Source organism: Oncorhynchus gorbuscha, linkage group LG17 (genome assembly GCF_021184085.1).
Source record: "Oncorhynchus gorbuscha isolate QuinsamMale2020 ecotype Even-year linkage group LG17, OgorEven_v1.0, whole genome shotgun sequence".
NCBI classification, from domain to species: domain Eukaryota; kingdom Metazoa; phylum Chordata; class Actinopteri; order Salmoniformes; family Salmonidae; genus Oncorhynchus; species Oncorhynchus gorbuscha.
In genome coordinates, this window is record NC_060189.1 from 11,266,835 (window position 1) to 11,398,251 (window position 131,417).

Sequence of the window (131,417 nt, forward strand, 5' to 3'; positions counted from 1 at the left end):
TCCTACTAAAGTTCTTGTGTTTTTTTATGGGAAATGTTCTTCATGTTCTGAGAACGGAATTTAAAAATACTAAGGGTCTGTTCTGGGAGGACCATGTAGAACCAGTATAGAGCTCTAGGTGCCATTGGATAAGGTTCAGTCACCACAGGTCTGCCCAGCAAGAACAAGTCAAATAAATCTTCAAACAGGTTTATTCAGATAATGTGGTTCACCACACCAATCTCCTTGTACTGACTGCTCAAAAAGAAAGTATGAGTGTAAAAGTGGTTCTATGGAAAGATAAGGAAATAACCATGAGTAACAGCTTACATACAATATACAGGCCCAGTGTACTGTGGAGATATATCTGATAGTATCTAGAATACACATAATGACATACATCGAGTTCCCAAATCATTAAGAACACCTTTGTAATATTGAGTTAAGCAAACCAGACGGCACTGTTTTCTTGCTTTTTTTCATTACTTATGGATAGCTAAGGGCACACTCCAACAGTCAGATATAATTTACAAATGATGTGTCTGTGTTTAGTGAGTCCACCAAATCAGAGGCAGGAGGAAGGACCAGGGATGTTCTCTTGATAAGTATGTGAATTTTTCCATTTTCGTACCCTGTTAAGAATTCAAAATATAATGAGTACTTTGGGGTGTCAGGGAAAATGTACGGAGTACAAAGTACATTATTTTCTTTATGGCTGTAGTGAAGTAAAAGTTGACAAAAATATAAATGGCGAAGTACATATACCCATAAACACGACTTAAGCATAACTGTAAATAAGAATATATTCATAACTGACTTGCCTAGTTAAATAAATAAAAGTATTACTTTAAAGTAATTTTACTTCTATACTTTACGCCACTGTCTGCAAGGTGTTGAGAGCGTTCCATAGGGACGCTGGCCCATGTTGACTCCAATGCTTCCCACGTTTTGTTTTCTCCCCCACCTTATTTAACCAGGTAGGCCAGTTGAGAACAAGTTCTCATTTACAACTGCGACCTGGCCAAGATAAAGCAAAGAAGTGCGACAAAAACAACAACAGAGTTACACATAAACAAACGTACAGTCAATAACACAATAGAAAAATCTATGTACAGTGTGTGCAAATGTAGAAGAGTAGGGAGGTAGGCAGTCAATAGACCATAGAGGTGAAATAATTACAATTTAGCATTAACACTGGAGTGATAAATGTGCAGATGATGATCTGCAAGTAGAGATACTGGGGTGCAAAAGAACAAAAGGGTAAGTAATAATATGGAGATGAGGTAGTTGGGTGTGCTATTTACAGTTTGGCTGTGTACAGGTTCAGTGATCGGTAAGCTGCTCTGACAGCTGATGCTTAAAGTTAGAGTGATGCACCGGTTGTGTCAAGTTGGCTGGATGTCCTTTGGGTGGTGGACCATTATTGACACAGACAGGAAACTGTTGAGCATAAAAACCCAGCAGCGCCGCAGTTCTTGGCACAAACCGGTACACCTACTACAATACCCCGTTCAAAGGCACTTAAATCTTTTGTCTTGCCCAGTCACCCTCTGAATGGCACACATACACAATCCATGTCTCAAGGCTTAAACATCCTTCTTTAACCTGTCCCCTCAACTTAATCTACCATTACTGAAGGGGATTTAACAAGTGACATCAATAAGGGATCATAGCTTTCCCCTGGATAGTCTGTCATGGAAAGAGCAGGTGTGCATGCTAGCATCTAGAATACACATAATGACAAGTACAAATACTTGTTTTAAAAGGGTTAGGAGAAGGGTTAGCTAACATGTTAAGTAAACTCAACAACAACAAAAAAATTCATTTTCAACTGCATTTATTTTCAGCAAACTTAACAGGTGTAAATATTTGTATGAACATAACAAGATTCAACAACTGAGACAAACTGAACAAGCTCCACAGACATGTGACTAACATAAATTGAATAATGTGTCCTCGAACAAAGAGGGGGTCAAAATCAAAAGTAACAGCCAGTATCTGGTGTGGCCACCAGCTGCATTAAGTACTGCAGTGAATCTCCTCCTCATGGACGGCACCAGGTTTGCCAGTTCTTTCTGTGAGATGTTACCCCACTCTTCCACCAAGGCACCTGCAAGTTCCCAGACATTTCTGGAGGGAATGGCCCTAGCCCTCACTATCCGATCCAACAGGTCCCAGACGTGCTCAATGGGATTGCGATCCTGGCTCTTCGCTGGCCATGGCAGAACACTGACATTCCTGTCTTGCAGGAAATCATGCACAGAATGAGCAGTATGACTGGTGGCATTGTCAAGCTGTAGGGTCATGTCAGGAGGAGCCTGCAGAAAGGGTACCACATGAGGGAGGAGGATGTCTTCCCTGTAAAGCACAGAGTTGAGATTGACTGCAATCACAACAAGTTCAGTCCGATGATAGTTTGACACACCGCCCCAGACCATGACGGACCCTCCATCTCCAAATCGATCCCGCTCCAGAGTATAGGCCTCGTTGTAACGCTCATTCCTTCAACGATAAACACAATCTGACCATCACCCATAGTGAGACAAAACCGCAACTCGTCAGTGAAGAGCACTTTTTGCCAGTCCTGTCTGGTCCAGCTACGGTGGGTTTTGTCCAATAGGCGACGTTGTTTCCAGTGATGTCTGGTGAGGACCTGCCTTACAACAAGCCTACAAGCCCTCAGTCCAGCCTCTCTCAGCCTATTGCGGACCGTCTGAGCACTGATGGAAAGATTGTGTGTTCCTGGTGTAACTCAAGCAGTTGTTGCCATCCTGTACCCGTCCCGCAGATGTGATGTTCGGATGTACCGATCCTGTGCAGGTGTTGTTACATGTGGTCTGCCACTGCGAGGATGATCATCTGTCCGTGCTGCCTCCCTGTAGCGCTGTCTTAGGCGTCTCACAGTACGGACATTGCAATTTATTGCTATGGCCACATCTACAGTCCTCATGCCTCATTGCAGCATGCCTAAGGCACATTCACGCAGATGAGCAGGGACCCTGGGCATTTTTCATTTGGTGTTTTTCAGAGTCAGTAGAAAGGCCTCTAGTTTCTTAATGTTTCATAACTGTGACCTTAATTGCCTACCGTCTGCAAGGTGTTAGTGTCTAAACAATCGTTCCACAGGTGCATGTTCATTAATTGTTTGTGGTTCATTGAACACACATGGGAAACGGTGTTTAAACCCTTTACAATGAAGATCTGTGAAGTTATTTAGATTTTTACAAATTATCTTTGAAAGACAGGGTCCTGAAAAAGGGACGTTTCTATTTTTTTGCTGAGTTTAGTCACAAAGTAGCTAAAAAGTTGCTGATTAGCAAACATGCTAAAGTGATCTGTGATGAGACTTAAAAAATGTAGTGTCCTTCCATATGGTTATTTTCTGTCCCTGAGGTAGTACAGGTTGTCACGAATACCAAGACCTTCACTACATCATGTGTTGCTAACAGCAGGCGCCCATCTCACTCACATGTAGCCGTGCTGTCAGCACACAAGGCAATTTACTGAAGCAATCTCATCCCCATTTATCTAAAATATTTTCTTTATATTCACGTTTGTTTTATATTGACTGGACTGGAGGTCTGGCATGATGAGAGAGATGGGAATTTCAGCAAATTGATGTAAATTATGTCCTGTTAAGTTTGTCTCTCTGTTTGGAATGGAGATATTCCCGTTAGGGGTCGTTGGAATCGTGACTTCTCATCATTGGCATTGTGAACTCTAGACTCGTCCTTATTATACGTATGCACATTGCTGTTTATTGTCCTTATTTCTCAATGGGATGGAATGGCTCAGCTATAGGCCCGATATTCACAACATCAACAGATCTGTTCAGTAGCTCTATGCCACAACCACTTAAGAGCTGAAGTGCAGTGAAGGGTCATTTTTAAAATAAAAGGAAATCTACTGGGGGGGGGGGGGTCTACTGTAACAGTAAGAGAAATCCAACACTGCTTGTAGTTTTTGATACAAAGCAGTCGTCTGTCTGTGAAAATATTTGTCCTCAATGGGAATTTTCCAGTTGGTAGAAATGGGTTGTTCTTGAATTGCGGTGGCATCTGAGCATGGCATTTTGGGATCTTTTTTTTCTTTTTTTTTTCTTTATTAAAATGTATTTGGGTAAATCTTCCCATTTTACATCAACTAATATAGCATCTTAATGACTAATGTTTACCATTATAATAACATTGTGCCAACAGTAGGTGTAACACGAATGATGCAACACCTGAGAAATGTTTGGTTGAGTTTTTTTTAAAATGATGCTGAAATCACAAACCCTTTAAAAATAATTTACTGAATTGATATGATGACTAATTTTGCTCACAATGTAATTTCTGTTCATTTAAATGGACTAACACCAAGTTACACCAAATTGTCAATGGAATACTCAAATGTATGCCATGTTAAAAGGGTGTAATAAGGCTAATACTTTTCTTTAATACAGACTCCTTCCCCCTATTGTCTCCACCCCCCTCCAGGTGTCGCCCATCTTCCCAATCCTCCCCTGTGTATTTATACCAGCATTTTTGTGTCTCAGCTCCTGCTTTCCCCAGTCTCTCTCTTTTCTCACCCTCGTGTACGTTTGCCCCAACTCTGGATTATTGACCTCTACCTACCCTGAGCCTGCCTGCCGTCCAGTTTCGTTGCTCCACCTCTAGTTACTGACCCCTGCCTGCCTTTACCTGTCTATTGCCTGCCCCTGTTGAATTATTAAACCATTGTTCATTTGATGTTGTCTGCATCTGGGTCTTACCTTCATACCTGATCAAATCTGTAAATGGAATTAAAAAATATATAAATATTAGGATGAGCAATGTTGGAATGGCATTGACTAAAATACAGTATTTACATATGAAATGAGTAAAGCAGTATGTAAACATTAATAATGGAACACTAGTCACTTCAGTAAAGTGACCAGTGATTCTATGTTTATGTACATAGGGCAGCAGCCTCTAAGGTGCAGGTTTGAGTAACCGGGTGGTAGCCGGCTAGTGATGGCTATTTAAGTCTGTTGGCCTTGAGATGGAAGCTGTTTCTCGGTTTCAGTTTTGATGCACCTGTACTGACCTCACCTTCTGGAAGAACAGGTATTGGCTCGGGTGGTTTTTGGCCTTCCTGTGACATCGGGTGCTGAAGATGTCCTGGATGGAAGGCAGTGTGCCCCCAATGATGCGTTGGGCAGACAGCACTACCCTCTGGAAAGCCCTGCAGTTGCGGGCGGTGCAGTTGCCATACCAGGCGGTGAAACAGCCTGACATGACGCTTTAAATTGTGCATCTGTAAAAGTTTGTGAGGGTCTTAGGGGCCAAGCCAAATTTCTTCAGCCTCCTGAGGTTGAAGAGATGCTGTTGCACCTTCTCACTGCACTGTATGTGTGGGTGGACCATTTCAGATTGTCAGTGATGTGTACACCGAGGACTTGAAACTTTTCACCATCTCCACTGCGGGCCCGTCAATGTGGATAGGACCATGCTCCCTCTGCTGTCTCCTAAAGTCCACGATCAGCTCCTTCGTTTTATTGATGTTGAGTGAGAGTTTATTTTCCTGTTTGTGGATGTTTTTTGGATTATCACTGAAGGATTATCACCCCCCACCACCCGCCAACCCCTCTTTTACGCTACTGCTACTCTGTTTATCATATATGCATAGTCACTTTAACCATACCTACATGTACATACTACCTCAATTAGACCGACTAACCGGTGTCTGTATATAGCCTTGCTACTGTTATTTTCCACTGTCTTTTTACTGTTTTTTTTGTTTTTTTTAATAGCTTTATCTATTGTTCACCTAATACCTATTTGTTTTCCTTAAAAATTGCACTGTTGGTTAAGGCCTGTAAGTAAGCATTTCACTGTACGGTCTACTACACCTGTTGTATTCGACGCACTTGACAAACTTTGATTTGATTTCCTGCAATGCATATTTTCATTTTTCGTTCACTACCTGTACAGTAGGTGGCGGCAATACACCAATAGTTGTAGTCTATCATAAAACCTTGAAGATAAACTTTCATTATAACGTTGGGGAAGATACGTCCCTTACAAAGTCCTACAGGAGTAATGCACTAAAAATCATGCAGGAATCCTGCAGAATATACAGTACCAGTCAAAAGTTTGGACACACCTACTCATTCAAGGGTTTTTCTTTTTACTATTTTCTACATTGTAGAATAATAGTGAAGACACCAAAACTGACATAACACACATGGAATCATGTAGTAACCCAAAAAAGTGAAACATATCAAAATATATTTTATATTTCAGATTCTTCAATGTAGCCACCCTTTGAGAAGCTCCTGGGTAACAGGTGCTATCACAAAGGAGAAGTGGTAGAAAATGGTCATGGGTTCACTAGAGTGTATCCGCTTGAGTGAGCCAGAGCCACACACAGACAATAAACACCTGCAGAGGGGTTGCCTTGGTGATCGCATGAGCCAGAACCACACACAGACACTAAACACCGCAGAGATTGCCTTTGTGGTAGAGTCAGGGAACATCATACATGGCGTTGGGGGCCCTTCTCCTTTAATGTTCCCTACGGTTTTCAACATGATTGCAGGGTTTGCTATTGATTACATGCAGGGCACCTTACTTGGCATGTGTCGGTAAATGACTACACTGTGGTTTGAGTCCAAATATCACCCTGAGTCCTGGTACATTGGAAGAGAAATAGAGCACATAAACAAAAGACTGCTTGCCACAGAGTTCCGACACTCCCTGCTATTCTATAGCTTCACCTGTTTAAATGGGATTTTTCCCAGGCAGAACTTCCACCATTTTCTGCTACAGGGCACCTATTGTCTACTGAAAGACACAGTTACATCTCATGACATTGGGATGTTCTTTCCAGAATTTGTTATTAGGTTTGAACATTTGTATGGGAAATATAGCTGACATGACAATGTCCGCATGCACATACATCTGTCTGAAACTGGGGACCTTTGTGGGCTCAGTGCATTAATCTTTGAAAGTTGTAATGGGAGACTTGGTAAACTCTTCCATGGCACTCAAGGTGTACGAGGACAAATAGTGGAAATGTTCACCATCTACCAACACATCCAGAGACTACTCACTATTACATTCAACACAGAATCAAACCAAGCTAGCAAAAGGTTTGTTGAAGAAATGTTAAGGGGCTACAAACTCGGCCAAACAAATGTGAAAAAAGTTATGTATTTTTACTAGAGTATCCTGTTGCACGGAACCTCGAGGGAGGCTTTTCTCCTTGGAGAGTCAGACGTTACTTACGAAGAACCATGTCAATTTCACCATAGAGTGATCGTTAATGGGAATCGCATTCATTCCAAAACAGGAAGTACCTTAGGGAAACGAGTAAACCATGTCGTGGTCACCCAACATAGGTCAGTGGGGGTGGTCAAGTATTTTGTTGACGTTGGCAGGGAAGAGGGCTACGCTTTTATAGACCCAGTGATGACAAGATGCACAATAAAAGGCCTAGGGAGAGGAGGCACTGCCTCTGGGATTCTTAAAGAGATTGGCATTTCAAATGAGGTTCAATTAATCAAATGCAGACATCCGTACCACCTGTGGTTAGCTGAAAGACATCCCAGGTGTACAAGGGAACTACATCTGTTTACAGTCCAACAAATGGGAGGTAGACTGAGAAAGGGTTGAACCACTTAACTGTACACAACTTTATTTTACACAATTTATTCACAGTATGTGTGTGAATGAAGGTGTTTCTTAAACTGGCAGCATGATATATAAATGCATTATTAAATTGACTGAAGTATGGGCCTACTGCAACCATTATAAATTGTGTTGGTATCTATCAAATAAAAATAGCATACACTATTTATTGCATGTGGAGATGGTCATTTATAACATTTCTCCTCTGCTGAGTTGAAATGTCTATTGCACTATATTTCAAAAGTATTCTCTGTTGTCACAACATAATGTATCTCAAATCCTGTAGTTAACTTGAAATTGCCCTATCCTGCAGGAATATCACAATCCTGCAGGTTTTGGTCCTGCAGGATACGACCTGGAACTTACTTGGTCCTGCAGGAATTGCCATATCTTGCAAGAATTTCAAAATCCTGCAGGGTTCGTTCCTGCCGGATTCCTGCAGGACTTTTCTGTAAGGGGTGTTAGGAACGTGTTCGCTGAACGCAAATGCTACTACTTTGATTGGCTAGAGTTATGCTTACCCATTTGCAATCCCTTTAGGGTTGCTTGCTGGCTAGCTACACTGGTTATAGCTGGCTAGTTATCTACTGTTGTGTATTTAGCCTATTCCACTGTTTGTAGAATGCATACTGGCATTTTAATATAGCGTAGTAAATCGGAATCCGGACACACTGTGGACACATTTAAATGTAGATGCATGACACGTTCTGAATGCCATTATCCAAACTCTGATCAGAATACTACATCTGCATGAACTGTCAAGTCTAGACACTCCCGTACATTTAAATATGTCTACCATGTCCAGTGTGTCCAGATTCCCTTTTCCCAAGCTATATTCAAATTCCAGTATGCATTCACCAAATGGTGGAATAGGCTAAATATGATAACAGAACAACTGATGACAGTAGCTAACTACAGTAGCTAACTAGCCAGCTAACCTATGTAGCTAGCCAGCAACGCTAAAGGGATTGCAAACAGGATCATCAAATTCATTTATAAAGCCCTTTTTACAACAGCAGATGTCACAAAGTGTGATACAGAAACCCAGCCTAAAACCCCAAACAGCAAGCAATGCCGATGTAGAAGCATAGTGGCTAGTTAAAACTCCCTAGAAAAGATGGAACCTAGGAAGAAACCTAGAGAGGAACCAGGCTCTGAGGGGTGGCCAGTCCTCTTCTGGCTGTGCTGGGTGGAGATAAGAGACATAGCCATTAAAGCCATTGTTCTTCAAGATGTTCAAACGTTCATAGATGACCAGCAGGGTCAAATAATAATCACAGGGGTTGTAGAGGGTGCAACTGGTCAGTACTTCAGGAATAAATGTCAGCTGGCTTTTCATAGCCGAGCATTCAGAAGTTGAGACAGCAGGTGTGGTAGAGAGAGCGAGTCGAAAACAGCAGGTCTGGGACAAGGTAGCACGTCCGGTGAACAGGTCAAATCAAAATCAAATGTTAATTACACATACACATGGTTATCAGATGTTAATGCGAGTGTAGCAAAATGCTTGTGCTTCTAGTTCCGACAATGCAGTAATAACCAACGAGTAATCTAACCTAACAATTTCACAACTACCTTATTCACACAAGTGTAAAGGGGGTTCCAGTCACAAGCATAACAGTTGAAACTGGAGCAGCAGCACAACCAGGTGGACTGGGGACAGCCAAGAGTCATCAGGCCAGCTAGTCCTGAGTCATGGTCCTAGGGCTCAGGTCCTCCAGAAGGGGAGAGGGAGAAAGAATTAGAGGAAACATACAGGACACCAGAAAAGACAGGAGAATTACTCCATATATAACATCCAGCTATAAGGGCAAGGCGAGACCCAGATACAAACACGGGAGGCAGATGGTCTTTAATATTTATTAATCAACCCAAAAGTGGTAGGCAGGAGAATGGTTGTTGACAGGCAAAAGGTCAAAACCAGTTCAGAGTCCAGGCGGCACAGTGTGGCAGGCAGCCTTGAGGTCAGGGCAGGCAGAATGGTTAGGCAGGTGGTACAGAATCCATAAAAACAGGAAAAGGTCAAACCCAGGAGGACACGCAAAAGAGAATAGAAAAGGAATGCACATGTGAAAACCACACTGGTTGACTTGGAACATACAAGACGAACTGGCAAAGAGAGACAGGTAACAAGCAACACCTGGAGATAACAAGCAACACCTGGAGGGGGTGGAGACAATAACAAGGACAGGTGGAACTGATCAGGGTGTGACACCAGCTTCTTCACCTGCAGGATTGTCTGAGACCAGCCACCTGGACAGCCACCTGGACAGCTGATGAAACAGAGTATTTCTATCTGTAATAAAGCCCTTTTGTGGGGGAAAACTCATTCTGATTGGCTGGGCCTGGCTCCCCAGTGGGTGGGCCTATGCCCTCCCATAGCTGTGCCACTGCCCAAACAAGTGAAATCCATAGATCAGGCAGAGCTGCCAACTCATGGCACACCTCTTGTATCTCACTCATAGAAAAGTACTGCTTTTATTTTCTAATTAGTCCGTGTGGTAACTTTCCAACTGTGCTCCAAATCGTTTTGAAATCAGAGCATTTACGCCTGAAATTTAACCTCTACGGGACGGTTGTTGCTAACATGCGCTAACGTGACCAGAATAACGTTATATACAAACAGCCAACATTCAGGGACATAGACATGTCTTATATGGGCAGAAAGCTTAAATTATTGTTAATCTAACTGCAGTGTCCAATTAACTGTAGCTATTACAGTGAGAAAATACTATGCTATTGTTTGAGGACAGTGCATAACAACAAACAATATATAACGGCAACTGGTTTGATACATTCACCTCTGAAGGTAAATAATGGACTTACATTCAGCAATCTTGCTCTGATTTGTCATCCTGAGCATCCCAGAGATAAAATGTTTTGTTTGATCAAATCCATTTTTATGTTCAAATGTAGGAACTGGTGTCTACAGTTTGACACAACTGCTGTCTCTGGCTCCACACTCATCTGGCCCGGCCATCAAGATGTGGGAAAGTTAGTGTATACGCTAATGATCCATCATGTATAACATTCCTGGGAGTGTGCAAACTTATTTGTTATTACCATAGCATTGTATGTTCTCTATAGTTATGTACTTGAAAATGTATCAATTGACCAATTCTGCACTTTTGGGCAAATTCCTGGCAGACTTGATACAAAATATTCTGAAACTTTGCACACACACTGCTTCTATCTGGTGGCCAAAATCTAAATTACACCTAGAATCCTTTCTGAAAGTGTGGCATTTCTATAGCATTTAAAAAAAATTAAAGTGATTTTTTGTTTGTTTTCTCTTTTACCAGATCTAATGTGTTATATTATCCTACAGAAATTTCACATTTCCACAAACCTCAAAGTGTTTCCTTTCAAATGGCATCAAGAATATGTATATCCTTGCTTCAGGTCCTGAGCCCCAGACAGTTAAATTTGGGTATGTCATTTTAGGCGAAAATTGGAAAAAAGGGTATGATCCTTAACATCACGAGCTGAACCTCTATCATTGTCCTGTGTAAGGGATCAAGGGGATTGGATGAATGTTTTAAAGAAACGCCCCTCAAGATTAGAGTGGCGGTGAATGGAGAGAGTGAACGTTCTTGCTGAGTTTAAAAAACTCCAAAAGAATAGCACAGTAGCGCTGTTTTATGTACAACATTGTCAACAAAATTAGGTTGCTGTTACTCCCTATTGCAGAATGCATTCTTTTGACAGCATGTACTAGTCGACATAATACACACTTGCACCAGTCCACTCGTTTGGTGATAAGCATTTAGGCTGTGACAACGAAAAGTCAGCAGACAGACCTACACTAAAGTATGTTTTAGCAGGGAATTTTGGTAGGGTAATTTATTAGTAACTATTAAAATAATTTGGTCAAACAGATTGTGAAACAAAAGTGGATGTTTTTTTTCTAGAGGGGGGACAATAGAAAAATTATTTGGTCAGGGTGTAGGGACAGATATGTCATCTTGTCTTCAGGAGATTGTTATTATTTATTTACTGTCACATCTGCTCCTGCATTGCCCTCTACTACTCATCCTGCGTCTCCCTGAATTGCCACCACTCCCCCAGTACTCTCTCTGTGTGATTGTGTGGGCGGAGACAGGTGTGCTGGATTCAGAGCAGATCCCCACCAGCTGCAACCTGTTCCATAATCACAATCTCTACAAATATTCAGCCCTGCCACACGGCCAGATCGTAATCACCGGTCGGCTGGTACATACGTACTATTAGACACTGGTTTCCTCTCCACTGCAGTTCCGCCTCTGGTCCCTGTCTCCAGGTCATCCTGCTACTCTGTCCTGGATTCTCCACTCTACTACTCCCTTGGATTTTTCCAGCATAATCACATATTTGAAATCTATGGCGGTCTTTTGAAACTTAATTATGAGGCAATGAATTTGTTATACCAATAAGCATTGGATATTAAATGCTGCAGGAATCTAATATAATTGTCGTATTGTGCACATGTTCGGCAGAGATGGAAGGTGTACTCACAAATCATAAATGCGGCATATGTTTGTATGGTAAAATGAAGGCAAGGATCTTCAACTAGTAGGAATTAACCACATGAATATTGATATTCATTCGATTTTGAGAAATGAATTGTTACAACAATGACATTTCCAAAAACCCAGCCCTTAAGAGGCCAAACCTCCTGTAGAGCAAGTAGAATTTTCTTCCAGCCCTATTTTAAAGAGAGAGGTGTTACAAAAATACAAAATGTTTGTGTCCTTACCTTGAACGTGGTCTATGGACAAGGAGAACGCAATCTATGATTTGGTTACCCACTGCCTCAACCATCAATATTACAATTTTACTTTCAATTTCATCACCCCCAAATTGCAAAGTTGTCTAATTTTGAATGGTTTGTTTAATGTTAAAAGTATTGTATATACACTTGACCTGTGCTTTTAATTGTTCTATTTTCCACACTGGTCATACGTTTAAACCATGTTAAAGATGTAGAATTTCAGTAACTGTAAAATTTTCCATTCTAGGGGTTGTGCCAGGGGGCAATGAAATTCACATAGCAAATCTCACCCCAAGCTTTCATCAAAAGTTGGCAGCCCTGGATTAGGGCCTAATGCATTTGTCAATTGACTGATTTCCTTATATGATCTGTAACTTTGTAAAATCGTTGAAATCGTATATTTTTGTTCAGTATATTTCCTGCTCCTTGGTGCAGGAGACCTGCTGTACCGCCCGTTTGCACACAGGCTTACTAATAACATTTTGGACTGTGTTCTCTCTAGTGGCGTGTGTAGGTAAGGCAAGTTGACCCGGATATGATTTCATCAACAAACACGTGTGAAAGAATCTAGCAAACTAGTTAGCCAAGCTGAAATACGAACAGCACGGTTTTGTGGAAAATATTATCGACAGGGCGAGTTTAATACGGTGTTATGACAACAGAAAGGTCTTGCAATCATTCTTAACTAAGGTACGTTAAACTAGTTTTGAAAAGTGTTATTTCTCGCGTAGATTGAGATTTTGATTAGAAGACGGTTTCTGTCTCAGTAACTGCCGTAGCTAGCTAATAACTAGCTAGTTGTTTATATCAAGTCAAAAACCTAACATATGGCAATTTTGACAATTAAGTCAGAAAATATGCCAATGGTGTTGTAAATTGCTTGTAAACATAAAGCAGCATGCGGACAAATTAATCCATGCAATAGCAACTATTTTGCAAAACCCATTATATTATTCCAATAGGTATCACCTAGCACCACCATGGGGAAATCCAAACAGATCGGAAACCACAACAGTACCAGGAAGAAGAGTATTGGCAAGACATGGAAGACAAAGAATTATACGAAGCACTTGGACCAAATCCATGCAGACATGAAGCCCTCAGCTGCAGCCAAGTTGCTCAAACAGGAGGTGGACTATGATGTCACTGGTAGTGCCCAGCACTACTGTTTACATTGCGCGTAAGCACTTTTATGCTCTTTCTTGCATCTATCCAAGAGGTTCACAGAAAAAAAATGGCAACTGGAAAGCCGTAATTTAATGTGCATGTGTTTTGTTTACAGACGATATTTTGTTGACGTGCAAGCCCTGAAGGAGCACTTTAAAACCAAAGTGCACAAGAAACGGTAAGATCCCCACTTTTCTTTTGAAGCAGACAACTGTTCTTTGAATAAATGTGGATACAGTTCCTGTGACACCTTCCCTCCCCCCAGCACCCTAACTTTGTAGCTGGGCATGTTGATGTTTTGATTATTGAGCAGCTACATTTCTTCACTTTCCAACACTCTGTTCAGGATTAAGCGGTTGAAGGATGAACCCTACACTCAGGCAGAAGCAGATAGAGCTGCAGGTATGGGTTCTTATATACCTCACAAAACCGTAGAGGTGAAAACACAAGATGTGGAAGAGAAGATGGACTGAATGTGGACTGCCATTCTTTAAGAACCCCTTTCTTTTTGGTGACTTTGAACTATGGACATTGCTTTACATAAATGCATTACCCATATATATTTATATGTACATGCACCTGTCAATATGTAATGTCTGTAGCGCAAAATGTGAATTTGTTGACAGAAACAATAATAAACTAAAAGGAAATTGAAATTCTATTTGAAATTTTTCTTTTGTGTTATTGACTATGTTTTTATGTGTAACTCTTGTTGTTTTTGTCACACTGCTTTGCTTTATCTTGGCCAAGTCACAATTGTAAATGAGAACTTGTTCTCAACTGGCCTATCTGGTTAAATAAAGGTGAAATAAAATACATTTAAAAAAAATAATAATTTGTCATTCTGGCAGCAGGCCTGAGACAATCTAGTGAAAAATGCAAAATATTTATACAGTCTGTATTCAATTCCTGTGCAGCACGTAAAACATTAAATATAGCTCTGAGTTTAGAATGAACTATTTAGACCAACTCAATAAATGGGTTGAGATTGTAACTTGAGCTGAAATGCTACTATAATGCAGTTTGTGCTCTATAATTTACTGTTACCCTTAAATCCAATTATAGTACCATTCCATCAGTGTTTAGGATTATTTAATTTTTTTACACTTTCATGGATTTTTTTACACTATGTTGTCATGCATCTTTCAATTTATTGAGCAGTTGCGTTCTGTTTATTATTGGCACCAATGTCAGAAATCTATATTTGTAGCAGCAAGAAGCCACAGATGTTTTGGGACAAGCACATCCAATATGGAAAGCTGTTTTAACATAAATCCATACAATTATTGATATAAAATATGAATTCTGTTTTATATACATTTAGTTGATTTAAATGAATTCTCTATACACCACCTTTCAAAAGTTTGGGGTCACTTAATGTTTTTAAAAGACAAAATCACTTTTTTGTCCATTAAAATAACATTAAATTGATCCGAAATAGTGTAGACATTGCTAATGTTGTAAAGGACTTGTAGCTGGAAAGGGCAGATTTTTTTAATGGATTATCTACGTAGGTGTACAGAGGCCCATTATCAGCAACTATCACTCCTGTGTTCCAATGGCACGTTGTGTTAGCTAATCCAAGTTAATCATTTTGAAAAGCTAATTGATCATTAGAAAAGCCTTTGAAATTATCTTAACACAGCTGAAAACAGTTGTTCTGATGAAAGAAGCAATAAAACTGCCATTCTTTAGACTAGTTGAGTATCTGGAGCATTTGTGGGTTTGATTACAGGCTCAAAATGGCCAGAAACAAGTACCGTTCTTCTGAAACTCATGTCTATTCTTGTTCTGGGAAATGAAGGCTATTCCATGCGAGAAACTGAAGATTTAGTACCACGCTGTGTACTACTCCCTTCACAGAACAGCATAAACTGTCTAACCAGAATAGAAAGAGTGAGAGGCCCCGGTGCACAACTGAGTAAGAGGACAAGTACATTAGAGTGTCTAGTTTGAGAAACAGATTCCTCAACTGGCAGCTTCATTAAATAATACCTGCAAAACACCAGTCTCAACAGTGAAGAGGAAGGCCGGGATGCTGGCCTTCCAGGCAGAGTTGCTTTGTCCAGTGTCTGTTCTTTTGCCCATCTTTATCAGTCTGAGATATGGCTTTTTCTTTGCAACTCTGCCTAGAAGGCCAGCGTCCCAGAGTCACCTCTTCATTGTTGATGTTGAGACTGATGTAAAAAGCTCTGCATGGTCAATATGGACTCTGCATTGGCCTTACAACATTTACTGCGATGCAGCTTCTGCAGAAGGCAGAGCTTTCATGCTTCACGGAGCAGAGCAGAAATTTTGTGACAGAAGTGGTCAAGGAAGTGAGTTTGTGTTTATACAGGACCTCCGGCCCCCAACTACCGTCAACCAATCATGTCAGTGAGGTGCTATATGGAGGCCTCCGCATTGTTAAAACATTTGGGAGGTGCAAAGCGATGCGTACAGAGCTCGACTTGGCCTCTGCAAGCCTCCAGAGGCTCCGCAATTGTGTCAAAACCTCTGCCTAGCCTCCAGATCGCATTGCCAGAGCAAGCATAAATAGGCTTTAATGCATTAACAGTTTACATACTGTCAAAAAAGGGAAAAAAAAGTTACTGATGTTATGAAACAGACTCGTAATTATTGATTTCGTGCCAGAGAATACAACTTTAGCTACATTGTTATAATGACCGTCACATATGCATTATTGGACTCTGGAGGAGCAGCAATAGATCGTTTTTAAGGGGGGGGGGGGTTTGTCTGCAGGGGGACTCGTACTCACCGCATCTAAAAAAAGTTAGTAGCACAGTGCATTAGCGGCTTCGACCACATGCGAGTCTGGATGGAACTTTATGTAAAAAGTGGTGAATCGAAGCTGATTGATTTTCACTGTTAATTAAGTTGTATATATGCTAATATATTTGGAATCCAGAAATTATTAATATAATGAATTATTAATAGAATTTGATATTCAAATTTTTTTTATATCAATAATTCGTTTTTATATATCTTAATCCAATTTTTGATGGCGGTAATTGAATTATTTCTCCATTGAATCCCATGGGGAATTATTGATATCCAGACTGTATCACAATCGGCGGTAATTGGGAGTCCCTTAGTGCGGCGCACAATTGGCCCAGCGTCGTCCGAGTTTGGCCGGTACGCCGCCCTATAGGCCGTCATTGTAAATAATAATTTGTTCTTAACTGACTTGCCTTGCTAAATAAAGGTTATATATATATATATATATATATAAAATCGAATTACTGATATTGATAAAATCATTTCTTGATATACATTTTTGAATGATTGATATCAAAACATACAATTATAGATTAAAAACATTATATAAATATATGTTTTAACGGCTTTCCATTCATCCAATGTTCTCTGGCAAATCCGACATATTATTATGGTTATAATGAACCAAGCAGATATTCCAACGAATAACAAAATAGCACACTGGCCCTTTAATGCTGTCTTGCCCCTCAGGGAATGTATTCGTTGAATGGAGAAGAGATGAGAATATCAAGAAATTAATGTCGTTACATATATAGCTAGCTGTTGGTTGCAACAGAGTAGCGGATAGTTCTACCGAGTAGAGTACATTTTAACCGTAATTGGTAGCTGTATTTCCAATAGATAAGGGTACTTTGCGCCGATTTTCTTTCGAGAGCACGCCTGCGTTTGTGTAGGGGCGAGAGCAAGGAATGGCCGCGGACGTGGATAAAAGAATCCCGGAGGACAAGAAAGCTTGTTTGGGGGAGGATGAGCGTCTGGACAAATATCAAGGCGGTGAACGACTGGCGCCTGGCAGGTCCAAGCGATCTTGGATCATTGGAGCAATGTCAACATTGCTTATGTTCATTATTGTTCCCCTTCTTGCCTTTGGTTACACATATTATCAGGACTCACAGCTACTTAAACGTCATGTAAGTTCAACATCTGTATCCATGTTTTACGCATCTTGTTCAGCAGATGTCTTTAGTTCTGCATCTGAATTGACTGTAGTGGTGTAAAGTATTTAAGTAAAAATATTTTAAAGTACTACTAAAGTCGTTTTTTTGGGTATCTCTACTTAACTATTTATATTTTTGCAAACTTGTACTTTTACTTCACTACATTCTTAATAAAAAAAAATGCACTTTTAACTCCATACATTTTCCCTGACACCCAAAACTACTCGTTACATTTTGACAGGAAAATGGTCTAATTCACAGTTATTTATCAAGAGAACGTCTCTGGTCATCCTTACAGCCTCTGATCTGGCGGACTCACTAAACACAAATGCTTTGTTTGTAGATGGTGTTGGAGTTTGCCCCTGGCTATCCGTAAAAAAATATATTAAAAAATGAATTGTTTATACTTTTACGTTTTGATACTTAATTAAGTACAATTTAGCAATTCCATTTACTTTTGATACGTAAGTACATTTAAAACCAAATACTTTTTCTGAAGTAGTATTTTACTGGGTAACTTTCACTTTTATTTGAGTCATTTTCTATTAAGGTATCATTACTTTTACTCAAGTATGAACATTGTACTTTTCCCATAACTGATTGTTGTGGAAAAAAACATGATAAAACATGGAAACATAATACATGAATTACCTTTTGAAATTATCGCAAAGATTGCATTTTCTCTGCCAAGTCTTGTGCTGATGGCAGTTATTTTTCTTAACTGTTAAAAGTTAATCGTAATATTTGAAAACATGTGGCTTATTTTACATTTTTGGGAAGGTTTTAGAAGTTGAACACATACCTTTTGTCATTGTGGGATCAAACACTTTTATACCCCATAGTGTTTTATAAACTTTAAAAAAAAAATCGTTTTATTAGGGGGTTGGATGTCTGCCACAGCTGGTCCCACAATTAACACCCCACTTACAGAAATAGTTGTCTGGCTCACAAGTTGTTCTCTTATTCCATCCATTGAGCTAACATAAGAGGGCACGCAGTCAGTGCATTTTTGTGTAGAAGGGCCTCAAGGTTACAACATTCTTTTGGGAAACTAATCCCCTCACTTCCTTGGCATGTTTAATTTCAAGTACACTCATTTGATAAACTGATATATTTGTAGCTGCTTTCTTTATCCAAAACAATGTTTTCAAAATTGTAGTGTGCTTAGAAGTTAGAGTTAAAAAGGTTCACTCTGATCGGTCCCAGACATTGTTCAGGAATGTCACTGGAGTGTGAGAACTGACACGGTAAGACGCAATAAGGAGCCCTTATTGTGTGTTCCTCCAACAGGAAGTGGCCTTGAAAGCACTGGGCACCGAGGGCCTCTTTCTCTTCTCCTCCTTGGACACAAACCATGACCTGTACCTTAGTCCTGAGGAGTTCAAACTCGTCGCAGAGAAACTCACAGGTTCACCAGCAGCCTTCTTATGCACCCTAACACATTCAAATCCAAAATACTCCATCCCCACAAACCCAACACGAATACACAGTCATTGTTTTGTATCCTTTTGCCTGCCTCCCTGCAGGGATCTCACCTCCAACAGATTTTGAGGAGGAAGTGACCCATGACCCCAATGGAGAGACCCTAACCCTGGAGGCCAAGATGCAGCCTCTGCAGCTTGACACAATGACGAAGAGCAAGGACGGCTTCCTCGGGGTAATAAGAGTAGACCAGCCCAACACTCACTGTGAATTGCACTGAATTATAAACTGGGTGGTTCAAATGGAGAATAGATAACACACTACATTGTAAACATTATACTGCTTTCGAAGCTGTGTCTCTGAGTGGATTCAAAAGATGACCTACCAGTAAGTTGCTTTTATAAAAGGACTTATGGTGATAAATTACAGAAAAGGGAGAAAAAGGTTCAAATAGACAGTCCAAGGTTTAGCAGAGAAAGCCTCAGATATCACAATTAAGTCTGCCTCTCCAGGTTACTCATAGTTCCCTGAGTGGGCTGCGTTCCTGGCAGAGTCCTGCTGTGCCCTCCATGTCCTTCTCTGCCAGCCAGTTCAGGGCCTTCCTGCCCCCCAAAAACAAAGGGGAAGTGGGGGACACCTGGTGGGTCATTCAGAGTGAGCTCAACATCTTCACTGGGTACCTGCCAAACAATCGCTACCACCCTCCTGCAACACGAGGAAAAGAGGTACGGTTTTAGGAAGTGACTGTATCTGATATTTTATATTGAGTTTGATTTTAACTGTCTACTACACTTGATCATCACTCAAACTCTTGGCGATGATTGTATATACATTGGTGAAAACCAAGTGCTACTTTGACTATGAGATGATATTACAGCATAGTCTGTCATGGTATCAGTAGAAAATGTAAAATGTCACAACTTGGTTGAAGAAAATATATGAACCTAGCAGTGACTGTATTTGTTTCCCCACAGGTTCTCATTCACTCCCTGCTAAGTATGTTCCATCCACGGCCCTTCATCAAGTCTCGTTTTGCCCCTCAGGGAACAGTGGCCTGCATCCGAGCCGCTAGTGACTTTTATCTAGACATTGTCTTCAGGTGAGGGAACTCTGAGATTCCTCATCAAGCCTAGTCCATTGCGTTTACAATTAGTTACCATGTTATTACCCCTGTACCTCCACAGGATCCATGCAGAGTTTCAGCTCAATGATGTCCCAGACTTCCCCTTCTGGTTCACCCCGGGCCAGTTCACTGGCAACATCATCCTCTCCCGGGACTCCTCCCACGTCCGACAGTTCACCCTCTACGTCCCCAACGACAGGTGAGTGAATAACACGGTTGACTGTTATCGATAACCAGAATTACCTCTGTAGTCTAGACTTTGTGTCTTATCCATTCAGAGTAGACCTTTAGGATGATAGTAATGCTACTGATATATCTGTAAGTGAATGTATGATGGCAGACACTGACTTCTCCTGGTCTCACAGGACTCTGAATGTGGACATGGAGTGGCTCTATGGAGCCACTGAGAACAGTAATATGGAGGTGGACATTGGATACCTGCCACAGGTAGGCTACTGTGCCTTGTCATGCTGTGTAATGTGACATAGTAGGATGTGTTGTATTTGTTATGGGATCTCTGTGGGTGTTCTGTCAATATGCCTACTACCGTGTTCCGAGCACGCAAATTGGTGCACGGGACTGTCAGAGTATGAGTCCAAATCAAAGCACGGAGGGCACCTCTCAGATGCATACTCTATTTGTACATATTTTGAAGCATGCATCGACGCAAGCTTCAACGGAAAGTATGCACAGAAATATGACACAACCATGTAAAAAACGACTCAAAATATCTTAATCAATGGAAGATAATATTTTAGCTGAAGCAAGAGAAAATAAACTCAGACTTCGGAATAAAATGGTGCCCATTCACATATTGCATGACAACAATATTTTGTCTTGATACATTAATAAATACTGTGTTAATTGTGGCATGTGCATCGATCAAGCCCATAGTACGTAAATATGGCTAACAGGCTAGCTAGCTACCCACAAAAAAATGGACAGCTAGTCATCTACCTTGCATAACAACGTTGTAGGTCTTTGCCTGTTAAACTACCTAGCTGATAATTATGAAGTAAAACGTTGGCTTTGTGGAAATCTTGTTTTTCGTTTCTATTGCCAATGTCCTGGCTGGAGGGAAGTTCAGGGAATGGGGAGGTGCAGTGTGAGGTTATACAGTCAGGGGAGTGAGAGTGCTTCTCAAATGGAATGTTTTATGCGTTCTCCACACTCTCGTACTCAAGATAACGTCCTCGGAGAATGCACTCGTAGCATGAGAGTGGAGCACGGTAGTATTCATATTAAGAAACACTGTGTGTTGTCAGATGGAGCTGCAGGCCGCTGGTCCATCCACTCCCTCCTTCATCCAGGATGAGGAGGGGAATATTATCGATAGCCGAGGTGGAGGCAGCGACCCTATCCAGTTTGTCTTCGAGGACATACACTGGACGTCTGAGATCAGCCGCGAGGAGGCTGCTCGCCGCCTCGAGGTCACCTTCTACCCCTTCAAGAAGGTACAATCTCAATACGCCTGCTCAGTTTTGTCCCATCTATTTAGGGGATTGTTCTAGTCACCTTTGAACTTCGGTCACAACTTGGTAGTCCCCAAGCTCTCTCAAAAATAACTTGATAGACTCCGCACCATTGTCCATAGGTGTCATACCTGCCCTTCTCGGAGGCCTTTCAGCGAGCGCAGGAAGAGAGCAAGCTGGTGCACTCCATCCTCCTCTGGGGGGCACTAGATGACCAATCCTGCTGAGGTGAGACTGTTCACCTGTGACACTGGTCTATGAAGATAATAATGATTATATTCCACCTTAGTGCTCACTTAGGGCCATTTTAAGTGATGAACTTACAAAATATAAAGTATATCCTGGACCTGGGGGTAAAGGGGTGTCATCTTGGGGGGGGTTGAAGTGAGTGACTAAGGGAAAGACATCCAGTTAAAGCAGCATAGCTTTACCCTTTTGTGCACTGAATATTACAATGTCTTTAGCTTTGCATCTGACCTTTTTTGCTTCCTCCAAACACGTTGTCACAGGTTCGGGGCGGACTCTCCGGGAGACAGTCCTGGAAAGTTCGCCCGTCCTGGCCCTGCTCAACCAGAGCTTCGTCAGCAGCTGGTCCCTGGTCAAAGAGCTGGAGGACATGCAGGTGAGTGAGCGGCCCATATTGCTCAGCCCAGCCCAGCTGGTAGCCAGTTTAATCGAATGACAGGCTCATTGTAATGGAATGGATGGAAAGGTGTTAAACATGGAAACTTTGTATTTGTTCCATTCCAGATATTACAATGAGCCCATCCTTCGATTTAAAGTGACACCAGCTGGCACCACTGGCTCATCCTCAAGGTTCAACCAGAAAATAATGATACCACTTTTAATGGATAGTGTTCATTACTAAATCAAAGTTTGTCTCAAGTGACCTCAAGTTGAACATATTCCACTCCATCTGTTGTCGAGGTCCTGCTGTCTGTTTTGATTGATGTGGTGGTAATGTATCCTAATAATCTTAATCTCAGGCTAACAAGCAGAACCCGGTTGAGAGTCAGAGGGCCCGCCTACACCTGGAGAATTACAACTTTCCAGTAGAAATGATGGTGGCGCTGCCCAACGGCACTATTGTAAGTCCTTACAGTTACATCATGTTTCCATCTCAACATCCCAGTTGTTTATCAACAACCTTTAAGTGGATACTTCACTTTGTTGATTCTGGGCGTTGCTAAATAGCCAGCTAACACATTTAAAAAAGGGTTTGGAGGAAATGACAACAGCTTACAGAGGGTTGAAAATAACTTGAATTTCTAATGACTTAAATACTCTAGGTTCACCACATCAATGCTAACTACTTCCTGGACCAGACGTCCATGAAGCCGGAGGAGGAAGCTGCCACATTTAGCTTCTCTGGGGGGTTCGAGGACCCATCCACTGCTACGTACATCAACTTCCTCAAAGAGGGTCTGGAGAAAGCAAAGGAGCACCTGGCACAGTAAAGACGAACGGTGGTCAAAAGTGTGTGTGTGTAAAAACCAGAGTAATTCCTCTGTGAAGGATAATGATCAAAGAAAAAGCTAACTTGTGTGTAGGGATCAGATTCCTAAAGTGCTGGCTTGGCAGCTGTTAACTTTTCAGGTTGTTTTACTAGCATCCAATATGATCAGTATTACAACAACCTCTTCAAACGACAGTGGCCACTATACCAGTTGAGCCCTCCCGAAGACAACTTTTTTTTTTTTCATAACTAAACTCAATACTCAGTTACTAGATGTTCTTTCAAGTTAACATGCTTCTAATCCCATTCCATATAATCGCTAATGTTGCTGTTACTTACCAACTATTTTAAAGTACAATGTTCAGAACAGTGGCCAGGCTCCGAACATTGCTTTGACCTCACCTACTAGTGGCTAATTAATTTGACTTATTTATGCCTTCTGTTATCATGTCATAACAGTGAGTGAGATTTGCTCAAACTTTTAACTACATTTTCATATCAAAACAGACCGCACCATAATGCATTGTTCTGTTTTATTTGTTATATCTCTCAATATGCAAAGAACCACACGTTTTATTTCTGTTGGGGGGGCAGGGCAGGTCAAGTCGTTCCCTCTAGAGTTTCAGCAGTTTGTGACGGCCTTGCCTGAAAGTCCAAAGTTGGCTGGGTAGGGCCTGATGTCATTGCTTAAGCTTCTGCAGGCAACACCCCCGCTCTGTTCCCCTTGAGGTTGCCAACAGCTGTCATGGAAACCTGGAAACAAAGCTGTATGGTGGCACAATGTGTAATGTAATAATTGTTTGTTTTGTTAATATTTTTTTATGAAAGCCAACAGTTATGTTGACTGACTAGTTACTTAACACCTTGACCATGAGATCTGAACTTAAGGGGTGACTACACCAAAGATTATATAACAAAATGAACTTAGAGGCAAAGAAGTTAATCATTGTGGATTCTATCACGTGTACATGTGATAAACTTTGAAATGGGTCATCTTAGGAAAGGTTTCTCCATCAGCCTCTTGTTAAGCGCTGCAATGTAGGCAGCACATTTAGCCATTGCAGAGGTGAGTCATCCCCTTGAAATAGGCTTGACTGATAGTGGCAAATTGTCTGCAAAAAATAAAAATGGATCTTTACTAAAAAGTAGTCTTGAGTGAGCTTGCGCTGAACACTGGATGAAACCGACATGTCCCAGAAGTATCAGATAAAGACATTATAACATTCATAACGTCTATTTGTGTTGTACTGTGTGAACATTGATCAGAAATTAGATCTGAGTAAATTTCAGGTTGTATGTGGGTAACATGAAACATTTCTAAAGGTACTAAGTTTAGACCCCCCCCCCCCCCCCAGTTCATATGCAACAAGGAGTAGTGATTTCAGTTCCTCCAATTCATTAATTTGAAACTATGGTGCCAGAATAAGAGTGCGAGTTGTGCTGGGGTGGAAATGCAGGCAGGCATGGCCTTTAGATGGGGAGATCCATTGTTTGAAGGAAATGTGAATTCCACCATAGAATAACAGTATCCACAAGGCCGAGTCACCTGAAAGTGAGGACCATACCAATCTGCGGAAGGAGTGGGGGGGCTGCAACAGGACAAGTCTTCCAATGCAGCGAGGGTACAATCTCCAAACCACCAATACCCCTCCACATAACAGTTTGGTCCACATTCAGTAGTAGGGTTCAGAATATTTACAGTTTGAGTTTCCAGCCCAAAACCACACATTTAAGTCAAAAGTCAAGTACATCCAACTTATTGTACTAGAATATGTGATTTCTAGAGTCCTGTTTAATGCAGTGATTGGACAGCATGTGTTGCTAGGTGAGTTGAGTTCATGTCTTCACCAGAATGTCCACACCTCCAGCTCCATGACGTGGAAGTCGTCTCTTTCCGAAAGGCAGCAGTTGTTGAAGGTGTAACAGGGGCTACTCCTGCCCAGGTACAGCATCTCATCCAGCCACAAGCCAAAGTGACCACTGGGGAAGAGAGAGCGAGAGAAACTTGCTTTAGAATAGAGTAAAGTGATGTTTTCCTAAACATTTACGCACACTACAGTGGGGCAAAAAAGTATTTAGTCTGCCACCAATTGTGCAGGTTCTCCCACTTAAAGATGAGGCCTGTAATTTTCATCATCACTTCAACTATGACAGACAAAATGAGAAAGAAAAAAATCCAGAAAATCACATTGTAGGATTTTTAATGAATTTATTTGCAAATTATGGTGGAAAATAAGAATTGTCAAAAACAAAAGTTTATCTCAATACTTCGTTATATACCCTGTGTTGGCAATGACAGAGGTCAAATGTTTTCTGTAAGTCTTCACAAGTTTTTCACACACTTGCTGGTATTTTGGCCCATTCCTCCATGCATATCTCCTCTAGAGCAGTGATGTTTTGGGGCTGTTGCTGGGCAACACGGACCTTCAACTCCCTCCAAAGATTTTCTATGGGGTTGAGATCTGGAGACTGGCTAGGCCACTCCAGGACCTTAATGCTTCTTACGAAGCCACTCCTTCGTTGCCCGGGCGGTGTGTTTGGGATCATTGTCATGCTGAAAGACCCAGCCACGTTTCATCTTCAATGCCCTTGCTGATGGAAGGAGGTTTTCACTCAAAATCTCACGATACATGGCCCTATTCATTCTTTCCTTTACACGGATCAGTCGTCCTGGTCCCTTTGCAGCAAAACAGCCCCAAAGCATGATGTTTCCACCACATTTACATTTAAGTCATTTAGCAGACGCTCTTATCCAGAGCGACTTACAAACCACCATGCTTCACAGTAGGTGTGGTGTTCTTTGGATGCAACTCGGCATTCTTTGTCCTCCAAACACAACGAGTTGAGTTTTTACCAAAAAGTTATATTTTGGTTTCATCTGACCATATGACATTCTCCCAATCTTCATCTGGATCATCCAAATGCTCTCCAGCAAACTTCAGACGGGCCTGGACATGTACTGGCTTAAGCAGGGGGACACGTCTGGCACTGCAGGATTTGAGTCCCTGGCGGCGTAGTGTGTTACTGATGGTAGGTTTTGTTACTTTGGTCCCAGCTCTCTGCAGGTCATTCACTAGGTTCCCCCGTGTGGTTCTGGGATTTTTGCTCACCGTTGTTGTGATCATTTTGACCCCATGGGGTGAGGTCTTGCATGGATTCCCAGATCGAGGGAGATTATCAGTGGTCTTGTATGTCTTCCATTTCCTAATAATTGCTCCCACAGTTGATTTCTTCAAACCAAGCTGCTTACCTATTGCAGATTCAGTCTTCCCAGCCTGGTGCATGTCTACAATGTTGTTTCTGGTGTCCTTTGACAGCTCTTTGGTCTTGGCCATAGTGGAGTTTGGAGTGTGACTGTTTGAGGATGTGGACAGGTGTCTTTTATACTGATAACAAGTTCAAACAGGTGCCATTAATACAGGTAACGAGTGGAGGACAGAGGAGCCTCTTAAAGAAGAAGTTACAGGTCTGTGAGAGCCAGAAATCTTGCTTGTTTGTAGGTGACCAAATACTTATTTTCCACCATAATTTGCAAATACATTCATGATAAATCCTACAATGTGATTTTCTGGATTTTTTTTCTAATTTTGTCTGTCATAGTTGAAGTGTACCTATGATGAAAATTACAGGCCTCTCTCATCTTTAAGTGGGAGAACATGCACAATTGGTGGCTGACTAAATACTTTTTTGCCCCACTGTATATACACACACAAAAGTATGTGGACACCCCTTCAAATGAGTGGATTGAACTATTTCAGCCACATCCGCTGACAGGTGTATAAAATAGAGTTCACAGTCATGAAATCTCCATTGACAAACATTGGCAGTAAAATGGCCTTACTGAAGAGCTCAGTGACTTTGAACGTGGCACCGTCATGTGATGCCACCTTTCAGGTTGTCAAATTTCTGCCCTGCAAGAGCTGGCCGTGTCAACTGCAAGTGCTATTATTGTGAAGTGGAAATGGTAGGCCACACAAGTTCACAGTTGCAACACTCACGACAGAGTTCCAAACTGCCTCCGCAAGCAACATCAGCAAAATAACTGTTCATCGGGAGCTTCATAAATGGGTTACCATGGCTGAGCAGCCGCACACAAGCCTAATGCCTCGTTCACGTCGACAGCGTCATTGCATTTATTTCCAATAGAACGCTGCGTTTGCGTTGCAGTTGCAGTGCGTTCTGTGTGGTGTATACGTTGGATTTATCGAACGTACAGTTTAAGTCGGTTGGAGTCATTAAAACTGTTTTTTCAACCGCTCCACAAATTCCTTGTTAAACTATAGTTTTGGCAAATCGGTTAGGACATCTACTTTGTGCATGACAAGTAGTTTTTCCATCCGTTGTTACCAGACAGATTATTTCACTGTATCACAATTCCAGCGGGTCAGAAGTTTACATACACTAAGTTGACTGTGCCTTTCAACAGCTTGGAAAATTCCAGAAAATAACATCATGGCTGTATAAGCTTCTGATGTGTTAATTGACATCATTTGAGTCAATTGGAAGTGTACCTGTGGATGTATTTCAAGGCCTACCTAAACTCAGTGCCTATTTGCTTGACATGGGAAAATCCAAAGAAATCAGCCAAGACCTCAGAAAACAATTTGTAGACCACCACAAGTCTGGTTCGTCCTTGGGAGTAATTTCCAAACACCTGAAGGTACTACGTTCATCTGTACGAACAATAGTACGCAAGAATAAACACCATGGGACCATGCAACCGTCATACCGCTCAGAAAGGAGACACATTCTGTCTCCTAGAGATGAACGTACTTTGGTGCGAAAAGTGCCAATCAATCCCAGAACAACAGCAAAGGACCTTGTGAAGATGCTGGAGGAAACAGGTACCAAAGTATCTATATCCACAGTAAAACAAGTCCTATATCGATATAACCTGAAAGGCAGCTCAGCAAGGAAAAGCCACTGGTTTGCAACTGCGCATGGGGCCAAAGATCGTACTTTTTGAAGAAATGTCCTCTGGTCTGATGAAACTGTTTGGCCATAATGACCATCATTATGTTTGGAGGAAAAAGGGGGAGTCTTGCAAGCCGAAGAACACTGTCCCAACTGTGAAGCATGGGGGTGGCAGCATCATGTTGTGGGGGTGCTTTGCTGCAGGAGGAACTGATGCACTTCACAAAATAGATGGCGTCATGAGGGAGGAAAATTATGTGGATATATTGAAGCAACATCTCAAGACATCAGTCAGGAAGGTAAAGCTTTAACGCAAATGGGTCTTCCAAATGGACAATGACCCCAAGCATACTTCCAACGTTGTGGCAAAATGGCTTAAGGACAAGTCAAGTTATTGGAGTGGCCATCACAAAGCCTTGACCTCAATCCTATAGAACATTTGTGTACAGAACTAAAAAAGCGTGTGTGAGCAAGGAGGCCTACAAACCTGACTCAGTTACACCAGCTCTGTCAGGAGGAATGGGCCAAAATTCACCCAACTCATTGTGGGAAGCTTGTGGAAGGCTACCCGAAACGTTTGACCCAAGTTTAAATTGTTTAAGGCAATGCAACCAAATACTAATTGAGCGTATGTAAACTTCTGACCCACTGGGAATGTGATGAAAGCAATAAAAGCTGAAATAAATAATTCTCTCTACTATTATTTTGACATTTCACATTCTTAAAATAAAGTGGTGATCCCAACTGACTTAAAACAGCAAATTTTTACGCGGATTAAATGTCAGGAGTTGTGAAAACTGAGTTTAAATGTATTTGGCTTAAGTGTATGTAAAATGTATGCATCAAACTGTATGCGTAGATGGCTTGACAGAAATGGTAGCAGAAGGTGAATGTTTAACTTTTGTTGCACACATATCCAGCTGATGCTGCATACCATTTTGCACAAAAACACTGTCAGTGTGATCAATGCGTAAGATCACCATGCGCAACGCCAAACGTCGGCTGGAGTGGTGCAAAGCTCGCCACCATTGGACTCTGGAGCAGTGGAGTGATGAATCACGCTTCACCATCTGGCAGTCCGATGGACAAATCTGGGTTTGGCGAATGCCAGTAGAAAGCTAGTTGCCCCAATGCATAGTGCCATCTGTAAAGTTTGGTGGAGGAATAATGTTCTGGGGCAGTTCTTCATGGTTTTAGGCTAAGCCCCTTAGTTCCAGTGAAGGGAATACTTAAAGCTACAGCATACAATGACATTCTAGACGATTTTGTGCTTTCAACTTTGTGGCAACAGTTTGGGAAGGCCCTTTCCTGTTTCAGCATGGAAATGCCCCCATGCACAACGCGAGGTTCATACAGAAATGGTTTGTTGAGATCAGTGTGGAAGAACTTGACTGGCCTGCACAGAGCCCTGACCTCAACCCCATCGAACACCTTTGGGGTGAATTGGAACACCGACTGCAAGCCAGGCCTAATTGCCCAACATCAGTGCCAGACCTCACTAATGCTTTTCTTGCTGAATGGAAGCAAGTCCCTGCAGCAATGTTCCAACATCTAGTGGGATTGCCTTCCCAGAAGAGTGGAGGCTGTTATTGCAGCAAAGGACCAACTCCATTTTAAACCCCCATGATTTTGGAATGAGATTTTTGACGAGGAGGTGTCCACATACTTTTGGTCATGTAGTGTAGCATCAACATGCAGTAAGTGTCAAGCAAACAGAAATAACATCAGCATCAAGAAAACCATAACCTAAGACATATTGGTATGACTCCGAGTGACCCCACCTTCCTCCTCCGATAGCAAAAGAGTCCAGGTCTCCCTTTATGAAGAAGGAGTTTTCTCCGGTCCACTTGAAACACTGTGGGATGTGACAAGGACAGAGTCAGTATAGGATACCAACACAGGAATACCCCTCTGTGCTTATGGATGACCTTGCCTTTCTGTAATGCTATGCACATACAGTACACTATTGATAGCAATGAGTTCCTACACGTTGTTTGTGCATAAAAATGCAGAAAGGGACCTTTTTCTTAATCCACATTCACGCACGAATCAATTATGTGACGTTGGTAGAGACCTTGCTGTGAATAGTAATTTGGTTGCTATGGAAACTCCTGCAATATTATGTCAGCAAGATTTACAACGAACAGTATCGTCTTTTCAGTTAGTTTGGCAAAATAACAATTCTGCACCTATACCTTAAAAAGCCACATTTCAGATTAGAACATGTGGGAGAGAATTGTATGGCATTGTATGCGTCATAGTGTGTGTGTGTCATAGTGAGTGTGTGTCATAAGGTGTGTGAGTGTGTGTCATAAGGTGTGTGTGGGTGAGCCATATTGTGTGTGTGTGTGTGTGTGTGTCTTCGCTAACCTTGAAGCGAGGAAGCAGCATGAAGAGGAATGTCTCTCCTGTGCCGTAGAAGGTCTCGCTTGGCCTCAGAGGGTGAGAGAGGAAGCTCCCAAACACCTGGGGCACAGAGAAACAAACCTACCATTAACCAAAATACAACTCTTTAGTAACCAAACGAGACAGACTTCATAAAATGGAGGACTTCATAGGTGACCACAACAAACTCTGTCTGTGGCTCCTGGAAAATCGGTATGTTATTCAAACTAACCCCACAGTAGTCTTGACATGTGGGTGTCCAAGTTAATAGTGCAAATGAAATGAAAAGCAGGAAGTCTATGGCACACATTCTGTGTAATCTCTAACATCTAAGTCAGATAGATATTCGAAATATGGTGCGTGGAACATTAGGGGTGTCGTTTGTAACGTGAAAATAACAAATACGAGTACATAAAAAGGACACCTGATTAAGTGAGTCCTTGATGACCATGAGTATAGGCGAGTCGCTGCCTTTCAGCCTCCGGTAGAGGGACTTGAGGCTGAAGCCGTGACGAGACGTGCTGTAAGCCAGCTGCCACGTGTGGCCCACTGTCCTGGGTGGCAGTTCCACTGAGAGCTGGAGAAAGATGGACGGATGGAGAAGGAGAAAGAGTGGCGGGTGAGTGAGAGAGAGACGGAAGGGGCAAAAAGATAGGAGAATATACACTTATTACAAGTTTAAAATGAGTGGAAAAGAAAGTGAGAGAGGGAGATAGTTGGTATCTAAGTGAATGGGACTGGAAACCATAAGCCACTTGCAGAGCTGAACTGCAGTGTCATGTTTTGTCATTTATTATCATGTCTTGTCCCTGTGCTCCCCATTCTATTCGTTTCCCTCTGCTGGTCTTATTAGGTTCTTTCCCTCTTTCTATCCCTCTCTCTCCCCCTCCCTCTCTCACTCTCTCGCTCTCTCTTCTCTCTATCGTTCCGTTCCTGCTCCCAGCTGTTCCTATTCCCCTAATCATCATTTAGCCTTCCCACACCTGTTCCCGATCCTTTTCCCTGATTAGAGTCCCTATTTCTCTCCTTGTTATTCGTTTCTGCCCCGTCGGTTCCTTGTCTAGAATTCACCGTGCTGTGTTTGTGTATCGCCGTGTCGTGTTTTCCTCAGATGCTGCGTGGTGAGCAGGTGTCTGAGTCTGTTTGGTTCAAGTGCCTTCCCGAGGCAACCTGCTGTTCACCTGCTGTTCAAGATCGAGTCTCCAGTTTGTCCTCGTCATTTCGAGTGAAAGTTGTGTTTTTTGATTGTATTTACTTTACTGGATTAAAGACTCTGTTTTCGCCAAGTCGCTTTTGGGTCCTCTTTCACCAGCATGACAGAAGGAACCGACCAAGGAATGGACCCAGCGACTTCAGACGCTCGTTACACTGCCGTCGAGATCCAAGGAGCCATGCTCGGCAGACACGAGCAGGAATTGTCTGCTGCTCGCCATGCCGTGGAGAACCTGGCCGCTCAGGTTTCTGACCTCTCTGGACAGTTCCAGAGTCTACGTCTCGTGCCACCTGTTACTTCCTGGCCTGCCGAGCCTCCAGAACCTAGGGTTAATAACCCACCTTGCTACTCCGGGCAGCCCACTGAGTGCCGCTCCTTTCTCACGCAGTGTGAGATTGTGTTCTCTCTCCAACCCAACACATACTCTAGAGAGAGAGCTCGGGTTGCTTACGTCATTTCACTCCTTACTGGCCGGGCTCGAGAATGGGGCACAGCTATCTGGGAGGCAAGGGCTGATTGCTCTAACAAGTTCCAGAACTTTAAAGAGGAGATGATTCGGGTTTTTGACCGTTCAGTTTTTGGTAGGGAGGCTTCTAGGGCCCTGGCTTCCTTATGCCAAGGTGAACGGTCCATAACGGATTATTCTATTGAGTTTCGCACTCTTGCTGCCTCTAGTGAGTGGAACGAGCCGGAGCTGCTCGCTCGTTTTCTGGAGGGACTCCACGCAGTGGTTAAGGATGAGATTCTCTCCCGGGAGGTTCCTTCAGATGTGGACTCTTTGATTGCTCTCGCCATCCGCATAGAACGACGGGTAGATCTTCGTCACCGGGCTCGTGGAAGAGAGCTCGCATCAACGGTGTTTCCCTGCTCCGCATCGCAACCATCTCCCTCCTCTGGCTCAGAGACTGAGCCCATGCAGCTGGGAGGGATTCGCATCTCGACTAAGGAGAGGGAACGGAGGATCACCAACCGCCTGTGCCTCTATTGCGGAGTTGCTGGACATTTTGTTAATTCATGTCCAGTAAAGCCAGAGCTCATCTGTAAGCGGAGGGCTACAGGTGAGCGCAACTACTCAAGTCTCTCCATCAAAATCCTGTACTACTTTGTCGGTCCATCTACGCTGGACCGGTTCGGGTGCTACATGTAGTGCCTTGATAGACTCTGGGGCTGAGGGTTGTTTCATGGACGAAGCATGGGTTCGGAAACATGTCATTCCTTTCAGAGAGTTAGAGAAGCCTACGCCCATGTTCGCCTTAGATGGTAGTCATCTTCCCAGTATCAGATTTGAGACACTACCTTTAACCCTCACAGTATCTGGTAACCACAGTGAGACTATTTCTTTTTTGATTTTCCGTTCACCGTTTACACCTGTTGTTTTGGGTCATCCCTGGCTAGTATGTCATAATCCTTCTATTAATTGGTCTAGTAATTCTATCCTATCCTGGAACGTTTCTTGTCATGTGAAGTGTTTAATGTCTGCCATCCCTCCCGTTTCTTCTGTCCCTACTTCTCAGGAGGAACCTGGCGATTTGACAGGAGTGCCGGAGGAATATCATGATCTGCGCACGGTCTTCAGTCGGTCCCGAGCCAACTCCCTTCCTCCTCACCGGTCGTATGATTGTAGTATTGATCTCCTTCCGGGGACCACTCCTCCTCGGGGTAGACTATACTCTCTGTCGGCTCCCGAACGTAAGGCTCTCGAGGATTATTTGTCTGTGTCTCTTGACGCCGGTACCATAGTGCCTTCTTCCTCTCCGGCCGGGGCGGGGTTCTTTTTGTTAAGAAGAAGGACGGTACTCTGCGCCCCTGCGTGGATTATCGAGGGCTGAATGACATAACGGTTAAGAATCGTTATCCGCTTCCCCTTATGTCATCAGCCTTCGAGATTCTGCAGGGAGCCAGGTGCTTTACTAAGTTGGACCTTCGTAACGCTTACCATCTCGTGCGCATCAGAGAGGGGGACGAGTGGAAAACGGCGTTTAACACTCCGTTAGGGCATTTTGAGTACCGGGTTCTGCCGTTCGGTCTCGCCAATGCGCCAGCTGTTTTTCAGGCATTAGTTAATGATGTTCTGAGAGACATGCTGAACATCTTTGTTTTTGTCTATCTTGACGATATCCTGATTTTTTCTCCGTCACTCGAGATTCATGTTCAGCACGTTCGACGTGTTCTACAGCGCCTTTTAGAGAATTGTCTCTACGTAAAGGCTGAGAAGTGCTCTTTTCATGTCTCCTCCGTTACTTTTCTCGGTTCCGTTATTTCCGCTGAAGGCATTCAGATGGATTCCGCTAAGGTCCAAGCTGTCAGTGATTGGCCCGTTCCAAGGTCACGTGTCGAGTTGCAGCGCTTTTAGGTTTCGCTAATTTCTATCGGCGTTTCATTCGTAATTTCGGTCAAGTTGCTGCCCCTCTCACAGCTCTTACTTCTGTCAAGACGTGTTTTAAGTGGTCCGGTTCCGCCCAGGGAGCTTTTGATCTTCTAAAAGAACGTTTTACGTCCGCTCCTATCCTCGTTACTCCTGACGTCACTAGACAATTCATTGTCGAGGTTGACGCTTCAGAGGTAGGCGTGGGAGCCATTCTATCCCAGCGCTTCCAGTCTGACGATAAGGTTCATCCTTGCGCTTATTTTTCTCATCGCCTGTCGCCATCTGAGCGCAACTATGATGTGGGTAACCGTGAACTGCTCGCCATCCGCTTAGCCCTAGGCGAATGGCGACAGTGGTTGGAGGGGGCGACCGTTCCTTTTGTCGTTTGGACAGACCATAAGAACCTTGAGTACATCCGTTCTGCCAAACGACTTAATGCCCGTCAAGCTCGTTGGGCGTTGTTTTTCGCTCGTTTCGAGTTTGTGATTTCTTACCGTCCGGGTAGCAAGAACACCAAGCCTGATGCCTTATCCCGTCTGTTTAGTTCTTCTGTGGCTTCTACTGATCCCGAGGGGATTCTTCCTTATGGGCGTGTTGTCGGGTTAACAGTCTGGGGAATTGAAAGACAGGTTAAGCAAGCACTCACGCACACTGCGTCGCCGCGCGCTTGTCCTAGTAACCTCCTTTTCGTTCCTGTTTCCACTCGTCTGGCTGTTCTTCAGTGGGCTCACTCTGCCAAGTTAGCTGGTCATCCCGGTGTTCGAGGCACTCTTGCGTCTATTCGCCAGCGCTTTTGGTGGCCGACTCAGGAGCGTGACACGCGCCGTTTCGTGGCTGCTTGTTCGGACTGCGCGCAGACTAAGTCGGGTAACTCTCCTCCTGCCGGTCGTCTCAGACCGCTCCCCATTCCTTCTCGACCATGGTCTCACATCGCCTTAGACTTCATTACCGGTCTGCCTTTGTCTGCGGGGAAGACTGTGATTCTTACGGTTGTCGATAGGTTCTCTAAGGCGGCACATTTCATTCCCCTCGCTAAACTTCCTTCCGCTAAGGAGACGGCACAAATCATTATCGAGAATGTATTCAGAATTCATGGCCTCCCGTTAGACGCCGTTTCAGACAGAGGCCCGCAATTCACGTCACAGTTTTGGAGGGAGTTCTGTCGTTTGATTGGTGCGTCCGTCAGTCTCTCTTCCGGGTTTCATCCCCAGTCTAACGGTCAAGCAGAGAGGGCCAATCAGACGATTGGTCGCATACTACGCAGCCTTTCTTTCAGAAACCCTGCGTCTTGGGCAGAACAGCTCCCCTGGGCAGAATACGCTCACAATTCGCTTCCTTCGTCTGCTACCGGGTTATCTCCGTTTCAGAGTAGTCTGGGTTACCAGCCTCCTCTGTTCTCATCCCAGCTTGCCGAGTCCAGCGTTCCCTCCGCTCAAGCGTTTGTCCAACGTTGTGAGCGCACCTGGAGGAGGGTGAGGTCTGCACTTTGCCGTTACAGGGCACAGACTGTGAGAGCCGCCAATAAACGCAGGATTAAGAGTCCAAGGTATTGTTGCGGCCAGAGAGTGTGGCTTTCCACTCGCAACCTTCCTCTTACGACAGCTTCTCGTAAGTTGACTCCGCGGTTCATTGGTCCGTTCCGTGTCTCCCAGGTCGTCAATCCTGTCGCTGTGCGACTGCTTCTTCCGCGACATCTTCGTCGCGTCCATCCTGTCTTCCATGTCTCCTGTGTTAAGCCCTTTCTTCGCACCCCGTTCGTCTTCCCTCCCCCCTCCCGTCCTTGTCGAGAGCGCACCTATTTACAAGGTACATAAGATCATGGACATGCGTTCTCGGGGACGGGGTCACCAATACTTAGTGGATTGGGAGGGTTACGGTCCTGAGGAGAGGAGTTGGGTTCCGTCTCGGGACGTGCTGGACCGTTCACTCATTGATGATTTCCTCCGTTGCCGCCAGGATTCCTCTCGAGTGCGCCAGGAGGCGCTCGGTGAGTGGGGGGTACTGTCATGTTTTGTCATTTATTATCATGTCTTGTCCCTGTGCTCCCCATTCTATTCGTTTCCCTCTGCTGGTCTTATTAGGTTCTTTCCCTCTTTCTATCCCTCTCTCCCCCTCCCTCTCTCACTCTCTCGCTCTCTCTTCTCTCTATCGTTCCGTTCCTGCTCCCAGCTGTTCCTATTCCCCTAATCATCATTTAGCCTTCCCACACCTGTTCCCGATCCTTTTCCCTGATTAGAGTCCCTATTTCTCTCCTTGTTATTCGTTTCTGCCCCGTCGGTTCCTTGTCTAGAATTCACCGTGCTGTGTTTGTGTATCGCCCTGTCGTGTCGTGTTTTCCTCAGATGCTGCGTGGTGAGCAGGTGTCTGAGTCTGTTTGGTTCAAGTGCCTTCCCGAGGCAACCTGCTGTTCACCTGCTGTTCAAGATCGAGTCTCCAGTTTGTCCTCGTCATTTCGAGTGAAAGTTGTGTTTTTTTGATTGTATTTACTTTACTGGATTAAAGACTCTGTTTTCGCCAAGTCGCTTTTGGGTCCTCTTTCACCAGCATGACATGCAGGGCTCATTAGATCATGTATTGGTTCAAAGTGATCACAGCACTGCTCTGCTTAATTAATTTTTTATTTAACCTTTATTTAACTAGGGAAGTCGGTTAAGAACAAATTCTTATTCACAATGACTGCCTACTCCGGCCAGACCCTAACCTGGACGACGCTGGGCAAAGTGATGTAAAAAAACGTGATTTTCCTGTGTTTTATTTACACTGAGTGTACAAAACATTAGGAACACCTTCCTACTATTGAGTAGGACCCCTCCCAGAGCGGCCTCAACTCTACAAGGTGACGAAAGCATTCCATAGGGATACTGGTAAATATGGACTTCACCCTCTGAATGGCACACATACACAATCCATGTCTCAAGGCTTAAAAATCATTCTTCAACCTGTCTCCTTCCCTTCATCTACACTGATTGAAGAAAGTGCAGGTGTTCCTAATGTTCTGTACCCTCTGTGTATATTTCCACACCGAGTTTGGAATAATAACGCGAAATTGTGAAAATTATGATTATGCTCTTTTAAATGTAAGAGCTGTTTGAAAAGACCGCTTGAAATGGCTAATTGCAGCCTATTGTGGTGGGACGGAATTTTGGCCTGCCTGGTGCACTAGGCGGTAAATTAGATAATAGATAATGTTCCCTCTACACTGCACTCGTGTGTGTGTGGCAGCATATCTATTCCAGGACTGCCACGCAGAAGAAATGCCAGGCCGCGCTGAGACGCAAGAGATTAAAATTCACATTCCCATGAGGTTTGTGCTATATAGATCAATGTTTTTTCTGTGGTCGAATCAACATTATATCAGCCCCTTTTCAATGCAACAAACCAAACCAAATCGAACTTGGCAAGATTGAGTCTGTGATTTTGTTGTAGGCAGAGAAGGAGCGCAAAGGAGTCGATTTCTATTGGCTGGGGTAGACCACAAGCAGTCTTTCAATCACCTGCGAGTGATTGAGCTTTTCAGATCAGTTCAGATCAGAGTGCATATCAGTGGATATTCGTGGATATTCTTTGCTCGTTAGCGAGTTATAACCCCAGTTATCGATAAGTATAGGTCAGCAATGGGGAGTTACTGCATCCTACAAGAGCACAGAATGTGTTCGCTACATTTCAAGCTGTCTTTGAAAGGACAGTCCGGTAAAAAGCTCATGTCTTGTATTTTGAGACAGGCTTGAATATGCAAATAAGCCAATATGCAGAGGGGTGGCCTACATTGTTTTATTCTCTGTATGGTAATTATTTTGTAAAGTGGTTTCAAATAGGTGAATTTATAGGCCAACAATATGCTCGAGCAGCCACAATAATGTCTAAAACCTTAAGGGTACAGCCTCAGTGTTCACCGTAAAAGCGCGCCGGAAGTTGCACATAATTCTCACAATGTTCAAGTTTCCGCTCACAAGACCTACAATTTTCTCGGTGACTCAAAAAATAATAGGGAACATTGTTAATAGACACAATAATAAAATAGAGTTCCAAACCCCTCTGACAATAACAGTTCATTTTCAGTTTGCCCCTCTCCACTCAGACCACTCCTAGCAGAATTCTTGCTTAAAAATGTATCTTCGCTAAGAAGCTATATTTCTTTATTTTTGACCATTTTAATAAAAGATAATCACATAATAATCACAATCATAATCACTTAATTGTTACCCAGAAATAATATGACAGATATAAAAATGGCTATATTGGATCTTCATACCTGATCCCTTCCTACTTGACCCTCCATTGTGAAACATGGCCACAGTAGAGATTTTGCATATTTTCAGTACTCTACTCAGTACGAAGGTTCAGTAAATGAATGGCACTGTGTTTGACTGAAGGCCAGGGCTGCTCAAGGGAGCCTGAGGCAGAAGTAGTGAGGTTCAGTCTCAGACTCTGGATTTAACTTTAAACCCAGACCAGTCAACGCATTTGTGGAAGTAGAGGCAAGTAGAGTAACGTGTGTAATTTCTTCTATATGTGTGGCGCTGGCCAGCGACATTAATTTCCCATTTGGGATTAATTAAGTAATTGTCTCTCCTTCTTATCCAAGAATGGATGAGATCTGTGAATGATCTTCCATTGTGAATGTGTGTGTGATTTGATGAGACAGAGCGTGTGTTTTGTGAAGTTCTGTCTATGAATATGTGCTCACACTCACCTCTCTGACAAGCGATGCGTCTAAAATGCGACTCTGGGCTACGATCTCACACAGTCCCTCTGGATTTTTGTCCATGTCCAGGGGGAGTCTCCCTCTATCATCCTCCACTGTCACTAGCTGCAAAACAAGACACGCAACCTAGTTATAAACCCATTAAAAATCCCATTGTCACGAAAACTTGACACACACATGTCAAACAATAAACCCTGACCCCACCTAAACACGTCTCAAACTTTTAAACAATTGCCCAAACTTCCCCAGGCCATGGTGTGCACAAGGGGTCTTTACTTAACGCTATAGTCAAAAGCAATGTATTGCTGTTTACCTGTATGTCCACATCAGGCACTCTAGCCTTTCTTTATGACTCTCCTCAACTCTAAAATGCAGCCCCAGTAAAATACACTTACCTCCACAGTTCTCCGCAGTCTAAAATCCTGACTTACCTCCCAGTTCTCCCCAGTAAAATCCTGACTTACCTCCCATTCCTCTCCAGTCTAAAATCCCGACTTACCTCCCAGTCCTCTCTAGTAAAATACATTTACATTTACATTTAAGTCATTTAGCAGACGCTCTTATCCAGAGCGACTTACAACTTCCCAATCCTCCCAAGTAAAATACAAACTTACTTCCCAGTCCTCCCAAGTAAAATACAAACTTACTTCCCAGTCCTCCCAAGTAAAATACAAACTTACTTCCCAATCCTCCCCAGTAAAATCCAGACTTACCTCCCAGTCCTCCCCAGTAAAATACAAACTTACTTCCCAATCCTCCAAAGTAAAATACAGACTTACTTCCCAATCCTCCCAAGTAAAATACAGATTTACCTCCCAGTCCTCCCCAGTAAAATACAAACTTACTTCCCAATCCTCCCAAGTAAAATACAGACTTACTTCCCAATCCTCCCCAGTAAAATGCAGACTTACCTCCCAGTTCTTCCCAGTAAAATACAGATTTAACACCCAGTCCTCCTCAGTCTAAAATACAGACTTACCTCACAGCCTTCTCCAGTAAAATACAGATTTACCTCCGAGTTCTTCCCAGTTTAAAATCCAGACTTACCTCCCCGTCCTCCTCAGTCTAAAATCCAGACTTACCTCCCAGTCCTCCTCAGTCTAAAATCCAGACTTACCTCCCAGTTCTCCTCAGTCTAAAATCCAGACATACCTCCCAGTCCTCCCCAGTAAAATCCAGACTTACCTCCCAGTCCTCCTCAGTCTAAAATACAGACTGACCTCCCAGTCCTCCTCAGTCTAAAATCCAGACTGACCTCCCAGTCCTCCTCAGTCTAAAATCCAGACTGACCTCCCAGTCCTCCTCAGTCTAAAATACAGACTGACCTCACATTCCTCCTCAGTCTAAAATCCAGACTGACCTCCCAGTCCTCCTCAGTCTAAAATACAGACTTACCTCCCAGTCCTCCCCAGTCTAAAATACAGACTTACCTCCCAGTCCTCCCCAGTCTAAAATCTAGACTGACCTCCCAGTCCTCCTCAGTCTAAAATACAGACTTACCTCCCAGTCCTCCTCAGTCTAAAATCTAGACTGACCTCCCAGTTCTCCTTAGTCTAAAATCCAGACTTACCTCCCAGTCCTCCCCAGTCCGCCCATGGTTCTTGGACACCTCCTGTTCTTCTTCCGTCTCCTCCTCTTCTCTGTCGTCAACCAGTACAAACTCCTCCTCATCGCCCTCCTCCGACCCTCCCTCCAGCATGCACAGGCCAGGCCTCCAGTGGTTCATGTAGGCATACAGCTCATCTGAGCTACAGACGACAAGACACGACAGGCCTTTGATTAACTAAAAAAAACTTGAAGCCTACATTCCTCAGCATTCAACAGCAATTCAAATCGCTACAGGAGACATGTTAAACTTGATGTTAATGTTAGACATTGTCATTGTGAGGTGTTAATGTTCCCAGAATCTAAACGGAATGTTAATGTTAAACTAAAACAGTCTGTTTCTGTGGCTCCAGACTGCAGACTGTTACCTCTCCTGGGAGAAGGCGAACCAGGAGTCCCTCCGGGGTAAGGTTTTGTTTGTCCCCAGCAGCAAGCCTGCAGCCACACCTTTCTTCTTCCCAGTGGATTGCTGGAGTCGCAGCCTGACAAACACCAGACCTCCAGAAGTCCCTGAAGACAGTCTAGAGGGGCCTGGAGAAGAGGGAGGGGGAGAATGAGGGAGAGAGAGGGAGTGAGAAAGCGAGAGAGAGAATGAGAGAAAGGTGGAAAGAGAGAGGGGGAAGGATGGAGAAAAATTAACTAAACAGTACTCATTGGGATAAAACCATGATAATAACCTATTGACTTGATTCCTTTCCTTACCTGGTGTCTGATTCCTGACAGACTGCTGCTTCTTTGTACCCTCTCTGTCCACCAGCTCCATCCTCACTTTATTCCCCGTCCCTGCTGCCTCTTGTCCACCACAACAGAAGGTGGCAGCACTGCTCAACACAGCTCCTCCCACAGTCCTGGATGACTGCACAGCCAGCTCTTCCAGCGGACTACCCTTCCCCTCCAGCTGCCACTCAGCCATGTCACTGCTCCTCTCCTCCTCAGAGAACCCCTGGACCAGGCTCAGAGCCAGGGCAGACCTCAGCTCTGATGTAGCAGCAGACACCAGTGCTGGGACAGTCTCCCCCTTGTGGTGTGGAGGGCTACTGCTGCTTCGCCTCCCACCCTGCTCGAGCATCTTGACAGTTTTGGAGCCAGTTTTCTGACTGTTTTTAGTTCCATTCCACCTAGTAACAGGTTAAATAATACTTTTTAAGCCTCGAGACAATTGAGACATGGACTGTGTATGTGTGTCATTCAGAGGGTGAATGGACAAGACAAAATGAATGGTGGGTGTGCAACTCAATATTAGGAAGGTGTTCCTAATGTTTAGTGTACTCAGTGTATGTTGCATGTTCTGCAATATCTGACCCAACAAACATGCCTTGACACCATAGATGTCCATGGGCCAATTTCATTGGCTATGATAGACAGGAGAGGGACAAGGCCAAGTGCATCATAGAGGACCCTACACACAATCTTGCCAAATGTTTTGAACTGCTGCCCTCTGGAAGGAGATACAAGGTCCCACTGTTCAGCAAGAATAGGAGCAAGTTCCATTCCGATGGCCATCATGCTGCTGAATTGTGGGCCATAGGACAGCTGTAGTATGCTGAACAGTGGGCCATAGGACAGCTGTAGGATGCTGAACAGTGGGCCAGGGCCATAGGACAGCTGTAGGATGCTGAACAGTGGGCCATAGGACTGCTGTAGGATGCTGAACAGTGGGCCAGGGCCATAGGACAGCTGTAGGATGCTGAACAGTGGGCCAGGGCCATAGGACAGCTGTAGGATGCTGAACAGTGGGCCAGGGCCATAGGACAGCTGTAGGATGCTGAACAGTGGGCCAGGGCCATAGGACAGCTGTAGGATACTGAACAGTGGGCCATAGGACAGCTGTAGGATGCTGGACAGTGGGCCATAGGACATCGGGCCATAGGACAGATGTAGGATGCTGAACAGTGGGCCATAGGACATATATAGGATGCTGAACAGTGGGCCATAGGACAGCGGGCCATAGGACAGCTTTAGGATGCTGAACAGTGGGCCATAGGACAGCTTTAGGATGCTGAACAGTGGGCCATAGGACAGCTTTAGGATGCTGAACAGTGGGCCATAGGACAGCGGGCCATAGGACAGCTTTAGGATGCTGAACAGTGGGCCATAGGACAGTGGGCCATAGGACAGCTTTAGGATGCTGAACAGTGGGCCATAGGACAGCTTTAGGATGCTGAACAGTGGGCCATAGGACAGCTTTAGGATGCTGAACAGTGGGCCATAGGACAGCGGGCCATAGGACAGCTTTAGGATGCTGAACAGTGGGCCATAGGACAGTGGGCCATAGGACAGCTTTAGGATGCTGAACAGTGGGCCATAGGACAGCTTTAGGATGCTGAACAGTGGGCCATAGGACAGCGGGCCATAGGACAGCTTTAGGATGCTGAACAGTGGGCCATAGGACAGTGGGCCATAGGACAGCTTTAGGATGCTGAACAGTGGGCCATAGGACAGCTTTAGGATGCTGAACAGTGGGCCATAGGACAGCGGGCCATAGGACAGCTGTAGGATGCTGAACAGTGGGCCATAGGACATATGTAGGATGCTGAACAGTGGGCCATAGGACAGCTGTAGGATGCTGAACAGTGGGCCATAGGACAGCTGTAGGATGCTGAACAGTGGGCCATAGGACAGATGTAGGATGCTGAACAGTGGGCCATGGGACAGCTGTAGGATGCTGAACAGTGGGCCATAGGACAGATGTAGGATGCAGAACAGTGGGCCATGGGACAGCTGTAGGATGCTGAACAGTGGTCCTAGGACAGATGGAGGCTGCTGAACCGTGGTCCTAGGACAGATGTAGGCCCAATACACGGTTGGACAGTAGACCACATAAACTGAATAATGATGTCTGCATTATTATTATCTTTCCAGTGTTTCCCATTTTCAATGCATTATAGTGTATTATTTTCTTGTGTATCTGTATGTTGCCTTCACAAAATGAATTTCCATGTAAATGGACAATATAGTATATCCTATCGTATCATATACCCCATTTCCACTGCTAGATATTAGAGATGATACAGTATTTAAAGCTGCAATATGTTAACTTTTTGGGAGACCTGACCAAATTCACATAGAAATGTGAGTTATAGATTTGTCATTCTCATTGAAAGAAAGTCGAAGAAGTGGTAGATCTGTTCTATCTGAGCTATTTCTATGCAAGCTATGCTTCCTGTTCTGTTTTGTACACCAGCTTTAAACAGCTGAAAATACAATATTTTGGGTTACTGAAAATATTTTTCACAGCAGTTAAGATGGTTCAATGATTATCTACATTGCTTGTTTGTAACAAACTAAAAATGTCAGAGACCCACACTACACAAGTCAGAGTGTGTATTCGAGATACACCAATTTAACACAGGTCTGCGCAGAATATAAGATCATAATAGTGACCTCATAAGTTAAACGCCTTCCAAGGCATTGTGAAGATGTGATCTGTGCAGAGCTACACCAAATCGGTGTGTGCCTTGAACGTGCACATAGCCATTTAGCGCTGACCTGTGTGTGGAGGAGTTGAAGTGCACGTGGGAGATGTCAGAGTAGAAGGAGACCGAGGCCAGGCTGTCCACTGAGCAGGACAGCAGGTACTCCTCACAGCCGTGCTCTATCACCAACGGGTGGGTCTTACACGGGTCAAAGAACATCTTATTGGACGTCACCAGCAAGATACCAGAAACCACACCCTGGTGAGAGTGAGAGTGAGAGAGAGAGAGACAGGTGAGCATGTGTAGAAAGAGAGGTGAGAGATGAGATAGATGAGTGGGAGGTGAGAGAGGTGAGCAGGTATGTTATTAGGATCCCCATTGGTCGTTTCTGAAGCAGCTACTCTTCCTGGGGTCCACACAAAACACGACATAATACAGAACATCAATAGACAAGAACAGCTCAAGGACTGAACTACACACATTTTAAATAAGAACAATAGAACCAAAATAGGTTCTACGGACAGTTGCATGCATACATACATTAGTACATATAAACCGTGTACAAAACATTAGGAACACTTTCCTAATATTGGAGTTACACCCCCCCCCCCAATTTTCCTTCAGAACAGCCTCAGTTCGTCGGGGCATGGACTCTAGAAGGTGTCGAAAGCGTTCCACAGGGATACTGGCCAATGTGGACTTCAATGCTTCCTACAGTTGTGTCAAGTTGACATGATGTCCTTTGGATGACGGACAATTTTTCATACACACTGGAAACTGTTGAGCGTGAAAAAAACAGCAGCGTTGCAGTTCTTGACACACCGGTGCACCTGGCACCTACTACCATACCCCGTTCAAAGCCTCTTACATTTGTTTGTCTTGCCATTCATCCTCTGAATGACAACTGTCTCAAGGCTTAAAAATCCTTCATTAACCTGTCTCCTCCACTTCATCTACACTGATTGAAGTGGATTTATCAAGTGACATCAATAAGGGATCATAGCTTTCACCTGGTCAGTTTATGTCATTGGAAAGAGTGTTCTTAATGATTTGTACACTCAGTGTACATATGCCTATGAGTTATTTAGGTCAGATAGATAGGGGAGAGGCGCTGTGCTGTGAGGTGTTGTATTAGTTATCATGCTGTTTGCTTGAGTAATTTGAGATGGAAGGGAGTTCCATGTGATCATGGCTCTATATAATACCGTGCTTGCTACACCACTGCTTATAAACTCAGCAAATAAAGCAATGTCCTCTCACTGTTAACTGCGTTTATTTTCAGCAAACTTTTCAGCAAATTTTCAGCAAACTCATATTTGTATGAACATAACAAGATTCAACAGACATAAAGTGAACAAGTTCCACTGACATGTGATTAACAGAAATTGAATAATGTGTCCCTGAACAAAGGAGGGGGTCAAAATCAAAACTAACAGTCAGTAGCTGGTGTGGCCACCAGCTGCATTAAGTACTGCAGTGCATCTCCTCCTCATGGACTGCACCAGATTTGTCAGTTCTTGCTGTGAGATGTTACCCCACTCTTCCACCAAGGCACCTGCAAGTTCCCGGACATTTCTGGGGGAATGGCCCTAGTCCTCACCCTCCGATCCAATAGGTCCCAGAATTGGGCAATGGAATTGAGATCCGGGCTCTTCGCTGGCCATGGCAGAACACTGACATTCCTGTCTTGCAGGAAATATCACGCACAGAACGAGCAGTATGGCTGGTGGCATTGTCATGCTGGAGGGTCATGTCAGGATGAGCCTGCAGGAAGGGTACCACATGAGGGAGGAGGATGTCTTCCCTGTAACGCAAGCTTTGAGATTGCCTGCAATGACAACAAGCTCAGTCCGATGATGCTGTGACACACCGCGCCAGACCATGATGGACCCTCCACCTCCAAATCCATCCCACTCCAGAGTACTGGGCTTGGTGTAACGCTCATTCCTTCGACGATAAACGCGAATCCGACTAAACGCGAATCCGACCATCAACCCTGGTGAGACAAAACCGCAACTCGTCAGTGAAGAGTACTTTTTGCCAGTCCTGTCTGGTCCAGCGACGGTGGGTTTGGCCCATAGGCGATGTTGTTGCCTGTGATGTCTGGTGAGGATCTGGTCTACAAGCCCTCAGTCCAGCCTCTCTCAGCATTTTGCGGACAGTCTGAGCACTGATGGAGGGATTGTGCGTTCCTGGTGTAACTTGGGCAGTTGTTGTTGCCATTCTCTACCTGTCCCGTAGGTGTGATGTTCAGATGTTACATGTGGTCTGCCACTGCGAGGATGATCAGCTGTCCGTTCTGTCTTAGGCGTCTCACAGTACAGACATTGCAATTTATTGCCCTGGCCACATCTGCAGTCCTCATGCCTCCTTGCAGCATGCCTAAGGCATGTTCACACAGATGAGCAGGGACCATGGGCATCTTTCTTTTGGTGTTTTTAAGAGTCGTAGAAAGGACTCTTTAGTGTCCTAAGTTTTCATAACTGTGACCTTAATTGCCTACCGTCTGTAAGCTGTTAAGTGTCTTAATGACTGTTCCAAAGGTGCATGTTAATTAATTGTTTATGGTTCATTTAAACACTTTACAATGAAGCTCTGTGAAGTTATATTTATACTAATTATCTTTTAAAGTAAATCCAGGTATGGTACAGAAACAATATGATGGTAGGAAAATCTGGACACCGTCTAGATACCATCCAAACCGAAATCAATCTCTCCTCTACTTTGAGCCATACTGTGGACATTAGCCCTCTGTACATAGAAGGGCAAGACGTGCTGCTCTGTTCTGGACCAGTTGCAGCTTTTCTAGGTCCTTCTTTGCAGCACTTGATCTTATCACCGGGGCAATAGTCAAGATGAGGTCAAACTAGAGCCTGCAGGACTTGTTTGGTCAACTGGTGTTAAAAGTGCTGAGTATCTCTACAACAATTGAATCAATATGCCTTTACCTTGACAATTTATAGTCTAAGGTGACATGCTAGTGATAGATCATTAGAGGGCCATTTGAAATGCCACACTTGACAAGTTTTCCATTAGAGAAGCTTCCATTCAATAAAACCATCTGTGTTCTATTGGATAGATAGCTCTCAACCCATAATATGGTTGAGGATGTAAAGGCATAGCACATTCGTTTTCTAATAACAGATTATGGTCAATAATATCAAAGGCTGCAATGAAGTCTAACAATACAGCTCCAACAATCTTCTTATTACCAATTTCTTTCAGCCAATCATCAGTAATTTGTGCCAGTGCAGTTGAGTGCCCTTCTCTGTAAGCATGTGGAAATACAGAGAAATACAGAGAAATACAGTAGCATTGTATCTGCTCCACACAAAAAAATACCCCAAAGGTTTTCTATGAGCCAGTTAGCTATGAGACAGTTAGGAATGGCTATAGAGTCTGCTACCATCCTCAGTAGCTTTCCATCTATGTTGTTAATGCCATGAGGGTGTTGAGAGAGGTGAGTGGGTGTTGAGAAAGATGAGTGGGTGGTGAGAGAGGTGAGAGAGGTGAGTGGGTGGTGAGAGAGGTGAGTGGGTGGTGAGAGAGGTGAGTGGGTGGTGAGAGAGGTGAGAGAGGTGAGTGGGTGGTGAGAGAGGTGAGAGAGGTGAGTGGGTGGTGAGAGAGGTGAGTGGGTGGTGAGAGAGGTGAGTGGGTGGTGAGAGAGGTGAGAGAGGTGAGTGGGTGGTGAGAGAGGTGAGTGGGTGGTGAGAGAGGTGAGTGGGTGGTGAGAGAGGTGAGTGGGTGGTGAGAGAGGTGAGAGAGGTGAGTGGGTGGTGAGAGAGGTGAGAGAGGTAAGTGGGTGGTGAGAGAGGTGAGAGAGGTGAGTGGGTGGTGAGAGAGGTGAGAGAGGTGAGTGGGTGGTGAGAGAGGTGAGAGAGGTGAGTGGGTGGTGAGAGAGGTGAGTGGGTGGTGAGAGAGGTGAGTGGGTGGGAGAGAGGTGAGAGAGGTGAGTGGGTGGTGAGAGAGGTGAGTGGGTGGTGAGAGAGGTGAGTGGGTGGTGAGAGAGGTGAGTGGGTGGTGAGAGAGGTGAGAGAGGTGAGTGGGTGGTGAGAGAGGTGAGAGAGGTGAGTGGGTGGTGAGAGAGGTGAGAGAGGTGAGTGGGTGGTGAGAGAGGTGAGTGGGTGGTGAGAGAGGTGAGTGGGTGGTGAGAGAGGTGAGAGAGGTGAGTGGGTGGTGAGAGAGGTGAGTGGGTGGTGAGAGAGGTGAGAGAGGTGAGAGAGGTGAGTGGGTGGTGAGAGAGGTGAGTGAGTGGTGAAACAGAGGTCAGCAAGAGGTTAGAGAGGAGTGAGCGAGAATGACTCGTCTCCACCCACCTTGCGGTCAGTGATGTAGCGGCAGAAGAGCTTGAGGTACGGCATGGCCGCTGGCCCCTCCCCCAGGGAACACTCAGGTGGGAGGGCCAGTAGGCAGATCTGTCCATCAGGCATTGGCACTGCCTCCACATCCTATGAGAATCAAAGCAAGCACTGTTTTTTTATATTTTTAAACACAGCAGAGGAAATGCACTTTTTTAAAATCTAGTGGAGCAGCGGTCTAAGGCATTGCATCTCAGTACTAGAGGTGTCACTACAGACCCTGGCTCGATCCCGGGCTGTATCACAACCGGCCGTGATCGTGAGTCTCATAGGGCGGTGCACAATTGGCCCAGCATCGTCCAGGGTTATTTATTAGGGGAGGGTTTGGCCGGGGCAGGCCCTCATTGTAAAATAAGAATTTGTTCTTAACTGACTTGCCTAGTTAAATAAAATTAAAATAAAAGTCAGCAGTGTTTAAAGAAGGCATTATCCATTTATTAAAACAGTGCTTTACATTGAAAGCTAACTAAGCAGCTTCCAAAAGAACAGCATTTGAAGAAACAATCAATCATTGCCATTAGCTAAAAGTTTTCCCAGTCCTGCATTAACTGTTGTTCTATTGAGCAATTTCAGCTCTGCTAAGCTAGTTTAGCCTCTTTTAACAAGAACAGGCAGGTTCACCACACCAAAAGCAATAACACACTCCATTAAAGGCCCGACATGACACAGAAAAACATGGTTAAATCATTTAAAAACATTGTTAAATGTACTTCCTCTTCTGTGTGGATTGTGGAATAAATTCATCCACATTGTCCTTACCAGTAACTTGTCATACTCTGTGTCCGGTGACGGGGAGTGAGGGCTGGGCAATGGGGCCGGAGAAAGCCCTGGGTCAGTGTCTAACTCTGGCTCCAGCCTGAGGTCGGGGTCAGGGTGCGTCGCCACGGGAGGTGAGCCTTGGCCAGAGCCTTTACTCTTGGGAACGCGGAGGTGCTTCAAAATGGAAGAGCGTAGAAACATCACAACACAGAACAACACAAACTCAAGCACTGCTGTTAATAATACTCTGCCAAGTCTAGGACCTCCCACTTCCTCTTTCTAACTGAACTTTACATCTGCGGTATCATCTGTTGCCTACTGGAGTGGAGGGATGGACACTTGATTGGCAACCATGCAAATAGGTTTTCCCAGAATGCCATGTGGTGAAGGCTATGCTCTGTCACTCACTTTGCATGTCAAATCCATAGTGGAAGGGACAAACAAAACAGCAACATATGTCACTACGCTGACTTTTGATCATTATACTGGAAGAAAAACACACGTATGGAGATAAAAGATGACAATGTACACATTTTGTCCGTTTCTCTTCAAATGATATGAAGCTGATCATACCCACAGGCCTGCAATTAGTGTGTTAGGTCTCCTCACCGTGAGATGTGACATAAATAACCTGTCACATCTCATGGTGAGGAGAATGTTCAGAATGCTGATACAAAGACAGATACAGAAGATACCAGTGTCATAAACTGTATGTATGCATGTATGTAGCATCTGGTAAGGTTGGGAACCATGGTGACTTTTTCTTACCTCCCGGGAGATGAGGGAGGAGGAGGTGGAGAGATGCCTGTTCAGCTTGGTCTGATCTCCCAGGCTACTGTACTGGGAGGTGACACTGAACACAGTGTCTTCATGGTGGGCCTGTGAGTACACACATAGTGCAGAAATCCACATTAGGTACTCCAATATGAAAATAAAATCAGATCAAATAATACCAATCTTTTAAATTAATTTGAGATTGAGGCCTACTTATTTTCCGAACGCTTGTTAGCTGGAACTACACCTATGACTACAGACACGGGAGATAGAGCTGCTGCCCTATGAGGTGTTCCGGCTTACACCAGTCAAGGCTTGTGTAAGGCTACTTACTACTACACCTATCATTACAGATTACTGAACAAGCACAATAACATAATGCGAATCCTCCATCCGCTGCCTCCCACACAACACAACCAAAACTCAGCTATTGACAGATGGGGCCCATTGACCTAAATTATGTTCCTAACGCTTGACAGACTCCATGCAAGACAGGGAGCGCAACTTTCACTGGGGACGGGGGGATGTGATTATTACTATTTGACCATGCTTGTCATTTATGAACATTTGAACATCTTGGCCATGTTCTGTTATAATCTCCACCCAGCTCAGCCAAAAGAGGACTGGCCACCCCTCATAGCCTGGATCCTCTCTAGGTTTCTTCTTAGGTTTTGGCCTTTCTAGGGAGTTTTTCCTAGCCACCGTGCTTCTACACCTGCATTGCTTGCCGTTTTAGGCTGCGTTTCTGTACAGCACTTTGATATATCAGCAGATGTAAGAAGGGCTATATAAATACATTTGATTTTGATTTGATTATTGATCTGTCCGTATCCCTAGCTAATTCCCTACTTTTCACACTTACACGGTATAAACATATCTACAGACTACACTGTCATGGTGCACAGTAAGTACACAACACAATATTGATGATGAATGGATGCAGATGTCTGAATGCCCAGTCACGTTCATATCATCTCAAACATAAATGACTGCAGTTTCAGACCATCCATTGAACATCCTGTATGCCAGTGAAACTGAATTACATGCACTCAGAAGTGTAATTCCTGCGCTGGAGGTGTAAAACACAAAAGGGGACATATTTGCATTATTTTATGATCTTGGTTTGGTTCACAAGATCAGCATGTGTACAGATTCTCCCTTCTCCCTGTTTTTGTTTGCTTGGTAATGTTGATACTGAAGACTGTTATCGGAAGAACCTAGCATTTATAGCAGGTAAGAAATGCATGTCCATTAATTGGAAGGTTGGTTATCCTCCCACAATGTCAAGTTATGTATCACTAGATTTGATGTATTACTAGATTAAGGGTCCACTGTGCAATTCCTAAAGTCTGGGTGCCTTATATGGAATAGCCTAGGGAATGACAAAAAGGGGTCTGTATTGAAAACATGAGATTTTCTTAGTCGAGCAGTCGCAAATAGAAACAAAAATGTCATGGCACACGAGACGCCTGTGTGATTTGCGCCTGTTTTAGTGGAGGCCATGGAGATGCCACGGTCCAAGAAAATGGGAATTGTGGCTCAGATGCACAAGCCCGTCTCTCTCCAGAATGCGCTCTCCCCTGCCATTTTGTGATTATTCATTGTTTCATAACTTCCTTGCTTGCTACGTCTATCACTTCCCCATTACATACATCACCAGTAGTAGCCTACATTAACCTTTAATTCACATCATTTCTAATCTGCAATGTTTGTTTGGTAAATGGTCATTTCTGTTAATGCATTCAATAGGCTATTATTCCAGTCATTTACTGTTCTCATTGTCAGAGCGGACATGTCTTTTACAGAACTCACAACCTACCCCTGTTTCTCACATCACATTTATGAGTTGTCAATTTATTGATCGTCCTTTGTTTGAAATGCTTTTGTCAAGGTTGAATAAGGACACGCACACGATTCCACATATAGAAGTTGGACTTGTCTACCTGTAGGCTGTAGGCTGGTGAATATGTCCATTTTGGGGATGTCTAACAATATTTCTGATTGTTTTAACTCACCATCATTAATGAAGCTTCTCAAAGTAATTTTATTCACCTCAAACAGCAAGTAAACAAAGTCTGTTTTTAGAATCAATTGAGGATGAGTTCTCAAACTATTTGAACAATATTTACAGCTCTCTCCCTTTTGATAACCACTCGGCATGAAAGGGAAAAATGTAATTCTCTGATCCAGTGGAAATGTCATAAAATGTCTCTCTCCCGAGCTCACTGGAGTGGGAAACTGAAGGCCCAGAATATTTTATACAATGTTTAAAGTTTGCTGGTATAAGTTTTTGGGTGACAGAGTTGATACAATGTTTCAAGATGGTTGGAGACAATGTGATTTATAGGATATTTATTTTTATCAGGATATTTTCTACCTGCAGGCTGCAATGTCTTTGTGTTGGCTTTATGTATGTTATTATGTATTAGATAATTGGCAATGGCAATAAAAGTTACTTTTAATTGTCATTTAGATAGAATGTAGATTAACCACAGACAATGATTGTGAGATACAAAGACTATTGTAAATTAAATGAAACTGTTCCATGAAAATGTGCACATGAAACTCATAACTGGTATGCAGATTGGTAGAAATGGTACAATAAATCAGGCACTCCAAATGGAAAAGGTTGCCCACCGCTGGCATAGCCTATTACCGGCAACTTCAGAAGACTAACTCTTCCACGGTCAGCAGCAGCGGGAGAAGGCGGGTCAGAAACAGGTTTTTGGTTCTTCTGGTTATGCGGTCTTGATCTCTGGCTCCCTCAAGTCATTTGTGTGCGTGCATAAAGCATTAGACTAGTTCAGTACATATAGCCTAGTTGACTTTATTAAACACACATGTAGGCCTCAGCCACTACCCTGAGAGCACTTGATTCAGTGTATCATGCAGCCCTCAGGTTCATTACAAATCAAAAACGTCTAACACATCATTGTGATCTCTACAGAGCTGTTGGATGGTCTAGGCTTAAACACGGGTATACACTGATTTATAAGGCCACATTGGGTAAAACGCCATTTTATCTCTGTTCTTTTTTAGTCAGTTCGGTAAATAAATAACAATTCCGGTCCCATTCTCATTTACTTCTAACAGTGCCAAGAATTAGAGCAGGTGATGGTAGAAATGGTTTTAGTTACTTAGCTCCGTGGTCCTGGAATTCTCTCCTGAATATTATAACATTTGATGATCTAGTTTCGCTGGTGGAGTTTAAACACTTGATCGATGTATATATCATAGAAGAGTGTAATTGTTTTTAGGCCAGCTGTTTTTAGTCAAGACTTTCGTGTTTTTTTAATGTGCAATCTTTTTGTTGTACTGTATGTGTGTTGATAGTTTTGTTTAATGTTGTGTTAGTGTATGTAAGTTGTTTTGTCTGAAACGTTGTTCCCCCTGCTGCTATTGGACCAGGTCTCTCTTGGAAAAGAGATGTTCTCAATGAGAAAAACCTGTATAAATAAAAGGTAAACATTTTTTTTTAACAAAAAAAAAACATAGGGTGTGTCTATATAGGCCTATGGAAAAATACAGGTTTTAAAATTTCGACCAATTGATGGACAGTCGGGGACAGTCCTAGTAGGAATGCAGGAAATTGGCTTTAGATGCCCCAAAACATTCCGAGGGAGGACCCTCTGCCAGATTATGTCCCCTCCACTTCTACAACTAAAGTTGTGCCCCTGCATGCAGTCATTATTCAAGCATAGCTATGTGTGTGTGAGTGTGTGCATGCTTGCAAACTATACTGTTGAAAAATGCCTTCTGTGTGTGTGTTGAGTGTTAAAACATATTTAAACTGATGGCGAGCCATAGTGATACAGGCTACAAGTTCGGCATTATTTTAACACTGGTTTAGTGAATCCACCTCACATCCTACATGACAGATAGACATGGAACTCATTCATATTTCCATAACTGTAAAACAAAAGTCTATAGTCCAAGTACCTAACTGCAAAGAATACAAAGGGCCTAAATGGATCATAGACATTCTGTCTACTTTACATATTCCGTCCGAATTCAGTTATCAACACTAACATCATTGTCACACTACGATTCCAGATTCAGAGCTACACTGGTCCTTAAAAGTCTCTTAATATGCTGTATATCTATTCAATGTATATTTTCTAGACAGATGTGCATTAGAAAGGGATTTTCTAGACACCCCAAAAAAGTTATTGAATACATGGTTTTGCCTTGATTTAAGTTACTACAGTAGTTCCACATATCCATATCTGCTTTACGAAAGACCTGATCTGATAACGTTTAAAAGCTGTAGTAATAGAAGCTTCTAAATCTGTATATAATAGAATTATCAGCATTTATTTTCATCACATACCTTGGAACACACTGTCCTTCCATTATAACTGTTGTAGAGCTTCTGAATATACCGGTGGATACCCATTGAAATAGGGGAAGATCTGGGACTAATCTCTGAACACTGTTTCACTGAAATACAGCTCGTCTGACCTTTGAACATTTATTATCAGCATCTTTCAATACCATATATACAGTATTATGCAATGTATCGGTTATCAAGTGTGTGGGTAAAGCAGATCTTAAATATGTTATCATTATTGATTTACGAGTAGGTCTACATGAGATTGTGACTCACCATACAGTCTGCTTTGTCATCAGATGGTTGACCCTCTTCCCTGGATTTATCTGTGGCGCGCTCTGGTACCCATGTAGCTTCTACGAAGGCAAGATGTAAAAACAGAGATAGATGATGACTCTTTCCACCAATTCTTTCTGCTCCTGAAATCCAACAGCCGTTTCTCCAAATCTACTTGTTTGCGGTCCTTTAAATCATTTTAATTAATGCAACACAACTCCCTCCTCTTAAATCTAGCCCTGTGTGTGGCATGCATCTTTACAAAATGTGGCACTGCTCTCTAATACCTACATGAGGCATTATGGATGTTTTGGAGATTTATTAAGGTACTGAGGATTCTCCTTGAATGTCAGGCTTGCCTGCAACAAGGCAGCTGTGTTGTAAGTCGCTCTGGATAAGAGCGTCTGCTAAATGACTTAAATGTAATGTAAATGTGTTGGCGCTAATAAACTGCGCGTACACTTGTGCTACAACCTAGGCAAGACCAGAAGTAAAATCTCCAACAAGAATATCAAAGTTCTGTGTGGGTGCCCTCGGTACTGAATATAATCCGAATACTACAATCTAGAATACGTGAGGCAGAAGGCATCTTGCACCTCTACAGTTCTTGGATAATTGTTTCCTTGAATGAAAGAGTGCGACTTATTACAAAAATGCATAATCAGATTTAGGGAAAACAAGTAGTATTTGAGCTAAATAAACATGGTCTATGGTGAAAATGCTACCAATTACATGTCACAAACATGATTTGTTACAAGTAAGTTAACAGATTTTACACAAGTGATTTTTCAGGTATACTAATAATCGTACCTAAATGGATATCACTAAAAGCATACTGCTGTGTTCTGTAAAAGGGACTCGAAAATAAACCATTTAACCACAGACAAGCACATTCAGAATCACTGTTGTCTTACTGTGAGTGCTGGCAAAACCTGTCCCCTCAGTTATGGATGGCATGAGGAAATGACAATAGGATCATGTGCTTATGAGTGAATGTTTCTGAGTGACAGAGTCCACAGGTATTTTGTATCCATGTCATCCTGAGAGAAGTTCCCAAGCATTCCTAGCTGCAGTTTTACAATTCCTCATAAGTCATTTAAATGTTTTATTTAACCTTTATTTAACTAAGCAAGTCAGTCAAGAACAAATTCTTATTTACAATGACGGCCTACACCGGCCAAACCCTCCCCTCTTAACCCAGACAACGCTGGGCCAATTGTGCGCCGCCCTATGGGACTCCCAATCACGGCCGGTTGTGAGACAGCCTGGATTCGAACCAGGGTGTCTGTAGTGACGCCTCTAGCACTGAGATGCAGTGCGCCATTCGGGAGCCCAATAAATAAATGCCAGAGAGAGGAATTCTCCTTACCAACCTTCCTTTGAGTGTGTTATCTGTCATTCCGTAGGTTGTTTGCTATGAAAATACACAACACATTTATAAACACCATATGAATAATTTGATAGGGAACTAACGCAGCTACCAAGCCCCTACTGGGGCAAACAAAGCACAGGCTGACCTAGATATCGAGATAATCATGTTAAGAGATACCTCACCTTGGAGGTAATACCGGCGCAGTTGGGGGTTCCGGATGTGGCGGACGTGGTCTAAGGGACGCCCCACGGCACGGTGGGACTGACCGCTGTCCCTGGCCTCCTTGGTTGGGCCGGTCTGAGGCCCTGTCTCCCAGGGGCCGGCGATGAAGCCGGGGGGCTGAGCAACACCAGGAGGGAGCTTGGACCCCAGTCTGGAGGGGAGACAGACATGTCGCAAGGATCTGTACACAATTCCTGGAAGCTGAATATGTACCAGTTCTTCCACGGCCTGCATACTCACCAGACATGTCACCCATTGAGCATGTTTAGAATGCTATGGATCGATGGCCATACCTTCTTTTTTAAAGGCATCTCTGAAATCCATAGATTAGCGCCTAATGAATGTATTTCAATTGACTGATTTCCTTGTATGAACTGTAACTCAATAAAATCTTTGAAATTCTTGCATGCTGCGTTTATATTTTGGTTCAGTGTATATTGGTAGGATTGTGGGAGTTCAGAATAGGCTGTTGCTGTTCCTGGCAAGCACCTCCACTCCTCTCTCCCACGTAATGCCCTTGACTGTTTGTGCTTGTTTTTTTTTCAAAGGAGAGGTACATTCACAAGGGTGACTATATGAAAAATGGTGATGGAGTGCTCTAACACGTAATACAGTGCATTCAGAAAGTATTCAGACCCCTTGACTTTTTCCACATTGTTACGTTACATTGTTATGTTACAGCCTTATTCTAAAATATATTCAATTGTTTTTTCCCCCTCATCAATCTACACACAAAACCCCATAATGACAAAGCAAAAACTGTTTCTTATAAATTTTTGGAAATGGAAAAAAAAATTATAATAATGAAAATACCACATTTACATAACTATTCAAACCCTTTACTCAGAACTTTGTTGAAGCACATTTGGTAGCGATTACAGCCTCGAGTCTTCTTGGGTATGACACTACAAGCTTGGCACACCTGTATTTGGGAGTTTCTCTCATTTTTCTCTGGAGATTCTCTCAAGCTGTCAGGTTGGATGGGGAGTGTCGCTGCACAGCTATTTTCAGGTCTCTTCAGAGATGTTTGATTGGGTTCAAGTCTGGGCTCTGGTTGGGCCACACAAGGACATTCAGAGACTTGTCCCAAAGCCACTCCTGCATAGTCTTGGCTGTGTGCTTAGGGTCACTGTCCTGTTGGAAGGTGAACCTTCGTCACGGTCTGAGGTCCTGAGAGCTCTGGAGCAGGTTTTCATCAAGGATCTCTCTGTACTTTGCTCCATTCATCTTTCCCTCGATCCTGACTAGTCTCACAGTCCCTGCCACTGAAAAACATCCCCACAGCATGATGCTGCTACCAACATTCTTCACCGTAGGGATGGTGCCAGGTTTCCTTCAGACGTGATGCTTGGCATTCAGGCCATAGAGTTCAATCTTGGTTTCATCAGACCAGAGAATCTTGTTTCTCATGGTCTGAGAGTCTTTTAGGTGCCTTTTAGAAAACTCCAAGCAGGCTGTCATGTGCCTTTTACTGAGGAGTGGCTTCCTTCTGGCCACTCTACCATAAAGGCCTGTTTGTTGGAGTGCTGCAGAAATGGTTGTCCTTCTGGAAGGTTCTCCTATCACCACAGAAGAGCTCTGGAGCTCTGTCAGAGTGACCATCAGGTTCTTGGTCACCTCCCCAATTGCTCAGTTTGGCCGGGCGGCCAGCTCTAGGAAGAGTCTTGGTGGTTCCAAACTTCTTGGTGGTTCCAAACTTCTTCCATTTAAGAATGATGGAGGCCACTTTGTTCTTGGGGCCCTTCAACGCTGCAAACATTTTTTGGTACCCTTCCCCAGATCTGTGCCTTGATACACTCCTGTCTTGGAACGCTACAGACAATTCCTACGACCTCATATGGCTTGGTTTGTTGCTCTGACATGCAATGACAACTGTGGGACCTTATATAGACAGGTGTGAGCCTTTCCAAATCATGTCCAATGAATAGAATTTACCACAGGTTGACTATAATCAAGTTTTAGAAACATCTCAAGGATGGTCCTTCTGTAGCTCAGTTGGTAGAGCATGGCGCTTGTAACGCCAGGGTAGTGGGTTCGATTCCCGGGACCACCCATACGTAGAATGTATGCACACATGACTGTAAGTCGCTTTGGATAAAAGCGTCTGCTAAATGGCACATATTATTCTATATTATTATTATGATCAATGGAAACATGATGCACCTGAGCTCAAATTTCGAGTCTCATAGCAAAGGCTCTGATACATTTGCAAAACTTTCTATGAACCTGTTTTTGCTTTGTCATTATGGGGTATTGTGTATAGATTGATGAGAGAAAACATTTGTTTAATCCATTTTAGAATAAGGCTGTAACGTAACAAAATGTGGAATAAGGGAAGGGGTCTAAATACTTTCCGAATGCACTGTACATCTCCCGTTTTCTGCTGCAGTGCTCCTTTCACCTCAACATCTCAGGAGAGAAACAGAACATGTCAGGAGAGAAGCACTGTATAGGCTGACACATTCTGGGAATAACTAAACAATGCATCTCTCACAACAAGTCTAAGCAGTGCTTTTCTTCATTTTTAGCCAAAAAAACATTTAATCGCTGACCTGGTCTTGACGTTGCCAAAGTAGCTGGGCCTGTTTTTGTCCCTCTGTTGTAGTTTATGTTCCATGGCTCCGAGGCCTTCTCAGGGACCTATCGGCGACTACTGTGATGTTGACAACAGCAATATTCTGGTAGGTTGAGGGGCTCTGCTGGCATCCCTCCGTTCAGTCTCCATGCTTATTAAGCTCCTGTAATCGTACCTACAGGAGAGTAAAAGTTGAGAGTGAGACTGAGTGCATAAGCTCCAAGTAATGAAGTCATGTCTTCCAATTCAATTCAACTCGAGAATCAACGATGACTCAGAGCATTTTAGCAGGGGTATAAGCTTGTGCTGGAAAAATGGACAAATAAGCAATGTAGATCCTCTTAGAAAAATAACATTTCGTATTGAGACAATGCTCTCAAAGACTATATGTAAGAACCATGCAAGGGAAGAGAAGCCTGGAAGTGGATGCATGTATATTGAATGTACATGCATTCTTGGGGTCATGAGGTGGAGGAGGGTAGTAAGTTGGTGGTCTGTTCAAATCAAATCAAATTTATTTGTCACATACACATGGTTAGTAGATGTTAATGCGAGTGTAGCGAAATGCTTGTGCTTCTAGTTCCGACAATGCAGTAATAACTAACGAGTAATCTAACCTAACAATTCCAAAACTACTACCTCTGGGGCGGCAGGGTAGCCTAGTGGTTAGAGCGTTGGACTAGTAACCGCAAGGTTGCAAGTTCAAACCCCCGAGCTGACAAGGTACAAATCTGTCGTTCTGCCCCTGAACAGGCAGTTAACCCACTGTTCCTAGGCCGTCATTGAAAATAAGAATTTGTTCTTAACTGACTTGCCTGGTTAAATAAAGGTAAAATAAAAAATAATACACACAAGTGTAAAGGGATAAAGAATATGTACATAAAGATATGAATGAGTGACTTTACATTTAAGTCATTTAGCAGACAGAACGGCATAGGCAAGATGCAGTAGATGTTATCGAGTACAGTATATACATATGAGATGAGTATGTAAACAAAGTGGCATAGTTAAAGTGGCTAGTGATACATGTATTACATAAAGATGCAGTAGATGATAGAGTACAGTATATACATATATGAGATGGATAATGTAGGGTATGTAAACATTATATTAAGTAGCATTGTTTAAAGTGGCTAGTGATATATTTTACATCAATTTCCATCAATTCCCATTATTAAAGTGGCTGGAGTTGAGTCAGTGTGTTGGCAGCAGCCACTCAATGTTAGTGGTGGCTGTTTAACAGTCTGATGGCCTTGAGATAGCTGTTTTTCAGTCTCTCGGTCCCAGCTTTGATGCACCTGTATTGACCTCGCCTTCTGGATGATAGCGGGGTGAACAGGCAGTGGCTCGGGTGGTTGTTGTCCTTGATAATCTTTATGGCCTTCCTGTGACATTGGATGGTGTAGGTGTCCTGGATGGCAGGTAGTTTGCCCTCAGTGATGTGTTGTGCAGACCTCACTACCCTCTGGAGAGCCTTACGGTTGTGGGCGGAGCAGTTGCCGTACCAGGCGGTGATACAGCCCGACAGGATGCTCTCGATTGTCGATCTGTAGAAGTTTGTGAGTGTTTTTGGTGACAAGCCAAATTTCTTCAGCCTCCTGGGGATGAAGAGGCGCTGCTGCGCCTTCTTCACGATGCTGTCTGTGTGGGTGGACCAATTCAGTTTGTCTGTGATGTGTACGCCGAGGAACTTAAAACTTACTACCTTCTCCACTACTGTCCCATCGATGTGGATAGGGGGCTGCTCCCTCTGCTGTTTCCTGAAGTCCACAATCATCTCCTTAGTTTTGTTGACGTTGAGTGTGAGGTTATTTTCCTGACACCACACTCCGAGGGCCCTCACCTCCTCCCTGTAGGCAGTCTCGTCGTTGTTGGTAATCAAGCCTACCACTGTAGTGTCGTCCGCAAACTTGATGATTGAGTTGGAGGGGTGCGTGGCCATGCAGTCGAGGGTGAAAAGAGAGTACAGGAGAGGGCTCAGAGCGCACCCTTGTGGGGCCCCAGTGTTGAGGATCAGCGGGGTGGAGATGTTGTTACCTACCCTCACCACCTGGGGGCGGCCCGTCAGGAAGTCCAGTACCCAGTTGCACAGGGCGGGGTCGAGACCCAGGGTCTTGAGCTTAATGATGAGTTTGGAGGGTACTATGGTGTTAAATGCTGAACTGTAGTCGATGAACAGCATTCTCACATAGGTATTCCTCTTGTCCAGATTGGTTAGGTCAGTGTGCAGTGTGGTTGAGATTGCATCGTCTGTGGACCTATTTGGGCGGTAAGCAAATTGGAGTGGGTCTAGGGTGTCAGGTAGGGTGGAGGTGATATCCCTCTAGTGGTGTGGGGGCTGTGCTTTGGCAAAGTGGGTGGGGTTATATCCTGCCTGGTTGGCCCTGTCTGGGGGTATCGTCGGATGAGGCCACAGTGTCCCCCCGTCTCAGGCTGCAGTATCTATGCCGCAATAATCTATGTGCCAGGGGGGCTAGGGTCAGTCTGTTATATCTGGTGTAATTATACTGTCTTATCTGGTGTCCTGTGTGAATTTAAGTACGCTCCCTCTAGTTCTCTAACTCTCCCTCCTCTCAGGACTACCTGGCCTGATGACTCCTGGCTGTCCCCAGTCCACCTGGTTGTGCTGCTGCTCCAGTTTCAACTGTTATGCCTGAGGCTATGAAAACCTGACCTGTTCACCAGACGTGCTACCTTGTCCCGGAACTATTGTTTTCAACTCTCTCTTTACCGCACCTGCTGTCTCGACCTCTGAATGCTTGGCTATGAAAAGCCAACTGACATTTACTCCTGATGTGCTGACCTGTTGCTTCCTCTACAACCACTGTGATGATTATTTCACCCTGCTGGTCATCTTGAAGAACGATCTGGCCTTAATTGCCATGTACTGTTATAATCTCCACCTGGTCCAGCCAAAAGAGGACTGGCCACCCCTCAGAGCCAGCTTTCTCTCTAGGTTTCCTTTCGAGGGACATTTTCCTAGCCACCGTGTTTCTACATCTGCAATGCTTGCTGTTTGGGGTTGTAGGCTGGGTTTCTGTATAACACTTTGTGACATCTGTTGATGTAAAAAGGGCTTTATAAATACATTTGATTGATATTGAATGCTATTTTTGTTGCCTTATTTCTTGACAAGCAGACATAACATATTGTATTTGCAACACAGTTGATTAGGGCTAGCGCTCAAATTCCTTTGGGCCCGAGTTCTGATGCAATGGATGGAACTATATTTTAAATGTTCTTTCTTTCACCAGAAGATCTGTTCCAACACTAACCTTAAGTACGTAAGGGATACGGATTCTTACTGTAGAAGGAAGCATCCCTACAAATCATTGTCTTGGAAAATATTGCAATAGATTACTGTAGTCTTTTTAAACATGGATGTTCCTCACTTCCATATCGAAAATTCGAGGCATGCGACAATAACACGAAGCAGTGGGGTACAATGAATTCGGAAATGTTAATATTGAAAGGATTTAGGGACTGACCTGTCAAAAAGATTGCCCGGAATGTTGATCGAAAGTGAGTGATTTCGGAAGGCTTCATATTACCTACGGTGTTATGTTCTGTGATATCACTGCAGACAACAGCAAAAAGTTGAGCATATACGCTCCGCCCATTTCATCCATCCTCCAGTGCCGGAGATTGAGGAGTCCTTGACCATATACGTAGAATCATTGCATGGCTAGAACAACTATTTTCTGTAATCATCAATCCAACCCCAATGTTTTCACGCACCCCCATACAAACAGTTTAAATTACAATGGTAACTTTTTTAAAATCATTTGGTTTGTGGCACTCATTGATTGCAGAGAAATAAATAGCCTATGCATAAAACAGTCGGAACAAATAGCATGGCCTTCCTCAATTTAGAATAGAAAACTAGAGTGGCTTCCAGTTTAGGGAAATATTACCCTTATTTATAAGGGGGTCCGCAGCCATTCTGCAAAAAGCCTCGCATTAGCTTTTCCTGCCACACGAGGCACTGTCGTCACATCGTTTCGCTTGTTGATGCTCAAATTTTATTGGCTGGAGAAAAGGCATGTGTAATGATCCGACCAATCACATTATAGCTTAGAGTGCTTTTTCCGGGCCTAGTAAAACGATAACATTGCTGAAGTCTGAAAGACGAAAACGAGAACGTGTTAGTCGAAAAGAAAATAATTATTGAAATCTCTCAGACGTTACATTAACAAATGTGAGTTGCATGCTTATAGTTTTCTTTATATTGTAATAAGATAATCGAAATATATGTTATAATTTCGATTTACGCTTGAGGGTCAATCAAAGGACCGGCTGAAGCTTGTTAGCTAGCAAGCTAACATATAAACTGCGGTTAGCAACTGCGGTCAGCTAGCTAATCAATTTATTGTGAACCGGTTAGCTAGTCAATTTATTATTAATCATTTGCTTTGCGTGATATGTTAGGATTATACTTTCGGTGTTCGGAACTGTTGCTCATTGAAAATCCACTCATGCCATTTGATCAACCTCATTTACAGCAACATTAAAGGTCCAATGCAATACACCTGCATTTATCTCGATGTCAAATCATTTCTGGGTAATAATTAAGTACCTTACTGTGATTGTTTTAAATTAAAATGGTGAGAAAGAAACAAATAGCATCTTAGCAAAGAGCAATTACTCAAGCAAGCATTTTGCTATGCCTGTCTGAGTGGGGAGGGGAAAACTTGCTGTTATTGCAAAGAGGTTTGGAACTCTGTCAATTTGCTGGTATATCAATAAGAAACAAATTCCATCCCACCACAACAGGCTGACTGGTGGTCTTGTCAAAAAATTTTACACTAAAATGGCACGATCATCATTTTCACAATTTCACAGTATTATTCCAACCTCAGTGGGGAAAAAATATATCACGTTTTTGACTGCTCTAAGCCTTTTAATATAATCATAAACACACTTTTGAGGCAACTTCGTCTACTAATTTCATAGCTACCGAGTTGGCTCGAAATGGCTGGATGGCTAACATTAGCCATTCGTACATAAAGTCTTCTAACTTTATGTAGCTAGTTAAAGCCATGTATAACTTTCAGCTGAATGTGTGGCCTGCTGTCAATAATCTACATAGTCCATTTTCAATTGTCAACATGTGTCTTTGTTTCCCTCACAGATGTTGGAAGACCTCAGTATCAGCGTCTGAAGACTGTTTATGGCATGTCCTTTGTTTACTAAACACACATTAGCCAACTGAGCCCAGCGCTGATTAGGTGTCCTCTGCACATTATATGAGCAAGATCATTCACCATGGAAACCGAAGCAGTAAGTTAGCTTGCTAGCCCTTTTTATAGATTAAAAGCATGCATTCTGAAATGTACTAACAAGAGGTTGTGGTAGCCTGGGTGCCAGTCTGTTTCTACCCTCCATCCCACTCATTGGCTTGACAATGACAGCAAAGCTGGCAAGACCACAGATCTGGGACCAGGCTAAGTTTGTGGTGTGTTGGAAAAACTAACAGCATGTTTCTTACCACTATTCAGGAGGTTATTCCTATTTGGCAGAACAAGCCTCATGGGTCGACTCGCAGTGTGGTGAGGAGAATAGGCTCTATTGTACCCATGAAACCACCGCCCAGGGCATGTTTCCAGGTAAATATGGTCATTATCAAATTCAACACATGCAATAGCATAAGTACACGGTACAGACAATGACTTTCTGTCAGAAGGCCGACCTTGTGGCCAAATTGCATTAAAAGTGCTAACAGGGAACCTACACCTGTTTACCAGGAACTCCCAGGTCTCCCTCCTCTGCGGCCAATGGATGGCCCCACGGTGCCCACACTGGCAGACATTGCCTGGATCGCAGCAGATGAGGAGTCTGAGACCTATGCCAGAGTGCGGTAAATATGTGCTTTTCTCACCCACAGTGCAGAAGAATGTGGCTGCTGAACTTGAGTATGTTCCTTCTGAGGCCGCAGATATGTCAGCTATCGTGGGGTCTAAATAATTGGCCTATTGTTTCTGCTAGCATTACTTATGACAAAGGACACTCTGGTAGATGTGATAGAGGCTTTCACCTCCTGTTCTTTTAATGCAAGCGTTTTCTTGTGGTCCATTTCTTTTCTCAGGAGCGATTCACGCCCTCTTAGACATGAGTGGCGACCCACGCCTCTCCTGGTTATGCACAGGAACTCCTCTGTGCCCAACTTCCGCCGCGACGTCAAGAAGGTGGAGACGCTGAGGAAGCCTGCGGTGACGGCCATGAACCGTACCACCTCCCTGCAGGATGAGCTGAGCAGACTCCGCTCCCAGATCGCCAAGATCGTAGCCACAGAATCTGGTAGGGAATTTGTCAAGCAGTTTCCCCACAGCTGTCATTAAGTTAAATTCACCAGTGAAAGGGGCTCTTTCTCTGGCAAAGCTAGCTAGCTATATTAGGCCTATCAGGGCTCTACAGTGCGACCATTTTACTTGCATATGTGCCTAAATATTCTGCGACCTGGAGCACACATGCTCCATGTAAAAATAGGTAGAGCCCTTCTTAAGTGCCTATCAGTGGATGCTGGTGGGAAGAGCTATAGGAAGACTGGCTCATTGTATTAGCTGGAATAGAATTAATGGAATGCAGTCAAACATGTGGCTTCCATATGTTTGATACCATTTCATTTTTCCATTCCAGCCATTACAATGAGCCCTTCCTCCTATCGCTCCTCCCGCTAGCTTCCTCTGGTGCCTATATACAGTATCTGACGCTTTGTCATTTATGCAGCAAGGGGATTGTCTTAGAGTAGCTTGGCTTTATGTGTTGCGTTTAAAGTGTCATAATCTTCAGTATGGCTACCGCATGCAGTGATGTGTAATAATAAGAGCCTCCTGTTTTAATCAACCTCGGATATTACTATGTGTATATTTTAGAAGATGTATGTGTCTTATTGGTCCTTGGGATTGTATGTCTTATGTCGTGGATGCATTAGCATATACCGTAGTCATTGTTGCAGAAATTATGAGGACAGTGTCACATGCTATAGCCATGCGCTGTTAGATGACACTGGAGTTCTTATCAGGCAGATAACCTGATTTTTCTAGACGAGTGTAGGGCTCGCCCTCTGAAAGTGATGGGCTTTGGGATTAAAACTGAAAGCACACTAACCTGCCTGCCCATGCATCAGAAGCTCATCAGAGGACTCTGTATTTTAAATAGCCTGACCATGTGACCCCAGTGCAGGAGATTAGTTGATTGCCAATCTGCATCCCTTTAAGGCTCTGTCTGTCCCAATTCTGAGGTTTATTTATGGGAAAATAATCAAATCTGAAAAGTGTGATAACTAGCCTGTCTCTGCTCTGTTTGTCACCCTAAAGGCTCCAACCCCTTGACCCCCGACCTCCTGTCCCCCGACGACACCAGCATGAGCTTTTCAATGGCGCCCTTCGAGACGGCGCCTTACCAGCCCGCCGCCTCAGCCTCCTTCGTCATCAGTGACGTGACGGAAGAGGAAGAGGAGGAGGAAGATGAGGAGGATGTGGTGTCTGTGGTTTCAGAGCTTATGCCGGACCCCATGCCACCCGCAAACATGTCTGCCTCTATGACGGCCTCGGCGACCTTTGACCTGGACCATCCCAGCATGGACTTCCGGGAGGCGGAGGAGGACACAGTGTCGCTGTCCAAGTCCACCAGCTTTGCTGACGTCATGGACATCCTGAAGGACATGAACCGCATGAAGATGAGCAAGGACAGGTAGGTTAAAGAGCGAGTCAGGATACGGAAGAAAATGGCTTCCTCTCATCTCTCTTAATACACACACAGTGTAAATACCATGTCAGCAGAAGGTGTATGATAATGCATTGGCAGGAAACACAAGGACAGCTGGTCGTTGTCCTGTTTTCCACAGATAGAAAAAAGCAAGAGGAATCAATTTGGTCAAGGATGGGCAACTTTGATGGGTGGGGTCACAAAAAATCTGAACTCTTTATGAGGTGCCACAGTGGCTAATATCTCAATATTATTTTGGGACGATATTATACCGATATTTGACTTATATAAACTTTTTTTGCTATTGTAAGTAACGTTAGATTGTGCTAGTCGGCTGTATCTGCGCCAAAACTCAGGTATTTTTCATCCTATAGCTTAGCTTGTAACTCCTTTTCTCATGCTCTCTTGTCTCTCTGCAGCAGACATATAGTGAGCCATATGTTTGGAAAATCAAATCACAAAATCACAATGCATATAGCTTCGTGAGAATTGCATAACCTTGTACATTTACATTTAAGTCATTTAGCAGACGCTCTTATCCAGAGTGACTTACAAATTGGTGCATTCACCTTATGACATCCAGTAGAACAGTCACTTTACAATAGTGCATCTAAATCTTAAAGGGGGGGGGGGGTGAGAAGGATTACTTATCCTATCCTAGGTATTCCTTAAAGAGGTGGGGTTTCAGGTGTCTCCGGAAGGTGGTGATTGACTCCGCTGTCCTGGCGTCGTGAGGGAGTTTGTTCCACCATTGGGGGGGCCAGAGCAGCGAACAGTTTTGACTGGGCTGAGCGGGAACTGTACTTCCTCAGTGGTAGGGAGGCGAGCAGGCCAGAGGTGGATGAACGCAGTGCCCTTGTTTGGGTGTAGGGCCTGATCAGAGCCTGGAGGTACTGGGGTGCCGTTCCCCTCACAGCTCCGTAGGCAAGCACCATGGTCTTGTAGCGGATGCGAGCTTCAACTGGAAGCCAGTGGAGAGAGCGGAGGAGCGGGGTGACGTGAGAGAACTTGGGAAGGTTGAACACCAGACGGGCTGCGGCGTTCTGGATGAGTTGTAGGGGTTTAATGGCACAGGCAGGGAGCCCAGCCAACAGCGAGTTGCAGTAATCCAGATGGGAGATGACAAGTGCCTGGATTAGGACCTGCGCCGCTTCCTGTGTGAGGCAGGGTCGTACTCTGCGGATGTTGTAGAGCATGAACCTACAGGAACGGGCCACCGCCTTGATGTTAGTTGAGAACGACAGGGTGTTGTCCAGGATCACGCCAAGGTTCTTAGCGCTCTGGGAGGAGGACACAATGGAGTTGTCAACCGTGATGGCGAGATCATGGAACGGGCAGTCCTTCCCCGGGAGGAAGAGCAGCTCCGTCTTGCCGAGGTTCAGCTTGAGGTGGTGATCCGTCATCCACACTGATATGTCTGCCAGACATGCAGAGATGCGATTCGCCACCTGGTCATCAGAAGGGGGAAAGGAGAAGATTAATTCTGTGTCGTCTGCATAGCAATGATAGGAGAGACCATGTGAGGTTATGACAGAGCCAAGTGACTTGGTGTATAGCGAGAATAGGAGAGGGCCTAGAACAGAGCCCTGGGGGACACCAGTGGTGAGAGCGCGTGGTGAGGAGACAGATTCTCGCCACGCCACCTGGTAGGAGCGACCTGTCAGGTAGGACGCAATCCAAGCGTGGGCCGCGCCGGAGATGCCCAACTCGGAGAGGATGGAGAGGAGGATCTGATGGTTCACAGTATCGAAGGCAGCCGATAGGTCTAGAAGGATGAGAGCAGAGGAGAGAGAGTTAGCTTTAGCAGTGCGGAGTGCCTCCGTGATACAGACTAGTCTTGAAACCTGACTGATTTGGATCAAGAAGGTCATTCAGAGAGATAGCGGGAGAGCTGGCCAAGGACGGCACGTTCAAGAGTTTTGGAGAGAAAAGAAAGAAGGGATACTGGTCTGTAGTTGTTGACATCGGAGGGATCGAGTGTAGGTTTTTTCAGAAGGGGTGCAACTCTCGCTCTCTTGAAGACGGAAGGGACGTAGCCAGCGGTCAGGGATGAGTTGATGAGCGAGGTGAGGTAAGGGAGAAGGTCTCCGGGAATGGTCTGGAGAAGAGAGGAGGGGATAGGGTCAAGCGGGCAGGTTGTTGGGCGGCCGGCCGTCACAAGACGCGAGATTTCATCTGGAGAGAAAGGGGAGAAAGAGGTCAGAGCACAGGGTAGGGCAGTGTGAGCAGAACCAGCGGTGCCGTTTGACTTAGCAAACGAGGATCGGATGTTGTCGACCTTCTTTTCAAAATGGTTGACGAAGTCATCTGCAGAGAGGGAAGAGGGGGGGGGGATTCAGGAGGGAGGAGAAGGTGGCAAAGAGCTTCCTAGGGTTAGAGGCAGATGCTTGGAATTTAGAGTGGTAGAAAATGGCTTTAGCAGCAGAGACAGAGGAAGAAAATGTAGAGAGGAGGGAGTGAAAGGATGCCAGGTCCGCAGGGAGGCGAGTTTTCCTCCATTTCCGCTCGGCTGCCCGGAGGGAGCCCTGTTCTGTGAGCTCGCAATGAGTCTTCGAGCCACGGGGCGGGAGGGGAGGACCGAGCCGGCCTAGAGGATAGGGGACTTAGAGAGTCAAAGGATACAGAAAGGGAGGAGAGTAGGGTTGAGGAGGCAGAATCAGGAGATAGGTTGGAGAAGGTTTGAGCAGAGGGAAGAGATGATAGGATGGAAGAGGAGAGAGTAGCAGGGGAGAGAGAGCGAAGGATGGGACGGCGCGATACCATCCGAGTAGGGGCAGTGTGGGAGGTGTTGGATGAGAGCGAGAGGGAGAAGGATACAAGGTAGTGGTCGGAGACTTGGAGGGGAGTTGCAATGAGGTTAGTGGAAGAACAGCATCTAGTAAAGATGAGGTCGAGCGTATTGCCTGCCTTGTGAGTAGGGGGGGAAGGTGAGAGGGTGAGGTCAAAAGAGGAGAGGAGTGGAAAGAAGGAGGCAGAGAGGAATGAGTCAAAGGTAGACGTGGGGAGGTTAAAGTCGCCCAGCACTGTGAGAGGTGAGCCGTCCTCAGGAAAGGAGCTTATCAAGGCATCAAGCTCATTGATGAACTCTCCGAGGGAACCTGGAGGGCGATAAATGATAAGGATGTTAAGCTTGAAAGGGCTGGTAACTGTGACAGCATGGAATTCAAAGGAGGCGATAGACAGATGGGTAAGGGGAGAAAGAGAGAATGACCACTTGGGAGAGATGAGGATCCCGGTGCCACCACCCCGCTGACCAGAAGCTCTTGGGGTGTGCGAGAACACGTGGGCGGACGAAGAGAGAGCAGTAGGAGTAGCAGTGTTGTCTGTGGTGATCCATGTTTCCGTCAGTGCCAAGAAGTCGAGGGACTGGAGGGAGGCATAGGCTGAGATGAACTCTGCCTTGTTGGCCGCAGATCGGCAGTTCCAGAGGCTACCGGAGACCTGGAACTCCACGTGGGTCGTGCACGCTGGGACCACCAGATTAGGGTGGCCGCGGCCACGCGGTGTGGAGCGTTTGTATGGTCTGTGCAGAGAGGAGAGAACAGGGATAGACAGACACATAGTTGACAGGCTACAGAAGAGGCTACGCTAATGCAAAGGAGATTGGAATGACAAGTGGACTACACGTCTCGAATGTTCAGGAAGTTAAGCTTACGTAGCAAGAATCTTATTGACTAAAATGATTAAAATGATACAGTACTGCTGAAGTAGGCTAGCTGGCAGTGGCTGCGTTGTTGACTTTGTAGGCTTGCTGGCAGTGGCTGCGTTGTTGACACTACACTAATCAAGTCGTTCCGTTGAGTGTAATAGTTTCTGCAGTGCTGCTATTCGGGGGCTAGCTGGCTAGCTAGCAGTGTTGTTTACGTTACGTTGCGTTAAAAGAACGACAATAGCTGGCTAACTAACCTAGAAAATCGCTCTAGACTACACAATTATCTTTGATACCAAGACTGCTATGTAGACTGCTATGTAGCTAGCTATGTAGCTAGCTACAATCAAACAAATCAAACCGTTGTACTGTAATGAAATGAAATGAAAATGTGATACTACCTGTGAATGCGACCGGGTTGTTGAGTCTATTCGGTAGACGTTGGCTAGCTGTTGGCTAGCTGTTGGCTAGCTGTTGGCTAGCTGTTGGCTAGCTGTCGGCTAGCTGTTGGCTAGCTAGCAGAGTCTCCTACGTTAAGGACGACAAATAGCTGGCTAGCTAACCTCGGTAAATTAAGATAATCACTCTAAGACTACACAATTATCTTGGATACGAAGACAGCAAAGACAGCTATGTAGCTAGCTAACACTACACTAATCAAGTCGTTCAGTTGAGTGTAATAGTTTCTACAGTGCAGCTAATCGGTGGACGTTTGCTAGCTGGCTAGCTGCTGGGCAGAGCAGTGAAGGCTACGTTAGGACGACGAAATACGATAATTATGCAATTATCTTTGATACAAAGACGGCTATGTAGCTAGCTAAGAAGAAATTGCTAAGATTAGACAAATCAAACCGTTGTACTATAATGAAATGTAATGAAAAAGTTATACTACCTGCGGAGCGAAGTGCCGATGCGACCGCTTGCTCCAACCCGGAAGTGTTGTATCAGCATTTAAGTGTAAACAGTAACCAAAAAAGTGTTCAACAAATCAAAATATATTTTTAGATTTTAGATTCTTCAAAGTAGCCACCCTTTGCCTTGATGACAGCTTTGCAGACTCTTGGCATTCCCTCAACCAGCTTCATGAGGTAGTCACCTGGAATGCATTTCAATTAACATGTGTGCCTTAAAAGTAAATTTGTGGAATGTCTTTCCTTAATGAGTTTGAGCCAATCAGTTGTGTTGTGATAAGATAGGGGTGGTATACAGAAGATAGCAATATTTGGTAAAAGACCAAGCCCATATCATGGCAAGAACAGTTCAAATGAGGAATGAGAAATGACAGTTCATCATTACTTTAAGGCATGAAGGTCAGTCAACCTGTAATATTTCAAGAACATTGAAAGTTTCTTCAAGTGCAGTCGCAAAAACTATCAATCGCTATGAGGAAACTGGCTCTCATGATGACCGCCACAGCAAAGTAAAGGACACAAAAAATGGACACAAATATGAAAGGACACATATGAAGAAGAGACTAGCTTGGGCCAAGAAACACGAGCAATGGATATTACACTGGTGGAAACCTGTCCTTTGGTCTGAGGAGTCCAAATTTGAGATTTTTGGTTCTAACCGCCGTGTCTTTGTGAGACACATAGTAGGTGAATTTATGATCTCTGCATGTGTGGTTCCCACCGTGAAGCATGGAGGGCGAGGGGTGATGGTGTAGTGGTGCTTTGCTGGTGACACTGTCAGTGACCACAGCATTCTGCAGCGATACGCCATCCCATCTGGTTTGCACTTAGTGGGACTATCATTGATTCCATATGTGTTTTTTCAAAATTTTGACGTCTTCACTATTATTCAACAATGTAGAAAATAGTACAAATAAAAACCCTGGGATGAGTAGGTGTGTCCAAACTTTTTACAGGTACTAATATATTTAATCCTGTTCTTAAAATCTGTGGGCCTACAAACAGGGAGGCCTTGGCTGCCAGTTGCCATTTCTGAATTAGGTCATGGATTTCAGTTGTCTTTGTACCAGACCATGCTCTTAATGTGTGTGTCCATGCAGGTGCAACAGAGGCTGCACCTCCCTGATGGGCGAGTCGGACTCCGCCTCGCTGATCTCCGAGGCCTTGAGGAAGAAGTTTACCCTGAAGGATGAAGATATCAGGGGGATGAAGAAACACACCTAGAGCCCCCGTAGTCCTCCACCTCCCCACGTAAGTCAGGCCACACAGAAAGTAGTCCCTCTCCACAGACATTCAAGCTTTACTTTGAAAATGTTCAATTGCCAGTGGACTTTCCAATGTGTGTTGCATGAGAGCATTTTACTCTTGGTTCACAGAGGATTGTCTCTCATTGCGTCTCTCTCTTCTGCTGCCAGGCCTGTGCCTGACGACCCAGTCCCGTGGAGACCCGGCTGCACCTCATCAACCGTGGCAACGGTTAAACCAGACGGAAAAACAAACCACCACCTCCCAGCAGGCCCAGTCAGTCTGAACCCAAACAAATCTAAACCGTACCCTAGCTATTAAAAATATTGCCTAGTCAGACCATGGTAGCAGCTGGCTGATAGGCACTATTAGACGGGTGCTGTTTGACGGAGCACAGAGAATTTTTGACCAACCTTAACTTGTCGATTCTTCCTCAATTCCAGACTTGGAAGACAACTAATGTCTTCTAAAAGTCCATGTCTAGTTTCAGGGTGTTTGAATTTAGAAATATCTATTTAGTCTGCCACCCATTAATAATGATTAAAAAGAAAAGTCAAAAGGTTTGACAGCCGTACCATATAAAATGCAAGTCAGTTGGGAACAGGTTTTTGATGTCCCAATACCTTTGCATCGAGTCTATGAACTGACATATAAAACAATTATTGACATCAATCTTCATTTTAATTTAAGCTATTATAAAATACTTACTACAAAAGAATGCTCAATATATATGGGACATTCCTCACTGCCACGAGGAAATAGAATCAATAGGACAGTCAGCCTTGTGCACCCTCTGCCACAAGGAAATAGAATCAATAGGACAGTCAGCCTTGTGCACCCTCTGCCACGAGGAAATAGAATCAATAGGACAGTCAGCCTTGTGCACCCTCTGCCATGAAGAAATAGAATCAATAGAACAGTCAGCCTTGTGCAGACTCTGCCACAAGGAAATAGAATCAATAGGACAGACAACCTTGTGCACCCTCTGCCACAAGGAAATAGAATCAATAGGACAGTCAGCCTTGTGCACCCTCTGCCACAAGGAAATAGAATCAATAGGACAGTCAGCCTTGTGCAGACTCTGCCACGAGGAAATAGAATCAATAGAACAGTCAGCCTTGTGCAGACTCTGCCACGAAGAAATAGAATCAATAGGAAAGTCAGCCTTGTGCACCCTCTGCCACAAGGAAATAGAATCAATAGGACAGTCAGCCTTGAGCATACTCTGCCACGAGGAAATAGAATCAATAGGACAGTCAGTCTTGAGCATACTCTGCCACGAGGAAACAGAATACTGTCCATCGGTGGCTCGCTTTTGGAGTCATGTCCTGGAATGGTTATGTCATATCAGGGTTCAGATGGACATGCCGACTATTGTCATGGCATCGGAACAACCACGAAAGGTCAATGGGGAAACATCATTGTAGTCTTGGGTAAAGTATTTATTTTCAGGGCAATATCGGTAGAAATTTTACAAATAGAGAAGTTCAGGAGCCTCGTAAGACATCACTGTAAAATGGAGGTATGTATTGCAGAAGGAAATTGTTAAATGGCGTTATACTGTGAAAGATGGGTTAATCTGTGGACACCTTTAGGGTTGGCGTAATACTGGGAAAGATGGGTTAATCTGTGGACACAGGAGGGCTGGCGTTATACTGGGAAAGATGGGTTAATCTGTGGACATGGGAAGGTTGGCGTAATACTGGGAAAGATGGGTTAATCTGTGGACACCGGAGGGTTGGCGTAATACTGGGAAAGATGGGTTAATCTGTGGACATGGGAAGGTTGGCGTTATACTGGGAAAGATGGGTTAATCTGTGGACATGGGAAGGTTGGCGTAATACTGGGAAAGATGGGTTAATCTGTGGACACCGGAGCGTTGGCGTTAAGATCGGGAAGAAAATGTGAATTGGCTGCTGTGGGTGAAAATCCAGCACTTGAAGAAAGAGTAAATTAGAAATATAAATGTATAGTTATTTAATGACAGGTACTGTAGATGTGAGTGAAATAGCTGTAAATAGCAGAAGTATTGTAGTCTTGTTTATTCCAATCAGAGTAGGGAAATGATGCAAATAAGGAGATTGGAAATGATGCAAATAAGGAGATTGGAAATGATGCAAATAAGGAGATTGGAAATGATGCAAATAAGGAGATTGGAAATGATGCAAATAAGGAGATTGGAAATGATGGAAATAAGGAGATTGGAAATGATGCAAATAAGGAGATTGGAAATGATGCAAATAAGGAGATTGGAAATGATGCAAATAAGGAGATTGGAAATGATGCAAATAAGGAGATTGGAAATGATGCAGACAATTTCATGGATAGAACCTATAATCTATCTGCAATATTAAAGCTGATCTATTCGCCCCCCCCCCACACCAACAAAAAAATCAATGGAATGAATGTTTTGCTCCATGAGGTAATCCAACACTGTGTACAGCGCCATCGTGCTCATCTTCTCTCATTGATTAAGTCAGGTGGGTGTCCACCCTGTAGTGCCACATGTCATGATTAAACTCATTTGACTTTGAAATAGTCAAGAAGGTGGCGTACAGATTGTTGGATTACTTCATAGATCAAAAAATGTATAACAGCATATTCTAAATTCAAAACGAACTCCCTGCAACTAGATATGGATGTTTTAGAATACATTTGGTCTTCCAAGTCAGGAATGGAGGAAGTCTCGCCAAGTGAACGTTGGTTAAATTCTGTGCTATGCCAAACAGTACCTAACCTGTAACGTCTGATGGAGCATCACATTAGCCATTACAATATGCTAGCTAAACCACACCCCTCCTGTTATTCAATCAACAATCTGTTTACACTCACTGTCTGCTCCCACACACCTCCCAAAAAGGTAGATTCCTTATCCCATTGCTTCAGGAGCAACGTCATGGCAACGTCATTTTGTGGGCACCATATAACATGCCCTACAGATTCACCTGCTTTTGATGGCTCTCGCTAATCACCAGACTGACTCCAGTGCTGCCTAGTCATCTTTTTATGTACAGGCTGGGGTTTCTCTAGGATATCGTACCTGTTCTAGTACCACGAGAGAAACCATTTCCCCCTTCTTTTTTTTTGACAAGCTTAGACTTTCAACAGAAGAGTTGTGGATGGATGCATTTGTTGGAGTGGGATAGTTGTAATTTTTTCTCATTTTGTTTCTGTATAGTCGTGATAATACATACTTGAAGTTGTATGTACAAATAAGACTGAGGTGAGTAACAGATTACTACAAAACACTTAATACTCTGTTCATTTACAGCTAAAAATCTAATGTTTTTCAGTGTTATGGCTGCATTATAAATACAATAATGACCTTGCGGTCATAGTCAATGTGTACAACATAGGTTTATTTATTTGCAGTCTTCTTCAGGACCTACTCATTAACCCATTGCATCAATACGAGAACATGTTATTGCTGTCCTTGGGGTAATGACTCTCAGAATTTAGCTTGATTGATGGCCCTTTGGTAAACGTGATACAGATAAATAAATCCCAATTAAAATCAGTGGACGGCCATGGCTAAATATGAATGATATGTGTTTGATGTGTCGTCTTCGGACTTGTGTGATACAAGGAAAGCTTGGAAGACTTATAAATCTACGGTAAAATGTGAATGAAAGTTTTCTCTTGTGTGATGTTGCGCTATAGCTGCCTGTTAAGACACCAGAGAACAACTGTACAGTTTTTTTTATGTAGATACAAAATGTCAGATTTCCCTATGGTGTAGAATGCGTGGCTCTTGGGAATGTGACAATGTGCATGTTTACTGTCACGATACACTAAAAGATATGAGTATGAGTGACTCTTGTGTCTTTTTGAAAATGATCTCCTGTTGACGCCTTATAACAAAACCTATTGCCTCTTCCAATATGGCAGTTGTTCTTTTTATTTATTGGTTGGTGTGCCGTAACTTTCCACTGTTTTTGTCTTTTTTCCTCAGTTTGCCCCTAAACTTTTACGCAACCACCCATAGGCACATTGTATCTGTCCCACTATGGCGTCTGTGAGAGCACCGGCAGCGCCATAGAGGCCATCTCCATTTTGAAGTAGTCAATTTTGTCATTCTCCTTCTATGAGTTGGCAAACAAACTGAAAGGGTGCACACTGCCACCTAGAGTGTGTTTTGAACAGGTATAAAGACTAGGTTCGGCTATTTACTGCCACCTAGAGTGTGTTTTGAACAGGTATAAAGACTAGGTTCGGCTATTTACTGCCACCTGCAGTTATGGAATGTTTTCTCACAAGTATAATTCATTGGCTGATCCCTGCTGGTGACCTGGATTTAATTATGTGATCCTTCCTTAAGCCATAGGAATCCCCACCCAGATTACTACTTTAAAATGCTGGGAGCCCTCAATGGCAATGTCCATGAAAAAAAAAGGTTTTCTACATCTAGAGACCTCTATCATTCTCTTTGTCAACAACCACACTTTTGACATTTGCATACATCAAGTGACTGGCTTGACTGCTTTGGGAGTCAATCATGTGTCATTTCTTCTCCTTTATCATGAAACCCCTCCCCCTTCACAGAAGAAATGCTTCTCCACTCATTTTGAGTTCTTATCATATCAGGATAAGATAATTATATTACTCTTTGTTGAGATGTGTGAATACCACCTTGCGTCTAGGCAGTGGAACTGTAGTTTAGTTTGCAGTGAAAGCGAGGTCCCACAAAGTTATCTATGGGGTGAGATAAGGACGCCCAGCTGTGTGCTAAGGTCTGTATCTCGTCTGTTTTGTTTCTTTCTTCAGTGTCTGGCTCCTCTTAGGTCTTTTAACAAATATTCCCATTTTAAGTGTGCAAAATCGAGAGAATCAAAGCTTTGAGCTGAGAATTTCACAAAGTATGCTTCAGATGTATTTTATTTTTCCAGGTTTGGCATTGCTCATGTGGTCAAGAGTCTGTCTTTACAGGCGTTTTGTGAACCCCATAGGTAACGGAACCAGAGCAGTTACTACTATTCTTGGTGCACCGGTGTTCCTATTGATAGAAAGGGATCTTTACTGAGCATTTCAATCACCAGCTTTGTTTTTATTCTGCTTTGCGCCATTTTTGTTTTGGATAACTATTGACCATGCCACATAATGGTCTCTGATAATATGCCCGCCATACTTGTCAGTTTTATTCTGCCAAATGGAAGAAAGAGCTCTTTGTCTGTCTTGTTTTGAAACGTAAATAAAGATGGGCTGATGTTTTAAACTCCAGACTTATTCTTTATCATCCACTTTGATAGTTGACCATTGTTCAAAAACTATTTTTTCCAACTTTAACAATGTATAACACATCCTAGATCTAAATGAATGAAATATTCTTATTAAATACTTTTTTCATAGTTGAATGTGCTGACAACATCACACGCAACTTATCAATGGAAATCAAATTTATCAACCCATGGAGGTCTGGATTTGGAGTCACACTCAAAATTAAAGTGGAAAACCACACTACAGGCTGATCCAACTTTGATGTAATGTCCTTAAAACAAGTCAATTAGACTAGTGTGTGTGGCCTCTGTGCCTGTATGACCTCCCTACAATGCCTGGGCATGCTCCTGATGAGGTGGCGGATGGTCTCCTGAGGGATCTCCTCCCAGACCTGGACTAAAGCATCCGCCAACTCCTGGACAGTCTGTGGTGCAACGTGGCGTTGGAGGATGGACTGAGACATGATGTCCCAGATGTGCTCAATTGGATTCAGGTCTGGGGAACGGATGGGCCAGTCCATAGCATCAATGCCTTCCTCTTGCAGGAACTGCTGACACACTCCAGCCACATGAGGTCTAGCATTGTCTTGCATTAGGAGGAACCCAGGGCCAAACACACCAGCATATGGTTTCACAAGGGGTCTGAGGATCTCATCTCGGTACCTAATGGCAGTCAGGCTACCTCTGGTGAGCACATGGAGGGCTGTGTGGCCCCCCAAAGAAATGCCAACCCACACCATGACTGACCCATCGCCAAACTGGTCATGCTGGAGGATGTTGCAGGCAGCAGAACGTTCTCCACGGCGTCTCCAGACTCTGTCACGTCTGTGAAGAGCACAGGCCGCCAGTGGTGAATTTGCCAATCTTGGTGTTCTCTGGCAAATGCCAAACGTCCTGCACGGTGTTGGGCTGTAAGCACAACCCCCACCTGTGGACGTCGGGCCCTCATACCACCCTCATGGAGTCTGTTTCTGACCGTTTGAGCAGACACATGCACATTTGTGGCCTTCTGGAGGTCATTTTGCAGGGCTCTGGCAGTGCTCCTCCTTGCACATAGGCGGAGGCAGCATACTGCAGTCATCTTCAGTTCCTGCTTGTTTTGGGGACTTATTTCCTTCAGTCTCCTCTTCAGCATGTAAAATGCATGTTCAATTGGATTCAGATCCGGTGATTGACTCGGCCAGTCAAGGTTTTTCCACTTTTTGGCCATCAAAAACCCCTTCGTTGTTCTAGCAGTATGTTTAGGGTCATTGTCTTGTTGCGTGATGAAGTGCTGTCCAATGAGTTTGGAGGCATTTTGTTTTATCTGAGCAGATCAAATATTTCAGAATTCATTGTTTTACTTCTGTCTGCAGTCACATCATCGATGAAGACAAGTGAGCCTGTTCCACTGGCAGCCATACAGGCCCAAGCCATAACACCCCCTCCACCATGTTTCACAGATGAGGTGGTATGCTTTGGATCATGGGAATGTCTTTTTTCTCCACTTTCTTCTTTCCATCACTCTGGTACATGTTAATCTTTGTCTCATCTGTCCACAAGACTTTTTTTCCTGAACTGTTGGGGCTCTTTTAGGTGCTTTTTAGCAAACTGTAATCTGTCCTTTCTGTTTTTCAGGCTTATCAGTGGTTTGCATCTTGTAGTGTTTCCTCTGTAGTCCTGCTGGTGTAGTCTTCTACGTATGGTAGACTTTGACACATCTACACCTGCATCCAGGAGAGTGTTTTTGATCTGTTGGGCTGTTGTCAGGGGGGTTTTGTTCACCATAGAGAGTATTCTCCAGTCATCCACTACAGTGGTCTTCCTCAGTCTACCGGGTCTTTTGATATAATTGAGTTCGTCGGTTGTTTTTTTTCTTGTTAATGATGAACCAAACTGTTGACTTGGGCGTGCCCAGGATTTTTGCAATGTTCTTGATTGATTGATTTTCATTTCTGAGCCTTATGACGGCCAGCTTCATTTGCATTGACACTGCTGTCTTCCTCATGTTGTCACACCCCAACAACAACATCCAGGCAATAGCAAAGTCTAGAATCAAAACTATTCATCATCAGCTCTCCTGCATTCACTAACGACACAAAAAAATACACCTGCCGAACGACACACATCTGTGAAGCCAATTCAACAAATACTTGTAGTACCTTAAAATGGGTGGACCATGTACAAAAGGTGCTGTCATTTCTAAACGGTTCATCCGATATGTATGAAAATACCCTCAAATTAAAGCTGACAGTCTGCACCTCGCCCTCATTGTCATTGTGTCCTTTCAAACTCAAAGTGCTAGAGTACAGAACCAAAATAAATAAAAAATGGTCACTGTCCAATGAATTATGGTGCTCACTGTAGTAGCACTGAATCACCACTGGGTGGGAGTGTAGGTTCACGATTGCCTGAACTGTTATGCTGAATCAAGAATTTAGCAGTAAATGTATTTTATACTAAACAAAAATATAAATGCAACATGGAACAATTTCAACAATTTTACTGAGTTACAATTCATATAAGGAAATTGGTAAATTTCAAATGAATAAATTAGGCCCTAATGTAAGGATTTCACATGACTGGGCAGGGGTGCAGCCATGGGTGGGAGGGCATAGGCCAGGCCCAGCCAATCTGAATGTTTTTATTACATACATATATTTACTCTTCAGTTTCATCAGCTGTCTGGGTTTCTCGTCTCAGACGATCCCGCAGGTGAAGAAGCCGGATGTGGAGGTCTTGGGCTGGCATGGTTACACGTGGTCTGTGGTTGTGAGGACGGTTGGACGTACTGCCAAATTCTCTAAAATGAAGTTGGAGGTGGCTTATGGTAGAGAGATGAACATTCAATTATCTAACAGCTCTGGTGGACATTCCTGCAGTCAGCATGCCAATTGTACGCTCCCTCAACTTGATACGTGGCATTGTGCTGTGTGACAAAACTGCACAGTTTTTATTGTCCCCAGCACAAGGTGCACCTGTGTAATGATCATGCTGTTTAATCAGCTTGTCAGGTGGATGGATTATCTTGTCAAAGGAGAAATGCTCACTGAAAGGGATGTAAACAAATTGGTTCACACCATTTTAAAGAAATAAGCTTTTTGTGCATATAGAACATTTAGAGGATCTTTTATTTCAGCTCAGGAAACATGGAACCAACACTTTATGTTGCTTTTCTATTTTTGTTTGGTATACATTTGATTCATATGTAGCCAACAGGGTTGGGTATGTTACTTTCTAAGTGTAATCCATGAGTTACTTGTTACCTGTCCAATTGTAATCAGTAATATATAACTTCTGGATTACCCAAACTCAGTAACATAATCTGATTACATTCAGTTACTTTTAGATTACTTTCCCTTTAAACTGCATTAGAAGAAAAATGTATGTTACCAATTGAATGACATCTATTGCAGGATAAATCAATGTTAAAGTTTACATAGCTGGCCATATTTGGATGTTACATTTTACTTTATGGGCTGGTTATGTAGGCTTCTTCTAACCCATCGATTTCTACTACATATAATAATATGATTAAATTTAGGGATGTACCGATAAACATTTTGGCCGATATCCAATATTTTCCTTGCCAAAAAACTGATACCGATAATCGGTATTAAAAATGTTTGCGTCCTTTAAGGCATTTAAGTTAAACTTTAAACACACGCACACTGACCAAAAAGTTATTTTTTGGGCATTTACGTATGTCCCCATTTTTTTTTATTTTTATTTATTTCACCTTTATTTAACCAGGTAGGCTAGTTGATTACAAGTTCTCGTTTGCAACTGCGACCTGGCCAAGATAAAGCATAGCAGTGTGAACAGACAACACAGAGTTACACATGGAGTAAACAAAACAAGTCAATAACACAGTAGAAAAAAGGGGAGTTTATATACATTGTGTGCAAAAGGCATGAGGAGGTAGGCGAATAATTACAATTTTGCAGATTAACACTGGAGTGATAAATGATCAGATTGTCATGTACAGGTAGAGATATTGGTGTGCAAAAGCAGAAAAGTAAATAAATAAAAACAGTATGGGGATGCGGTAGGTGAAAATGGGTGGGCTATTTACCGATAGACTATGTACAGCTGCAGCGATCGGTTAGCTGCTCAGATAGCAGATGTTTGAAGTTGGTGAGGGAGATAAAAGTCTCCAACTTCAGTGATTTTTGCAATTCGTTCCAGTCACAGGCAGCAGAGTACTGGAACGAAAGGCGGCCAAATGAGGTGTTGGCTTTAGGGATGATCAGTGAGATACACCTGCTGGAGCGCGTGCTACGGATGGGTGTTGCCATCGTGACCAGTGAACTGAGATAAGGCGGAGCTTTACCTAACATGGACTTGTAGATGACCTGGAGCCAGTGGGTTTGGCGACGAATATGTAGAGAGGGCCAGCCGACTAGAGCATACAAGTCGCAGTGGTGGGTGGTATAAGGTGCTTTAGTGACAAAACGGATGGCACTGTGATAAACTACATCCAGTTTGCTGAGTAGAGTGTTGGAAGCAATTTTGTAGATGACATCGCCGAAGTCGAGGATCGGTAGGATAGTCAGTTTTACTAGGGTAAGTTTGGCGGCGTGAGTGAAGGAGGCTTTGTTGCGGAATAGAAAGCCGACTCTTGATTTGATTTTCGATTGGAGATGTTTGATATGAGTCTGGAAGGAGAGTTTACAGTCTAGTCAGACACCTAGATACTTATAGATGTCCACATATTCAAGGTCGGAACCATCCAGGGTGGTGATGCTGGTCAGGCGTGCGGGTGCAGGCAGCGAACGGTTGAAAAGCATGCATTTGGTTTTACTAGCGTTTAAGAGCAGTTGGAGGCCACGGAAGGAGTGTTGTATGGCATTGAAGCTCGTTTGGAGGTTAGATAGCACAGTGTCCAAAGACGGGCGGGAAGTATATAGAATGGTGAATGGTGTTACCCGTAAAACATAATCAAAACCAATTTCTTTCACTTACTTGCTGTGCTGTTTCGTTGTTCCTTTGTTCAGTCTCAACCAGGATTCATAATACATGTCAAGCAGTGAAGTTTCAGCTGTCTATGGCCTCTCTTCCTTGGTGAGCACTGTCACTGTGTCTGTTTCCATCTTGTCCAGCTGTGTTTGTAATGTTTCACTTAAAACCCGGTCCTTGTACCTAGCATCGAAGTAGCGGTCCTTGTACCTAGCATCGAAGTAGCGGTCCTTGTACCTAGCATCGAAGTAGCGGTCCTTGTACCTAGCATCGAAGTAGCGGTCCTTGTACCTAGCATTGAAGTAGCGGTCCTTGTACCTAGCATCGAAGTAGCGGTCCTTGTACCTAGCATCGAAGTAGCGGTCCTTGTACCTAGCATCGAAGTAGCGGTCCTTGTACCTAGTATCGAAGTAGCGGTCCTTGTACCTAGCATCGAAGTAGCGGTCCTTGTACCTAGCATCGAGCATGACACCGTAGAGGCTCAGAGAGAATGCCCTCAAATTGCTTGTTCACAGCCTCTAGTAGAGTTATTTTCCAAGTTAACCCCACGGTCTGTGTTGGCATTTTTGTTGATCAGGCGTTTCAATACCATGACAGGGTATCACGTCTGCTGCAGACGCAGTTGAGCTTATTTCGCGAGTCAGTTGTTCGAATGGAGCTAGGAGTGTTCATGTTTCCAAGTTTCAAACGCCTTTGAAATGACAGCAGCGGTATGAGAACCAGCACATTCTTGGGCATGCAATACGACTTTCTTCAGTATGAAATCCTGGTCGACCCACTGTGCTGTCAGACTCAATGCTCATGGGGCTGACATCGCTGGTCCTAATGTCAGTCGTGAAGCTAATAGCAGTGACGCTCATGGATGTGAGTTTCAACAATTCTGTGTAACTCTGGTAGGTTAACATCTGAAAAATAGCGGCAACTTGGTAGTGCTCGACCAGTCGGTGAAAGCCAAAATCATCCACGACAGAGAACAGTTGATTGTCAAGGGAAATTAATTCCATTATCTTGGCATTAATGGATTTTGCCTTTGAGTTGCCTCGCTGAAATGTTCTTACTCTTTCAAGTGACTGCTCAACTTGTTGACTGCTCGATCCATACAGCAGACATTGTGGGCTAGGTTAGGAATGCTGTGTTGCACGTGTAGCGCTATATTTTTCATGGCGCCATTACTTCATCTACCTACGTTATATAGGTATGCATTGGTTTTGCCCATCGGCGTTAAACTACACATTTTTAGCTATAATCGTCTGATTCCGATATGCTTAACGAAACGGGTCCGAATGGATGGCATGCTTTGAGCACTACTGAAAAGTGAAAAATGAATGTCATATGCTGCATTTTCTATAGGCCTATTGTTGGCACGTTGACATCTTGATAATATGCAGCTGTTTAAAGGGCAAATCTACAGATGAAACAATAGCAAAACAGTCGTCCTGCTTCTGTTTTGGAAAAAAGCTGAGGGATGGGCCTGGAGGAATGTTTCCACTTGCAGATTACTAGACAGAGCTATGGATGCAAGGACTGACTATCCATGATATCAAAAGTATTGTTTTAACCATGTTTTGAGGCTATAAAGTGTGTGTTTCTGTTTGCAAACATTAGAGAAAAATAAGCTTATATTTTGTGTTCTCATGTAGTGTGACAGTTGAACTAAGCCTATGAGGCATTTATAAGTTATAGTCTTCAAGAATCAATGCATATATTTACAGTACCAATCAAAAGTTTGGACACACTTACACATTCAAGGATTTTAATTTTTTACTATTTTCTACATTGTAGAATAATCGTGAAGAAATAACACAAATGGAATAATGTAGTATCCAAACGAGTGTTAAACAAATCTAAATATATTTTAGATTCTTCGAAGTAGCCCAAAATTGCCTTGACAGATTTGCACACTCTTGGCATTCTCTCAACCAGCTTCATGAGGTAGTCACTTGGAATGCATTTCAATTGACAGGTGTGCCTTGTTAAAAGTTAATTTGTGGAATTTATTTCCTTTTTAATTCATTTGAGCCAATCAGTTGTGTTGTGAAAAGGTAGGGGTGGTATACAGAAGTTAGCCCTATTTGGTAAAAGACCAAGTCCATATTATGGCAAGAACAGCTCAAATAAGCAATGAGAAACGACAGCCCATCATTACTTGAAGACATGAAGGTCAGTCAATCCATAACATTTCAAGAACTCTGACTGTTTCTTTAAAGTGGTCGCAGAAATCATCAAGCACTATGTTGAAATTGGCTCTCATGAAGACCGCCACAGGAAAGGAAGACCCAGAGTTACCTCTGCTGCAGAGGATAAGTTAATTAGAATTAACTGCACCTCAGATTGCAGCACAAATAAATGCTTCATGGAGTTCAAGTAACAGACACATCTCAACATCAACTGTTCAGAGTAGACTGCCTGAATTAGGCCTTCATGGTCGAATTGCTGGAAAGAAACCACTACTAAAGGACACCCACAAGTAGAAGAGACTTGCCTGGGCCAAGGAACATGAGCAATGGACATTAGACTGGTGGAGATCTGTCCTTTGGTCTGAGGAGTTGCAAATTTTGGTTCCAACCGCCGTGTCTTTGTGAGACGTAGAATAGGTGAACGGATGATCTCTGCATGTGTGCTTCCCACCTTGAAGCATGGAGGAGGAGGTGTGGGGTGCTGGTGACACTGTGATTAATGTAAAATTCAAGGCACACTTTAACAAGCATGGCTATCACAACATTCTGCAGCGACACACCATCCCATCTGGTTTGCGCTTAGTGTGACTATCATTTGTTTTTCAACAGGACAATGACCCAACACACCTCCAGACTTTGTAAGGGCTATTTGACCAAGAAGTAGAGTGATGGAGTTCTGCTTCAGATGACCTGGCCTCCACAATCACCCGACCTCAACCCAATTGAGATGGTTTGGGATGAGTTGGGACCGCAGATTGAATGAAAAGCAGCCAACATGTGGGAACTCCTTCAAGACTGTTGGAAAAGCATTTCAGGTGAAGTTGGTTGAGAGAATGCCAAGGGAGTGCAAAGCTGTCATCAAGTCAAAGGGTGGCTACTTTGAAGAATCTCAAATATAAAATATATTTTGATTTTATTTTACAAAAATAAAATCCTGTAATGAGTGGGTGTGTCCAAACTTTTGTCCAAAAATTGATGTAGCAACTACAGATTGCCCCTTTAAGTCTGTCAAAAGTGTGCTACTTTGAGCATGTGTTCATAAGGCCTGTGGATGTTTTTTTGTTATCAGCATGAGTTAGATTGTGCAATAAAAGCCCCATTTTTAATCCATAGGCTGGGATCTGCACTATGCAGCTGTTGCAAGAGCGTATTTTCACTGGCTGTCCACTGGTTTCAAAATCAATGGTTGATAGGCAGCTTAAACTTATTTAATTCAAACATTATTGGGTTCAAATACACTTTTAGATTTGTGAACAGCCATCCACAACAACCACAATACGTAAGGCGCAAATAGCTAAATGATAGCAGCAGTGTGATTCACATCAATGCGCCATGTAGATATCAATAATACTTGATATCCTCTGCTGTCATCCTTACCTCCAAGCGTTTATTCAAGTTGGATAAATTTTGGATGCCGACAGCAGTCGCACCATTTGGAAGACTATTCCTGCTCTTTTGGCAATCCTTCTGTAGCCTAGAAAAGCCTATTCCTGCTCTAGAATTTGCACACATGACTGTAAGTCGCTTTGGATAAAATCCTAAATCAAATTACATTTGGTGTGTCATCATAGTGGTCTCCGACTTGTGGTCAGACTTGCTCAAATGGAACAAACTTAAACTTGCTCCTTTTTCCAACGCTGATGTGAATGTCATTGAGAAAACAGAGAAGTGTCAAAGATGTATTTTCTCGAAAACATCCTTTCGGAATTTAAAAGTAATCCTCAAGGTAATCATCTAGTTTTTCAAAAGTATCTGTAATCTGATTACAATATTTTAGCTGGTAACGTAATGGATTACAGTTGCCGGGTTTTTGTAATCCCTTACATGTAACAGTTTACATGTAATCCGTTACTCCCCAACCCTGGTAGACAAGTGGTAAAGCACATACTTTTGTATCATAATGTATATCCCCTTTCTCTTCTTGAGCATGTAAGCATATAATGTGATACACAATGATAATAAAAAAATAAATAGTGACAGTAGTACCATTGTATATATAACATTCTGCAGACTTGTTCTGAAATGGCAAGGCCCCAAGCTAAAATCTCCTGTGGTTTCTGTTTACTCGACAGTAGCACACTAGAGCAGAATTACAGATGGAAAACACAAGTCAGTTGTAATTTGGTTAGATCTTGTTATCCTGTTGTTAAGATGATCTATTGTCACCTGCCCTAAAAACCTGTCCACCATGACACCTTTAGATCTTGCCCTGTTGTTAAGATGATCTATTGTCACCTGCCCTAAAAACCTGTCCACCATGACACCTTTAGATCTTGCCCTGTTGTTAAGATGATCTATTGTCACCTGCCCTAAAAACCTGTCCACCATGACACCTTTAGATATTGCCCTGTTGTTAAGATGATCTATTGTCACCTGCCCTAAAAACCTGTCCACCATGACACACCTATTGTTAAAAAGATCTTGCCCTGTTGTTAAGATGATCTTTTGTCACCTGCCCTAAAAACCTGTCCACCATGACACCTTTAGATCTTGCCCTGTTGTTGAGATGATCTATTGTCACCTGCCCTAAAAACCTGTCCACCATGACACCGTCAGTTCTTTAACAATCTTTGAAAGGTCTCCTTCATTCCCTAGGGAGGCTAATAACTTTCTAGTTAACCTCGTTATTTTTCTCTCTCTCGATGGCCCAAGATGATCCAGGCCAGTCTATTTTCCATGTTAATCCTTGGCCTACTTTGTCTCCCTCACCTCCACTAAGACCTTCCTAGCTATTTTAGATGCTGGGAGATGTCTGTGGAGAGTTGATCTGATATGGCTCGGTGTCAACGTGGCATTGTTAAAACTATTATTATAGACATTAGGGTGACAGTGAGACGGTTTCGTAATCAATTATATATGTAAAGCTCCTCAAAGAAGGTTACTGTGCTTCTGAGAGAAAATGAACGGACCGTGACATGAGAAGTCCCACGAGAGATATTCCAAATGCTTCGGAACCCATTATGAGTCTGCCCTAGTAAACTTCTTTCCCTTGCCAGGTAGGCCTTAGTAACATTTCTACACAAAGTGGGTGCAATAATGTGACATGGAGCTTTGGGTCTTTTGATTTAAACTTGTCCTGTAAAGGGTCAATTTGTTCAAAGACTTGGATGCATGACGTGTGTTGTTGCCATATTATCTTCTCAAATAATCCATGTTAAATGTTCTAAACATCTTAACTTTACTCATCTCTCTCAGCCTCATCAATATATTTTGCCCAAATCACTATGGATCCCACCTTTGACAACATGTTATATATAGGTAGGGCCAAGAGGTTGGGGACACTTTTGACAACATGTTATATATAGGTAGGGCCAGGAGCTTGGGGACACTTTTGACACCATGTTATATATAGGTAGGGCCAGGAGGTTGGGGACACTTTTGTATGTCCCAATTATTTTACCGGTATTTCCAGCATTGTCCACTGGTGTTGATGCAGGTTGGAAATTCTAGGAAATGTTCTGTAATTGATGCAATCAATCAATCAATCAATCAATGTCTGGTTGTGTGTGTGTGTTGTGTGTTTTTATGGGGGGATTGCCTAAGCTAGGAGATGGGTAGCTCTGCAAATCATAATCAAACAACAACCTATTATTTGTCAGGGAATACTATTTGTAGATCAGTGATACTACTCCTCAATTTGCTCAAGCTGATCTTCTCCAACAGACTCAGCAGTTGTAGCTAAAAATAGGTAAATTAGGGGCAGTTAAAGGGGAGAGTCAATGAAACCAACAATGGAAGTATATTGTAGTGAATTCAGGGGGCAGCCCCAGCTCCAGCAACTGTCAAGCCAACACTGTAACTGTTCCTACACTCGCTTTGCTATTTCAACTAGGCTGCTAGCTAGTTGTTTCTAGAATTGAGTGCTCCTATCTGTCATATAAATCAACATGATTTTCCAACTTGTTCAACTACAGTGTTTTTCATGAATGGCTTTTTCGTTTGCCAGAAACCTTTTATAAAACAGACAAGTCATTAAGCGGGAAACTTTCCCAATGTTCTCAAAGTTCTCCTTGCTTCCCAGACATTGCCACTACCATTTTACAAGTTGTCCATTTGTCCCAGTCCCACACTGTGACTGTAAGTGTTGTTCTCTAGTTGTCTGTCTTCAAAGTGCCCAGGGAACAAGACACTTGCTCAGCAAAGTGATGAAGTGGAAACTTTAGCCTCGATTAATCTTTCTGACAAATGTGTAGTGAGTTGAGGCACGGCAGTGCAGCAGACTGAGCAGAGGTAATTCTGAGGCTTTGCTAGGCTTGGCTGAGGTGAAGAGCGATTTGCTTCTACGTCTCTGCTCCAACCAGGGGAAGAGAGATTGCCCTAACGGTCATCAGTCTTGTAAAACTGCAAGCTGCAGGGCGGGTGTCACAGGGAATGTGTCATTTAGGAAGATTTATACCCTCTCTGGGCTTTCGGGGGAAAGTCACTTCAGTGCAGTGGAATGTCCTCATCCATGGTTCATACCCATTATAGCGGAAACTAACTGTGCATGATGTTTGTACTAATGTAAACTAGCTCTGTTTTCTTTGTAAATTAGTTATATTGTCTTTTTATCACAATGTCATATCAAACTCAAAAGAGCGATAAGAAAGTGCGATTTACACAAAAAAATGGCTCAAATTCACTTGTCTGAGAATAATTGGAAGACAATCACAATATCTGTTTCTGTTGGATCCAATGCTGCTGTAATGATTCTGTTGTCCAGATGAGTATGAATGACTTTCCAATTTGAAAATACCAGAGACAGAGAGCTGCCAGCTGCCAGCTTAATGAGCATTACTGTCTGAACTCTGTCTCAACCATACCCATAGCAACAGATTAGCAGGAGAACATTACCTTCAAGAACGCACCCTCTGCCAGTATTTCATATTAATTCAATCCACGGACAGCACCTTGCTTCTGCCCTCTGTGTTATTAGGATGGCTTTATAGGGCCCAGCTGTCTACTAAATGGTTAGTTCAGGGGTGGGGAATCTTTTTGAAATTCAACCGAGGGCCACTCATATTTTCTTTGTTGACCAATTTGTTTGTCAAAATCAATTTGCGGCCCAAAAAAAGAGCAGTTATTTAAAAATACACATGTCCATTATCAGTTCTACATACTTTCTATCTGGTTATAGATGTTCCTAAAATAATCCCCCCCCCCCAAAAAAATATAAAAAAATAAGTTGTCCACCTCTGGGTTAGATGGAGGCGCAGGAATATACAGTGCTATCGTCCATGGTACATAAACTAATCACTTACTTAACAATATCTAAAATACCAGAATTATAACTAAAACAATCCCTCAAAGGGGTTCAGACTCGTTGGCACAACTTCTAGATTCTTATAATGACAAGATTATACACTATGGACTGGTTTGAATCAAGATCACCCCCCCATTTGCTTCAAACAGATATGCCTACATGACTTATTCAAAGATGTGCGTGATGAGCAGGTCTGTTGCCATGCAATTAAAGGTTCCCAGGATGAGTATGAAAAGTTGGCAGTAATGTTTGTGTCTCTGCCCCGGGAGTCATTTCTCTCCTCTTGACATCACACATCAGAAGGAGGTATTGTAGGAACAGCCAATTGTATGTTGTTAAACTAAATGGAGGAAAACAGACTTGTGGAACACCCCCCACCGCCTCAGCTCCCACCTCAGTCGCCTATGAACACTAAATGTTTGTGAGTCACAGCCAAGACAAGAAAGCTTCAACAACAAAGAGGATCTCCATATTGAATGTACTGTTTTCTCCTGCTTTTGAAAATGTGTTTGTCTCCTTCTCTTGATGCTTTGTAATGGAAAATAAAGTGTCTCTGATGATACTCAGATATTCCCAGATTCTGACCCGAGTTAAGGGTGCGTAAATGGAATAGAATTCCCTTTTTATGCGCTTTTCTCTCAATGCGTATTCTGACCTTGAACTTAAGCAGGAGAATAGCATGCTATTCATTTTGGGTGGAGATGGAATAAATGAAGAAGAGGCGGAGGTCTGTCTACAGATAAACCTTATTCTTACCTTGACTTAATTCCCTCATGACTTAAACACCTCTCCCCCATGTGACCTACTTGTTGTGTGTATGTGTAATTGGTAGATGCACACACACACACACACACACACACACACACACACACACACACACACACACACACACACACACACACACACACACACACACACACACACACACACACACACACACACACATTGTAAAGTCTTTTGTCTGTAATGTTCTTTTCATTATGTGTCGGACCCCAGTAAGACTAGCTTGGCATCGGCTAATGGGGATCCTAATAAATCAAATACCAATGAATAAGATCAAGCGAACCTGCCGGTTCCAAGTGGAAAAAGCATCTACTTTCTTTTTTTCCTGGTAGAAATAACACCATTCTCCATGCACTGTAATTTATCATTTGATAAGAGCTAGGTAAATGAGTAATCTGTTTGGAGAAGGGGATTGTAAATACACATAGCAGTTGTTTTAAATGATTTCTCCTTATGATCCCTGGAGACGAATGTGAAAACCAGCCATATGGAAGCAAACTGAATATCGTATCAACATGAAATGTATTACAGCCTCTTTTCCACAGTGAAGTAGGATATAAATAGCTGTTGCCGTTATTCTGAATTCTAAATGTGTGGCTTCATAATTTGCATGGATGAAATTTGGAGACCCAAGCTATAGGCTTCTGTACGGCTGAACCTGCTGAGGTGATGAATGTTTTCTTATATGCCCAGGCTTTTCTACATTTTATTTGACAATTTGTAGCTTGTTAGATATTAGCCACTATCAGGAGCCACTGTCAATAATACCCACATTCATTTATTTATGCATCATTCCATTCCGTTTACTCTTCTTTCCTCTGTAACATCTGTGTAAGTTGTCCCAGAGGGTGTCGAGCATTAATGAATCATATTAGGCTAACGTTGTGCAATAATCTGGGACATGTAGGCTATTTGAATCATTTTGGAATAGTACTGCATTTAGTGCTTAAAAGCTCTCCAAACCGTTTTTTATTTTTTATTTATACACACATTCCTAACCCTAAAATAATTCATATGCCAAAATAATCGACAAGATCATAGTATTTTTATTATCAGGTGGTGCTGAAACAGAGACCAAGATGCATAGATGGCTTTCTTTCACTGATCTCTATAACCTGACCCCATTCTCTCAATATATTCTATTGAGCATGTCACCAAAATTCTAATTAAAGGTACACTGTATTTAAAGGAATGGCTTCAGATAAATGTACTGAAAACCCCATCTAATGAAAACTCCATGACAAAATCCGTTGGCCAGAAAGTGGGAGGGTTTTCAATGGTTGAATGAAATTCATTCCGAGCGCACAAGGTAGTCACACCTGCAGAGTGCGTTACGGGGCTGAATAAGGTACATGTAAGTCTGAATACCAAACACTGAGAGGTGTGTAGGAAAAGCATACATTACTACATCTGGATCAGGTCCATAGCAACCAGGAAATGGACTCACACTAGGCAACTATCGCAAAATATTGCTTTGTATATTGCAAATGTTGTTGACCTTCCAACTAGCTATTGCAACTCAGTCTTGGCTGGAAGCTGCCACAATAACTCATAGTTTTTTCTTCAGAGCTTCAATAATCCTATTACGTGTTGATTGTGCTGAGATCTCAGAAATGAACAGTGCTTTCTTCACTACATAACCTGAAGGCTTTAGTGATATGGAAGTATATTGAACATGTATTCCATACTTCTTATCTTTTAATCAATATGTTTTGATAAAGATTATCACTCGAACCAACCATGTGATTCATATCTTTAGTATTTTGTGGTGTCATCGTGAATCATGAATTACCTTTCTAGACCAATACTCAAAGGTCTCAGAACAGTCAGGGAAGTTCCGTCGTAAGATTAAATTGACCCCAAGTCTGTCTAAAATTCCCCAATTAGATTCAAAATGTGTTCATGATGCTTGATTTGGTTTTTGTATGTTTTAGGGCTTGCTGGGCTTGTTTGAAAACAATAACTCCCTACCCAGATATTTTGGGATGCTCAAAACCATCAGTTATAGCGTTAATTGGAGCATCATGTCATCATCAAAGTCCTGTTCTAGGCATTCATCTTCTCGTAGTGGGAATTTGGCGTTAATCTGACACCTTCGTAGCAAACGGTTTGATCTGGGTCCCAGCTCCTGCTCCCAGCTGCCCCCAGAGCTCATAAAAGGGAGAAGAGAAGAGAAAGAGAATGGGAGTAATTGTGAAGTCTTTTCCCCTCCTCCTCAGCTCAGGGTCATGTTTTGGCTAGAAATTGATGCGAGGCAGTTGCCTTCCACATAAGGTACTCTTGCAACATGGCTTCTGTGTTAGAAGTCCGTATGTTGCCGCAACACTAAAGGCCAAATTCAGAAACCGATCACTTTTATGGCGGGAAATATGATATTGATCTGAAATTCTTGAAGTGTCATTTCACTATGAAATAGTTCCTTTTTTAGGGTATAGTTAAAGTGTGATTGTGGATCATTGCGAAAATAATGTGTTTCATGCGACTGAGTTTCTCATCTTCTTTGTCAGATAGGAATAACACATTTCTTTCAAAACAATAATGAGATTTTTTGGTAAGAAGATGACGTGGGAGGAGAATTGATGCTACCTGGAGACAACAAATGAGAGTAAATTGAGTTAATGAAGAAACAATTACAGAAGCCAAGTGGAAATATTTATGCTGCTTTCTTCAGCAACCCAACAAATGATGATTATTCAGTGTAGGTGGAAGATTCACTCCCCTCCTCACTGATGATTCAGTCATAGCTTCCAGAGTCGTACAAATAAACCCATTTAGTCTAAATAAATAATAACTACTGGTGACTAATTGGCAATTTCTGGCATCAGAACACAAATAAGTTATTTCCAGTCAGAGATGATTCATGCTTTTGTGACGTTACCTACTACATGAGTGTTTGTGTCTGCCTTCACGTTAACTATGTGCTTGATTTATCCACAAATAAATATGGGGTCTGACACTAAATTTGACCAACAAGACACAAATAGAATAAGCAGTACTGTAAACTAAGGTTAGCCATGTGTTGGAAAAAACACATGTCTAAGTGAAGAAAGCTTACCAGCAGCCAGCAACACTTGCTGCACTGGTGGCCTGTTCCGCGATGCTTTTTCAAAGCCATTTTCAGACACTCCAGTGAGTGTAATTTGCTCAAAGTCATCTGTAAGGTCCCTCAGTCGAGCAGTGAATTTCAAACACAGATTCAACCACAAAGACCAGGGAAGTTTTCCGATGACTCACAAAGAAGGGCACCTATTGGTAAAAAAAGTAATGAATTACACTTTGGATGGTGTATTAATACACCCAGTCACTACAAAGATACTGGCAACCATCCTAACTCAGTTTCACAATGAGGCCAATGGAGACTTTAAAAACACTTACAGAGTTTAATCGCTAAGATAGGAGAAAACTGAGGATGGATCAACATTGTAGTTATTCCACCATACTAACCCACCTGAAAAGAAGCCTGTACAGAATCAAAAATATATTCCAACAAGTCACTAAAGCAAAACTGCAAAAAATGTGTCAAAGAAATTCACTTTGGCCGTGTCTAGACTTGACAGTTCATGCAGCTTTAGAGTTCTGATCATGGAATTTAGAACGCTTCATGTGTATACACCACATTTAAATGTGCAGTGTCAACAGTGTGTCCGGATTAGTGGTCAACCGATTATGATTTTTCAACACCGATACCGATTATTGGAGGACCAAAAAGCAGATATCGATTAATCGGCCATTTTTTAAATGTATTTTTAATAATGACAATTACAACAATACTGAATAAACACTTATTTTACCTTAATATAATACATCAATAAAATACATTTAGCCTCAAATAAATAATGTCACATGTTCAATTTGGTTTAAATAATGCAGAAACAGTGTTGGAGAAAAAAAGTAAATGTGCAATATGTGCCATGTAAGAAAGCTAACATTTAAGTTCCTTGCTCAGAACATGAGAACAAATGAAATTTGGTGGTTCCTTTTAACATGAGTCTTCAATATTCCCAGGTAAAACTATTTCTCTCTATACCATTTGTATTTCATATACCTCTGACTATTGGATGTTCTTATAGGCACTTTAGTATTGCCAGTGTAACCGTACAGCTTCCGTACCTCTCCTCGTCCCTACTTGGGCTCGAACCTGGAACACAATGAGAACAGCCACCCTTGAAGCAGCTTTACCCGTGCAGAGCAAGGGGAACAACTACTCCATGTCTCAGAGTGAGTGACGTTTGAAACACTATTAGCGCGCACCCTGCTAACTAGCTAGCCATTTCACATCACATCGTTACACCAGTCTAATCTCGGGAGTTGATAGGCTTGAAGTCAAAAACAGCAGAGCTGCTGGCAAAACGCACGAAAGTGCTGTTTGAATGAATGCTTATGAGCCTGCTGGTGCCTACCATCGCTCAGTCAGACTGCTCTATCAAATCATAGACTTAATTATAACATAATAACACACAGAAATGCGAGCCTTGGGTCATTAACTGATGGTTTTGAGCATCCCAAAAATTTTGAAAACAATACGTTTATTCTTTCAGTGAAATACGTAGCCGTTCCGTATCTTATCTAACAGGTGGCATCCATTTATCTAAATATTCCTGTTACATTGCACAACCTTCAATGTTATGTCATAATTATGTAAAATTCTGGCAAATTAGTCCGCAATGAGCCGGGCGGCCCAAAATGTTGCATATACCCTGACTCTGCGTGCAATGAACACAAGAGAAGTGACACAATTGCACCTGGTTAATATTGCCTGCTAACCTGGATTTCTTTTAGCTAAATATGCAGGTTTAAAAATATATACTTTTGTGTATTGATTTTAAGAAAGGCATTGGTGTTTATGGTTAGGTACACGTTGGAGCAACAACAGTCCTTTTTCGCAAATGCGCACTGCATCGATTATATGCAACGCAGGACACGCTAGATAAACTAGTAATATCATCAACCATGTGTAGTTATAACTAGTGATTAGGATTGATTAAGTTTAATGCTAGCTAACAACTTACCTTGGCTTTTTACTGCATTTGCGTAACAGGCGGGCTCCTCGTGAGGCAGGTGGTTAGAGTGTTGGACTAGTTAACCGTAAGGTTGCAAGATTGAATCCCTGAGCTGACAAGGTAAAATAAATCAAAAATAAGCTGTAGACCACACTATCTACCTAGAGAGTTTTCATCTCTATTTTTTGTATCTGTTTACATATCACCACAGTCAGAGGCTGGTACTAAGACAGCATTGAATGAGCTGTATTCCACCATAAGCAAACAAGAAAACGCTCACTCAAAGGCAGCGCTCCTAGTAGCCGGGGACAGTGAAACTTAAATCTGTTTTACCAAATTTCTATCAGCATGTTAAATGTGCAACCAGAGGGAAAAAACTCTGGACCACCTTTACTCCACAGACAGAGACACATACAAATCTGACCATAAATCTATCCTCCTGATTCCTGCTTACAAGCAAACAATTAAAGCAGGAAGCACCCGTGACTAGATCAATCAAAAAGTGGTCAGATGAAGCACATGCTGAGCTACAGGATTGTTTTGCTAGCACAGACTGGAATATGTTCTGGAATTCCTCCGATGGCATTGAGAAGTACACCACATCAGTAATTGGCTTCATCAATAAGTGCATCGATGACGTCGTCCCCACAGTAACCGTACGTACATAACTCAACCAGAAGCCATGGATTACAGGCAACATCCGCACTGAGCACAAGGCTAGAGCTGCCGCTTTCAAGGAGAGGGACTCTAACCCGGAATCTTATAAGAAATCCCACTAAGCCTTCTGACAAACCATCAAACAGGCGAAGCGTCAATACAGGACTAAGATCGAATCGAACTACACCGGCTCTGACGCTCATCGGATATGGCAAGGCTTGCAAAACATTACAGACTACAAAGGGAAGCACAGCCAAGAGCTGCCCAGTGACACAAGCCTACCAGACGAGCTAAACTACTTCTATACTCGCTTCGAGGCAAATAACACTGAAACATGTATGAGAGCACCAGCTGTTCCGGAGGACTGTGTGATCACGCTCTCCGCAGCCGATGTGAGTAAGACCTTTAAACAGGTCAACATTCACAGGCCGCAGGGCCAGACAGATTACCAGGACGTGTACTGCGAGCATGCGCTGACAACCGGCAAGTGTCTTCACTAACATTTTTAACCTCTCCGTGTCAAGAGTCTGTAATACCAGCATGTTTTAAGCAGACCACCATAGTGCCTGTGCCCAAGAACACTAAGGTAACCTGCCTAAATGACTACCGACCCATAGCACTCACGTCTGTAGCAAATAAGTGCTTTGAAAAGCTGATCATGGCTCACATCAACACCATTATCCCAGAAACCCTAGACCCACACCAATTTGCATACCGCCCCAACAGATCCACAGATGATGCAATCTCTATTGCACTCCACACTACCATTTCCCACCTGGACAAAAGGAACACCTACAGTGCCTTGCTAAAGTATTCATCCCCCTTGGTGTTTTAACTATTTTATTGCATTGCAACCTATACTTTAAATTGATTTTTATTTGGATTTCATGTAATGGACATACATAAAATAGTCCAAATTGGTGAAGTTAAATGAAGAAAATGACTTCTTTCCAAAAAAAACATATAATTAAAAACCGAAAAGTGTTGTGTGTAAATGTATTCACCCCCTTTGCTATGAAGCACCTAAATAAGATCTGGTGCAACCAATTACCTTCAGAAGTCACATAATTAGTTAAATAAAGTCCACCTGTGTGCAATCTAAGTGTCACATGATCTTAGTATATATGCACCTGTTCTGAAAGGCCCCAGAGTCTGCAACACCAAGAGGCACCACCAATCAAACGACACCATGAAGACGAAGGAGCTCTCCAAACAGGTCAGGGACAAAATATCTGAAACTTTGAACATCCTACGGAGCACCATTAAATCCATTATACTTTTTTTTAAAGAATATGGCACCACAACAAACCTGCCAAGAGAGGGCCACCCACCAAAACTCACAGACCAGGCAAGGAGGGCATTAATCAGAGAGGCAACAAAGATACCAAAGGGAACCCTGAAGGAGCTGCAGAGCTCCATAGCAGAGATTGGAGTATCTGTCCATAGGGCCACTTTAAGCTGTACACTCCACAGAGCTGGATTTACGGAAGAGTGGCCAGAAAAAAGCCATTGCTTAAAGAAAAACAATTTGCAAAATGCACGTGGGAGACTCACCAAACATGGAGCTCTATGGAAGAAGGTACTCTGGTCAGATGAGAATTGAGCTTTTTGGCCATTGAGAAAAACGCAATGTCTGGCGCAAACCACACACCTCTCATCACCCCGAAAACACCAACACCACCCTGCTGATGTTTTTCATCAGCAGGGATTGGAAACTGTTCAGAATTGAAGGAATAATGGATGGTGCTAAATATAGAGAAAATCTTGAGGGAAACCTGTTTCAGTCTTCCAAAGATTTGAGACTGGGACAGAGGTTCCTCTTCCAGCAGTACAATGACCCTAAGCATACTGCTAAAGCAACACTCAAGTGGTTTAAGGGGAAACTGTTATGCAGGTGAATGAGGACCCAAAAGCGACTTAACGAAAACAGAGTCTTTATTCCAGTCTTAGACAAAAGCGATAATCCTGGATATTATCTAGGTGAAAGCAAAAACAGGAAAACTTAAATCCACTCGTCAGTAGAGAGGAATGACTGGAGACGCGACCACAGACTGCAGGTCGCTTCAGGAAGGCACTGGCCGTAGCTGACATTGACACCTGCTCACACGCAGCATCTGAAGAAGGTAAAACACGACAGGGCGGAACAAGGACACAGAACAGCGAACATCATACAAGGATCCGACAAGGACAGAAGCGGAAAACAGAGGGAGAAATAGGGACTCTAATCAGAGGGCAAAATAGGGGACAGGTGTGAAAAGAGTAAATGAGGTAGTTAGGAGAATGAGGAACAGCTGGGAGCAGGAACGGAACGATAGGGAGAGAGAGCGAGAGAGGGAGAGAGGGAGGGGGAGAGAGAGGGATAGAAAGAGGGAAAGAACCTAATAAGACCAGCAGAGGGAAACGAATAGAAGGGAAGCACAGAGACAAGACATGATAATCAAAGACAAAACATGACAGAAACATTTAAATGTCTTGCAATGGCCTAGTCAAAGCCCAGGGGGGAATTGTCAATAACGCTGTAGTTTTCTTTCAAATATTTTTTTTTTTGTCTTATTTCTTGTTTGTTTCACAATAAAATTTATTTAGCATTTTCAAAGTGATAGGCATGTTGTCTAAATCAAATGATACAAACCTCCAAAAAAAAATCAATTTTAATTCCAGGTTGTAAGGCAACAAAATAGGACAAATGCAGAGGGGGTGAATACTTTCCCAAGCCACTGTACTGTATGTGAGAATTATATTCATTGACTACAGCTCAGCGTTCAATACCATTGTGCCCTCAAACTCATCAATAAGCTGAGGACCGTGGGACTAAACACCTCCCTCTGCAACTGGATCCTGGACTTCCTGACGGCCACCCCCAGATGGTAAGGGTAGATAACAACACATCCAACAGGCTGATCCTCAACACAGGGGCCCCTCAGGGGTGCGTGCTCAGTCCCCTCCTGTACTCCCTGTTCACTCATGACTGCACGGCCAGGCACGACTCCAACACCATCATTAAGTTTGCAGATGACACAACAGTGGTAGGCCTGATCACCGACAATGACGAGACAGCCCATAGGGAGGAGGTCAGAGAACTGGCCGTGTGGTGCCAGGACAACTAATACAATTTTTTTTTTTTTTCAATTGACCTTTCAGCAGGACAATAACCTAAAACACAAGGCCAAATATACACTGGAGTTGCTTACCAAGGCATCATTGAAAGTTCCTGAGTGACCTGGTTACAGTTTTGACTTTTAAACTAGGTTGAAAATCTATGGCAAGATATGAAAATGTCTGTCTAGCAATGATCAACAACCAACTTGACAGAGATTTAAAAATATAAAAATGTGCAAATATTGTACGATCAGGTATGCAAAGTTCCTAGAGACTTACCAAGAAAGACTCATAGCTGCCAAAGGTGATTCTAACGTTAACTGAGATATTTCTGTATTTCATTTTCAACAAATTTCCAAAAACTTATAAAAACATGTTTTCACTTTGTCATTATCGGGTATTGTGTGGAGATGGGTGAAAAAAAAATATTAAATCCATTTTGAATTCAGGCTGTGAAACAACAAAATGTGGAATAAGTCAAGGGGTATGAATACCTTCTGAAAGCAATGTATGTAGAGGTATCACTTCAACTAAGAATGAGAAATGTGTGGATTGAGGGATTGAGAGGAAAAACACAGTACATAAATGTTAAAGGGGAAAGAATACAACCCTTGGGTTTTCCATGCTGTCAATGCCCTCACTACCAGACCATCTTCACTGTCTGAACCCTCACTGTGTGTTACATCTTGCCCTGGGGTGAGGTAGCCTTTAGCACAGTGCCACTTTAGGAGAGAGATGCTTTCAGTGAGGCAGGGGGCTGCTGCTGCTGCTGTTGCATGCTGTTTTTATCCCTGCGCAGCCTCATTAATGCTGGCTGCTGCACACAGAGACAAAGTGACCAGCTGGAGACCAGCAGCATCATGGTCTTTGGGGTTCAGTTGTGTGCGTCACCAGATGAAAATACACAAGATGGTAGGTTCAAAACACGACACTCGGCAACGACAGTTCGTTGATGTATTTTCTCCATTCGAAGAATTAAGGCAGTGCATTTCACATTTACAATACAAACACATGCAACTGTTGAGTTTTCGTTTTATTGAAGACCCCTGCTCTCATGTCAGACTTCATAATCAGTTTCAACAGCTTTACTAAAAGGATAGTCAAGTAAATTGTGATATCGAAGTGCTATTAAGTGCTACACAGCCACTTGACCCTGACCACGGTACATTATTCTGTTTTTAAAAAGTGATGTTGTGCACTGATTATAATTTGTGTAATCTTAAAAGATACATTCACAAAATTACCATGCTCAATTAAATTAGAGTTTCTGTCTTTTATCTCACATCGGTCTCCCTCCCTGCTGAGATCCTTCCTTGGATTCCTCATTATGAGTTGGGTTAATTAGCCCAGTGCCAGTGAAGAGCTTCTTAGTGAATCCATTTACCCATTACTCCAAACCCACGCTGTGCCTCTCTCCGCCCTCCCAAGTAGCTACAGACAGTAGGGGAGGTGTATGTCAGGTCATGTGGGGTGGGGACACAGTATATTTCAGTCACATATTTGGTTTTAACATCATGTTTCTTTGGGTTGAGGTCTCTGTCAGTGTGAGACACAAAGCTTGTTAGCTTCCTGATCAAAATACCATTAGAATAACTGGAGTGCTGAAATTCCCACAGCCCGTAATAGTTGCCCACCAGAGAGAATTCTTACCATAGAAAGGCAATTATGAAGGGAATTAGCAATCTTTCAATTCAATTCAATTCAAGGGCTTTATTGGCATGGGAAACATGTGTTAACATTGCCAAAGCAAGTGAGGTAGACAACATGCAATCTTTCATCCATAGCTTAGACATTTCACTGAAATACAAATTAATTTGCAGTGCTTCATCTTTAAAGGTACATTTTGTTGGATTTTTACAGGACGTTTCTCACAGGGTGGTGTCAGCATAGCGATTTAGACATTCTCACTTCCACTTCAAAACAGTGATGGATACTGCATATGATTTGTTTTCCCCTCTAATGGCATTTTTGCCAATGGCCTGACACCTTACATTAGAGTGATCTTACACAAGTGCAACATCCAAAGAACATCTTACTTAAGAACTTGTTGATTTTGGGGGCATTTAAAAATAGAAGCACTACCACATAAATAAGTAAGTGCATTACATGCTTGCATGATAAACAGTGATCATTTCCTGATAGTTGCATAGCTATATTACCACTGTAATGTAAAGTGCTACCTTGACCACTGCTTGTCAAAGCAGTTAAACACCATATGTGAATGACACATGCAGTCTCTCACAGGAGCTTAGAATCACAAAGAAGGAAATTTAGATTTTGGCCGACAAGGGTGACAAAGCTTCTGACGCATTGGATCGCTTTTATATACATCCTGATATTTTATAAAGCGTTGAGGCAAATATAATTCATGAAGCACAGAGAGAGAGAGAGAGAGAGAGAGAGAGAGAGAGAGAGAGAGAGAGAGAGAGAGAGAGAGAGAGAGAGAGACCCTTGCCACTCTTCAGTACCTTATACAATTTCACCATATTTTGGCACTGCTTTTGGTGTGGAATGAACATTTAGTAGCCTGCATAGGGAAATAAATTCACTGTAATGCAAAACAATCTCCAACAAAAGTCCAAACGAATAGCCATAAAAAAACCTTTCTACATGTGCTACATCAGTACTGGTGTTTTTTTTGTTGTTGTCAGAACAAACATAATCTTGAACATATAAAGCCTAATTAGATTAAATAATCATATTAGAAGATATTGGGGCATTGATTACATTATATAGGGAGGGAACCGAGCAGCTGTATTTCAATATAGCACATCTGTGTGTAAAATCAGTAAATATTCAGTGTGGAATTGGAACTGTGTATATATAGTATTCACAGGTCCGTGACGCCAACCTAAAAACACCTAGTGTGCACAACCACCCCAGTACGTCATTCACACATGCTAAACCTGACAGGTCCAGAAATAAAACCAAGACATCTGACAGCATGGTGAAGATCCTGAGAATGTTGAGGCTTCTGTTAATTTAGTATTTCTGAAACCTATGTCATCATTAGCATGGTAATCACAGACGCAGATGGCCACCATCCATAACCTTGATTCTGTAACCAATATCTCAGTTGTCTTCCATAACCATTGTACCCTGTTTGAATTGGGTGGGGTTTGGCAGTGACAATGACATCATTGTCACATGTGTAACGTGTGGTTTGGCAGAGTCATCATTACCAATAAGCTGCTAAATGCCAAATGCTTGTGCTTGCTGAATTGTCTCTTTGGCAGAACAATACTCACCAAAAATACAAAAAAACATTGGGACCCCAAATATCAGGTCTCTTGGCAGCTAGTCCCTTTCACAAAGGCTAATGCGTTGATAATGGATGCATAAGAACAGTACAGGAAATCATTCAGTACTGGGTGGCATAACCCAGGAAAGAGGCTCCCTTCAGGAACAGGGTCCACAAGAGATGAGTCATATCTAATGGATGTGGTCAGGCTTTTCATAGGCTTACAGAATTTTGCTTGGATCATAGACGGGTTGCCTGACAGCGACACGAAAATGATGGGCGCATCGACGGGACAGAAGGCCGTGTGCTGTTATGATTCTGAATGGTCAGATATCTAGCAACAATGACAAGAAGCTGCCATGTGGGGAATCGCAGATGGCTTGTTTCAGCTAGTTGTATCTTGTTCTTGATATACAGATGTACAGTGGCTTGCAAAAGTATTCACCCCCCTTGGCATGTTTCCTATTTTGTTGCCTTACAACCTGGAATTAAAATATATTTTTTGGAGGGGTTGAAGATACAAAATATTTGTTATTGTGAAACAAACAAACAACAAAAACAGAAAACTTGAGAGTGCATAATTATTCATCCCCCCAAAGTCAATACTTTGTAGAGCCACCTTTTGCAGCAATTACAGCTGCAAGTCTTTTGGGGTATGTCTCTATAAGCTTGGCACATCTAGCCACTGGGATTTTTGCCCAATCTTCAAGGTAAAACTGCTCCTTCAAATTCCTTCAAATTGGATGGGTTCCACTGGTGTACAGCAATATTTAAGTCATACCGTAGCTTCTCAATTGGATTGAGGACTGGGCTTTGAATAGGTCATTCCAAGACATTTCTTAAACCACTCCTTTGTATGCTTAGGGTCATTATCCTGCTGGAAAGTGAACCTCCGTACCAGTCTCAAATCTCTGGAAGACTGAAACAGTTTTCCCTCAAGAATTTCCCTGTAGTTTCCCAGTCCCTGCCGATGAAAAACATCCCCACAGCATAATGCTGCCATCACCATGCTTCACTGTGGGGACGATGTTCTCGGGGTGATGAGAGGTGATGGCTTAGCGTTTTCCTTGATGGCCAGAAAGTCTGACCAGAGTACCTTCTTCCATATGTTTAGGGAGTCTCCCACATGCCCTTTGGCGAACACCAAATGTGTTTGCTTATTTTTTTCTTTAAGCAATAGCTTTTTTCTGGCCACTCTTCCGTAGAGTCCAGCTCTGTGGAGTGAATAGCTTAAAGTGGTTCTATGGACAGATACTCAAATCTCAGCTGTGGAGCTTTGCAGGTGAGTTTTGGTGGGCGGCCACATGTTCTTTGTAGTTGTGGGATGTTCAAAGTTTCAGATATTTTTTTATAACCCAGCCCTGATCTATACTTCTCCACAATTTTGTCGCTGACCTGTTTGGAGAGCTCCTTCGACTTCATGGTGCCACTTGCTTGGTGGTGCCCCTTGCTTAGTGGTGCAGACTCTGGGGATTTTCAGAACAGGTGTATATTTACTGAGATCATGTGACAGATCACGTGACACTTAGATTGCACACAGGTGGACTTTATTTAACTAATTATGTTACTTCTGAAGGTAATTGGTTGCACCAGATCCTATTTATGGGCTTCAAAGCAAAGGGGGTGAATACATACCACTTTTCCATTATTTATTTTTTAGAAATTTTTGAAACAAGTATTTTTTTTTCTTCATTTTCATTTCCGACTATTTTGTGTACGTCCATTACATGAAATCCAGATAAAAATCAATTTAAATTACAGGTTGTAATGCAACAAAATAGGAAAAACGCCAAGGGGGATGAATACTTTTGTAAGGCACTGTAGGACCTTAATTTTGAGCCAGTGTGCTACAGCATAAAAATGATCCTGCAGCAACAGAATTACAATTAACAGAATTATAATTAAAGTGGGAAAATGTAACATTTTGGGCGACCCTACCAAATTCACATCGAAATGTTAGTCATAGATATATAATTCTATTTGAAAGCAAGCCTAAGAAGCGAGAGATATCTTCTATATGCGCTATTTCTATGTTTCCTGCTCTTAAATTTTGTAGTTGCATCTTTTACTTTCAGTTTTGCTAGACCAGCTTCAAACAGCTGAAACAACAGTATTTTTGGTCATGGAAAATATATTTAAAAGGGATTTAGATGGTACAATGATTCTCTACATTAAACCAGAATATTTTGTTGCATAAACTGAAATTAGGTGAACTGAGTTTTAGCAACCAGGAAATGGCGGAGTGATTTCTGCATGGTGCTACATTAATGGACATTTTTGCAGGGGTTGATACATTTTTCACAAGGGAAATCAAATAATTTCTAAGTAGAAATTACAAACATGAAAAGCCTTTTTAAACTTAAAATACACTACACGTTTTAAATGTCCTGCATTGCATCAAATTAAAATCCAAATCTGTCTTGTTTTGAGGTGTTTTGACAGATTGTCTCATCTATGATAATATGGATCAAATTTGCTAGCTAGCTAACCCCTAACTGTAAAGATGCATTTGAGAGACAACAAACGTCTATTGTGCACATTGTATTATGTTTTCAATTAACATTTGGAGACTAAATATAGTTCATGCTGTCAATGATCCTAAAGAGCTGACAGTTGTTTTGCCCCAAAGTTGTGCATGCATCGGTTTTGCTGCTAAACAACTCACCAATCTATTGGGACTCATTGAAAGAAAGTCTGTAAATCATGTTATGTAATTATGAACTCAAATGTATTGATGTGAAAGTTGATTTGTATTTATGTGAACTATTTATGATTACAAAATGTGAAAAACTTCAATAAAGATTATTTGTTTAACAGAGAAAGGCTGTGGTATTAGACGAGACTGTGTAGATCAGGGGTCTCCAACCTTTTCTAGCAATGATCGCGAGCTACACATTTATTTCTAGCTTTTCAAATAGCTACATTCTTCTCTTCTCCCCTGTAACTCTTCCCCACAAATTATGTTTTATATATTCACAAAAAAAATTCTCAGTTGTATTTTTCGTGTTTGTAGATTTTCTTTTACTCTCAAAATTACAATTTTGTCATAGAGAAGCAATGGAGTTGGATGTTCTGATTCCATGTCAATGCTTAAAACAGTTTTTTAGGGCTGGAAGAACATTTAGATTTTTGTTGTTGATTTTTTCTTTCATTTCACATCTGGCCCTTTAATTGCGTATCTGGCGAGTGGGGAATGTTCCATATAATGTGCTGGTCTAGCGATGGTTCTGTACTGCTGTTGCTCATTTCATGGCAAAGTTAGAAAATAACAAATGATAGATACAAATAATAAAAATACTTACTCATGATATACTTCTGCCAGGTAAGCCTACAGTTAACATTTAATTTAGAAGGTTTTGGGGGAAAATATTTTTGTCAACCCACAAGAAGATTATGACATCAACTGGCTGCACAGGGAGTGATGGACAAACGCATTTACCACACAGTCAGACAGGCAATATTGCTGGAAATTAATTGGCAGATATTGTGTTAGGTTTGGCTTTTTAAGCCAGAGGTGGGATAATGTCAAAGTTGCATTGATTAGCTAGTACCTGGGAGCTTGCGTTGTCAAATCAAATCAAATGTTATTGGTCACATACACATATTTAACAGATGTTATTGTGAGTGTAGTAAAATGCTTGTGAGATTTGTTTATGACAGTATTGCCATGTAAATGCGAAAATTGCATGTACTTTCAGAATTGTTTGGTAGCTCGCGATTGACTTGTTGAAGACACCTCTGAACATGTTCATTAACTGAGAGCTGAGAAAGAGCTCCGAATTGAACACACCAGATCTCGCTTTCTTTTGTAATGACTATGAAAGTAGAGTTTATATTGGTAAAGTAGGTGATGAGGCAACTGAGAGACTTGAAATGACCTTACCTTAATGAGTTCATCTGTGGGCTCTTTTGGATGTGTGTGTGTATGCGTGTGTGTGTGTGTGTGCGTGTGTGTGTATGCGTGTGTGTGTGTGCGTGTGTGTGTATGCGTGTGTGTTCTCGGAAGGCAATGGGTCTGACAGCACAGCACAGCACTGATTCTGATTCAACATACAAGGACTAAATCATGAAAGGCACTGCCAAGGCATTGACGTTATCGCAATAGACTTCGCTTCTAACATTCAAAGACGACTCATCAATCACAGCCAAACGTATTGCTTCTCTATACTCTGTGTAGCACAAAACATCCATCTAGTTAGTAAATACTACGACCACCAGTCCTTGGAATAGCCTTGCCAGGGGAACCACACGGAATGTGTTCTCAAACATTGAACTTGTGAATGTCACCTCTATTTCAAGTGGATATCTCATTATTCAAAACGTTCAGTCATGCAGTGCTTGAAAGGTAATTCCAAGTTAATTCATGCATTCATCATCCCTCATCCCATCTAGCAAATACAATTCCATAAAGCGGCTGGTACTATGATTCTGGTACCAGAACAGAGTGTGAACATTCACTCACAAACAGGCCATGGAAGACTAGCACTTGAATAGTGTTGTTCGCTAAATCAAGGACAAATCTCACAACACTGTGGTAGAAGGGGATGACAGAGGCTCGCTTCATAGGAGACTGCTGCTGATTACTGCTAAATTGTGGTAGTCTCTCCAGCGCTTACAACTGGCGTAGCATCACCCAGGTGGTTGCTGCACATTATGTGGTGGATGTTTCAGCCTACCTACAGAGGAGGAGTAGCTGTGAACTTCAAAAAAAGAGGTACCTGATTGCGGCCTGCCTGAGGTTTCTCTCTCCCTGGCTGTACCATCGACGCCATCTGCACTCAAACTACACTTTTAGTGAAATGTATCATTATCTAGCATTGGAACACCATCTCTCATTAACATCATCAGGCATACCATAAAAATGCCAAATGGTATAGAAATTTATTTTGTATTTTGAAAAGACAAATCACATTTTTCGAATGTATCTTGTTACAAAACACATTGAAGTGTAGTTCAGCTCAGTGTAATACAAATTTGTTTTGCTAAAAATTTTGCAAGGTACAACTAGCTAGCTACCATTAGCTACTAGCTAGTTAAAGTTTGCTCACAATTATAAAGCCAAAAAATGTTGGGGGTCAGTGATAAGCCTACATAGAGAATACATGGTTGCTTTATCTCCCTCAAACTTTGGTCCTCGAAGACAGTTCCACTGCTTTTTTCCATTGTTCCCTTCTAATCATGGATTGATTTTGAACTGGGACACCAGGTGGATTGAATTAATTATCAGGTAGAACAGAAAACCAGCAGGCTCCGGACCTCGTAAGGTAAGAGTTGAATACCTCTGGACTCTATCGACTATGGGACCAACTGCAACCTTTTTACAAGCAACATTGCTAAAATGTATAACATTAAATGAACCTCCTAATATGTTACCTGTAATGCTCATTTCCTGTAGCCTACTCGTCATCTCCATATGTTTACACTGTATCTAAATTACAAGGGTTGGATTTGCACTAAACTTTGCATGTCAGCGCTTAAAAGGTATGTACAGTATGTACAACATCTGGTATATGGTTTGCCTCATATACTGTACATTGTCTACTGGTATCATTTTAAATTTAGAACATATACTGTAGCTCAATGTGTGAGTTGAGCTATTCTCTGCTTCAGATGACAAATGCCCATAAGGCCAGTAATGCCATCATACTGTAGGCCTATGGGTGCATAAAACAGATTGGAGATCTTACAACTAGACAAAAAGCAAATGTTGATTTGAGAATACAACACAGAAACACAGAGACATTACAGACAGAACCCCTTCCCCTCTTTATTGCAGGATTGTGATATGTGATTAACCAACATTGGCACTCGTTAATTTTGAATAATAGTTTTACAATTAAAACAAGTTTGAACACTTTACATCAAAGAATCAACACGTCATCACTACAAAATGTACAAATAAAGCTAACCCGTATGTAAAGATTAGACATCTTAGTCTCAACAACAATAGATCGTTGAGTAGTAAGAAGTAGGTTATTGTTACTAAAGCATCATTTAAAAAAACTCCATACCAACGGTGGCCAACCTTCCTCCACTGATCCCTGACCTGCTGGGTGAGCAGACTTCTATACCAGCCCAGCAATCGCACATTCGATGATCAACTCATTAGGTTTGATACGTTGAATTAGGTGTGTTATTGCTGGGCTGAAGCCGAACCCTGCACACCCAGTAGGGTTGTCATGCAGGTGAATGAGGACCCAAAAGCGACTTGGCGAAAACAGAGTCTTTAATCCAGTAAAGCAAATCTACAATCATAAGACATAATTCCACTCGTAATGACGAGAACAGACTGGAGACTCGATCAAGAACTGCAGGTTGCCTCGGGAAGGCACTTGAACGTAGCAGACTCAGACACCTGCTCACCACGCAGCATCTGAGGGAAACACGACACGACAGGGCGATACACAGACACAGCACGGTGAACAATAGACAATGATCCGACAGGGCAGAAACGGAAAACAAGGGGAGAAATAGGGACTCTAATCAGGGGGAAAGATAGGGAACAGGTGTGGGAAGACTAAATGATTGATTAGGGGAATAGGAACAGCTGGGAGCAGGAACGGAGCGCTAGAGAGAAGAGAGAGAGGGAGGAAGAGAGAAAGAGGGGAACGAACCTAAAAAGACCAGCAGGGGGGAAAACGAACAGAGGGAAAAGCAAAATGACAAGACAAAATAAGACAAAACATGACAAGGGTTGGCCTGCTCCAGTTGTTACATTGTGCGTGATGTTTAACTGTATTTTTGTATACAACATGTGCTAATATAGGTTGGCCTACACATACAGTATAAGCCATGGCATATAGGATATACTCCTTGTCTCTTGGGACCTCTCTTTTCATCTGCAAACAGGCTTTCACAGCTTTCCATTTCTGAGGACAGAGAACATCACAAAGAAACAGGCTTCATTATACTCAAATTAGACAAATTAGACAGCACTGAATATTATTTTGCTATTATCTCTCTGTCTTCAAGGTTTAACCCTCTAGGGACTGGAACTGTAGAATCTTTTCATAATGTCCTCCCATAAAATTACTTATCCTGTTCAGAGTAGCCTACACTTTCACTTTACATATAACCCATGGTATAGAGCTGGGATGGGCAACGGGCATTTTGTACAGTAGATCAATTTCACAAAAAATGTAAAATGAAACAATATATAATATTTTTAAGTTCTCTCACTGCCTCCGTTTTTGGGTCCTTACAAACTGAGATAATGGGCAATCTTCAAGATGTTTCTGGTGGTAGCAAAGCGCCATGTGGATGAATGGAGACAAGGCAAAATGTGTGTTTCTCACCAGAGCGGTTTAGAATGTGTTGTAACGTTAGACTTTACAAACATAATCCACTTTCAGTGTCAATAAATATAAATTGCAGACAGTCGGCCACACTTGAAAACTAGCACTTGAAACTACAATATGCAACAACTCTCTACAAAATGTGTCTTACTCTTACAGAAAACGGTACCCCTTCTATGGGTGTGTGGGTGGAGGGTTCTTGAAATGTAACATCCAATCAAAATCTTGCAGCTGGGAACCAGCGGACCATTCAAACTGTTTTTGCAATACAAAATTCTCCAGACCTCCAAGGGTGGCGTGGCGTGACAACATGATTTTGGAGGAATGGCAACGTGAGACTAGTGGAAGACCATCTCCCATGAACAGCATCGTCATCTAGCTGTGGAAGACCACCTCCCATGAACAGCATCGTCATCTAGCTGTGGAAGACCATCTCCCATGAACAGCATCGTCATCTAGCTGTGGAAGACCATCTCCCATGAACAGCATCGTCATCTAGCTGTGGAAGACCACCTCCCTTGAACAGCATCGTCATCTAGCTGTGGAAGACCACCTCCCATGAACAGCATCATCATCTAGCTGTGGAAGACCACCTCCCATGAACAGCATCGTCATCTAGCTGTGGAAGTCCAGCTCCCACGAACAGCATCGTCATCTAACTGTGGACGACCACCTCCCATGAACAGAATAAACTTGTTTTTTTCCGGCTGGGACATAAACAGGATGCTACCCTCCACAGCATAACCTTCACTCCAGGTCAAAACTCCATACCTACAACCTGATTTTGGACAAAATTACCTGGATTGATTCCTACTACTAAGGATGATTTTTTCCAAGCAATACAGCGGGTGCTCTGGCAAACAAACAGCAGAGACCTCAGGACACCATCCAACCTGGTGCCCTGAGGGTGGATCCAAACTGGAACTGAGTGAATAATGCTTGGTCTGATGCTATTTTGAAAACCAAGAAGAAGAAAAAAGACAAATTTACATTACAATGATACATTTTACATTATAGGGACCGAATGCTAAGATAAGGCTGCCAAGCTTGCTAGGACAGAACAGATACAACTTCAATTTGCACTGAGGTGTGAAGTGAGAGGTGTCAAAGCCTTTGAGCCCAACAATGGCAGGAGTCTCTCACAGCCTACTCCACCCAAATCCAGAGGCCTTTGAGACCCCCTCCCGCTGTTCAGAGAACATACACTGACATTTTCTACAAGAAATCTGCCACCAGAAAAAAGCTTCTCCCATGTGGGTGTGACACCTACTCCTATTCCCTGCTCCACTGCTGCTTGGATTCCAAGCCCGGTCCTGTCTCCCCCTGTCTGGTACAGGTACTCCAGCCACACTCCCACCTCTCTCCCGAGCTTTCGCTCGCCTCCAGCATACACACACTGTTCGGGCAAGTGCCTCTGAATTTACAATGGTATTTGCTTCATGACTCCTGCATGCTTTGTTGACTATGAACTTTCTTCTTATCCAACCATGGGACAGTGTATGTTTGTTCCCACACTCGGGACTCTGACTCTCTATTGGTTACACAGACTTTTGGCCTCCCATCCTATTCTAACCACCTCTCGCCAGCTTTGTATTCATGTTACCTGATGAAATAGCTGTACAATATAATCTTGTTGTCATCTAATGCACATTCAACAGCAAGCCATGCAGGTGTAGAAGCACGGTGGCTAGGAAAAACTCCCTAGAAAGGCCAAAACCTAGGAAGAAACCCAGAGAGGTAACAAGGCTATGTGGGGTGGCCAGTCCTCTTCTGCTGTGCCGGGTGGAGATTATACCAGAACATGGCCAAGATGTTCAAATGTTCATAAATGACCAGCATGGTCCAATAATAATAAGGCAGAACAGTTGAAACTGGAGCAGCAGCACGGCCAGGTGGACTGGGGACAGCAAGGAGTCATCATGTCAGGTAGTCCTGAGGCATGGTCCTAGGACTCAGGTCCTCCGAGAGAGAGAAAGAAAGAGAGAAAGAGAGAATTAGAGAGAGCACACTTAAATTCACACAGGACACCGAATAGGACAGGAGAAGTACTCCAGATATAACAAACTGACCCTAGCCCCCCGACACATAAACTACTGCAGCATAAATACTGGAGGCTGAGACAGGAGGGGTCAGGAGACACTGTGGCCCCATCCGAGGACACCCGCGGTCAGGGCCAAACAGGAAGGATATAAACCCACCCACTTTGCCAAAGCACAGCGCCCACACCACCAGAGGGATATCTTCAACCACCAACTTATCATCCTGAGACAAGGCCGAGTATAGCCCACAAAGATCTCCACCACGGCACAGCCCAAGGGAGGGGGGGGGGTGGCGCCAATGGGACTCCCTAAATCTTTCTCACATTACTACCAATTCCACAAGGTATAACTCCAAACACCCAGAAAAGGCTACTCTCCTCGATGTTATCCTCACAAATAATCCTGATAGGTATCAGTCTGATGTTTTCTGTAATGACCTTAGTGATCACTGTTTTACAGCTTGTGTTCGTAATAGCTGCTCAGTGAAATGACCTGTCCTGCTTTGTCATAGACCTTTCTAAAACACTTGAATGAATAAGCTTTCCTTCATGACCTAACCTCTGTAAATTGGTATAGAATCAGTTTGATTCATAAAGAAAATTTGAATTAAAAACAGGTTCAGCAACTGGTTTGACTGTGATCTTGCAGAGTTACTCCACCTCAAGAATCCCATTTGGCGAAAGGCTCGGCAGATGCATACTCAGGCTGACTGGCTCTCGTTCGCAAATGAGAAATAAGTGCACTCAGGCTATCCGGAAGGCCAAAGTTAGTTACTTTAAGGAGCAGTACTCTCTTTGTGGGTCTAACCCTAAGAAGTTCTGGAAAACGATTAAAGACCTGGAGAATAAAACCTCCTCCTCACAGCTGCCCATGTCCTTTAATGTTGATGATGTGGTTGTTACTGACAAGGAGCACATGGCTGAGCTCTTTAATCACCACTTCATTAAGTCAGGATTCCTATTTGACTCAGTCATGCCTCCTTGCCAATCAAACATTTCCTCATCTCACACCCCTTCTAATGCGACTAGCCCCGATGCTCCTTCCTCTTTTTCCCCTGTCCCGTTACAAAGTTTAGACCTTTCTCCTTTAAGGTTGCTGCCCTGTCATCGCCAAGCCTATCTCTCCTCTCTGGGGAGGTTCCCATTGCTTGGAAGGCAGCCACGGTTCATCCTTTGTTTAAAGGGGGAGTCAAGCTGATCCTAACTGTTATAGGCCAATTTATATTTTGCCCTATTTATCAAAAGTATTGGAAAAACGTGTCAATAATGAGTTGCACAGGGGTCTAAGGCACTGCATCTCAGAGCAAGAGGCGTTACTGCGGTCCTTGGATCGAATCCATGCTGCATCCGGCTGTGATTGGGAGTCCCATAAGGTGGCGTACAATTTGCCCAGCATCATCCAGGTTTGGCCGGGGTAGGTCGTCGTATTTTCTACAAGTTATAAAAAATATGATGAAAATAAGACATGACTGTAATGAATTACAACAACAACAAATGATTTAACTCTAAATCGAATAATTTATTAAAATGTATTTTTTCCCTGCCAAGAAGTTTCCTTCCACCCCTGGATGCAACCGATGCATTACTTTCTCTAACCAATATAGCTAAGTAGAGAGTAGAAATCAGAGAATAGAGTATGCTACAATGCAATGGCACCGCTAAAGAAAATTAAAAACTAAAACTTCATACTAAATATATTATGGCAATAGCAAAGACTTTCACACATTCTCAAATACATTACAATCCCGTTTTCTCTCAGCTATTCGTGTGCTAGGATTACAATACCAATGTTATGAACCAACAAACTTTGATTCCAAGATATGGACATTTATCAAATATATCACAGAAAATGTCTTGTTGTTGTAAGGGTAATAATATAAGCCAGATAGGCCTATCACTTACAGCACATGATCATATGTCAGTCACATGTCACAAAGAGGGTGTTTTGTCTTGCTCCTGCATTCCCAGTCATCAGCGACAGAGCATTGGCTAGGCACATGTTTATCATTAATGTGTGTACAATTACAATGGTAATAGAATAGCAAATTTGAGGAAATATTATAAAACATACTTACTCATTCAAGGGTTTTTCTTTATTTTTACTATTTTCTACATTGCAGAATAATAGCGAAGACATCAAAACTATGAAATAACACATGAAATCATGTAGTAACCAAAAAAGTGTAAAACAAATCAAAATATATTTTATATTTGCGATTCTTCAAAGTAGCCACCCTTTGCCTTGATGACAGCTTTGCACACTCTTGGGATGCATTTCAATTAACAGGTGTGCCTTGTTAAAACTTAATTTGTGGAATTTATTTCCTTCTTAATGTGTTTGAGCCAATCAGTTGTGTTGGTAAAAGACCAAGTCCATATTATGGCAAGAACATCTCAAATAAGCAAAGAGAAACTTTAAGACGTGAAGGTCAGTCAATCGAGAAAATCTCAAGGACGTTGAATGTTTCTTCAAGTGCATTCGCAAAAACCATCAAGCGCTATGATGGAAATGGCTCTCCTGAGGTCCTTCACTGGAAAAGAAGACCCAGAGTTACCTCTGCTGCAGAGGATAAGTTCATTACAGTTACCAGCCTCAGAAATTGCAGCTCAAATAAATGCTTCACAGAGTTCAAGTAATAGACACATCTCAATATTAACTGTCAGAGGAGACTGCGTGAATCAGGCCTTAATGGTTGAATTGCTGCAAAGAAACCACTACTAAGGACACCAATAAGAAGAAGAGACTTGCTTGGACCAAGAAACACGAGTAATGGACATTAGACCGATGGAAATCTGTTCTTTGGTCTGATGAGTCAAAATTTGAGAATTTTGGTTCCAACCGCCATTTCTTTGTGAGACACAGAGTAGGTGAACGGATGTTCTCCACATGTGTGGTTCCCACCGTGAAGCATGGAGGAGGAGGTGTGATGGTGCGGGGGTGCTTTGCTGGTGACACTGTTGGTGATTTATTTAGAATTGAAGGCACACTTAACCAGCATAGCTACCACAGCATTCTGCAGTGATATGCCATCCCATCTGGTTTGCGCTTAGTGGGACTATAATTTGTTTTCTCATTTGACTAAGAAGGATAGTGATGGAGGGCTGCATCAGATGACCTGGCCTCCGCAATCACCTGACCTCAACCAAATTGAGATGGTTTGGGATGAGTTGGACCACAGAGTGAAGGAAAAGTAGCCAACAAGTGCTCAGCATATGTGGGAACTCCTTCAAGACTGTTGGAAAAGCATTCCAGTTAAATCTGGTTGAGAGAATGCCAAGAGTGTGGAAAGCTGTCATCAAGGCAAAGGGTGGCTACTGAAATATATTTTGATTTGTTTAACACTTTTTGGGTTTCTACATTAATCCATATGTGCTATTTAATTGTTTTGATGTCTTCACTATTATTCTACAATGTAGAAAATAGTACAAATAAAGAGTAGGTGTGTCCAAACACAACAGGTCTAAATATATGTGTCATGAGAGTGTTATGACAATGTTATGACAGGTTATGTCAGCTGTTATGAAATATTATGACATGGTTATGACCGTGTCATAACGTGTTATGATGCTAGGTGTCAAATAAAGTGTTACCATTAATATGAACATTTCTTTGTAGATCATCTCCTGATAGGATGCAGTATGCATTATACTGTAAAGCGGCGTTCCCTAACTGGCAGCCCACAGGTTTTTATTGTTGGACATAAAAAAATCAGCTCCAAGTGATTTTAATTTAAGAAATCTGTTCCCAAGTATTCCCATGCATAATAGAGAGTTTTTCTAGGGAGTTTTTCCTAGCCACCGTGCTTTTACACCTGCATTGTTTGCTGTTTGGGGTTTTATTCCCTGATGCTATATAAATAAATTTGATTTGATTTGATTTGATTTGATTTGATTTAGAGAGACACGTGATCATATACAACGTAACTAAGGTTTGAAATTATTATGTTTTAGTCAAATATGATATCTGTTTGGGCTTCTTGCGGTCAATTTGCAGTCTACCAATGATTTGTAATTATGTTCCAGCCCAAAAATTGTCCCGCAGCTGAATCTAGTTGATAATCCCTGCTGTAGAGTTACATAACACACAAATAATCTCAATGGATCTCTTCCAGAGATTGGAAAATGAATATAAACCCCTGGATTAGCTTCTCTCAGTAATATGAATAGACATCAAGGTTAGAATGAACGAAGTTGGCTAGGTCTCTCTTTAGTACTCTGCCACGTCGAATGTGGGGGACCACCACTGCATATCAGAGTCATAATGGGAAATAAATATCATTTTATTTTTCACTCTCTCCCTCGGTTAATAACCCACACTAATTAAAAAACAACACTGGAAATCTTCAAAATGTAATACCTCAATATCTTGCCTGAGAGAAAATTGTCAGAGAAAAAAGTCTTTATTTTCTTTAAGCAGGGCCTTGATGCTGAACGGAAGCCACGACAAAGAAGAAAAAAAAGAGAAAAAGAAAAAGACAGAAAGAACGGATAGAAAATAAAAGATCTGTGATAACCAGTCAGTCAGCCATGAAATTACACAAGTCAGCTCTCATTGCAGTGCCTCAGCCGAGACCCTTCATTTTATATAATTAACCCTCCATCTCTCCTAGCCCTTTGGCTCTCATTCATGACAGCAGCTGAGCCTGAAAATGATAGTGTTTCTCTTCCTTCACCTTCCAACTTCCTGTCTCGAAGTAGTAATGCATTTTCCTCTTATCTTAGGTGATGAGTTGGTTGTCAGTAACACACCCTCTTGGTTGAGTCATTTTCACTTACTTGTTTGAGCAATTTTTTTAATGCATAATGATGTGTCATGAACGATGTTGATGTCACACCCTGATCTGTTTCACCTGTCCTTGTTATTGTCTCCACCCCCTCCAGGTGTCGCTTGTTCTCCCCAGTGTATTTATCCTTGTGTTTCCTGTCTCAGTTCGTCTTGTATGTTCCAAGTCAACCAGCATTTTTTCCCGTTCTCCTGCTTTTGCTATTCTTATTTTTCTAGTCCTGGTTTTAACCCTTGACTGTTCTGGACTCTGTACCCACCTGCCTGACCATACTGCCTGCCTTGACCTCAAGCCTGTCTGCCACTCTGTACATCCTGGACTCTGAACTGGTTTTGACCTTTTGCCTGTCCACGACCATTCTCTTGCCTCCTCCTTCTGGATAATTAAACATCTTAGACTCCAACCATCTGCCTCCTGTGTCGGCATCTGGGTCTCACCTTGTGTCTGTCTCTGAGTCTTTATGCTGATGAAATGCATTTCTATTTTTAACTAGGTATGTCAGTTAAGAACAGATTCTTATTTACAATGACAGTCTAGGAACAGTGGGTTAACTGCCTTGTTCAGGGGCAGAACAACAGATTTTTACCGTGTCAGCTTGGGGATTCGATCTAGCAACCTTTCGGTTATTAGTTCAATGCTCTAACCACTAGGCCACCTGCCGCCCCCACCTGCCACATTGTGGCCACAATGTGTCCTTCTGCCTAGTATTATGGATTACAACAAAATAAAGTACCATGTAATTAAGGGCTTGCTGTCTTCATTCGTTTCAAGCAGCACTATTCAGGTACAGGAGATAATACAAAAAACCTTTATCACTTCACAGTAGAGTAGGTATTGATTGTAGACATATAGGCCATTATAACGTTAACATTATCCTTTTTTCTGACCCTTACCTTTTTGGGATGAACGTATCCTGATATAAGATCAATATCATAATATCTGTATATCATACACTGCTCTGTGGTTTGCATTTGAGTCACAGTGAGGCTGCAGTCTAGCTCTCTCTGCTATAATTTCACGGACATAACCTTGCAGAGGAGCATTAGGGGGAGTTAATTTGTTTGTAGAAATGCCTATTGCAAGTCATTATAGTCCTGCACTACAAACCAAATGAATCTAAAACAATGAAAACACATAAGAAAAAAGAAAACATACACATTGTTTTGTTTGTGGCTTCAACATATTGGAGAATTATACCAAATTGATTGCCAAGAAAGACACATGCCTGTCTCATTGTATTGACTGTCTCTAGCAGAATTCTGTCTCTGCTCTCCAGCAAAAGTAATTTAGAAGGTATGCAGAAATAGAACAAAAATTAATTATACCAAATGTCAAGAGGTTTTGTTCCAATTGCTTGAAATATTTTCCTAAAGTCTTCTAATTTAAACAAGATATGCTGGATCTGGAGAGACAGGGTAATTATGGAACTTCAAGGTGAAAGCAGGGGCATCATGCACCTATTACTTTAGAGTAGGCATGATATATGGGGTGGGGGGGTGTAGAATTGAGCATTTCTCAAACACCTGGAACAGCTTTTTCCTGCAATCTAGAGATATAATTAGTATTCCTATATTTTTCTGTATAGGTTATCTAAGCATACCCCTTTACCTGTTCAATTGTCATTTTAGTAAATTATGCACATTGATTCTTTAAGAACTTTAATACCTTAGGAGTTAAGTAGAGGCAGCTGTCGATCGTTGTCTAGGTAGCCTGTTTTCCCCATTTTAGTTGTGGGTGATTATTTTATTTTATTGTTTTTCGTCACCTTTCAGGACAGTTCGTTTGTCATTTTTGTTGTTTTGTTCAGTTGTTTTATTAAAATAATGGACACTTACCAGGCTGCGCATTGGTCCTCCTCTCTTTCTCCAGACTACAACTGTTACACATAGATTTCAAGTAGATTTAAGCTGAAAGGGGAATTAATCTCCTATGGGGGAAATGTAAATTGAGAAAACAGTATATAACTTGGGAGACTGGAGTCTCTGACAATTTTATGGGCTTTCCTCTGACACCGCCTATTATATAGGTCCGGGATGGCAGGAAGCTTGACCCCAGTGATATACTGGGCTGTTCGCACTACCCTCTGTAGGCGGAGAAGTTGCCATACCAGGCGGTGATGTGACCAATCAGGATGCTCTCGATGGTGCAGCTGTAGAACCTTTTGAGGATCTGGGGGCCTATGCCAAATCTTTTCAGTCTCCTGAGAGGGAAAAGGTTTTGTAGTGCCCTCTTCACAACTGTCTTGGTTTGTTTGGACCATGATAGTTTGTTGGTGATGTGGACACCAAGGAACTTGAAACTCTCGACCCGCTCCACTACAGCCCCGTCAATGCTAATGGGGGCCTGTTTGGACCACCTTTTCCTGTCGTCCACGATCAGCTCTTTTGTCTTGCCCACATTGAGAGAGAGGTTGTTGTCCTGGCACCACACGGCCAGTTCTCTGACCTCCTCCCTATAGGCCGTCTCATCGTTGTCGGTGATCAAGCCTATCACTGTTGTGTCATCAGCAAACTTAATAATGTTGTTGGAGTCTTGTTTGGCCACACAGTCATGGGTGAGCAGGGAATACAGGAGGGGACTAAGTACACACCCCTGAGGGGCCCCAATGTTAAGGATCAGCATGGCAGATGTATTGTTGCCTACTCTTACCACCTAGGGAGGACCGTCAGGAAGTCCAGGATCCAGTTGCAGAGGGAGGTGTTTAGTCCCATAGTCCTTAGCTTAGTGATGAGCTTCGTAGGCACTATGGTGTTGAACGCTGAGTTGTAGTCAATGAACAGCATTCTCACATAAACTCAGCAAAAAAGAAATGTCCTCTCACTGTCAACTGCATTTATTTTCAGCAAACTTAAGATGTGTAAATAGTTGTATGAACATAAGACTCAACAACTGACACATAAACTGAACAAGTTCCACAGACATGTGACTACCAGAAATGGAATTACATGTTCCTGAACAAAGGGGAGGGGGGGGGGGTTAAAAGTAACAGTCAGTATCTTGTATGGCCACCAGCTGCATTAAATACTGCAGTGAATCTCCTCCTCATGGACTGCACCAGATTTGACAGTTCATGCTGTGCAATGTTACCCCACTCTTACACCAAGGCACCTGCACGTTCACAGACATTTCTGGGGGAATGGCCCTACCCCTCACCCTCCGATCCAACAGGTCCCAGATGTGCTCAATGAGATTGAGATCCGGGCTCTTCGCTGGCTATGGCAGAACACTGACATTCCTGTCTTGCAGGAAATCATGCACAGAACGAGCAGTATGGCTGGTGGCATTGTCATGCTGGAGGGTCATGTCAGGATGAGCCTGCAGGAAGGGTACCACATGAGGGAGGAGGATGTCTTCCCTGTAACTCACAGCGTTGAGATTGCCTGCAATGACAACAAGCTTAGTCTGATGATTTAATTTTTAAAAATGTATTTCACCTTTATTTAACCAGGTAAGCTATTTGAGAACAAGTTCTCATTTATAACTGCGACCTGGCCAAGATAAAGCAAAGCAGTGGAACACAAACAACAACACAGAGTTACACATGGAATAAACAAGCGTACATTCAATAACACAATAGAAAAAAAGAAAGTCTATATACAGTGTGTGCAAATGGCGTAAGGAGGTAAGGCAATAAATAGGCCATAGTAGCGAAGAAATTACAATTTAGCAGATTAACACTGGACTGATAAATGAGCAGATGATGATGTGCAAGTAGAGATACTGGTGTGCAAAAGAGCAGAAAGTAAATAAAAACAGTATGGGGATAAGGTAGGTAGATTGGGTGGGTTATTGACAGATGGACTATGTACAGCTGCAGCGATCGGTTAGCTGCTCAGATAGCTGATGTTTAAAGTTAGTGAGGGAAATATACGTTTCCAGCCACAGCGACTTTTGCAATTCGTTCCAGTCACTGGCAGCAGGGAACTGGAAGGAAAGGCGGCCAAAGGAGGTGTTGGCTTTGGGGATGACCAGTGAGATATACCTGCTGGAGCCCGTGCTGTGGGTGCGTGTTGTTATCGTGACCAGTGAGCTAAGATAAGGCGGAGCTTTACCTAGCATAGACTTATAAATGACCTGAGGCCAGTGGGTCTGGCGACGAATATGTTGGCCTGGGTTAGGGTAGTCAGGAAGAAAGCATGGCCAGCCGTAGAGAAATGCTTATTGAAATTTTCGATCATCATGGATTTATCGGTGGTGACCGTGTTACCTAGCCTCAATGCAGTGGGCAGCTGAGAGGAGGTGCTCTTGTTCTCCATGGACTTGACAGTGTCCCAAAACGTTTTGAAGTTGGAGCTACAGGATGCACATTTCTGTTTTAAAAGCTAGCCTTTGCTTTCCTGACTGGCTGCGTGTATTGGTTCCTGACTTCCCTGAACAGTTGCATATCGCGGGGACTATTCGATGCTATTGCAGTCCGCTACAGGATGTTTTTGTGCTGGTCAAGGGCAGTCAGGTCTGGAGTGATGGAGTGATGATGCTGTGACACACCGCCCCAGACCATGATGGACCCTCCACCTCCAAATCGATCCCGCTCCAGAGTACAGGCCTCGGTGTAACGCTCATTCATTCGATGATAAATGCGAATCCGACCATCACCCCTGGTGAGACAAAACCACGACTCGTCAGTGAAGAGCACTTTTTGCCAGTCCTATCTGGTCCAGCGATGGTGGGTTTGTGCCCATAGGCGACATTGTTGTCTGTAATGTCTGGTGAGGACCTGCCTTACAACAGGCCTACAAGCCCTCAGTCCAGCCTCTCTCAGCCTTTTGCAGACAGTCTGAACACTGATGGAGGGATTGTGTGTTCCTGGTGTAACTTGGGCAGTTGTTGTTGCCATCCTGTACTTGTCCCTCAGGTGTGATGTTCGGATGTACCGATCCTGTGCAGGTGTTGTTACATGGGGTCGGCCACTGCGAGGACGATCAGCTGTCCATCCTGTCTCCCTGTAGCGCTGTCTTAGGCATCTCACAGTACAGACATTGAAATTGATTGCCCTGGCCACATCTGCAGTCCTCATGCCTCCTTGCAGCATGCCTAAGGCACGTTAACGTAGATGAGCAGGGACCCTGGGCATCTTTTGGTGTTTTTCAGAGTCAGTAGAAAGTCCTCTTTAGTGTCCTATGTTTTCATAACTGTGGCCTTAAGTGCCTACGTCTGTAAGCTGTTAGTGTCTGTTATAAAAAAACTTTGTTTATTGAATTTTCAACACCAGCATTTAAAAAATACTGCACGTGTAAGTTAGTTGTTAGTAATATAAAACAACACATCAAAGGCAACAATACAGCAAAACAAAGAGAGAGACAAAATACAAAATAAAAAAATTAACATACAAATTTAAAAGACAAGAAAATAAATATATTTTGATACAGTTGTTACAGGTCAACTAGCACAGATAATACAGTCCTTAACATCCAAGATGTCATATGTCTCACTAACAAAGTGACAAAGGCAATTACATCCTTATTGATTTTGTTCAATTGTATTGTGGGTAAGGAAACCCCAAATTATGCAATACAAGGGTCTGTCTCGATTTGTGTGCCGCTTAATTCTGAAAGTGTGTTAAAGATGTCTTTCCAGAAACCAACAAGAGATGGGCAACACCAAAACATGTGTACATGATTAGCAGAAGACTGGTTACAAGGGTTCACATCCTTGTACATTTTGGATAATCTTGCTTTGGTCCAGTGGGCCCTATGAATGAGTTCGCATTGAATGAGACCGTGCTGAGCACAAATAGTGAGTGCCCCTTCCCATAACTCATAATATATTTCTTCAACCAGTTCCTCCTCCCATGAGTATTTAATATTGTTTAATGAGGTGGTTTGTAGTGAGCACATTTGACTATAGATTATTGACAAGGTGCCTTTAATTGACAAGGTGCCTATAAATGTATTAACATGTATATTATATAGCCTATGTAAATATAATAGCCTGCCAGCTGCCTGCTTCAATTTGAACCAAAAATAACCAAATACATGTAGTATTCTTTCTGAAATGTATGATAACAGAAATGGAAGGTTATCTAGGCCTGCCTTGGCTTACCAAACTACGTTGACAAGAAAGACCCCTCCCTTCACAGCAATGAGGCAGGCGCTCAGCTATCCGCCTATAAACAAGCTGACAGCAGAATCCGGCTGATCACTGACAGCAAGGGAACGAACAGCTCAAGACCAGACGCAGTGCGCGCATGGACACGGATGGGATATTGGCAACATTACGCAGCAGGAGAGTGATGGAAAGTACCGAACAGAGTCGATAGTGGGTGAACTTATAAGGCAATTGGCTTGCAAGTATGTATTATACGCACCAAATTGTTTTCTTTCCCCCGCAGTCGATTCTGTAGCCTATCTTTCAGAACCGCTATAAAGTCACGACGAAGAATGAAGAAACACTGAAAAATGTAGCCAATTGAGATATTCAAAGCTGCACACGAGTGTACAAAGTCCTCAGCGCAACCCGAAGCCGGTCTTAAAATTTTTTTTTGTCCAAGAGGAAAGAACATGATTCCACCAGCTAACATCATGCAAGACGAGAGTTTGGGCAAGGAGAACGAGCGCGAGCAGCACGAGACCCCTCAGTCACCAGCGCCCAGCGCGAGTCAACAGGAGACAAAGGTAGTGGTACCCAAGAAGGTCGGTTTTTAGTTGATGCGCCCATTCCATGAATCAATAGATCGTGAAATGGTTTAAAATAGATAAAGAACCTGCATAACTGCCTCTCAATCTGTCTGGAACAGCCGAAGCTTAGACATGTACCTTATTTCAATTATTTAGCCAAATGGTCAATTAAGTCTATTTTATATATATTTTAAATGGCTCATATATTGCACATGGTCATACTTGTGCATCTTGTTGTAAACAAAAACATTTTCATGTGGTATATTCCAACCATGCATACACGTTTAATGTATTAAATATGTTCAGTATCTCAGTGTCTGGCATTCTTAAAGTAAAGTTATATGATGGACATATTTAAACTATATATACTCCGAAATACTATTTTAGGCTACTATGTTGTATTATAGCTCAAAATCCTATAATAACAACATTAATTGTTCCTGTGTTCGATTTAGTCTGAATTGAGTTTTCCCACTGATTCCAGTGAAGTGTTTCCACTGATTATTTTCAGCCAATATTATTGGCTTATAACATCCAACCTTGCCAATGAAAGTACAGTATCATATTTAACCTTGCCAATGGAAGTACAGTATCATAAAAATATGAATATTTATGAATAGGACAGACAGATGGACCCTAAAAGTTGATGGGGGTTGCTGCACGTGGGAGCTATAGGAGGGTTCCAGCTCTGCCGTTGGCATTTTGTTTCATTTTGTGTTCCACACCTATTTATCTGGGTCACCCATAGCCCTGAGTAAGTACTAGTTATAATTAGCTCTAACATACTGGACCAGTCACTATCATTATGGTTGTAGGTTTTCAGCCAGTTACACTCCCTTCCTGTCCCAAAGCTCTCTGGCTTTTTATGCGGGACACTTTAGACACACTTCTCAGTTCTCGTAAATGACAATCTCAAGTTGAGAGAAACCATTTCAGTTTTTCCGTTCCCTTTCCTTGGCAGCCAGTTGCTCCAGCGATGGCAAAACGAAAACCCTTTCCCCTTTCACCGTTACATTAGTCTGTAGCACTCCCCATCTCTACACATCAGTAAATGTGGTCGCTAGATTGCTATTTGAAGGGATTCTTGGCAGGTATCCTGGAGTAGCTTAGCAGCTGTGGGCAAGCAACTGTAATAATTTCTTCCAGGTGTCTCAGTTGGGATGTTATGGTTGGGTTCCTTTGAGAGAAGTGTGTGACTGTGGATATGCTGATTGCTTTCTGAATGGATAATTAGTTATTAGTCACGTGTCATGATCGTTTTTTTTTAATTATTGAGAAATGATACCTGTTCCCAGAATGCCACTTATACTAAGTCATTCTAGAATGTTGGAATACTGCATGAAACCATACCTCACACCTGTGATTCAATGCACATGGCACAGGCTGTTGATTTCATTCGGAATGCATAGTAAACCATTTGTAATGCAATTTGCAGAGAATTTTTTTTTATTTCACTGTTTTCGATGTGACTTTCATTGTTTTTCCTTTTAAAGGAAGGTTGGGGTTCATAAAGTAAGAAAACTAAAGTGCCCTATCAAAACTTTAATCAGCCACTTTGCCAAACCTCCATTTTATATACTCTTGATGAGAAACACTATTTATGCTGCCTTGGGAAATTTGTAATTCATGAGATTGATTCCCTGAGGTGTTTTTGGTAAATTAGCTTTTAGCTTGAAATCCCCCCTTCTCATTAGCCCCCTGTGAAGTATGATAGAGTGGCTCTTTTTAAGCTTGTCCATGTGGCTATTGCTCTTGTGATGGATCCTGTATCAACAGCCAGACATTTCCCAATGGGGTACCCTCAGCCTGGTCTGTTGATTCATCTGTCTTACTATGCTGAGGAAGACCTTAATGTAGAGTTCTAGTATTGAGAAAGAGAACAGTGCAGCGTTCATTGTTTATGATGAAGTGCATTGAGTGGCTACTGCCTTTATAGAAATATAGCTGAAAGCTCTTCATAATTTGTTTTATTTTTCATGGAAGGGGAACAACATACCAGTAAACATATTTTCTATAGAATATAAAACATGGCAAATAATTTTAGATGGGCGTCTAATTGATGTACAGTTTTCTGTTTCCATCCATTAAATCACAGAGCAGTCACATCATTCCCTTATTGAGAGAGGAAGAAAGTACAATATATTTTTGATAGATCCCTCCTCTCCAATTTTCTGACTGCTTTAATGTGCACATGTAGGGGTTTTAAGGATTCCAGCCACTAAGCTCATGATAGAGTGGGTAACACAGATGCTCATAAAATACTGACATCTGGTGTATTACGGCTCTCTCTCTGGTCTTAGTAGAGAAATTGCAAAATGCAATGATAACACATCTCTATTTTGTCCATCTCCAAGCTATAACTTAAAATAATGATACTTCTCAGTCGGGATCCTATTGAAATGGGGAATAGGTGTTCCTTAGATACTGTATTCTGTAACGTCGACGCTGGGAGTCGAGAGGCAGGTGGTAAGTTTAATATAACAATGAACATGGAACGATATAACGTAGGAGTAGCTTTTAGACATGAACAAACAGAAACAAAACTGCCTGGGGAAGGAACCTATTGGAGTGCCAGATAAAGGTGAGGTATTGGAGAACAGGTGTGCTTGATGATGAAGTGCAGGTGCAAGTAATGATGGTTGCCAGGTGCAAGTAATGATGAAAGCCAGGTGCGAGTAATGATGAAAGCCAGGTGTGCGTAATGATGGTTGCCAGGTGCGAGTAATGATGAAGCGCAGGTGCGAGTAATGATGAAAGCCAGGTGTGCGTAATGATGGTTGTCAGGTGTGAGTAATGATGAAAGCCAGGTGTGCGTAATGATGGTTGCCAGGTGTGAGTAATGATGAAAGCCAGGTGTGCGTAATGATGGTTGCCAGGTGTGAGTAATGATGAAAGCCAGGTGTGCGTAATGATGGTTGCCAGGTGTGCGTAATGATGGTTGCCAGGTGTGAGTAATGATGAAAGCCAGGTGCGAGTAATGATGAAAGCCAGGTGTGAGTAATGATGAAAGCCAGGTGTGCGTAATGATGGTTGCCAGGTGTGAGTAATGATGAAAGCCAGGTGTGCGTAATGATGGTTGCCAGGTGTGAGTAATGATGAAAGCCAGGTGCGAGTAATGATGAAAGCCAGGTGTGAGTAATGATGAAAGCCAGGTGTGCGTGATGATGGTTGCCAGGTGTGAGTAATGATGAAAGCCAGGTGTGAGTAATGATGAAAGTCAGGTGTGAGTAATGATGAAAGCCAGGTGTGAGTAATGATGAAAGCCAGGTGTGAGTAATGATGAAAGCCAGGTGTGAGTAATGATGAAAGCCAGGTGTGAGTAATGATGAAAGCCAGGTGTGAGTAATGATGAAAGCGAGGTGTGCGTAATGATGGTTGCCAGGACCGGTGGTTAGTAAACCGGCTACGTCGAACGCCGGAGGGGAGGAGCCGGAGTAGACAGATACGGTATCGGCTCATGTCTTACCCCACCATACCAGTTTAATTCAATTATAACATTGCAATTTGACTTTCAAGATGACACAATTTAGGATTTATTTGAATTTATCTTGACCATTGTTTCATTTCAATGGCATTACTGAGAAGTCAAACAAACACAAAAGGCAGCCTTTCTCAGTGAGGAAGAAGACTGTCTATACATTATAGATGGGTATTTTATTTTCCAATCACCATCTCCTAGAGTCAAGGCTAGACTACATCAAAGCTTAATTGTGAAAAGACAGCTACACTGAAATACCAGAGTACCATGCTCTGTTGGTGGGGGGCTGATTTAATTACTTCCAGATTGACCAGATTGATCAATAGGTCATGATCACATACACGCATACTGCCAAAACTCAGTTTCACTGCTGGATTCATTTGGATGGAAAATAAAACGGGAACACATTGCAAATTGCATTTGAGATAATGCAATCATTGGTCACCACAGGAGATTTGTTCATCCAACAAAACATTTTATGATATGTATATGTATGTTATCCTCAACACTTTCCAGTCATGGAACCTGGAAATCACTGAGGCCAATCTAATGAAAACAGATCAACTGCAGGGACAAATGCACCTAAATAACAAGTTGAAAATAGCCACTCACCCTGGTGTAGGGTCCCCATTACAGATTCAGCCACTGACTTGTGAAATGGAAAATAATTGTTTAATGAGTCCATTCTCTGACCACCATTCACCATAATTTTAAAAGAAGTGCTCTTTAATGAGACAGTGCAGCCACTGACTGGGCAGATATACGGAAGCAATGAAATTGTAGTTTGGCGGAGAGTCGTTTTGTTGAGAGTTTGTCACGACCCAAGTGGGAGCGTAGTAAACAATAAGTCTTTCAACATGAGAAAAAACATTTGTAGAGGTGGTAGAAGAGCTCTTTAAGTTATTCAAACAAATAAACAGAAGCAGTAAGGAATTTGTAGAAGAAAAAGGAGGAAGGGAGCCATTGCTAAGGTACACAATAGTAGGTTTTTGGTAGATAGAAGGTGCTAAGGTACACAATAGTAGGTTTTTGGTAGATAGAAGGTGCTAAGGTACACAATAGTAGGTTTTTGGTAGATAGAAGGTGCTAAGGTTCACAATAGTAAGTTTTTGGTAGACAGAAGGTGCTAAGGTACACAATAGTAGGTTTTTGGTAGATAGAAGGTGCTAAGGTACACAATAGTAGGTTTTTGGTAGACAGAAGGTGCTAAGGTACACAATAGTAGGTTTTTGGTAGATAGAAGGTGCTAAGGTACACAATAGTAGGTTTTTGGTAGATAGAAGGTGCTAAGGTACACAATAGTAGGTTTTTGGTAGATAGAAGGTGCTAAGGTACACAATAGTAGGTTTTTGGTAGACAGAAGGTGCTAAGGTACACAATAGTAGGTTTTTGGTAGATAGAAGGTGCTAAGGTTCACAATAGTAGATTTTGGTAGATAGAAGGTGCTAAGGTTCACAATAGTAGATTTTGGTAGATAGAAGGTGCTAAGGCAATAGTAGATTTTGGTAGATAGAAGGTGCTAAGGCAATAGTAGATTTTGGTAGATAGAAGGTGCTAAGGTTCACAATAGTAGATTTTTGGTAGATAGAAGGTGCTAAGGTACACAATAGTAGGTTTTTGGTAGATAGAAGGTGCTAAGGTACACAATAGTAGGTTTTTGGTAGATAGAAGGTGCTAAGGTACACAATAGTAGATTTTGGTAGATAGAAGGTGCTAAGGTTCACAATAGTAGGTTTTTGGTAGACAGAAGGTGCTAAGGTACACAGTAGTAGGTTTTTGGTAGATAGAAGGTGCTAAGGTACACAATAGTAGGTTTGTGGTAGATAGAAGGTGCTAAGGTAAACAATAGTAGGTTTTTGGTAGATAGTAGGTGCTAAGATACACAATAGTAGGTTTTTGGTAGATAGTAGGTGCTAAGGTAAACAATAGTAGGTTTTTGGTAGATAGTAGGTGCTAAGATACACAATAGTAGGTTTTTGGTAGATAGTAGGTGCTAAGATACACAATAGTAGGTTTTTGGTAGATAGTAGGTGCTAAGGTACACAATAGTAGGTTTTTGGTAGATAGTAGGTGCTAAGGTACACAATAGTAGGTTTTTGGTAGATAGAAGGTGCTAAGATACACAATAGTAGGTTGTTCATCAAAAAGAAAGGAGGACCAAGGCATTCTTCATAACATTAATTAAAATGCCTTTATTTGTATGGCATGTTCAATGGAAACATTTTTTAAAACTCTGACATGTCTTGGTTGCAGGGTGTACAGTAAGGAATTTGTTGAGAGTTTGTCACAACCCAAGTCAGAGTGTAGTAAACAATAAGTCCTTTAAGATGAGGAAATACATTTGTAGAGATGGTAGATGAGACATTTCCTCGTCTCCTGGGATGCTCTATAAATTATACCTAAAAAAAGAGAAGCAGTAAGGAAATTGATTCAGGTTATGGCCCAGCATGGTAGAAGTGATTCCTCCATGATGCAAAGCGTAACCCGGGAAATTACATTTCCTTTCCATGTGGGGGACCGAACCTATACAGTGGTTTTCTACAAAAGAACTGCAGGTTGACTTTGCAATTTCAGTGGCCGCTTACAGTATGAGCGTCAGAAATAGACTTAGAAAAATATGAGTGAACATTCATGAATGTTTTTCTCTTTCAGTTGAAGCTTTCAGTTGAAGACTCTTTCAGTTGAAGACTCAATGTGAGTTATCTTGGAACAGCCCAATGAGAAGTCATAAGCAGTAATAATGCAGAAAAGGATTGTATGGCACCTTGTATAGACGTGCTGCTTATGGAGCAAAGATACCCATGCTACAGTAATGGGACCAATTTTAATTCATTTGATACATACTGTACAATATTGTACGGTAATAAACATGTTCTAAGGTCAATTTCTTCTCATTCTATTTCTCTATTTCTCTATTTCTCTATTTCTCTATTTCTCTATTTCTCTATTTCTCTATTTCTCTATTTCTCTCTCTCTCTCTCTCTCTCTCTCTCTCTCTCTCTCTCTCTCTCTCTCTCTCTCTCTCTCTCTCTCTCTCTCTCTCTCTCCCTCCCTTTCTCTCTCGCTCTGCAGATGCAGAAGTTGAAGCGCTCCCTCTCCTTCAAGACCAAGAGCATGCGCAGCAAGAGCGCTGACAACTTCTTCCAGCGCAACAACAATGACGCCAAGTTATCGACGGAGCTGCTCTCTGACAACAGCAGCAGCACGTGCCAACTGAGCGTGATCGGGGTGGCGGTGGCCCATCCCGTCCACCCCATCCAACCTGTCCAACCTGTCCACCCTGTCCACCCCATCCAACCTGTCCACCCTGTCCACCCCATCCACCCTGTTCACCCCGTCCACTCAGTCCACCCCATCCACCATGCCCCCCCTCTCTCAACCTCCAACCTGGTGATCTCTAATGCGCCCCCGGCCATCCCGTGTGCTCCCCCTTCCTTGGTCTATTCCCCGGGACGCCACCCGCTTGCCATCGACCCCACTGGACATGGCTTCATGGAGCACATCTTCAAGAAGCCCACCTTCTGCGATGTCTGCAACCACATGATCGTAGGTAATGGTCACCCTCCGAATTCAAACAAACATTCACACTATCAAATGATAGTTACAGTAGCCTGGCCTCATAGCATATCAGCGCAATAGAACATTTTACGTATAGAAAAAGGCTGTATGCCATCATACATTTTGGGGTAATATTAGTGTAGTGTATTGCAGAGAAACCTCAGCTTAGATGCTGCCTTCCTCTGACACCGCCTGGTATAGAGGTCCTGAATGGCAGGAAGCTTGGCCCCAGTGATTTACTGGGCCGTATGCACTACCGTCTGTAGCGCCTTGCCGTCGGAGGCAGAGCAGTTGCCATACCAGGCAGGGATGCAACCAGTCAGGATGCTCTCGATGTTGCAGCTGTAGAACCTTTTGAGAATCTGAGGACACATGCCAAATCTTTTCAGTCTCCTGAGGGGGAATAGGCTTTGTCGTGCCCTCTTCACGACTTTCTTGGTGTATTTTGACCATGATTGTTTGATGGTGATGTGAACACCAAGGAACTTGAAGCGCTCAACATGCTCCACTACAGCCCCTTCGATGAGAATGAGGTCGTGCTCGTTTCTCCTTTTCCTGTAGTCCATAATCATCTCCTTTTCTTGATCACGGTCACTGCCAGGTCTCTGACCTCCTCCCTATAGGCTGTCTCATTGTTGTCGTGATCAGGCCTGCCACTGGTGTGTCGTCTGCAATCTTAATGATGGTGTTAGAGTCATGGGTGAACAGGGCGTGCAGGAGGCGACTTTTCATACACCCCTAAGGGGCCCCCGTGTTGAGGATCAGTGTGGCAGATATGTTGTTACCTACCCTTACTACCTGGGGGCGGCCCGTCAGGAAGTCCAGGATCCAGTTGTAGAGGGAGGTGTTAAGTGCTGAATATTGATGAGCTTTGAGGGCACTATGGTGTTGAATGCTGAGCTGTAGTCAATGAGTGGGAAAGGGCAGTCTGGAATGCAATAGAGATAATATAGTAATAGTAATATATGCCATTTAGCAGACGCTTTTATCCAAAGCGACTTACAGTCATGTGTGCATACATTCTACGCATGGATGATATCAAGTGTGGATCTATTTGGGTGGTATGTACATTGGAGTGATTCTATGGTTTCTGGGATAATAGTGTTGATGTGAGTCATGACCAGCCTTCCAAAACACTTCCTGGCTTCAGACGTGAGTGCTACGGGTCGGTAGTCATTTAGGCAGGTTACCTTAGTGTTCTTGGGCAGAGGGACTATGGTGGTCTGCTTGAAACATGTTGGTATTACAGACTCATTCAGGGACAGGATGAACATGCAGTGAAGACACTTGCCAGTTGGATATCGCATGCTCGGAGTACACGTCCTGGTCATCTGTCTGGCCTGCGACCTTGTGAATGTTGACCTGTTTAAAGGTCTTACTCACATCGGCATGGCCGGGTAGCCTAGTGGTTAGAGCGTTGGACTAGTAACCGAAAGGTTGCAAGTTCAAATCCCTGAGCTGACAAGGTACAAATCTGTCGTTCTGCTCTTGAACAGGCAGTTAACCCACTGTTCCTAGGCCGTCATTGAAAATAATAGTTTGTTCTTGACTAACTTGAAA

General features: G+C 42.8%; 5 protein-coding genes across 11 annotated transcripts in view; 4 read left to right on the plus strand and 1 right to left on the minus strand.

The window, feature by feature from the left end:
- Window positions 1-12,906: 12,906 nt before the first annotated feature.
- Window positions 12,907-14,206, plus strand: znf593 (zinc finger protein 593). Of its 2 annotated transcripts, none has more exons than XM_046309143.1 (4): window positions 12,907-13,068; window positions 13,352-13,558; window positions 13,661-13,723; window positions 13,892-14,206. In XM_046309143.1, exons 2-4 carry the CDS (start codon window positions 13,359-13,361, stop codon window positions 14,016-14,018), a joined length of 390 nt encoding a protein of 129 aa, XP_046165099.1. In that variant the 5' UTR covers window positions 12,907-13,068; window positions 13,352-13,358; the 3' UTR covers window positions 14,019-14,206. The 2 variants fall into 2 exon arrangements, with proteins under 2 accessions (XP_046165099.1, XP_046165098.1); XM_046309142.1 differs by having other exon boundaries at window positions 12,908-13,068; window positions 13,341-13,558.
- Window positions 14,207-16,996: 2,790 nt separating this feature from the next.
- On the plus strand, window positions 16,997-23,203 carry selenon (selenoprotein N). The gene is made up of 12 exons (XM_046307925.1): window positions 16,997-17,453; window positions 18,771-18,888; window positions 19,007-19,137; window positions 19,415-19,627; window positions 19,877-20,001; window positions 20,087-20,224; window positions 20,391-20,472; window positions 21,291-21,479; window positions 21,620-21,725; window positions 22,007-22,119; window positions 22,484-22,585; window positions 22,787-23,203. Exons 1-12 carry the CDS (start codon window positions 17,232-17,234, stop codon window positions 22,952-22,954), a joined length of 1,707 nt encoding a protein of 568 aa, XP_046163881.1. The 5' UTR covers window positions 16,997-17,231; the 3' UTR covers window positions 22,955-23,203.
- Window positions 23,204-23,469: 266 nt separating this feature from the next.
- si:ch211-15d5.11 (oxidation resistance protein 1) lies at window positions 23,470-61,868 on the minus strand. 2 transcript variants are annotated; one of them, XM_046307923.1, is made up of 16 exons: window positions 61,714-61,868; window positions 58,203-58,400; window positions 55,611-55,801; window positions 54,057-54,136; window positions 49,445-49,555; window positions 48,677-48,850; window positions 47,876-48,007; window positions 43,633-43,817; window positions 40,846-41,261; window positions 40,512-40,674; window positions 40,109-40,286; window positions 38,527-38,643; window positions 30,677-30,829; window positions 30,238-30,333; window positions 29,649-29,722; window positions 23,470-24,933 (listed from the first exon to the last, which is right to left on the minus strand). In XM_046307923.1, exons 2-16 carry the CDS (start codon window positions 58,265-58,267, stop codon window positions 24,798-24,800), a joined length of 2,271 nt encoding a protein of 756 aa, XP_046163879.1. In that variant the 5' UTR covers window positions 58,268-58,400; window positions 61,714-61,868; the 3' UTR covers window positions 23,470-24,797. The 2 variants fall into 2 exon arrangements, with proteins under 2 accessions (XP_046163879.1, XP_046163880.1); XM_046307924.1 differs by lacking the exons at window positions 54,057-54,136; window positions 55,611-55,801; window positions 58,203-58,400; window positions 61,714-61,868 and adding an exon at window positions 53,781-53,902.
- Window positions 61,869-62,288: 420 nt separating this feature from the next.
- Window positions 62,289-76,949, plus strand: mtfr1l (mitochondrial fission regulator 1-like). 2 transcript variants are annotated; one of them, XM_046308216.1, is made up of 8 exons: window positions 62,289-62,423; window positions 63,357-63,505; window positions 63,724-63,831; window positions 63,970-64,082; window positions 64,311-64,522; window positions 65,542-65,917; window positions 71,593-71,743; window positions 71,908-76,949. In XM_046308216.1, the coding sequence occupies exons 2-7, from the start codon at window positions 63,491-63,493 to the stop codon at window positions 71,714-71,716; spliced, it is 948 nt and encodes a 315-aa protein (XP_046164172.1). In that variant the 5' UTR covers window positions 62,289-62,423; window positions 63,357-63,490; the 3' UTR covers window positions 71,717-71,743; window positions 71,908-76,949. The 2 variants fall into 2 exon arrangements, with proteins under 2 accessions (XP_046164172.1, XP_046164173.1); XM_046308217.1 differs by having other exon boundaries at window positions 63,745-63,831.
- Window positions 76,950-122,359: 45,410 nt separating this feature from the next.
- The window catches only part of stac (SH3 and cysteine rich domain), an 80,497-nt gene continuing 71,439 nt past the window's right edge, over window positions 122,360-131,417 (plus strand). The window contains exons 1-3 of one of the 4 annotated variants that reach the window (XM_046309554.1): window positions 122,360-122,818; window positions 128,952-128,993; window positions 129,372-129,849. In XM_046309554.1, coding sequence (XP_046165510.1) covers window positions 129,372-129,849 — 478 coding nt within the window. In that variant the 5' untranslated portion in view covers window positions 122,360-122,818; window positions 128,952-128,993. Of the gene's footprint in view, window positions 122,837-128,951; window positions 128,994-129,371; window positions 129,850-131,417 lie in introns of all 4 variants that reach the window. The other 3 variants (XM_046309553.1, XM_046309550.1, XM_046309551.1) reach the window with 3 other exon arrangements.

Bases quoted from the DNA above. Each gene is read 5' to 3' on its own strand.
- si:ch211-15d5.11 (XM_046307923.1), bottom strand. From the start codon at position 58,267: ATGGAACATAAACTACAACAGAGGGACAAAAACAGGCCCAGCTACTTT. The intron at 48,851-49,444 runs GTAAGAAAAAGT...TCCATTTTGAAG, and splicing joins CCTCCCTCATCTCCCGGGAG to CACCTCCGCGTTCCCAAGAG. The intron at 40,287-40,511 runs GTAACAGTCTGC...TGTCGTCTGTAG, and splicing joins TTCGCCTTCTCCCAGGAGAG to CTCAGATGAGCTGTATGCCT.
- znf593 (XM_046309143.1), top strand. From the start codon at position 13,359: ATGGGGAAATCCAAACAGATCGGAAACCACAACAGTACCAGGAAGAAG. The intron at 13,559-13,660 runs GTAAGCACTTTT...TTTTGTTTACAG, and splicing joins CACTACTGTTTACATTGCGC to ACGATATTTTGTTGACGTGC. The intron at 13,724-13,891 runs GTAAGATCCCCA...CACTCTGTTCAG, and splicing joins ACCAAAGTGCACAAGAAACG to GATTAAGCGGTTGAAGGATG.
- mtfr1l (XM_046308216.1), top strand. The intron at 63,832-63,969 runs GTAAATATGGTC...CCTGTTTACCAG, and splicing joins CGCCCAGGGCATGTTTCCAG to GAACTCCCAGGTCTCCCTCC. The intron at 65,918-71,592 runs GTAGGTTAAAGA...GTGTCCATGCAG, and splicing joins ATGAAGATGAGCAAGGACAG to GTGCAACAGAGGCTGCACCT.